The sequence below is a fragment of the Papaver somniferum genome, chromosome 7, assembly GCF_003573695.1.
Source record: "Papaver somniferum cultivar HN1 chromosome 7, ASM357369v1, whole genome shotgun sequence".
In the NCBI taxonomy this organism is placed as follows: Eukaryota; Viridiplantae; Streptophyta; class Magnoliopsida; order Ranunculales; family Papaveraceae; genus Papaver; species Papaver somniferum.
The window spans coordinates 11,206,700-11,350,878 of NC_039364.1; the positions used below are offsets into that span (position 1 = coordinate 11,206,700).

Genomic DNA, 144,179 nt, shown 5'->3' on the forward strand with positions numbered 1-144,179 from the left:
TTTGGTCACGACACCAATTTGGCTACAAACTCCAAATCATTTGGCCATGCCAACGTAGCAACATGCTACACGTTTTCCACGAAAACACTCGAGACATCAAAACATGTCACAAACTAGGGGATGCTTATTAGGGTATTGGTCTGGAGGTTTACAGCGTGCAGTGTACACTACGCCCGTTGCATGAAAGTGTCATAAGAGTGAGGCGGTTAGTAAATACATGAAGTAATGGTGAAACGTTTCCTTCATTATGGAAACATCAATTCCAGGCATTACCCGCTACCGTTTTCTTCTATTTACTCAACCGTTTCCACTTCTTACGAGACCAGGGTAAGTTTCGTTGCGACCTGTATATATAGGTCTCACCTATTTCCACCAAAGAAAAAGTTTTGGTCTGGAGAACACAACACTCAGAAATTACTTGTTAGCTTTCCCGTCTGTTAGCTTTTCACTTTCTGACACAAGTCGTCAAACAACTACTCTTCCAGAATCAATTATTCTGGTCTCAACACTCTCTTCGCTTCCCTCCCTAAGACCAACCGTCTCTTTCACTTTATGACCGAAGCAAGTCTGGAACGGCCATTTCTTGGTTTAGGACGGATTTGTACAGATTGATCTCTCGAATCAAAGTACTCCCTTGCAGTACATTGTTTAAGGTTTAGACTCGTTTCTCACCCAACACACCCGAAATTACCAAAATCAGCAGAAACTGTTTTCACCCTCAAACATCTTGTCCAGCACTTTGTCGCTCATATCATCTAATTGTGAGATGATTGCAGCATTGAGGCCTCTCATATCATCTGGCTCGGTAGCTCGATGCAAGAGATTATTGTGGACAAATTTGATGAGACAAGTTGATGCAGATGAGCCAGTTATAGCATATCTGGAGGCTAAAAACCCGATTATCGTAATTTAGCTCAAGACAGGTCTAAATTGATTGCAAACGGACCGATGATCAGGACGTGATCCTATGCATCACGGTCTTTGAATTTTAGCCAAATTCCATCATTTAGGGCCTCAAAAGGCCGTTTTGACGTCTTAAGAAAGTTTTTATTTTCCTAATAAACCCTTTGCGGAACAAGGGTAAATTGGAATGGTGTGGAAGCTAAATTAGATGCATCATGCTCCACGAGCATGCTTGCAATGGAAAATTCACGTGCATTTGCCTAGTTTTAAGGCCCGGTAAGTAGCATCATCATGGCGCATTGGGGAAGTTATGGCCTGCGCGTCCAGGCGCCCTAGGCGTAATTTTCCGGTCCGTCACACACTATCTGTTGGTTTATATGGAAGGCTAGATGTGATTTCGTCTTCAACAAGATCAAACCTTCGGCTAGCATCAGCAAACAAGATTACTCAACATATATGCTCTTTCAACAGGGTCATGCATAATCCAACTCACATTCTAAATGACATCAAGAAAGATGATCAGCTGAGGATAGATAGAAGAATTTATGATCATAGACAGAAATTTGAAACATATGCGGGAGCAAGGAATGTCAAAGACACAATCACTAAAGCCAGGAGAAACAGAAGAGGAGTTGTACTAGCCATTTATTGGGCCAAAGCAAAGATTTAACTTGGATTTTCAGGCAGCAGACAACATAACTCTGGCAGCTATTCAGGATATATACCAAATTGAAGTACAACAAAGATTCAACCTAACTCAGTATCAAATGGGAGATGGAAATTTTGAAGAAGTTAATTTTGTTCTGGGAAAGCTGACCATGATTGATAGGCGGCTCAATGTCATGGCAGTTAAACTTCGTACCTTGGCTTTTAATTCTAGCGTTCTTGAAAACTTTAATTGGAAAGGACAAAATGTTATGTATCTATTTAATCAGATTCAGTCAATTGTACTCCATCCTGGCTTGCTAGAAATCTGTACAACGATTATGCCACGGTCGGATGAATTTGATGAACCTTCGAGTACTATTGTAACTGTCGATTAACTACTCTTTTCAAGAGCTAGTTGTCCTCGTTTTTCTATTAAAACAATAAAAAAAAAACTAATACTCCCTCCGTACCTATTATATAGGCGGAATTTTCATTTGTTCTTGTACTAATATATAGGCGGAGTCCAAATTTCAAAACGATTTTTTACTTCTACTATGCCTATTTATTTGCTTGAGAATCGTCACAATTAAGTATATGTCTCTAACATTGGGAATATAATTAAGGGTAAAATAGAAAAAAACATAGAAATTTATAAAATCAAAAAAGTTTCTTAATCTAAGAGATTTTGACTATTCCGCCTATATATGTGGTACATATGTGGTACGGAAGGAGTAACAAACAAGTAGTCATCGTGTAAGCTTCAAAACAGAAGAAAAAAAAAGTAGTTATTAGGTGTTTTGATTTTCTAATTGCCCGTTATTTTACTGCTAGCAGAATATTTTTATTTTGTTTTCAAATTTCAAACAGTGAAGCAGCATTCATTGGTTCGTTTGCATGTTTTAAGCCCATTGCCCTATGTATATTTGACTTGTAAAAAAGCCGAACTAGATCAAATGTTGGACCATCTTTTATTTAAGAAAGTTATAAATATTGTCCATGGTTTTCATTGATGGTTTTCTCTTTTGTCTAATTTTCTTTTCCGGTTGATCATTATAGATTTCGAATTAAGATTTTAAGATACAAGACGTAATGATTTGTCACTCTACTATAAAAATATTTATATACTCGGCATCGGGTAAAAAATAAATAATCATCCACAAAACAAATCAAATAAATGCGAGTCTGCCGGACAGTGGCGGAGCCAGAAAGATTAGGCTGGGGGACAACTCTATACAGGGTGAAAAATGATACCATTGCACTGACGCATATTTGTCTGTCTTGATGTAGAATCAGACAAATTAAGCATTGTACTGCTACTTACTCAAATACAATACAGAGATTTTGCTGTTATAATACATCTGCAATGTATTTCTAATACTGGTGACCAGCCATAAACAATAGTGCAGTTCAGAAAAGTCACAGTGACAGACTTTTAACTAAAAAGTGCATAATCTGTTGATGCATATTCCAGTTCTCTAAAAAATCTATGCATAATCTGTCAATGCACAATGACAGACTTTTAGCTGCTTTCAATTAATTATCACCTGATATGCATTTAGTATGTCTGGTAACAAACCATAAACAATACTGCAATGTAAAACAAAAGTAAATCTAGCAAAGTTCAAAAGAATCATAAGATGAATCAAGTTCCGAATACAGTAGATGATGAATAAGTATAGGGCTGCACAACGGGTAGGGTGGGTAGGATATGGCCTATATCCGCCACCCTACCCGTTTACCGGCGGTTAAGAAAATCTTTACCCGCCACCCTACCCGCCAAATAATGGATAGGGTAGGATACGGTTAAAAAACTGGCGGGTAGGGTAGGGTTGGCGGGTAGGAGTAGGGTATGTGCACTTCTAGGTAGGGTGGGTAGGATATGGTCTATACCCGCCACCCTACCCGTTTACTGGCGGTTAAAAAAATCTTTACCCGTCACCCTACCCGCCAAATAGTGGATAGGATAGGATACGGTTAAAAAATTAGCGGGTAGGGTAGGGTTGGCGGGTATGGGTAGGGTATGTGCACCCCTAAATAAGTACACCAAATGAATTCCCATATTATTATTTTATGAAGCATGAATTCCCAGATTGTGAAGGTATAGAGAATTTCTTTGAATTTGTTGTCTAAGAGTTGGGTTTCAATTTGGAGTCTCTACTTGAGAAAAGAAATGACCTGTAGCTATACTAACAAATTTACCATAAATTCTTGATGAACAACGAAAAAAATCGAGAGAAAAAAACCACCCACAGTTCTTCTCAAAAACATCGGGCCCTCTGCTGTTTTCTATGGGGCCCACAATCGAAAACTGAGGCCAGCGGTTTTTACCTGGTTCACAAACTCGGTCTGTCTAGAAGGACTGCAAATTTACAGAGCCCGAAGCCTAGAAATAATTCAACTGAAAGTGGGCAGTAGCAATTTTAATATCAAAATCTAAGAAAAGCAAAAGCTCTCAATCAAAATAAACAAATAAAAATCCTCCCAAAGAATCAAATAAGAACCCAAACACTAGAATCACGTTTATGCTAATGGGGTCACGAAACAAAAAATCAAAACAAAAAAATCAAAAACGTGAAGCAGGAGCGAGTGATTTGAATACTCGTACATGTCGCCCTAAATAAAGAACTAATTTCGGGAAAGTGAGAATCTTGCTGATCTACGAGGACAGAGCCCAGTGGAGGCCATTTGCATATGTTATCATTTATGTTTTGAAACGGGTTTATTGTGAGATAACGGTGGCTGGTGGAGGTCATTACTCCTATGACTAATCATGGAGCCTCCTCTATTACGAGATATAATGGTCACGAGAAAGGGTATGACTTGAGTTTGAAACTGATGTCTGATACAACAACCGATAACAAAATGCTTTCATAGCTCAGTTGGTTAGAGCACCCGTTTAGTAAGCGGGAGGTCTTGAGTTCAACTCTCAATGAAAGCATCATTTTGTTATAATTTTTTTTCTTTTTTGTTTTCTTTCTCGTATACTTGATTTCCACCATTTCTAATTCTATTGTTAAAAATCTTTCAATTGTTTATTGTATTTCTCTATACACAATTTCGTTGAAAATAACCCCATTCCTACTTCTTTGGTGTTTTCTGGCTTTGTTTTTCTCTCACAAAATTGAAAACATTGTAATACCTCATAACTTAAATTGAAAGCAGTATGGAAAGGATAATTCCTTAAACTGTTTAGCATATTTAGTATAAAACTGCCATGTGTCAATAAATTTTCTAACTAATTAGCCTTCTGATTTTTATAAGGGAATTTTAACAAAATGCTACACTTTGGTTTTCCGGTTTAATAAAGTGTCACTGTTTTTCTCAAAATTTATAAAATGCCACTGCCGTTATAACTTCTGTCAAGGCCCACATTATTGGTCATTTATGGCTGATCTGGTCAAATTTTTGCGTTGGAATTACTTAACTGTCCTCATAATCTCCTCCAATGGTTTATCTTCTATCTTCTCCTCCAACTGAATTTCTTCACTCTGTGTCACTAGTATTGGTGTTCACTGAATTAAAGCGTCATTAGTCCATGGATCGAGTAGCTGCCAGGGTCTATCAAGAGCTTTTATAGCTCGACTTCCAGGATGAAATGAGTTCGAAATGGTGAGCAGTTGATGGAGTTTGAAGACCAATTGAACCAGTGAAGATAATGGTGTTGTTGGTTGATAATTGGGACTAGATTTGGAGATTTATGATTGTTGAATAGTTTTTAAACTATGGGTTTGTTGTGAATTGAATTTGCAGGTGTTTCGGTGAGTTTAGAAGCTATAGAAGTTCAATGTTACAGCAAGATGAGAATGGCACATTAGGTGTTCGATAAAAGGCCTAAATGGCTTTTTCTTCACCTCTTCAAGCTCAGTTTCTATCAGTTGAGCTTGTGTACAACGGATGTTGCTGAAAGTTGTTTGTGGAGGTATTTTCCATGAGTTGTTTGTGGAGGTCTGAATTGGGTTAAGTATGGGACTGATTTTGGTTGAATTTTGAGCTAGAATTCAGCCCACAAAAGTGCAATATGATGCTAAGCTAGTTGGCATGGTGTTGGTGGATTGTTTTACAGGGTTATGAACTGAATTTGTATAGATGTTTTAATGTCTTGAAATGGTGATGTTCTGTGTCATTGATATGATGTTAATGGAGGAGATTAGGATAGGGATTGAGCTGGAGTCGATGATGGCAGATCTGGTGGAGTTTGAAGACGTAAACCATTTGAATGAAAGAAGGTTTATGCTGCTGGAATGATGGTTCATTGTGGTTGTTTTTGAGAAGATTGAGATGGGATTAAGGGTTAACAGTAACACAGTACTTGGATGTGAATTTGTTGGCGATTTGGGTAATGTTCTGGTCCAAAAATTCAGCTAGAAATGTGTCCGGAAAACTGGTGGGCAGGCTATAGCGTATAATGCTGCTATATCTATGCTCTTGTTTGGAGGGACTAGGGATCGGTTTGGAAGGTAATGTAAAGGGGGAACACAGGATGTGTATCGCTGGTATCTTTTATGTGGGTACGAATGTTTGGGGAACGCAGGCAATGTAGAGTTGTTGTTGCAGTAGTGAGCAAAGATGACGAATCAGTGCAGAAACAAGGAACGATACGAATGTGTATGGTTTTGTATGAACAATTGAGAATTGTCAAGGTTTACGTGGGTTAGTTGAGCTTTAGTCAACATGGTTAGAGAAATCAGTAGAGTCTATGAAAGATTCAATTGAATGGGTTTGGTGAGTTGGTGACAGATTTGAGGGTGTATATGTCTTTTACTAAGCTGGATAACTGCCACCCATGCACTAACTGATGGCAACAGTTTTTTTGGATGGAAAGGGTCAAATGTGTGGCATTAAATAAATTCTGGAAAAAAACGGTGGCATTTTCTGAAACATGAAATTGAAAATGTGGCACTTTATTAAAATCCTCTTTTTATAACATGGGTATTTAAAGGAACATGGATGGTTCGTTTCCTTTTATTTTTCTAAAATATTTAATGCTAATGAAAGAATAACGGAGGAAGAAAACCTCGATTCCATGAAGTTAGAACATAGAACATGAGAAGAAGATCAAACAACTCAAATTATTTTATTACTATTTTGAATCTAAACCTAATATTATTATTTTTTGGATCTTTGCGTCTTTTTCTACATCTCTTGATATTATCTGCAAAATTCAGCTCCTCCATGGTTATCAAAGATTCACATACCAGAATTTCAATTGCAGCACCGACAAGAAAGATACAGATTCAAAAATTCAATTAGTTTTCTTCATTCCTCCTCTTCAATTTCATTCCTCGTCTCCCAAATTAAGAAACGATCATATAAGAAAAAAAAAAGTAAACCCTAGACCTGTGTATTTCTTCAATGGTGGAATTGAAGAGAAAAATTATATATCAACTCGTCATCACCTACTACCGTGTTCTTCTTCCTATAGAATTTGGATGTGGTTTCCCTTTGATCATCTTGCATTTTCTTCTTCTTATCTTCTTCATAAAACTTAATGCCAAATGTAAACTCATTAAACTGATCAGTGGCGGATCTACAGCCAGACTTGGGCTTAGTCCACTCCAATGCAAACCCAGCTGAAATTGATATCAAGCCACCCCTATCATGCATAAACCTTTTCCAAGCCACCCCTAGTTCCAATTCCTAGTTCCGCCCCTAAAACTGATGATATAAACTAAAGATCAGTTGGAGAAACTATTTCCATATGTTCGGTTCTTTGAAAAAAGGAATTTATCCATAAATCAAAGTCTACAAATATTCAATTTGATGGAGATAAATAGTAACTTAACATTACTCTTTCTAGTGGTAAAGAAAATAATCATGTACAATAACAATACCAAGGAAGTGATGATTTGCAGAAAAATAATAATTATTCTTTTCTGATATGCGTTGGTGGGAGGCTGCCCACGATGGAATCAAAATCTTACTGGTTTACTTTCTTCAACTTTTTAGTCTGTCAACTAGGGTCTTAATTTTTGTTGAATTTCTAAGATAACCTTTCTTAAAAAATTAACTAATTAAAATCAGTTAATTAAAATCGCCAAATGGATGTTTTCTATTGGTCCCCCATAGCCCCATCCAAAATCGCCCACATCAAAAAATTTCACGTTTTCTAGGGCCCTACTAGTATTTCTTTTTAATATAAAATGTTTTGTAGGATAAAGATGAAAACTAAAATATAATATTTAGGTGAGATAAAATAGGATGAAATGAGATAAAATAGGATAAAATGGGATAAAATAAGATTAAAAAGTAGTAAAGTATTCACGGATTGTACTAGGCGATAATCCAAGAATCGCGGCGTCAATGAAAAAGTCGCTGGTGTTTTTGGCATGGTCACGCGTTGGCTCTTCCAACGCTCACGTTTGTGGCACCAATGACTGCTCTTCCATCCGACGCGTGCCCGTTCATCCAATTCGATGTTCAAATTAACAAATTTGTTGGTTTGAATATCTATTTTCCATGATTGTTTATTTCATAATGGGAATAAAATAAACAAACTTGGAATTTGTTCGTTCGAAGGAACTGCCCTAACGTTGCTTCAAAGATAATTTGGAACCCAAACTAAAAAGATTATTCGGAATGATGCTCCACGTCCAACGAAGAGAGACAGCACGAGCTGGAGTATACGGTTCGGTTTTAGATGCCACGTGTATAATGTCAAACAAAAAAATCGAGACCTTAAAATATTGGGGGTCGACAACTATAGATGCTTCCGCCGCATGCCCTTCGTTCCCTCCGGCCGTGCCGCTAAACATGTTAATCCCCATTTTAAATTGCTATCGAAAGTCTTCCACTACTCTCTATTTGTGGATCTTTTATCGCTTATCTCTCGATTCCTTAACCTTTTTGGTTGAGATCTCTAAATGTCTTTCCCCTTTGGTATTACACTAGTGTATATACTGTTTTGTAGTTTATCCAAATGAGAGGGGGAGTTCAGTGCGGTTTCTCCTCCCCTTTACCCTACAAAACAAAATGCAAAATACTCTTCTAGTTTGTTACTTTCTTGTAACAACTAGAAGCAGTCTTGGGATTTACATTATTGAACAGGTTCATTACAAGATGATTTTGGTAGACGCATTTGCTCAAGTTAACAAACTTTGAGTTAAGAAACTTGAAATGCACCATCAAGGAGAACAAAACTTTGAGTTAAGAAACTTGAAATGGTTCTTAACAAGGGGACGCGGCAGAGACAATTAAAGCAGTCACCCATAAAAGTTTTAACCAAAATCGAGATGATCAGTTCTTTATCCTTGTATACACATGCTAAGTTTTGACTTGTTAAAACTCAGAGCTAGATTTTGAGCTGTCTGGTTGCTGAGTTTCTTGGGAAAATTGGGCCTATAAGGACAGAGTTATTGAACACATTACCATTAAAAAACCTTGTTACAGAAAGTGAGAGAATCGATGACATATTCAAATAGCTGGTTTTGTAGTTTTGTACTGGAATTCACACTTTCATATTCATCCACTTACATTATCTTATCAGGATTTGTCAAGTGATAATGTTTTAAAAGGGGTTATTAATTATGAGGTCACGGTGGCCGGTGGGCAGCCATATTTACTCCTGTAACGATCATGAGAATAGTTTACGTCCACCATGGAGCACTAGCAGAGACCTACTGCTTCTTGTCATTCACAATCTATATAAAGGCACGTTTCCTGTAGTAGCATAAAATCGCACACTACATTCAAGGATGAAACAACTAAACTAAATCAAAGTGAAGATGCATGAACAAACATGAACACAAAGATATACGTGATTCGGTATGATTACCTACGTCCACGGGATGAAAAAAATGATTAATATAACTTCAAGTTTGGTTACAAGTGATGATCTCTCACAATAATGACTTCTTTTCTATCTAAGTGTGAACTTTCTCTCACTTACCACCTCCTCATTTTTCTCTTCAAGCCATTATATTTATAGGCTAAGACTGGGATACAACGAAGTTACAATGTAAGTCATGGTGTATCTATCTTGTTGTTCCTCCTCGAGCCTACCTTGATGCTCCTCCGACTTGTTGGTGGTTCGATGTGGTTCAGGTTCCTGATGGCGTTATACCCGAGGCCGATCCCTTGATGTTATTTGGTCTGATGTCGCCCTCTCCTTTCTCGTCCATTTGTTTTGACTCGCTTCCTTTGCTTGACCGAGTACCTTCTGATCTTTTGTCAGTCTTGTCAGATGATTGGAGACTTGTCACATCCGACAGCTAGGTGGTTGTCATACTCGGCCCACGTGATTTCTCTATCTTCGTGCATGCTCGAGTTATTCGGTGCTTCTTTTCCTTTGTTTCCTGGTGCAACTTAGCTTAGGATCTTGCCACCTAGCCCTGTGGATTATTTACACCTACATTTATGCCCCTTCTTTCACTCGTGTGCTTGACACGAGGGGAAGAAAATCGTTTGACTTCCCACGTCCCTAGTCATGCCGTGAATCCCGCCATGCAGTTCCCAACTAAACTTCCTTTATGACCTGTAACTGCTGTTGTTGGTCAATATGTTATTAGTATAAATTCTTTGGCTTCGACCCTCAACCATCATTTGCACTTTCCTGAAAAATCCAAGACTTCTCTCTCTGTGCGTCTCTACTTCTTCCTTGCTGCCATTAATTTCGGCGACCCTTCTCCATTTTCGCTTTCTCATTTGGTTCTCGAATTGACAGTGACTGCTGTGGTTGGTACATTTTCTTCATCTCCCTTCTCCATGTTCGATATTCGGTTTTGAGCTCTCCTTCCTTCTCTGCAATGGCAACTTCTTCTCCATCCATGACTGAAAAGGGGTGCGTGAGTGATACTTTTTCCGATAGTGATGTCGTTTACCTTGATTCTTTGTTTTTGCTCGATAGTCCTTCCCACCATGATTATCGTGCTACGAAATCCTGATGTTGGGGAATCCTGATGTTTGGTCGCTCTTCTTGGTTTTATTTGGCTTTCTTTTCTGATACAAGTCTGGCGGTGTGTGTCTCTGTCGTGGGTCCTTTGGTTGGCCAGGTTGGCTGATGCATTAGATGTACTTTTCCGTGGGATGTATGGATTTACATTGTGGATGAAGGAACTGAGCAGAAGAATACAAACTGCGTCTGCAGTATGCATACTTGCCCCTAGTATTATGCGATGTTTCGAAGCAACTCTTGGTTCAAAGATTGTTGATTTTTGTCGCCGTGCTGTGGTATTTCTTGTAGCTCCGCTAACGAAGGATCTTATTGGCTGGTCTCTGCTAACAATTGTGGATCACTATATTTGCCCCGAGGTATCCGTCTGCCTTGGTAATCATCGAAGCTTCTTTCAAGATGACCTTCTAGTCTTTGTGTGAACCACTCCCGAACTAATTAGCCTCAAGAAAATCTGGTCTTGCATTCTTTCTGTTTGAAGTTGTTGCGATCATGCCTTCGTGGTCAATGTTAGAAGTTCGTCTGGTTCAGTTGTCGCCAGTTCTTGACCAATCATCGTTTTTGAAGCTCTTTATAGGAACGAGGCTACCTGATATTCATGAGGGGAAGTGGTACTTGCTATACCTCAAGCACCTTTTATGATTCGCATTCAAAAACTTTGATATTAGATTAAGCATCACAGCGAATCAAGCGACAAAGACATAACAGATTGTCCACAGATCAGGACACGAGCGGAATACTATTCATGTTCAATGTTTCAGCATGCTTTCATAGAGTTAAATCAAGATGTGTACTGGTTGATAAAGTTCAAAATGAAAGAGCAATACAAAGTTGTAGGGTTTGCACCTTACTATCCTATTTTCAAGGGTTTTCCGTCTTAAATACCTTGCACCAGGTTCGTGATAAGCCCCGAGAAGCCCGCATTTAATCTTTATGACGAAAGAGAGGGTATTCTATATGTAGCATTTCAACATCCAAACATGTTATTATGCGATTGTAAGGATGTGAACAATCGTTTTGGTTCCTGCAATACAGTTCACTAAGCATGCTCATGAGATATTATGTATCCACAGTAGGAAGACATGCAGGGCTAATTCAAGCTATCAATGTGGCATGTCAAATTGTCGGGTGTCTATCTACTGTGGTCACTACGGTTATGTGAATGAATCAACAAGTGAAATACATAATAGGACTTCTCGTGGTAGATGGTACTTATCTTTCTTGCTAATCGGCTGACAGTCTTAGCATCCCCGGTTTGCTCCAAACGATGAGGGTGTTCTCGTGCCCCTCCAAAGCATTTTTCTTGCGTCAGTATTGTAATTGTATGATTGTTGTTGAAGGGACTGCGCAAAGGAATACAATCCGCCCTGCCCTAGTACGCGTACTTTCCCCTATTCGTTTGTGTAGTCCCGAGGCGACAATCGTGACCCTGCCTTAGCTCATACTGTTGACGATGAGGTTTCCTATGCTGATGATTTGGTAGGTCCTCCGTCACCATTGTGTTTCCCCTGTTACTGATATACATCGCGTTCCCCTGTGGGTTCCCAAATGAATCCTCCAAGTGCCACTTGCCCTTGACTAGTTAAGTCCATTACAAAATGTGCAACACCCCTGCAGCTTTCATGAGTGTTCGTAGTTTAGCGTACATGTTTTCCTGTAATACTAAGCATGTCAAAGTAGGCATTAGTTAATATTCCATATCTGTCGAACACACTCAACAAGGAGGGTCATCGTGCCCTATGCCATCTCCCGATTGAGGTATCTCATCATTTGTGCTTTGACCCAATGGAAGTGTATCAGGTCTTTCCTAGGTTCTATAGCCCGAATATCCTAGGTGCCATCAAACGACTATCTCGGATCAAGTGAGTTACCAAGTACTCATGCCTTGATGATCGATCACACTTGCGATGAGAGCAATGTTGTATGCTCGACTATCAAGTAGTCATGCCTTGATAATCGGTTGCTGATTTCCAACCACCAAAACCCTTAGGCTACCTCGGCACTTGCACCCTGCCACCGCCCCGAGTATCGAATAGCCAGTCGACTGTAAGTCACCTTGGAACTTGCACACTGCCACAGCACCGAGTACGAATGACCATTCGAGTGTAAGTCACCTCGGCACTTCAACACTGGTGTTTCCCCGAATACGAATGACCATTCGAGTGTAAGTCACCTCGGCACTGCCACACTGGCGTCGCCCCGAGTACGAATGACCATTACGATTAGCTCCTGACTCGTTCAGGACTCTTAGATCACCTTGGATCATTCCGTTTGATGACCAGAGTACGAATGATCCGTGTGTTACAATATGCTAACAACCCAAGGCGTCCCCCACGTTATTTAGTCATCATAATCTCGTGTATTGGTAACCTCGACTCGATAGTTTTGGTCGGGACCAAAACTTTTGGACCATCACGGGCTGTTCCATTTGATGACCTGAGTATGAATAATCTGTCGCTGCATTTGTCACATCATCTTCTTATCATTGTACGTTTGATCCAATACATATTGCGTTCTTCATATATTAAGTTTTGGTATCACTTGGCTGCCATAATTTACAAGTTCTTTTCCGGATGTTAGAGTTACCGTTTATCTCGTAACTCACTGCAGACTTGTGACTTTACAAGTTGGCACAAATTTACTGTCAACCTCTGAACTCTGACCCGTAGTTATTTCTCTTCAAAGAATGTGTTCTTTCCGATGTTTGTCCTGGTTTCTTCCATTTCAGGTTTCACCCCCGGCTATACGCTTCGACAAGGTGAGATAGCGTCTCACTGGTAATCAGGATTGGTGTCTTCGAAATATTTCGATAAGCAGTCAGTTGTGTTATTTCCCGAAGTTGCAGTCGGCCACTGCAGCGAGGTAATCGATTCCGTACTGATGATGCTCGAGATGATTTACTATCTACTGATCAGGGTATTCCCAAGTTGTTTCATGTTGGCCCAGAATGACTTTCTCCCGATTTTTTGAAACGGGAAGGAAGTAGTCGTGAGTTGGTTCTCTGGAGACGCATTTGCTCCTTGTTCGTTCAGCGTCACACACTAGAGGACTGTCTCAGTCACACGTTGCTCCAAGTATCGCCGAATCTCCCACGCCATCATGTCACCGTCGTGTCTCGCCCGATTAACCTCAAAGGTCCCACAAGACTGTTTGTATTATCGTGTCCAGTTGTGTCTTACGCCATCCTGGAAATCTAAAGTATACGGAAACACTAGCAAATGAGATAGAAGATTATATATGCACTATCAATCAAATATTGTGGCATGTTACACTAGGTAAAGAAAGTTTCTAAGATAAAAAATGCTTAGCCTTTTATTCTTGCTATAAGAAAACCGATCACGACATTCGGAAATAGAATTCTCAATTTCTGAAGCTCTTTGCTGGACTCGTCATGTGGTTTCAATCGGCGCCTTCTCAAGAGTTTTTGCAGAAGTTACTCAAACTATCAGCAATTAAAGATCTAGAGATAAGAGGGAGAGGATTCTCCCCTTTCTTAGGTGTCGCTCGTAAGTTGATGAGTCTTGCAAGATGGAATCGACAATGTGATCAGTCCGAGTTGGACGCTATCCCGATGATCATTCGCAACGAAGAAGTGTTCACTGCTAGGACACGAGATGTATTAGATATTCCCCGACACGAGTAGGCACAACAGCTTTGTGTATTTCTTTGTCCCGATATGACTGATTGTTGTTTATAGTCCGACTGGCATATCGTAATGAACTTCGCAGACTTAAGAAAACTGGATCATTCTGTCGTGCCTTCATTGTGAAGATTCTTTAAGCAATCAGGGTCTTCATGTTTGGACTTTCGATCTTTTGAGTTTCTTGCAGAATTCTTGAGTTCATTTTAATGAATTCCTATGGCCCGATGACATTCCTTAGAGTATTCCATGTAAGTAATTAGCAAAGGGAGTCAATAGATAAGAGAAGTAAAGTGTTATATCCAATTTGTTGTTTCGAGACAAGCTTATCTGGGAAATCCTTGACTTGTCATATCTAGAGCTATCCTGAATTTTAATTCTGCATCGCGGCAAGCTTCTGTGTGTTGGGATGCAGCAGTTAGGAAAAGTGCTCTCAGTTGTCGCTCGAAGAGGATGATTACTCAATACAGGCTGGTCACAGACGTTTCTGGTTCGAGATACTAGAGTCCGAGTGGATTGTATGTTCCCCGACTGAACTGGCGTGAGTGGGTGCATCTTGAGATGCCTAGAGATACTGGAGGCCTCGGTTAATTACTATTGTCACAAACGATCTTATTGACCATCATCGTGTTGATTGGTGCTGCACAGTCTGATTCGTATGAGCTATGTAGAACGCATCTTGACCAAAACTTTCCCTAAAATTTCAACAGTAGACACTGTACGTTAAGAATGATAACCATTAATATTAGGGAAACAAAAATGAGATTCTTGAATTCATAGCGGATAAACACGGATCGATATTCACGGTCTATTTCCAAACTTTATAGTGAGACTGAGACATCATCCTCGTCCTATGCCAACACATGTCCTATAGTTCTCATTTAGTGTCATTTTGTTTTTGCTAGGCATTAAATCAAGCTTGAAAACTCAAAGCTGCGGGAAGTACAAGAAATTCATGTCTTACACACTAAACAACAAAAATTCATTTTTTCAAATCTCAGATAAGTGCAGAAGTTTGTCATGTTTCCTATCGTTGGTCTGGTCTCGTTCGACTAAGCTGAATGTTATTTCTACCGAGGTGTGAGATAAATGTCTTATTCAAGGTAACGACTATCAAAGATCAGAGTCGGGAGTGTAAGAATCCTCCCCTTTTTATGAGTTGCTCACAGTCTGTCTGGCATAATGATTTGGGATGAAGTGAACTGGATCATTTTGTTGTGCATCCATCGTACATATTCTTTAAGCGATCAGTCTTCTTGTTTGGCTTTTAGAACTTCTTGTTGTCCCGAGACGAGCTATCTGGAGCCGAGGCCGTAATTTAGAGCAGTGATCGAGGGTTTGATCCAAGGTGGTCAGATATGAGTAGAGTATGTGAGTCCGAGTTGATCGTGTGGGAAGTTCCCCTCCATATATTGGGTGGTGACCAGAGACGGATTCTCACATTAATAACAAGTTATCATTCTTGGGTTGTCACTTCCCGAGATGATATTTTTCGAGTTAAATTTTCCTTTGTGTTAAAGTTATTACATCACCATGTATTTCTTTCATGACCCAAGATATTAGTGACCATTTATGGTATACGAACATCATTATCGTCGGAACTTTGTTTTTCACAAAATCAAGTGATTTTTCTGTTATCTTTGGAGATATTTGTATGTATATCCATAGCGATTGGTGATAAACTCCAATTCACTATCTCATTATCGCAGTGGAACTCTGTTCAGTAACCACATTGATCATTATTATGGTCCCAAATAATGGGTCTTATTTTTCTGATCATCACGACAGTCGAATGAGCTTTACTCCTTATCATAACGTGATTGCGTAGTCCTTTATGATCTCTAACGAGTGGTTTCCTCTTCGTACGTCATGGTTGAAGGTGTACTGATTATAAACGTTGGCTTTGATGGCACGAAATGACATACTCCGAGGTTGGGCTGATCCAAGATGGTTGATCACAAGAGATCGTCAATAACAGCATTCCTCTGAGATTGTTTCGCCGAAGGTTCAATAGATTCCATCCCCATCATCACTTTTCTATAACAACAAGCTATTTTAAGTGAGCATCCACGAAAGAACTTAGCCCAGATTGCACATTCGACATCCCAATAATAATAGTACCACTAACGACATCGCCCGCTTTCCCGAAACCCTGGCCAAAGACTTGGTACTTATGGTTTTAAAATAACATGATCTACTTTAACAATTGCATGCGAAATCATATTTGGGTTATTCACTAGGATTTGAATGTTATAAAAAAATAAATATGAATGTTACAAGCGATATATTGAGTGGACTAAGTGCTAGAGAAAGGTGGAACTTAGCTTTTATTTCCGATGGTTGATGTCATGGCCTGCGCTTTGGTAAGCGACACCCCTTGACACAGGACGTCAGCTTCTATCCTTACTCCTACTTCAGAGATACATTTGATGTCTCCGTGAAACGTTCTTATGTTAGAATTCTATACCCTATGTTACGTGGCTGTCCCATTTCGTCGCATGATTCGAGCAGGTTCTCCCAGTACAGCATCAAAGTTGAGCTGTCACGTCGGTTGTGTTGGACAAAATTATCACATCCGAGATGGTGATTCAAGGAGATCCGATGTAGGAAGGATATGTCAGTCGGAGTTGATCGTTTATTCAGTTCTTCTCCTGGCGATGGGTAGTGACCGGAAGTTGGTGAGACAAGAGATAAAGATTGCATGGAGGTGGCCAGAGGTGATTCTACTCCGAGTTAGTCCGATGTAGTCTGAGGTTACTGGAAACAATCCCCATCCGAGGTGATCTTACACGATGCTGCGAGGCCGATACTTCACGAATTCAGTGGGTAAGGTCTGGTGGATTGGTCATAGAGGATCATTTCATCACCCCTTAAAAATCTACCCATCCTTTGGAGTATACGTCATTGCCCGCAGCTCGTGTGTGTGCTGCCAATATTATTCTCTTCTCAATTGATACTCGGGATTAAATTTATGCACCTGCGACTTTTAATTCAGATAAGTGACAGTTGTAAATATTAAATGACCCCAATAAATTCATTGAAGAATTAAGCCTGGTGACAATTTAAATGGTAAATGGTTAAGGTGACAATTAAAGCAATCGGTTGATGTGCCATTAAGAAGTCCAATGCAATTTCAGGTTCGATGGAGTGGTAATGAGATTACTCAATTGAAAGGATGGAATTCATAGCGAATAAACATGGATCGACAACGGTATTTCACGATGACTAGATAATAAGCCAAGGTAGTAAAACTAATTCATATTTGCATGTCAAACGTCTCGGATTTACGTTCTTAAATATTGAAACCAAACTATTCATGCTTTCTTAGGTGGGTTGCATTTGACTAAGCCGATCTCTCTTTCCCCAGACTTATATGAAGAAGATTTTAAATAAAAATCATCAAACTAACTAGCATAACGAGGATTGAGGAGTTAAAAATGTTTCCCTGTTATAAATGAATGTCCCGATGAAAGTGTGTTATTCTGGAACGAACCGACTCGATTCTCCTGAACTAAGTTCCCGAAGCGAGCCAATTGCAATCTTCCCGAGTTAATCAGCCTGAGTCGATTTGAAGTGACTTCCTTGTCCGATATGATTCATCTCTCTCGATGTAAAATGACCTGACCCGAGCTAGGCGTTGCAGATGAAAAGGGAATGACCGATATGGGTATCTCCGATCTGTTACTTGGGTATCTACCTGATTTGACCTGGCGCGAGGTGATGTTGCTCTGAGTAAGTTAAGTGATTCGTCCGATATGGAATCACACTGATCCGAATTGGTTAACTGTGTCGTTGTAATTCCCATTGACGCTACGAACAAATTTGGACGAGTTGGTTATTGATTGGAACTGCGCCGATGAACCCAGAGATGGCCAGACCCGAGATTGGTGCAATGAGTAGACATGGTAAGTTTGGTTGAGCTGTGACATTTGGTCCCGATGATGATCTACCTCGAAGCTGAGTGCTGAGACCCAACTAACTTGATGTTGAATTCAAAGGTTTTCAGTCACTTGAAGAACAATATTCGATAATGACCTGAATTTGACCGTTGCAAAGTTGCAAGCACACCCATGATATCTTCCACTTAAGCAACCGATCTGAAACTGATTGCAGTTCATAATCTTCAATTGCCCCGAGGTGGAAGTTAGACGAGATGACGATGATCCGAGCCAGTTAGTCAAAGCTTCGTTTAATTGTGGCAGTTTGTCCCGTGACTAGTTGATATGTCCTGATTAAATTGGTGGTGTTTTCATGAATTTCATCATCAGCTACCGATGATGCAGACAAGAGATGATTCCCATCGCGTCTAAGAAAATCAACTGTGAGGTTGTCCCTTTACTGTGACACCATTCCAATCATCACTGCAACAAAAAATCGATTGGGTGAATAGCCAAGAAGAGTAATTATATCATTCAAGATAGAAAATCCCTAGATGAAACAAATAGATAAATCCCCAAGTCAGCTGAAAACTTCGTCATTCAATTTTTTCTAAATAGCTTAATTGGGTTTGTAAAACAAGATCTTTTGTTAGAGAATCTCCGATCAAAAATGAAATCGAGTTAAGATTTCGAAAAAACATTCAATTTTTCCACCAGGACAAAACCCCAATTTTCATAAGAAAGCGTTTTGGAAAATATTTTAACATAAAACTTCCAGATCTCAATGTTTAAGGACAAGATAGAAGAGAAGATCAGGAAGAAGATTGGTCCTCTTTAGATTTGTTATTCGCTAAGCTTCAAAGTTGTCGAAGTTTTCTTCATGCTCGTATCTGGTTTTGCACACAGAACCTCCAACAGTTTCTCTCCTCAGTTTTGTCGCCTGTTTGTTGAAGATAACTCTCTCTGGATGAAGTCCCATATTTACCCTTTACACTTCAGTCTCCGCAGCTGATAGATCAGTACTCACTTCACTGGAACTACTTCAAAACCAAAAGCTGTAAAAGAAATCCATCTACTATCCGTTCCCTATTCTCCGGTCTAACTCCTCAGTTTGGAGTTGATATGTCGAAACGGGTTTTGTGAAGTCTAAAATATTCAAGATATCGACACGGAACTTCAAGTGACTACAACCAAACATAAAAGATGTTACTTGGGAGTTCTTAGAAGTTCACTAACTGCTCGAATCTGAAGGTGAAAACAAGTAAAGAAGACGAAAACCAACACTTAAAACATCATAACTTTACTCGCTACTTCACGCAGCCAAGCGATTTGTTGACAGAGTTTCGCGGCGGCTACTACCAAACGTCGATGGCCTTATTTGGGAGCTCTTGGAAATATTCATGTTAACTTGACTAACCAGACACAACCGGACTGAGAATCTTTCTTTCTATCGAAACCTGATAAATGAAAACCTAACTTTCCTAACTAAAAGCGGAAAACAAACAATAATGGAAAGAGTCACACCAATAGAGTTTATCTCTTAGCATCGACCAACACTCAAGGTGTTCTTAGGAGTTTTAGATTATCTCATTTGGTGGACGAAATCAAGGTATCCGAAGATGTTAGACGTTCCCCTTAGTCGGCGCCAGAATGTAGTACCATAAAATCGCACACTACATCCAAGGGTGAAACTACTAAACTAAACCAAAGTGAAGATGCATGAACAAACATGAACACAAAGATATACGTGGTTCGGTATGATTACCTACGTCCACGGGGTGAAAAGAATGATTAATATTACTTCAAGTTTGGTTACAAGTGATGATCACTCACAATAATGACTTCTTTTCTATCTAAGTGTGAACTTTCTCTCACTTACCACCTCCTCATTTTTCTCTTCAAGCCCTTATATTTATAGGCTAAGACTGGGATACAACGAAGTTACAATGTAAGTCATGGTGTATCTATCTTTTTGTTCCTCCTCGGGCCTACCTTGATGCTCCTCCGACTTGTTGGTGGTTTGATGTGGTTCAAGTTCCTGATGGCGTTATACTCGAGGCCGATCCCTTGATGTTATTTGGTCCGATGTCGCCCTCTCCTTTCTCGTCCCTTTGTTTTGACTCGCTTCCTTTGCTTGACCGAGTACCTTCTGATCTTCTGTCAGTCTTGTCAGATAATTGGAGACTTGTCACATCCGACAGCTAGGTGGTTGTCACACTCGGCCCACGTGATTTCTCTTTCTTCGTGCATGCTCGAGTTATTCGGTGCTTCTTTTCCTTTGTTTTCTGGTGCAACTTAGCTTAGGATCTTGCCACCTAGCCCTGTGGATTATTTACACCTACATCTCCGGAAAAAAAATAAAAAATCTACTTCAGGTTATCCGTAGCTGGATGTAGAACCCATGGTTTTTCTAGTAAACACGAGATTCATGATTCAAACAGCTGATATGGCTACTTACCATTGTATTGTATTCAGCGCTTCAGCTAACGCCATTGTGACTTCTTTTGTCAAAAACCTTATGCATTTTTTATTTGTTTGTTGACAAATTGGTTAAGATATCATAAGATTTTCTTTATCCTTGATAATTTTTCTATTGATATATTAATCAATATTGTGACCAGAAAGACAGAAACTTGAGTCAGTTAGTATGGATTGATATACAAAGTGATGTACGTAGTTGTTGATTGACCAGAGCAAACAAGTCTTGTGTAAAATAATCACGCAAGCCAGCAAGGGCCATGTAAAAGCAGTCATGGTCATGGGATGGGTATATTGATTTCTCATTTGCTCACCTTACTTGACTAGTCGCACAATATTTTCCCTTTTGTTTAGTAGTTATCCTCCGTATCAGAAAAGGCATAATTCCATGGTTTCGTTTCCAGGTTTTGTGCTCATAAGTTGCCCAACAGTTCCAAGTTGACTTCTGCAAAAAGACATGCCAAGAAATCAAATCTTGGACCACCATTTGATTACGGACTATGATGTCAAAATAGCTTTTGGTATGATTAAGTTTCAGCCCCATTGCTATTGGAGCTTAGTGCCCGTAGCATCTTACCAACACAGCTGCACTAATAGCACTTTCGAACAGTAAAAATCGTCACATATTAATATTTAGGGTTATAACCTGTACATTAGAACTTGCTCAGATTTTGATACCTCCCGAAAGAAAAATTAACTAGAGGCCAGGTGTCTGAGTAAAAAGATGGAATTGGGAGGAGATAAGAATGACCAACTTGGAAAGAGATTGGTGGACATGTATGCAATGTCTGGTCACTGGTGATCGTGATAAATGATCTTGGTATTAAAATATGTACTCAGTCAGGTCAGGAGGAGAAGAAGACATGAACTTCCCCTGTTTTCATTAAATTATTCAACAAAACACACTGTTTTTGAAAGTAAGAATCTTGATTACATACATACCCAAAAGCCTGGCTTTTGTATTAGTTCTTTACTGATATGATATGATATGAATTACTACTTTCTATGTTTCCAACCGTCTAATTGCCCACTTTACAGTTTACACCAATCATAACCACCACTTTTTTTTCGTCGTAGACATCTTATCTTTATCAAAGACAAGAGCATTCCGAGTCACGTGTTTTTTTCTAATTCCTGACTCACCCGATACATTTAACTCGAGCTAAATCCAAGTGGATTAAGGTGAATCAGATTTAGTTGGTGTGAGATTAAGGTGAATCAGATTTAACAAACAAGCGGTCAGTCTTTATCTTTTCAGCTGAATTTCCTATTTCACCGCAAGCATAGCAATCCAATTATATCAAAAATCGCCGATGTATTGTCTTTTAACAGCATCCCAACTTCCAAATCTTTCTCCCCCCATATTCACTCCGATTTTTAACCACGTAAATCAAAATAGCTCCACTTGATTGGGTGTTTTCAGATAAACAATCAACCAATCCAAGTTGACTTCTTGACTTTGGAAATCATTCTCAACTTGTATTTCTAGTTGTTTCATAGATATTTCTTTAGAGAAACTTGCTTTGAAACTCGAAAAATTATACTATAAAATATTGGTTCAGGCCTAATCAGAAACTGTTGTTAAATACTCAAGCATTAGCTTCTCCTTCTCTTCACAAAAAAGTTTGAAAGATCCATGGCCATGAATACTGTTTTGTGGCTTATTGGATTGTTTTTGATCAGTCATGGAGTTGAAGCTTCTCATCTCTATTACAGAAACCTTCAATCTCTTCAATCTACCAATATCCCAGCTCATCAGCCTTACAGAACTGGTTACCATTTCCAACCTTCCAAGAATTGGATGAATGGTATGTATTTATCTTTTCTCTGTTTTGCTCTGTTTTTATGTGGCTCTAATGGTTCCCCTTGTTGTTTTGGTTGTTTCCATGTTCTAACTATGGAATGGACAAATTGATTTTGCTGAATCTACAGATCCTAATGGTTAGTAATCTGTTACAGTCTGTTCTGAGTTCGTTCTTGAATCAGATTCATTGTCTGTTATGAATAACTTGATTGATTAGATGGTCTCTTCGGCTTATATGTTGATTGCAGGACCTATGGTTTACAAGGGAATTTACCATCTAATGTATCAATGGAACCCTCTTGGTGTTGTCTGGGGTAACATAGTGTGGGCACATGCCACATCCACCGATCTCGTTAACTGGATTCACCATAAACACGCCATTGTCACATCCGAACCATTTGATATCAAAGGTGTCTGGTCAGGTTCAACAACATTTGTGAACGGAAAGCCGATTATCCAATACACGGGTATTATCGAGTCGAATCAATGGAATTACCAAGTTCAGAACATGGCAGTGCCGAAGAATTTATCCGATCCTTACCTGGTTGAATGGGATAAACCAGCTAAATGGAATCCTATAATGAAACCCACTGATGGTGTCAATGCTAGTGCTTTCAGGGATCCAACTACTGCCTGGAAAGGTCCTGACGGAAGGTGGAGAACGGTAATCGGAAGCAAAATTGACAGAAAAGGAATGGCGATTATGTATAGAAGCAAAGATTTCATTCATTGGATTAAGGCAAGAAAACCTCTTCATTCTGCAAGGAACACAGGAATGTGGGAGTGCCCGGATTTCTTTCCAGTCCCTCTTAAAGGAATGAATGGTGTCGATACTTCGGCTATGGGTCCTCTTGTTAAACATGTTATGAAGGTGAGTTTGGATGATACCAGGCACGAGTATTATACAGTTGGAACATACGATCATGTGAAGGATAGGTACATTCCTGATCAAGGATCGATTGAGAGTGATACAGGTCTGAGATACGATTACGGGAAGTTTTACGCTTCAAAAACATTCTTTGACCATGAGAAGAACAGGAGAGTGTTGTGGGGTTGGATCAATGAATCAAGTACTGTAGAAGAAGACACTAAGAAGGGCTGGTCTGGATTGCAGGTAACGAAAACCTTTAATCTTTAATCTATTTTACTTCTTAATCGATTGAGCTTAAGAAGCAAATGCACGGTACTCAACATATTCTGACAAATGAGCTATGTTAAGTAATGTGGTTTCTTTTCGCAGGCCGTTCCACGAACTCTTTGGCTCGATCACAGCGGTAACCAATTGAAGCAATGGCCTGTAAGAGAGATCAACTCTCTTCGTACTAAACGAGTTAAGTTACCAAGTCAAGTTCTTAAAAGAGGATCAGCAATCAAAATTTCTGGTATCACAGCTTCACAGGTAATGTCCTATTCTCTGACTCTGCAAATTACCCCTTCAAGGACGGTGGGTCTACCCAATCTAGACCTGCTTAATGAATACTATCATTCTTATCTGTAAGAAATCAAACCCATGTTTCTTATCCTGTTTGGTTGCACTTCACAGGCAGATGTTGATGTCCACTTTGAGCTACCAAAGTTGGCAGATGCAGAAATCATGGACCCAAGTTGGGTTAACCCACAACTCCTATGTAGTGCTAAGCCAGCATCAGCTAAAGGGAAGTTAGGTCCATTTGGTTTACTAGTTTTGGCATCTAAGAAATTTGAAGAACAGACAGCTATCTTCTTCAGAGTATATAACAACCACGGCAAGTATGCTGTGGTCATGTGTAGTGATCAGAGCAGGTCAGTTTTGTTCATTTCGGTGTGCATTCCTCATTAGCTTCATAAGCATTCTCCATAGTGTCAACATCTAACCTAAAATTTGGTATGCACAAACATCAACAGGTCTTCTCTGGAGGAAAGTAATGACAAGACCACTTACGGGGCTTTTGTTAATGTTGATCCTTATCATGATAAGCTATCTCTAAGGAGCTTGGTATGTCATAACTTTCTTAACCCTTGGGATCTTGTGATAAGCATATTCTTGTTTGCACAAAAGTATTGATGAATTTGGGCTTGGTGTTTGCAGATTGATCACTCAATAGTGGAAAGCTTTGGAGTTGGAGGAAAGGCTTGTATTACTGCCAGAGTTTACCCCAAATTGGCTGTTGGTCGTGGAGCTCAGCTATATGTATTCAACAATGGAACTCAAAATGTGAAGATATCAAGTTTGAAAGCATGGAGCATGAAGAAAGCTCATATCAAATACTGAAGAAATATTGGAGATTCTTGAACAGCTAACAGGTTAAACCAATTTTATGGATTTATTCTATGATTGAACAAGATAAATTATCAGTGTTATTGCATTTACTTTATATATTTGAGGATATATTGAATAAACCAGACAGCATTTTTAAGTATCATATTCTTCTTATCAGTTACAGTTCCCATGGGTTACCAAAATCTAGCAGCATTGCTACAGAATCCATAAAAAAAGTTGACTGTAAAAAATTGGATTCCATAAAGATTGATTCAAAAATATGATAAAATTGCAAGTAAAACCAGCAAAGGCAAGTTTGAAACCCTGTGAAATTGAGACAGAAATATATCACACACGTGAACACTTGTGCACGGTAACTGGTAAATGGGGGGATAAACCCTGCAAACTAACAAAAGAAAGGCAGTAACAAAAGAGGGCAGAAACTGGTAAATAGGGATAAACCCTGCAAACTAACAAAAGAGGCACCCTGAAACCGGACGACTAACTTATAAGGCAGCAAAAACTATATGTTGTGCCATTTTAAGAGTAGTAAAAAGAATGCTGTTCAAGATAAAACCTTATATGTGGACATTCATTTCTTCTTGATCTTGCCTTCATCTTCATCTTCGTCCTCTTCATCATCCTCCTCGTCCTCTTCATCATCCTCTTCGTCCTCTTCATCATCTTCATCTTCCACAGCCTCTCCAGTAAACCATGACACAGCATGAGGAATGATTTTGTCTCGAATAGTTGTCCTGTCCAATGGCAGCACATAATTCATGTAAATTCAATATTACAACAAAAAGAAACCTGATTCACTAACTTAAACTGTCAAACACAAACAGCAGGATAAGATAAACTGTCAAACATATAACCAAGCAAGAAAGGTCGACAATCTTACCCAACGTCATAGTCTTGTTCCATTTGAGTTTGAAGATCTTCAGCCTGCCAAAATCATAGCAAAGCAAGAATTTAGAGCACACAAAACCAACTAGAGTTCATACCTAGCAAAACCCGAAAAAAGAGATGAGCTTACAGTTTCATCATCGATATCCTCATCATCCTCAGGGACTTGTGGTGGATTGAAGAAGTTGAAAAAGCTTTCGCATTTTTCAGTTTTAGTTATGGGTTTGGTATTCTTGGATCCCTTTCTTGGCACCTTCTTCAGGACCTTTTGTGTCAAGTTTTTCCCAGGTAGCCATTCAATCTCAGTGCTGCAAAGTCCCAAACCAGATTTAGATTCCAGCAAAAAACAAGGAAATCTAACACCTAGTAATCTTAACCAAGGTAATAGCTACTCACCCTACTGCCTTATCCAGAATAGGTTCATCCTCGTCCACCATGTCATATATTTTTGTTAGGACAGTATTCTTGAAATACGGGTTAGGATCGAAGAAGAACTCAAGCTTGAAACCCTTAAGACCTTCAACCCTGCACCACTTGATATCTTTGAGATACTTGAGGGCGCCTTCATCGCGCTCTTGAATCTGAACTCCAGAAATGGTGACGAATGTTAAGTATAAAATCAGAGTAGGTGATTAGGCAAAAGTGGAATATGCGAAATTAGGTGACTGGAAGTACTAAATGCCAATACCTCCTCAACTAGTACTTCATTGGTCTTCATTGCAGTCAGCCAAAAGTTAGGCACTCCTTTCTCTGCAGAGCAGACAGTAAGATTTAGTTTCAAACTACACTAAAACTAATAAAGGCGAAGAGATGATTCATATTTACTTCATACCTTCTGTTGCTTTATCGTCTTTTTTGTCTACTGTGGTGGTATTGTCCTTTTTGTCTACTGCAGCTTCAACTGAAACTCCTTCTACTTCAACCACACCGTTGACAATATCATACCTCTGTCAAGTGGGACAAGAAAGTTAAAAACAGAAGAATAATATATACTCTAACGAGTTATAATCAGCACTCTAAATTCCAAACAAGCAAAACTGATTCTCAGAATAGTTTGTAGTCTACATTGCGATGTCTCTTTTTTCTTTTCTTTCGAAAAAAAATCAAATATAATCACTGCAGTAATTCTACCCTACTACAGCTGTTAATCTGGACAACAAGTACCTCGTCAACATATTAACTGATAAAACTATTACCTCATTGCCACTCAACATTACCAAGAAAATTACAGGCTTATGGGTGATGGACAATTGTCTATATGAGTTAGGGGTCTGGGGCATCCCAAGGTGCGAAGTCTACCTAAGCAGTAACAGACACCTAGACCCATATCTTCGAAATTTTTGCCTATGGTGCAGTGTTCAGACAATCACAAACTCTAAAGGAAACCAACAAGGGAGACACAAATGTACACATGAATTCAAACTTGCCAAATAAAAGAATGCAGAAAATACCTTGGCGTAAAGTGGTTCATAAAGCTTCTGGTATTTAGCTTCAAGTGCAGCCCTCTCCTCAAAAAACTTTGCTTCAAGCTCATCATGTTGGCCCTGCAAAGTATGCACCAATGCTTTTACTTCTCCTTATACTCAACTACAAACTTAACCCGTCCACTTCAAGCTTATCATCGAAATTGAAAGCAAGCATTTTATGAAAAATAGACAGAAAAAGGAATCCATATAGACAGTAATTTTTACTTTAAAATTTTGCTGGAAAAGGGAGGCGTTTGTCAAATATGGGAAAACCTAATGATAACCAAATTGATAGATGTTTCGATACAGCTATTTTCCCGATGTTGCAGACATGGAAAAGATCACCTTATTCTAACTTTACCCGTTTCATTACAAGAAATGGGATTCCTACACAAGCGCACTTCCAATTTGGTCTCTGCATAGCAGAACTTACCCAACTTAACTCCAATCACACCAGGTAATTCGCCAAACGCAGTTAAGACCCCTAATGCACTAATTGGTGCCAACATGCATGGTATTCCATAAACAATAATTCCAAAAAGGTAGAGAAATAACAAGATTTCCACCCAATTGATCAATCTAACACTGTGACAAAGGAAAAGGAACAGACATGGAACACTAATTGATTAACCACCTATGTTCTAATTAGGGTTTCACAGCATTACAGCAAACAAATCATTCAAACCGAAACAACATGCAATCAAACAAAATCCCATTAATCAAATTACACATTAAACCAAAAACAAAAATCAAACTAAACCCCATTAATCAAATTACACACTAAACCCAAATTAAAAATCAAAAACAAACCTGAATCTGTTGCAGAACTTCAACACGTTTCCTAACATTAGTCGAAAGGGTTTCAAGAAATTCAGGTTGCCCTCCTCCTAATTGCAATGACATTAGCTTATCCTGCAACAAAAACAAAACCCCAAACAAAATCATCAAAACCCTTTACTCAAAATCATAACTGAAAAACCCCCAGAAACTCAAATTTACAAAACAAGTACTACCTTAAGAGCACCAACAAGATCTGCTCTCTCTTCACTCAAAGCTTCATCAGTAAAACAAAACAAAATCAGGGTTTCAATTCAAATACTAAAAACAGACTCAAACAATCAAATTAAAAGCAAAGGGGTTTTTGAGATTATGATTACCAGTAGTAACACCAGGAAGAGCAGATTCAACATCAGACATGTCAACCTTCTTACTATCGCTCATACTTAAACCCTAGAATTATCTCTTCAAAATACCTTAAGAAACCCTCTATTTTGTGTAAGAATTTGAGATGGTCTCGGTCGGGAGAGAAAGAGTAAGACCCTTTTTTTCTTATATATAAAAAAAGGCTTGAAATTTCTGGAAAGATTTTTCACAACTCATCAAAAGAAAAGTGACCAAATATAAACACAGAGTATCTCTCTTGCTCTCTTTGTCCTGTTGCTTTCTGTCTAACGTTGGATTTGTCACAATCACCTTGATTGTTTTGTGGAACTATGGAATGTGGGCCCTTCTATTATTCTTTCCATCTTAGCCGTTTAATATTTCACTAGGTTCTTTCCTCTGACAGCACCTAATTAAACCCTCGGAGTCGGGCCTGGGACATGTTAAGATCATCGGCCTCCCCATCCATACCCGACCAGCACAATGTTTTCCTTTTTAAATTTTTTTTTTTTGTTATTGGATAACGATTATTACATGAAATTAATTGGAAGACTAACAAGCTAAGATCCAACGACATACTACTACATTAATTGAACAGGTTTCCATGCTAGCCTACCAGCGAGCCTCGTGTGTAACCTAGCCAAAGGAGCTGAAACGGATGGGGGTCTGAAATTGTGTCACAAGGGGGCTAACTAACTCTACCTTTCATGTTAATTTCTGCAATATTATTACGTAATTAACTAATTGTAAGCCTACCAAGCTAAGCTCCAAGAAGCGTACTATTACATAAGTTGAACGGGTTGTCGTGCTAGCCTACAAGCGAGTCTCATGAGGAACAAAGCCGATGGAGCCATAGCGGACAGTGTGGCTAATGTGTCGCAACTTTACCGTCCATGTCAAACTCTGTAACATTGCACCATCTGGTACTCGAACCTGGGACCTTCTGAAACGCATAAAAACAGCTGAGATACAAGCTGGGTTTTTTTTTCTTTTGTTGAATTTAATGATTTAATGTGTTTGTTTTTTGAGTCAATTGTAACTCAACAGATTCAACATATACGAGTTGGTGGCTTTGTCACGTTAGTCGGAAGCATTTTTATTCTTGAATCAAACAGGCCCGATTCAAAGATTAGGTTTGAGTCAGAAGTCGAGGCAGATCTTACACAAAATCGAAAACAAATGGTCTTACGAAATTGGATGTGAATCTGAGATGGTTGCTGGATAGTAAGAATTATAAAATTATTTAAAAGCATACAACTGAGAACCTCCTGTATTTTTCCGCTTTTGTGAAACTCATTTGAGATAGCCTTAAGCCAAGAATGTAAATAACATTATTTGGTAGATCTTATGGGTTTAATCCAACACATAAAAAGTTGTCATGGCACTGTAACTTTATCATAATTTTTTATTGTACGTTTTCCTTTTTTTGGTACATCTGGTAATATTTTTTTTTTTTCTCATTAAAGTTTGAAATGGCCTATTCCATTTTATGTTTAATAATAATTTCCTTATTTACATATAAAAAAGGGAGTGTAGAACGCAAAGTGCTAATAGACAGCTCTCTAGTATAATTAGCCTTACGTTTGGAAAGCTGGCTCCAATTAGTGTTCCACTGTCTAGAATTGTACTGCAAGAGGTAGTTGTTTTCTCCAACTTCTAAATGAGATGGGAATTATGATGTCGAGATGAATGTTGGATCAGCAGTAAAACTGGTCTAGCTGTCTGGATTTGCTCGTAGGAGCCGAACGCAACTGTGATGAATTAAAAAAATATTTATAAGGAAAAAAAAAAGCTATTTCCATAATCGTGACTTTTCAGATTTTAAAATCGGACAAGCAGGCCGTTCACCGGCGGGCCCAAAGGAAAGGTGGCAAATCATCGGTTGGCCTAGCTCACAACCATCTCACGTCCGTTGGTAAGAACTTTAACCTTTTGCTTGCCCCTCCTAAGCTTCCCACTAGCTCTCATGACTGATAATGATAATGATATCTGTACAACTTTGTGCATAGTTAAAGAAAGTGAGGGTCCTTGTGTTTTATCTTCTTCATCTTTGCAGAGTACCGTGACAAAGACTCATCTGCACGAGAAACAACAGATAGGAGTCCAACAGTCTTAACGCAAGACAGTCGCATCAGTCCTGCACTCCTATCTAGGTTCTATAGCCTACTGTTTATTTTGTACGAGGAACCAAACCCAGTCCACAAACTGGCCTTTCATGCACGTGAAATATGATAGATAGAGGAGAGAATAGCAGTTCCATTTACTTTGCCTTAAAAACCAAATTTGTACATCAATTCATTGCCTGGTTGTTCAAGTCCGGGGCCTTGGTCCTTGGGACAGACAAGGTATAGCCCGACCTTAAGATACAGTGGCATTTTTGTACCAACAAAATCTTTATGTTCTCTAGGACAAAGAATTGAATACCTAATTAGCAAAGAAATTCCTAGTATCAGTGCTATTACTAGAGTAGACAATCTGATCTTTCAGATATGTATTAGAACTTAATAAACCAAGTTTCTTGCATTTGGAATTTAGATAAAGTAGGAAAAGTCGCCTTTCCAGCTTGAGTTTGCTTTGACAGGCCAAAAGCAAAAAGAAATGAGACCCAAACTTTGTCCCTATGGTGGGTTACTTTTGTCTGGTGATGAGTAGATGCCATGAGAGTTTGGCAGAACTTGTTGAACATCACATTTACTAATCAAAAACATAGTACAAGTATGTCGATACGCAATAAAGAACCTTTTGAAGTGCAACAGTTCCATATAGTTTGATGCAGAAAAAGATAAAAAGGCGTGCATAAAAAAAAGTGTGCATTCCTATCAGTATCACAGTTCAGTCAGATGTTTACTGGAGATGAATTACGGTTGGCTTCAATGCGTCCACTACTGCAGAACCATATTTCTTCAGCAAAAAAAAAAAATTGTAATGTTTTCCATGATCGATTAAATTTTACTCCCTGCAAAACACCACATCAAAAGTTTAACAAACCCCGTATCAAGAGAATAGGATTCCAATCAGCTTGAGTCTTTGAGGTACATTACATCAGTTGTACACCTGCCTACATATCAAACACAAGAGTATATCTCCTTGATACCCCCTTCAAGCCGTATGTGGGTAACAAACATAAGCTTGATAGTTAAAGATCTGAAAGATAACTACTACATCACTCTTACACCTGCATACATATATAACAAACTCAGACCATATCTCCTTGCAGAAACATTATCGCTTTCAAGACTCAAATGGTTCCATCAGGAAAAAAGCTCTTCTTTTATTTCACTATTAACAGTATCTCTAAACAGAATGTGAGCGTTTAAACACTCCTAAATCCATATACTAAATTAACAAGTAATGTACCCTTCTGGGAATAGTGGGTCCCACACGAAAACCATGAACTTTACCAAAAACATATGATTCCGGAAATTCGTGGTTTTCATGTAGGACCCACCATTCCCAAAAAGATTCATTACTTCTTATTGTACTGCATACAGTTTTATGGGTGTTCGAACACATCTGTTTAGAACGACTGACTTTTATATCTATGAATCTCATTACAGTTTAGTCTTACTAGACTACTTTCAGTCACTACAATGCTAACTGTGCTTAACTAAATTACTGTTATGCTTGCAAACAGGAATTTCAAATAAGAATACTAATTGCAGTCTGAATATACAGCTGAGTCCAATAGCATGTTGACATTGTTTTCATATGGGATCCACCATTTTGCAAAAGAATCCTGTTAAAAGAATTTAAAGTTTAAATTGATGTACTACTAGTTGGACAATAAACTTGGACCACGAGTACTTGCTTCGACAGTAGACCATCGCACACATTTGGCATTACTCTATGTAGCCAAGGTAATACCTCGGAAATTTAGATACTGAATTATGAGGAACGGGGTAACTACTTACGGTCTAAATCTTTAAATCCAACAATTTAAACCCTAACATCACAAAATATTTACATTTTCGGGAAATTTAAACTCTAAAATCCCGAAATATGTACCTTTTGAAAAATAGTGGTTCCCACACAAAAATAATTATAACCATTGAATGCCACTGAGTGCATTTACTAGACTACTATGCATGAATTTACCTTTTTTAAAAAAAAACTACTGTGTATGAAAAAGTTCAGCAACTCTCAGTCAACAATTACTAATCAAAAGCATAGTACAAGCATGTCGATGCCCAAAAAAGAAAGTTTGAATTGCAATAGTTTCATATATAGTTTGATGCAGAAAAGATAAAAAGGTTCGCATCAAAATGTATGCACAAAAAAGAAGAAACGAAAACCATATATTTGAGAGGCGACTGAGAAGAAAGAAAAACAACCAACGAAAAAAAAGAAGAGAAAACCATGAATTCGAACTAAGATTTATAGGGAATAAGAGTGCAAGATAGAAAAGAGAGCGAGAAGAGAGTGAGAGGAGAAGAATGAGTGGTGCCTTTCTCTCTCTGCTTTAGTGTAGATAATGTTATTTTTAGATTTGGACGGTAAAGATTCGTTTTAGGATGATCGTACGGATTGCTAAATTAAGTAACGGTGTAAATTCGTATTAGGATGCTAATATGGATTCAGAAGCTTGTGTGTTTCTCTTTACGATAATACAAACTCGTGTATTCGAAAGTTGATAATAATATCGAATACACGAGTTTGTATTAGCACAAACAGAAACACACAAGCTTCTCAATCCGTACGAACATCCTAAAACGAATCTACACCGTTCCATAATTCAACAATCCGTATGAGCATCCTAAAACGAATCTGTACCGTCCAAATCTAACAATAACCATATCTACACTAAAGCAAAGAGAGAAAGGCACCACTCATTCTCCTCTCACTCTCTTCTCGCTCTTTTTTTCTATTTTACACCTTTCTCCCCTGTAGATCTTCGTTTGAATTCATGATTTTCTCTTCTTTTTTTTCGTCGGCTGATTTTCTTTCTTCTCAGTCGTCTCTCAAATATAGGGTTTTTTTTTCTTCTTCCTCTTCAATCAATTAAAGTTGGGATTTAAGAAGAACAAGCAGAAGAGTATCCCTAAACAGATGGTGCGCGTTCAAACACTCCTAAAACCATATCCTAAAATAACAAGTAATGTACCCTTCTGGGAATAGTGGGTCCCACAAGAAAGCCATGAGATCTACCAAAAACTTTTGATTGTAATAAATGATTTCGAGAGTCCGTGGCTTTCGTGTAGAACCCACCATTCCCAAAAGGGTTCATTACTTTTTATTTTACTGCATACAGTTTTGTTGGTGTTCAAATACAAGGTCTGTTTAGAACGACCGACTTTTATATCTACAAATCTCATCAGGGGATTTTAATAAAGTGCCACACTTCCAATATGCAGTTTTTGAAAATGCCACCGTTTTTTTCAGAGTTTATTAAATGCCATACTCTTGACTTTTTTCATCCCGTTTTTTTGAGATAACGGTTAACGGCTGTTAGTCTCTGTTAGTGCATACGTGGCATTAAATAACCCGTACAAAATTACATAGAAGCCCCTGAATCAGTTAACAGGGATTGAGTTAATCAGTTAATTGGGATTGAGTTAACCGGCTATAGAGTAGTGAGTTAACTCGCGACTCGGTGTACGTGAGAACCAACCACTTGGTACCCTTCTCTGCATCACTAGCCACTGCATCATTGCTTCAAGCTCACTCCATAGCAGCACCTCAGTTTCAGCTGCATCACTACTACAAGCCTACAAACAGCTCACTAGACTCTGTCTTCAATCCACCACCAGTCACTCTTCACCAGCATCACTTCAATTCCATCTGACCAGCTGCAACAAACCCCAATTCCAACAGCAGCAACCTGTAGTTTATTCTGCTCTTGCATTAGCTTTCTTTGCATCAACAACCAACATCAGCTGCCACCTCCTGCAATCTTTAACTCAAGGAGCAACAACATTTCACCAGCTTTCTTCCCTTGCTTCGCCAGTAGTCGCCAAACCCTTCAGCTTACAGCTCACAACATCAGAATGGCAGAAGCAGCAGCAACATTGTCTCCCAAATGCAGTATCAACTTGTACCACCTGCACTATTTCAGTCTCAAGCCTTCCATTAACTGCCATCATCTGCAACATGCTCTTCTTGAATTCCAGATTCATCTCCTCAGCAACACAAACAAAACCCCAGTCCGAGACAAACCCATTTGAATAGCAGACAACACAAGCCAAGACCAACACTCCATTGCAGTACTGTTGCATCCATCTACCAACATCACCACACAAACTCAGCTCGAAACCATTCACCAGTTCATACCAACAGCATCAGTTCACCCAGCCAACAATTCATAATCCCATTAGCTCATCCAAATTCCTATAATTCCTAACACATGCATCTAACGGTTCCTGCTGCTCAATAAGACAACCACCCTTCACCAGCACATACTCCATCCCTCTTCCATGTATAGCAAAATCTTCATCTGAGTTCATCATTCTCTCTTGTTTCGGTTCAATCCCAAGCCAAAACCCATTATTTCTCATCCTCCATCCATCCAATTTTCACTCAGTTCGAACCCTTGAGCTTCACATAACCTAATTCTGCCAATTCATCAACAGCAGACTCATCTTCTCCATATTCTCATCAAATTCAGATGCCAACTCAAGCTTTGCCGTGTTCTCACACATGATATGTTGCTGCCAACATAACCCATCTCTCCAATTCCTTGTAAACTTGGAATCTCAGTTCCATTTCTTCAACAGCAGAATCAGATTCAATTATCTTTTTGAACTCAAAACCGTGTTTTAATCCAAGCCCCATGTCTAACATGTTGTGTTGTTCTCAAACTCAATCCTGTAACAACCCCATCTGCCTCCTTCATCGATCTATAACAGCAGCAAAGAGACATGCGTAAGAGGAGAAAGAATTGGGAAAGAAATGGATCCCTTCTTCTCGACCCCTAATTCAACCCAGAAAAACGAAATTAGGGTTTGCAATCATATCATATCTGCTGCTTGTCCTTCCCCTTCTTGTTCTGAATCTCGATCTTTACTAAAACCCTTTACTCAGACACTAAACCTAAGCAAAATCCCGCTGAAAACTGACTCAAACCCTAGAAGAAAAATGAAACGATACAAACTGTTTTCAATCCCACGAAGGATAAAGTAGTCATTTAGCCTGTGCTACGTGTAATAATCTCGTGCACGACATCTTGAGCCGTCCATATAAGACACGTGTAAGTAATCTTGACAAAGTCAAAAAATTTTGACCAATCATGTGGGTCCAAGGCGTTAGTGCTAACGGTTGTGGCATTAAATAAACTCTGAAAAAAACGGTGGCAGTTTCTTGAATCGGGATTTGCAAGTGTGGCAGTTTGTTAAAATTCCCATCTCATTATAGTGTAGTTCTTATATTGAGTCATTACAATGCCAACTGTGCTCACCAAATCGCTGTTATGCTTGCAAACAAGAACACTAATGGCAGTCAGCTGAGTCCAATACATGGCAGCATGTTATTGTTTGACATTGTTTTCACATCAGATCCACCATTTTTCATGAATCTTCTTATAAAATTTTGAAGTCTAAATTGATGTAGCTGGATAAACTTGGACCGCGAGTAGTCGCTTCGACGATAAACCATCACACACGTTTCCTCCTCGGAAGTTTAGAGACTGAACTACGAGGAACGAGGCAACTACTTGCAGCCCAAATCTTTAAATCCAACAATTTCAACCCTAAAATAACGGGAGATTCGAACTCTAAAATCCAATATCTACCTTTTGGAAAACAATGGGTCCCATACAAAAACAATTATAACCAAACATTGAATGCCACTGAATTAGAGTTCTGTGCATGAAAAAGTTCAGCAACCCCCGACAACAAATTACTTGGGCAATAATCATGATCAACTAGGTGGTAGGAAGATCGAAAAAGATAAAAGAGAAACAAATCTGACGAGTGGGCTCACGAGAACAAACATCCGCCATAACCTAAACCATTTTAATTTTTGTAAGGAATGTGAGTAGAAATAGGTTTTCATAAACTTATTTGCACTCATTTCTCTTCTAAAAGAGAAACTTTCTTCTTTTCTTGAGCTCAGCTTTAGAGCTTCTACTCTCTTTTTATAGAATTTCACGTATCCTAACAGAACACAAAGCCGGTGAACTAACCTGTGGATGTAGGTCAGATCCTCAATGTCATCATCTCTCATCTCATAATGCTCTTATGTATCTATCATCTTGATCTCTGATTTAGGACCATTAGATAAAGTTTGAGTCGGTACCAGATTCTTTTTGTAATTACAATTCGAGAACAAATTTCGCAAAATTCCTAAACTGAGTTTGAATCAGACTTTGGTTTTAGAAAATCAAGGCTTTAGAAACCCAAAAAATTTCTCCGAACTTTTCTCTTACTAGCATAGTTTCCGATATAATGTTTTAGAACTTCATCAAGGGTAACACTCTACACCAGCAACAGAAAGAAGGAAAGAAATCCTTTTAAACCTAAATCCTCTCTATATAGAAATAAGTACAAACTAGTCACAAAAATATCCTTAATCCACATGCTAAGTTTCAAATATAAGGATATTATTATAACTAAATTATACTTCTATTTTTCAAAAAATTAATTTAGGCCAGAAAGAACTCCATTCCTCTAACTCTCTTTGTGAGCTTCAACTGTTGACGGAAGTCCAAGAATTATTATATGAAAATTATGCAAATAAAAGACTAAATTTATGAACATAAGATAAGCCTAAGATACACAGAACTACGTAAAAAATGCTATTACTCTATCTTCATTTTATACATCAATTTTCCGTTGCACTGGCCACTTCTCCGTTGCACTGGCCAAATAGCATGAAAACAATCATAATAGTACAAATCCAAGAACTAGTAGTACTAGTTAATATACACAAGGTGATAGAAAATAACTCACATGATGACTCGCTATTTTTATGCCTGTTTCTAACAGAACACTAACATTTTGTCATATGGAGAATGATTGATAAATGTTTTACCTATTTGAAAACTATCCACATAGCAACAACATTTTAATCTTAATCTTAACTAGCAAGTTTAGACTATGTAGATACCGCATCAAATGATAACTAAAATTAAGTACTTTAAAATATATTACGGGATAAACCAAAAGTCTACTCTTCAATAGTAGAGAGATTGATAGTGATGGTGCTAATGTGATTAACCAAGAAAAAAATCACTTCTACCTAAAAAAGGTTAAATCAGCAAACAATGGCATCTATATATAACAAATAAAACAAAGAGAAGCATCAAATTACCTGAACTAAGATGATTGACTTCATTTTCTACAGCAGACGACCCCATTGTCATGTGTTTCTTTACGCTTCACCTCTAACTGGGATAGTACGGACATCCCTTGCAAATACCAACATGTGCAGGTTCCTTGGTTACGGCATTACCTAATCAAGAGGGAAGTAATGCTGTCTGAAGCACCTTCTAAATAACATATGCATATAGATAAATGTGATGACTTTCAAACCATGCAGTCCCAACAGATAAGTGTGAAATCACCATTTCTAAAGCCTAACTGATTTGCAGCATCTAGACCATGACCATGTAATTCATGACTATACCTTAAGCGACGTTCATAATAGCTGCTGCTCCATAGACAAGAAAATTGATTAAACCCCAACATGACCGACACCTGAAATTACATTGCTCAAGTTTGATTTTGAATCAAATAATCGGTTTGCCAGAGAATCAAACTTTTCTGGTTTTAGAATTTCAAAATTATATTTTGAATTTTCTTCATTGGCATAATTACCAATACAATATTTTAAAACTTCATTAAAGGGAGATAGCACGTTACTAGCAAAGAGAAAGGAAAAAAATCCTTTCTGGCCTAAATCCTTCTTTAAAAGAAAATAAAAATACAAACCAGTTACAAAAATACCCCTAGTTTAAAAAATCGCATATCCACTCAGTTTTTAATCTAAGGTTATTATCATAACAAAATCGTACTCTTTTTTTTTTCGTTAGAAGGGATTTAGACCGGAAAGAACTCTATTCCTCTCACTCTCTTTACTTTCTCGGATAGAGCTTCAACCTTGCTAATGGAAGTCTAAAAGTTACTGTAAAAAAATTATGCAAATAAAAGACTTGACTGATGAACATAGGCCTAACCGTCCTGATCCACGTTTTTAATATAATGTCACAGCATAACTGCAAAGAATAGAAAATCGATTAAACCAAACACAATCTACACCTCAACTTCACAATAGGAGTGGATGCAATACCAAGAACCCAAGACATGGGATCTTCACATAACTAAACAAATTTAATATCACACATTTTATTTCCCTAAAGTCTAAAATAAACTTCCTGAATATAATCAGATACCCAGACTCCACTGACTCATGGTTCAGTAAAGATACAGTTCATTTCAGCATTTTCTATTAGTTTGTTCTTCTATTGTACACACTCAACTATCTCCTTACGGGTTCAAAACTTCCAATGCATCACTCGAAAACAATCAGCGGGGTCAAGGAAATCTCAGATGCCAACCAAAACACAAAAATGAACCTAAATTAAAACACACAATCAGCAGGGTGAAGCCACACATATGAGGAAGTATTCTGACCTCGAGTGGTTTTGTTAATCTTTTCATGATGACATTTCCCAAGTGTGACTTCCCCATTCCTTATTAGTTATTTCCTTCTGTACTGTCCAATTAAGAGAACTGTTACATCTATACAATGATGTTATTCTGTTTACAACTAATTGAGTAAGATACTGGTGTTTCCTCTTTATTCATGAGAGGATTGAGTAGTTTACACTTCTAAAATGTAACGCGTGCTCTGAAACGTCTACTATTGAGTAGTTTACAATGCTAGGCCTTTCATATTGCCTCTTTCTCATGATGACGAAAACATATATAACCATATTGTCATTTGCTATAAACGCACTGCGCAGGACATCATAGAAGAGGAAACTGGCAATAGTGTACATGTGTGCAACAAACTGTCAGATCTCCTAATTTATATGTGTAAGTCATTCGATTCATATTGTTGTTCCCGGAAGCGACAAATTAAAGAAGTATCAAGGCAGAGTGTGCAGCAAGGTGAAGAAGCATTACCTTTCTGCTGTTTCCTTGCAATGATCAAACCCCAATGATTCAATTGTCTAATTGGACATCTCTGATCATCCATTGAAAACCTTCCAACAAATAAAACAAACAAAAAATGTAAATTAAACATCAATTTCAGCAAACGAAATCCAAATTGTTATTTTCTCTTCGTTGAATCAAAAACCAAAATTCCTAGAATTAACAAAAATATAAATGCATAAAAATAAAAGAATCAATATCCAAAATACACTGAACAGTTGTTATTTAAGATACAAAATAATAGACATAAATTGAAAAATCAGCAGGGTTAAGGAAACACCCAAAGTAAAACAACACAGACATGCAAAATACAAAACTAAGAAGAAATTTAGTTACCTGCAGCAGATCTTTCCAGTCTAAATTGTTCCAATTTACACTAGCTAAACCAGTTGGTGAAAATACTACTCATGTAATATGCTGATACCATAATCTTCAGACACACAGACCACGTTTTTATGAAATTGATAAATCAGATCATTGACGTGGGTTTGTATTTCTGAAGATTAGGACTTAAGCTAGTGTACTGTTTGTACTGATTTCCAATCCCAACTCAGTCTTTGCAAAATGAGGTGAATCTCTGCCATGGTTGTTTTCAACTAGTAAGGTTACCTGTTTAGCTACAAAATCTACCTACTTGGTTTTTTTGATGGAATTCCAGAAGGAGATCAAAAGTGAATTTGCTAGAAAGAAGGATATGGATGGGATTACGAAAATTGGTTGTTTTTTTTCTTCTATCTTTCTCAGATTTCATCTGAAAATGAATTTATATATTTATAGTCTAGGGTTTGGCGATTTAGGTTTTCTTGGGTTGAGTACACAATGTTGTGTGGGCGTGAGCTACGTATAAACATTCCTCAAATAAGGCCCATATCAAACTCTGTATCTCTAACGAGAGTTTTGGGCCCATTGGGCGGCTGACCGCTCCGACTCCCGCTCCGAATCTTTAGGAAAATGAGTCGAAATCATACTCTACCATTTATTGCATTATTAAGTAGAAAAAACTCCAACTTGTTTATCACATTTTAGTGTCCGAGGGGGGATTACCCAATAGCTTGTTCGATCTCCAGTAGAATTATTTTATACCTAGTTGGTGTGCACATACTAAAGATGATCCAAAAGTTGCATATGCTACGCACAGAAAGTGTTGGAAGAAGAAAAAACTGAAAACTATGCCTTAGGCGACGTCGATAATCTGATGTGACAGCATAGCTGCTTCTCCAAACATAGAAAATCGAGTAAACCTAATATGATCTACACCTGAACTTTATATTGTTCAGTAGGAGAAGATGTAATACCAAACATGACTAGACAAAATTTAGAATCCGAAAGTCAGACATAGTATTTCTCTTAAGCATTTCCAAAACCGGTTGAGACAATAAACTGGCTTTACAACATCTTACTGAATGCCACTTGCAACATCAACTGAAATGAACTTCCTGATAGGCACCCCACATTGTTGGATCGAATCAAAATGATCCAATTTCCCACACGAAAACGATCTTAATCCAATTTCTCCAACAACAAATTACTTGGTGAACACCATGATCATGGCATTACACGGCATCCCTACACTAGAAACTGTGCTCTCCGAATCACTGCTATGCTTGCAAACAAAAACACTATTTGCAGCCCAACTTTACAGCTGAGTCCTCCAATGCTAAAAACTATTTGCATCTTGATTTCATTTACCATTAGATAAAGTTTGGGTCAATTACCAGATTTTCTTTATAGTTACAAATCGAGAAAAAATTCTGCAAAACTCTTAAATGAAGATGACAAATAATTAGAAATCTCAAGAATGCTTTTGAATCGGATTTTGGTCTGACAAAATCAAACTTTTAAGGTTATAGATACCCAATTTTTTCCTAATGGAAGATAACACTCTACCCCGCAACAAAAAGAAAGAAAGAAAATCCTTTAGAACCTAAATCCTTTCTTTGTAGAGAAACAAATACAAGCAAGTTACCAAAATACCCTTGCTTAAAAAGTTAAATCGCATATCCACATGCTAAATTTTTAATCTAAGGATATTATCATAATTAAATTATATCTATTGTTTCTCAAAACGAATTTAGGCCAGAAAGAACTCTATTCTCTCTTTGTTTTCTCGGATAGAGCTCCAACCTTGTTAATGGAAGTCCAAGAATTAATGTAAGAGAATTATGCATATAAAAGGCTTAAATTACAAACATAGGCCTAATGTTCTCACAAATTAAAAGTTATCAGCGGAAACAAAGAGAAACATGGGATTACCTGAACTAAGATGACTGACGTACCATTGCTAGTGAAGATTTTAAGTCCATTCATTGCTACGGCAAGCGACCCCATTATCATGGGTTTCTTTGTGCTTTAACCTAACACAGATTGAACCTCTAACTGGAAAAGTACGGCCATCACATGCAAATACCAGCATGCACAGGTTGCTTGGTTTCCAGCCAGCACTGTTCACAGCTCTGGAAAGCTCAGGTGACATTCCTAGCAGCCAACCTGTGCCTCGTGCCATATATAACCTGCAACAAATGTTTACCTGTTAAACCCAAAGGTACAAAAACCCTCCTGCCTAGAAAAGTTCATAAAAAGCACTGTAGAGGCGAGAAACCCAAAATCCAGAAATGAAACCTCCCTGAAACTCGGCAAAAGGCATTACCTAATCAAGAGAAAAGCAGTGCTCCAGAAACACCTTCAAATAAAAAATATGCATATAGACAGATAAATATGCGCAGCTTTTTAAGCCGCTCCCAAGTTCGAAATGAATGAGATCCCCTCTTCTAAAACCTATCTGATATGTTCAGAATTGGAGGTTTCAACATCTGTAGCATCTAGACCATGTAATTGATTAATTTTTTTTGGATAATTTACATATGTATACTGCTTTCCAGTACAGCTACACCAAGTTGGTGCGCACATACTAGAGATGATCCAAGAGTTGTCGTTGAATAGTTATCACTAGATACAGGCACATGCTACACACAAAATTGTGAAAAGTAGACAAATCTGATGAAACTATGCCTTCGGCGACGTCGATAATTTAATGTGATAGCGTACCTGCTTCTCCAAAAAATGAAAATCGATTAAAGCCAACATGATCTACCCCTGAACTAATCATTAATCAGTAGGAACAGACGTAATTCTAAGAAACCAAGACATGAGATTTTCACATAACTAAAGAAAAAAAGCGAACATAGTAGCTCTCTTATGCATTCGCACAAACAGTTGAGAAGTTCACAAGTGAACTTAGAACATCTGTTTTATGCAAACTCCAGCAATTCCCCAAGCCATGCAGTCCCCAAGTCTGAAATGCGTGAATCACCCTTCTAAAATGTTAATATTGATGAATCATGATCATCACCGCTGAAAAAGGCAATTGAAACAATCATCAAAATGAAAGAGATATCTCTATCTCTATCATAAAATGAAACAGTAATCACCATGAATCAACAACTAGAAAGGCCAGAAGAAAACCAAAACACCCAGAACATTGTTCATTTTCTACCTCAGATGAAATATTATACTAGTACATTTTTTTGGAAATTTTACACATGTAGATTGCTTTTTAGCACAACTATGCCAAGCTGGTGAGAAAATACTATAGATGATCCAGAAGTTATCTTTGAATCTGTATCTAGATACAAACACATGCTACACACAGGAAGTGTGAAAAGTAGACAAACTGATCAAACTATGTCTCAGACGACGTTCATAATCTAATGCGACAGCATAGCTCATTCCCTAAAAATAGATAATTGATCAAACTCAAAAAATTATGCACCTGATCTTCACTTTATTCAGTAGAAACACATGTACCAAGTAACCAAGACATGAAATCTTTACATAACTACACAATTAAAAATGATACGATGTACTTCTCTAAGGCATTTCCACAATAAACAGAATTTACAACATCATTTGAAATGAACTTCCTGATAAGCAGGCCCACATTGTTAGATTGAATCATAGTGTTCCAACCTCCGATAACAATTTACTTGGTGAATGATAACGACCAACGAGGTGGTAGAAAGACTGAAAAAGACCCCAATAAACATCTGCCCTAACCTAATCACGTTCCTTTTATAAGGGAATTGAATAGATTCTACTCACTTCCCTTATAAAAGGGAAAGTGATTTAGGTTAGGCTGGATCTTTATTCTTCTCTTGAGCTCACTCAACTAGCCAGTTAAGATTACGTACAAACAACTTGAAATTTAAAATGAATACTAAAAACTGAATTTAGCACATCATCTAAAAACAACCTGAATATAATCATCTACACAGACTCCATGACTCGTGGGTCAGTAAATATATGATTTAAGCATTTTCTTTTTAGTTTTTTCTTCTATTGCACATTCAGCTATCACCGTAGGGGTTCAAAACTTCCAATCCAAAAACAAAAACTAAAAATTTGTTTGACATAATCAACAGGGTTAAGGAGATCCAAATCACACACAACAAAACTAAATCAACAAAATACAAAACCAAATAGAAAATCGGTTACCTGAGCTACTGTTCAATTTGATTGTTAGATCAAATCAAAGTGTTCTCAAATCCCCCATGTCGAGTAAATCTAAAATTGAGATTGCAGAGGTCAGTTAGTGCAGCTGATACCATAATCGTCGGATACAAAGACCATCTTATACCAACGCGAGTCTCCGCTGCTATTTTCATCTAACAGGTATTGAAAGATTGAAACTTGAAAGGGGTGAAGGTTATATAATATCGTTAACAACATACTAAATCAGCAGACATAAATTTTGGAAAATGCGAAGATGTAAGGAGTGAAAGATATAATCCATGAGATACTAGTTCTAATATTCTGAACTTTAAGTCAGAAAACAAAGCAAGAAATTGCGACCTCTGATTTCAACAATACGGGTCAATCTCACTACCTGTCAAGGCCTTCATCTACGACTGGTTTGATCCGGATTGTATCGGTACTTGAGCTTTCTCTTGCTGCTAGCGATGCTGAAATAGCACGGTTCCTTGCTGTAACCTCTAACTTTATCCTTAAACTCAAGAAACTCTTATAAACTCGTTATCTCCATCACGTGGCTTGTAAGCTAATTGGTGCATCTTGGTGAGCTTTGCAAACGTAAATGGACCTCTATGGCTGGTCCGATATAATTACTTCCGAGATAGCTGCTTGATGGTTGGTCCTTAGCTGACTATGAGTCCTGAGTGTATCGAGATGAATGACCCCAACCAAGTATGCTAATCTGGAACGAGCTGACTTTATCCTTTCTCAACTATCCCGAGTGAGTGTCTGAGCTGACTAGTTACGAGCAACTGATCTGAGGTAGGTGCTGAGAGCCAGTGAAATTGGCGACTCCGAGTTGACCTTACATGAAGGAGTTGATCCGGAATTGCTCGTCTGAGCTCGTGCTGGTTGCTTCTGATAGGGTATCTGTCCCGAGCTGATTTGGTATGAGATGCTTTTTACCCGAGTGAGTTAACTGATTCGTTCCAAGATGGTTTCACCTGAAGCTGAGGTGACAGCAACTCAAATTGCATTTCCGAACTGACTTCTCCGAGATGGTTTGACCCAAGTGGCTGAATGTATCTCGAGCTAGCAGGTTAATTCGAGAGAAGTGGATGGTTAGACATGAGCTGATTAACTGACCCGAGGTAACCAGACCCGGGTTGATTTAACTGATCCGAAATGCTTGTCAGGTCTTCGGAGATAACCACTTCAAGAGTAGAGTTCGTTGCTGCTATGCATTGGAGAGTTGCGAGCGAGCCTGAATGATATCACACTTCCACCGAAGTAGCTGAATTCATGCTGATAATAATCTGTAGTTGCGAGTTTCTCCACGTATCGCTGCTTCCTCTAATCACGATGATGTGAATTGGCAACTGACTGCAATCGATCATCATGATATGACTTTGAAGCTATGTGGCAAGACTCTGCTGCACGAGGCCAAAAAGATTTCTCTTTACATCATCCACAGCATGTGCTAGAATAAGAAATCACTCAATCATCACTACAACATATCGATCGGGTTTATTATCAGGAAATATTTAAGCCAATATCATATGAAACATGAAAAGTTTTGATGACAGATCTTTGCATTTGAGCAACTTCAAGTAAACCACAAGTTTTCTAACAATACTGTAACAATCCTTGTTTCTAGCGCCAAACCGTAATAACAAGTTTCTTGCTACTACAATTTGGCGCTAGAAAAAGGGATCATTACAAAACTGAGGAAAAACTTAGGTTCAACAAAATTTAGTTCACACAAACTTAGGTTCAACAAAATTTAGTTAATTATGCTTTTGAAGTTGTTCATAAAGTTTCATTCTCCATGATAGATCAACAAGTTAGAGATACAAATATGAGTTGTTTCATCCAAAAACAACCAAGCTTCGGGCAACAAACAACATCTATAACCAGAGATCAGGCAAAGAAAGACGTGAAGTTGCTGCTACAAATTACAGAAAGCAGATTTGAAGAAAACTTCAGAAGAAGAAGAAACGGAAAAATCTTCACCAAAGAACAAATCCAAATAGGATAAAAAATTAAAAATCAAAATCTACCCAAGAACAAACTTCGCAAAAAATGATGCGAATGATTAGATATATCAAGCCTGTGTTGAAACCAACTACTGGTTTAAGTGGTTTGGGAGAAAATCAAACTTCTGAAGACCAACATTATTTCAAAGAAATTTGTTTTAATTAGCATAGTTCCGGTTACAGTGAGTTGAAGCTCTACCAACAGAGGGGAAAAGAACCCCCATTTAACCTAAATCACTAAGTCACTTTCCCGAGTACAGATCAGTTACATCAATCCTCTTAGCTTAATAGCTACCGCCATCCACACATGCATAACTAATTTACCCCAACTTTTTCTTTCAAAACTTAATAAATTTATCATCTTTCTATGCCTAATTATATTCTTATTAGCACAATCATAATTAATTTTACTAGTGATAATCTCCACTTCCAAATAGTGGAATTGTATTTTCTGCCAAATATATTAAATAGTTTTGAGTCCTGCTGTCACGCGCTCAGCCGCGTGACAGCTATTATGAACCCGCACCAATGAGCTGTCTATTATAGTTATATCCATTTATGAAGGTTCATAATAGCTGCCACACAGCTGTCTATTATAGTTATATCCATTTATGAAGGTTCATAATAGCTGCCACACAGCTGTGCGCGTGACAGCAGGACTCGTAGCTTTTAGTATCATTGCCTTTGCTATTAATGGTATGGTAACAAACTACGAGAAACTGATCCAAATAGCCAGGAGGACATCTTAATCTTTAACAAAATTCAAAACGAACATCATACCTCTCTTGAGCATTTCCACAAACAGTTGAGAAGTTCAGAAATGGGATAGCCAATAAACTGAATTTAGAACATAACCAAAGTAGCAGACTCCACACACTGACAGTTGAACAAAAGTATGATTTAACTTCTAGGCAATTTCTAATTAGTTTCCTTTTCTTCTATTGTGCACAGCAAATTTGTAAATATATTAGCATCTGTAATGTCCCAAACCAAGATTATCTTTTCTCGCTATGGGTTCGAAATGCATCACAAAATACAGATCAAGTAAAAAGCTACCTGCATCACAAATATTGGACTACAGATGTATGAGAAAATTCAGCAACTCTCCTACAACAGTATTACTTGGGAAATAATCTTGACAACTAGGTGGTAGGAAAATTGAGAAAAATAAATAAAAGAGATACAAAATCTGAAGAGTAAGCTCAAGAGAATAAAAATCTGCCCTAACCTAAATCTCTTTCCTTTTTATAAGGAATGTGAGTAAAAAGGTTTTTGTAAACCTAGATGTACTCATTTCCCTTATAAAAGGAATAGTGATTTAGGTTCGGGCAGAATTTCGTTCCTTTCTTGAGTACACACTAACCAGTGGATGATCTCACCTTCAGAGCTTCTACTCCCTTTTTGATAGAATTTCATTATCTTAAAAGAACACAAAGCCAATGAATACACTAACCAGTGGTTGTAGGCCTCAGTATGTTGTAAATCCTGGTGTCAGTTTCCTTATCTCATCTAATAATTCTCTTATATGTTTATCATCTTGTTATCTAGCTAGGACCGTTAGATTTGGGATAACTACCAGATTTTTTTACAGTTACATTTCGTGAATTTTTTTTTGAAAAATTCCTAAATGAAGATGACCAAAAAATTACAAATCTCAAGTTTGACATTGAATCAGATTTGGGTCTGAGAACATCAAACATTCAAGGTTTTACTTTTTAGAAACCCAAATTTTTTCTCGGAACTTCCTCTATTAGCATAGTTTCCAATACATTTTAGAACTTCATTAAAGGAATTTAACACTCTACCCACAACAAAAAGAAAGGAAAAAAATCCTGTCTAACCTAAATCCTTTCATTATAGAGAAATGAAATTAGGCCAGAAAGAACTCTATTCCTGTAACTCTCTATGTTTTCTCGGATAGAGTTTCAACCTTGTTAATGAAAGTATTGTAAGAGAATTATGCAAATAAGAAGCTTAACTTGTGAACAAAGGCCTAAGATAGGCAGAACTACGTAAAAAATTGCTATTACTCTGTCTTCATTTTAAACATCACTTTTCCATTACATTGCCGAAATTACTATAGGTTTTACGATCAATAAAAGCATGAAAACGATCACAATAGTACAAATCCAAGCACTAGAAGTACCATCAGGTGATAGAAAATAACTCACATATCGACTCACTATTTTTATGCCCATTTCTATCATATGGAGAATAATTGACAAAAAGTATTACCTATTTGAAATCAATAGTGTCAATATACTACAAACCTGGGCCTTCTTTGCAAGGGTTCTAGTAATTGAGCTAAGCATACAACAGAAGAGAGTGATGAACTGAAGATCATTTTATATGTTTAATCACATCATTCTTAGATTGCATGCTTAATAGTACTTAATTCGGTATTTGTTTCTGTAATGGTTGCATGTCTTTGCTAATAGGGTATCAAGCAATGAGAAACTGGTCCAAATAGCTAGTTACGAGTATGTTTACGCCATCAAATTTAAAAATGAATGCGAAATTAAGTATTTCACAAGTAAAAGAGGATAAACCAAGAGTCTACTTTTAAAAGAAAAGGTAGAGACTAGTGATGATGGTTCTAATGCAGTTAAAGAAGAAAAACATAATTTCTCATAAAAAAATTGCTAAATCAGAGAGAAGATCACCTGAACTAAGATGATTGATGTATCATCTCTCGATACTGAAGATTTTAAGTCCATCCATTCCTACGGCAGACGACCCCATTATAATGGGTTTCTTTGTGCTTCAAGCTAACACAGATTGAACCTCTAACTGGAAAAGTACGGCCATCACTTACAAATAATACCAGCATGTGCAGGTTCCACGGTTTCCAGCCAGCACAGTTCACAGCTCTGGAAGGCCCAGGTAACATTCCTAGCAGCCAACCTGTGCCTCGTGCCATATATAACCTGCAGCAAATGTTTACCTGTTAAACCCAAAGATACATAAACCATTCTGCCTTCCTGAAACCCAAAATCCAGAAATGAAACCTCCCTGATACTCGGCAAGAGATGTTACCTAATCAAGAGAAAAGCAGTGTTTAGAAACACCTTCCAAATAACATATGCATATAGACAGATTAATGTGTTCCTTTTTAAGCCGTCCCCAAGTCCGAAATGAATGAACTCGCCACTTCTAAAACCCATCTGATTTGTTCACGACTTGATGTTTCAACATCTGCAGTGTGATTGATGATTCATTATTATCATCGCTGAAAATTGAAACAATCATCAAAATGAAAGAAATATTTTCTATCATATAAAGAAACAGTAATACCATGAATCAACAACCAAATTATCCAGGATATTGTTCATTATCCATCTCAGGTCAAATATGGCAATACATTTTCTGGATAATTTACATATGTATATTGTTTTCTAGTACAACTACGCCAAGTTGGTGCAGAGTATTAGAGATGATCCGAGAGTTGTTTCTGAATAGTTATAACCAGATATAGGCACATGCTACACACAAAATTGTGAAAAGTAGAAATACCTGAACTACTCATTAACCAGTAGGAACAGACGTAATACCAAGAAACCAAGACATGAGATTTTCACATAATTAAAGAAAAAAAGCGAACATAGTAGCTCTCTTATGCATTTGCAGAAACAGTTGAGAAGTTCAAAAGTGGATAGACCAGTAAGCTGAACTTAGAACATCTGTCTTACACAAACTCCAGCGACTCATGGTTCAGTAAAGGTATGATTTAAGCTTTTTTTATTTAGTTTTTTCTTCTACTGTGCACATTCGACTATCTCCTTACGGGCCAAAACTCCTAATGCATTACTTTGCTCAAAAAAAAATTGGTTTGAAACAACCAGCAGGGTTAAAGAAATCCGAACCAGGGACACAAAAATGAACCTAAACTAAAACAAACAGATAGTTCGTTCCCTGTAGCATTTTTCAGTCCAAAGTGTTCCATTTACCAACTCATCATTGTAAAATTTCCGATATTTTCTTTTATTAGAATAATTTCCAACACAATGTTGAAGAACTTCATTAAGGGGAACACCCTGCCACCAAAGAAGGAAAAGAGTCCTTTATAACATAAATCATTTTTTACTACTGAAAATAAGTACAAACTAATTACATAAATACCCTTAGCTTACAAAATTTGCAGCACGTGCTAAATTTTAAAACCAAGGATATTAATGTAACTAAAATGATACCCATATTTTTCTTAAAATGAAGACCAAAAAGAACTCTATTCCTCTCATGATAGAGCTTCAGCCTTGTTAATGGAAGCCCAAGAATTACTGTAGAAAATTATGCAAAATAAAGACTAACTCATGGACATAGGCCTAAGATATGCAGAACTTGGTAAAAGATTGCTACTACTCTCTTTGTCCCATTTTTTCTTAAAATGAATTTAAACAAAAAATCAAGTAGTTAATATTGACCTTTCAATCCATTTGCAGCATCCAGACCATGTTAATATTGATGAATCATTATCATCACCACTGAAAAAGGCAATTGAAACAGTCATCAAAATGAAAGAGGCATTTTCTATCATAAAAACAGTAATCAATCAACGACTAGAAAGGCAACAGAAAAACCAAAACACCCAGAATATTGTTCATTTTCAACCTCATATGAAACATTATACTAATAAAAAAATTTAGAAATTTTACACATGTAGATTCCTTTCTAGTACAACTATGCCACTTTGGTGAGCACTGAGCAATACTAGAGATGATCCAAAAGTTATCTTTGAATCTATATAACTAGATACAAGCACTTGCTACACATAGAAAGTGCGAAAAGTAGAGAAACCGATTAAACTATGTTTTGGACGATGTTCTTAATCTAATGTGACAGCGTGGCTGCTTCTCTAGAAATAGATAATTGATTAAACCCAGAATGATATACACCTGAACTTCACATTATTCAGTAGAAACAGATGTACCCAGTGACCAAGACACCTGAACTCAAATATTGTATAATATCTCTTAAGCATTTCCACAAACAGTTGAGAAGTTCACGAATTAGATAGACCAATAAACTGGATTTACAACATCTCTTAAAATGAACTTCCTGATAAGCAGGCCCACATTGTTAGATCGAAACAAAGTGTTCCAACGTCACACACGGAAACGACTTCAAACAACCATTGCATGCCACTTATTGGACTATAGACATAAAAAAAATTTTAGTAACTCTCCGGTAACAAATTACTTGATGAATGATCGCGATCAGCAAGGTGGTAGAAAGACTGAAAAAGACCCCACATGGATCAAACTCTATAAAGACAAATAGATTCTGATGAGTAAACTCAAGAGAATAAAGATTCCCCCTAACTTAGTCTCTTTCCTTTTATAAGGGAAGTGAATAGATTCTACTCACTTCCCTTATAAAAGGAAAAGTGATTAGGTTAGGCTGGATCTTTAGTCTTCTCTTGAGCTCACTCTACTAGCTAGTTAAGAGTAGGAACCTACTCTCTTTGACATTTAAAATGAATACTAAAATCAAGTAGTTAATATATATTACGGGATAAATTAAAAGTTTACTCGTCAAAAGCGTAATGATGGTACTAATGCGACTATTAAAAAAAACAGACAATTTCTCATTAAATAAATGGTTAAATCAGCAAAACAATGTTATTTACATATTATCAACTGAAATGAACAGAAACATCAAATTACCTGAAGTGAGATGATTGACGTTTAATTGTAAGTTCGTCCATTGTTACGCCAGACGACCCAACTTTCATGGGTTTCTTTGGGCTTCATGTTAAACCCAGAGATACATAAACCCTTCTGCCTATTAAGTTCATAAAAAGAACTCAGAGCTAGAAAAGAACGTAGAGGTGATAAATCCAGAAATCAAACCTCTCTGAAACTCGGCAAGAGGCATTACCTAATCAAGAGGGAGGCAGCATTTTCAGAACACCTTCAAAAATGAGTGAAATCGCCCCTTCTAAAACCTATCTGACTTGTTCACAACTTGATCTATCTAGACCATGTAATTGATGAACCATTGTTATCAGCCCTGAAAAAGGTGAGTGGCAGAAAAAACCATCATTATCCACCTCAGGTAAAATATTGTAATACATTTTTTCGGATATTTTGATGAGCACATACTAGAGATGATCCAAAAGTTGTCTTTGAATCTATATAACTAGTTACATGCACATGCAACGCAGTGTGAAAAGTAGGCAAAACTGATTAAACTAAGGATTAGGCGAAATTGATAATTTATTATGACAGATAGCATCTTCTAGAAAAAAAAAGAAAATGAATTACACCCAAAATGATCTACACCTTTACTTCACATTATTCAATAATAGGGAGAGATGTACCAAGTAACCAAAACATGAGTTCTTTACATAAACTACACAAATTTTAAAATTGAACATTGTATTTCTATTGAGCATTTCCACAAACAGTTGATATGTTCACAAATTAGATAGACCAATAAACTGAATTTGGCACAACACCTAAAATGAACTTCTGAATATCATCAGATTCGGAGACTCCATTCTCATGGTTCCCTAAATGTATGATTTAAGCATTTTCTTTTTAGTTTCTTGTTCTAATGCACATTCAACTATCCACTAATGGGTTCAAAACTTCCAATTAAAAAAAAAATTGGTTTTGACACAATCAGTAGGGTTAAGGAAATCAAAACCACACACAAAAATGCTTAAATCATTATCTTGGGTCTGTGTATCTGAAGATTTAGTTACCTGAGCTACTGTTCCATTTGATTTTTAGATCAAATCAACGTCAAACGTGGGTCTGTGTATCTGAAGATTATAAGTGACCTTATCTTGGTCATCTATAATAAGAATCTCTGCTGCTATTTCATCTAGTGGGTATTGAAAGATTGAATCTTGAAGGATAAAGGTGAGAACTTTGGCTACAATTTCTTCTTGATTTTGATAGAGATGGAGATCTGAAATGCTATGTGCTAGAAAAGCAATGACCAAGGAATTGGGTTTGAGGAAATGAATTTTTGTATTTTATAGTCTAGGGTTTGAGCGATGTTTGGGCTTTCTTTTTTGGGCTGAGTCCCAATGCTGTTTGTGCGAGTGTTACATGTAATGGATGGGTGAGCATTTTGCCATATTTATCCGGGACCAACCGTATTTTTGCGAATAGATGCCCGAACAGTTCGCTGATGGATTGGATACGAATGAGATTTTTGAAATCTAATGGATTACGGATTGGGTCCGGGTGTAACTTTGAGAATCCGTTGGACATCCATATCCGTTAGACTGGTGACATTTATATAATTTTTAGAAAATATATAGATAGCTTAGGAATTCTTAAGTTGTTTGCTTGGAGTGTCGTTCATGACACTTTTATATTTATCTACACATATAGAATGTGGAGGTTCTATAAGAAGTCATCTATGTTGGTTTTATTATTCATTATAAATTTCAACTAAAACAAACTCATTGGATTATCCGTACCCAATCCTTTCATTTGTGCATCCATTTGATGCAAATCCTTTGGATGTTGGATTGGATGCGGATGCCAAATTCAAAATCCATAGCGAATTGGGGAGGATGAGTTAAAAACTGGTTCATACCGGCCCATGCTTACCCCTAATCGTTAGCAAATTAGGGGCATTATTACTTGTAATAACTAGTAAACAGTTCAAGTAATTTATTACTTGTAGTAAACAGATCAAGTAAAATATCCATGAGCAGGCAAACACGAAAATATCTAATAATCTGTGTTTTGGCGCGATTCAACCTATAAGATTTGAATCCAATGGTTGATTCAGTTAACGTATCATCAGGGTTTGATAGCTCAAACTATCTATGATAGAAAATGGCAATGTAATCTTTTCGTCAATCCCGTGATTTAACACTTGGGTTTTAGTTATGATATGAACACCAAAAATTACTTGTCAACAGTTCGGCCATTGAGTTTAGACTAAAGAAACTAAAGGAGTTCAATGATGAAGAAAAATTGCATTCTGTGCAAAATTTTGAGGGATTGAATGTCATTAACCATGCTTTAACTCGAGACCTCCGTCATCATGTAACCACGTGTAAAACATCAAAGAAATCTTGGGATATTCTTAATGTCGTATTTGAGTGGAATACCTCTGAAAAGGAAGATAGGATTCAAACCATATCTTTTAAATGCAAAAAACCTTCTTATGGATGAAGAAGATACCTTTGATGAGTTTGACCTAAAACTTTCTGAAATAGTGAATACCTCTTATGCATTATGAAAAAATTATTTCAGATAAGAATATTGTGTGTAAAACTCTAAGGTATTTACCATCAAGATACGAATCTAAGAAGCATGTCATCACGCAAGCAAATGATCTTTCCACACTATTTAGAAGCGCTCTAGTTGGTAAATTAAAGATATTTAATCTCGAATACCAATCCAATAATGAAAAGGGCGTTAACCCTAAAGCTGTAACTAAGACTAGTTCTTCGGCAGAAAAATCTTGCGATAACAAAACTAAGGATTGTTGTATTGATACGACTGCACGACAATTAAGAAAGATATTAAGACAAAAGAAAAGATGCATCTTCTCTTTCTATGAAATCACAGAAATGTGTAGAGAATAGAGATCAAATGATTGTGATAACCCTAATTTTTCTAAGGATCAAGAGAACAAAGCTTTCTATGGAATTGTTGAATGCACGCCTGATAAGGATTCTGAAGTAACCTAAAGCCAAAGGCACTTGAATATGATATAATTCCTAAAGAGAATGAAAATTTAAAAAAGGAACTTGAATATGAACAAAGATATAAAATTTATGAGCACAAGTCATTATCTTGAATGCGTTCAAGACCATAAAAAGCAAATCGAAGAAGGTCAATGATCGAGAAGTGAAACTGCATACCTAGCTAGAAAACCTAAAGAACATTAAGGTATGTAAGACTACCGAATATGAAATAGATCTTAAAGTTCAAATTAAGAATTTTAAGGTTGATTTAGATAATTCTCTCGAAAAGTTAAAACATTGGAAAAGCGTACTTGAAAAAGATCGATAGTAGCACAAACCAATTGGACTCAATGTTGAAGGCAACTAGAGTTGCTCCCGTGAAACTCAATTCTAAATGGGTTCCAATGTCTTCTCTAAAGACAACCAAGGAAGTATCAAAAGTTAGGCACAATGATAGCACTCGAATGATAAGTCTCAATAATCTTGACATTCAGAATATTGCGCTAAATGTACTTGATCAAATTGATGTATCTCCGTGGTGCCGTCGGTATATGAGATAAACTTTTGATTTTTATTAACAATAAGTTTATGTCTCATATTGATTACCTTTTTATGATTTAATGATGTTTGATTTAGCGGGTTTCGTATCTAACCTATTGGGTTTCTTAATCAAATAATCATAAAAGGATGATGGCAATTAATTCCATATGTGAGTCACGATTATACTATTATCGATTTATGTTTCAGAATTATGTATATAGTATACATATGAGTTTTCGGTTTTGGATTATTATCATTGGCATGTAATAGTTAAAATCGGTTCAACCTTTCTTTGGTAAAGGTTGTTTTATTTCTTATTCTTTTGTCTTGCAGGGGAATATAACAGCTAATAGGGAGAGACTTCTTATTTGAACTGGTGTTTAATGATATATCTTTGCGGGGAGAGCAGTTGTGGAAATCGAGGGAAGAATTATAATAGACACAAATTTATGTCTTTGTTAACCCCGAAAATATATATTGTTAGTGCTTAATTTTATATTAAATTCGGTAGTTTGTTTTGTTTTGTAAGTATACATAAATAAAATGGTCTATGGCGAAGAAAATGACTAAAACGGGACTTATGCGCAAAGAATATAAGGTTTTGGATTGAATGGTCCTAATGGTTATGGCAAGTCGATTCATCCACTATCAAATCAAAAGAAGAAATGAAATTTTGGTGATTACAGTAGAAACTCCATTAATTAATACTTGATTATTTAATAAACTCTCTTAAAAAATATTTTTATCCGGTCCGGAGTCCGGGACAATGTGCCAAATTAATAATTTGCTAAAATATATTTTTGATTATTTATGTAAACCCCGTATAAAATATAAATTAATAATCCATTATATATATATATATATAAATAATATATATTCAATTCACTAATGTTTTATGAAGATTTCTTCCAGAACAATAAATCAGTTTTCTTATGTTTTTTTTAAATCAATATCACACTGAACTAATTTTTATGATCATCGTAAGAATTTCTAGTGTTGTTTTTCATTGCCCAGTGAGAAATTATATAGGACGTTAAAATTTCAAAAAAATACCAATTGGTCCTACAAATAATATATTAAAGAGAGTCTAGTCCAATTGACCTAGTCAATTGCCTGTTTGGTCCTATTTGGTAATATAAATTATAGTTTGGTCATCAAAATTATAGTTTGGTCCTAGGATGATGTCATGGATGATGTAAATGTCATCTTGTAGTGGCAGAAATACCCTTTTGGATAAGGACCATGTATATAGTCAAAAAGTAAGAGAGAAGAAATCATTTTCAGATTTACTTTCTCTCTCCTATATTTTCAGATCTAGAATTTCTCTCTCTTTTTTTCTTTTTTTATATTTCTTCCTGCTAGTGATGAAGAAGATGAAGATGATGATGAACGATTCTCTATTCTCTCTATTTTTTTCTCTGCTAGTGATGAATATGAAGAAGATGATGATGATCACGAATACGATGAAGGTTTTGCGTTTTTTTCTTTTTCTTTTTGCTGTTTTGCTCTGTTTTGATGATGAAGACGGTGAGGTTGAAGATTCTGCTGCTATTTATGAAGGTGATGAACCTTTATCATCTTCACTTGCTTGGGTAAGTTTTGGATCTATAAAAGAAGATGAATATGACGGATTTCATTTCTGGAATGAACTCTGGTTTATGATGAAGATTTTGATGTTTTTTCGTCTGTTGTTGCTGCTGATGATGGAGAGGATGAAGATGAGTTGCTGCTGCTGATGAAGAAGATGAAGATAACGGAGTTCATTTTCAGGAATGAACTCTGGTTTGTGATGCTGCTACTGTTGAAGTTCATCTTCGTCGCTGCTGCTGCTGCTGCTGAAGATGTAAACTAGTTTTTTCTTGATTTTAATTTGCTGTTGCATCCGTTTTGATAAAGACGACGATGAAACCGATCTGTTTGATAAATAAACAACACGAGTTGATGAAGAAGACAATGAAATAAATCTGTTTGATAAAGAAACAACACGAGTTGATGAAGACGACGATGATGAAAACGAGTTTTTTTCTTGATTTTAATCTGCTGCTGCATCTGTTTGATAAAGACGACGATGAAAACGAGTTTTTTTTCTTGATTTTCTTGCTTCTAGTGTTGTTGAAGATGGTGGAGACGATGAAGATGATGAAGACGACGAAGATTTGTGATGAAGATGTTGTTGGTGAAGATGAACTCGTGCTTTGTTGTTGAAGACGACGAAGATGATGATGCTGCAATTCATTCCATAAACGAACTCTGTTTTTTTAGGTTTTTATATGGAGTTCATTTCTAGGAATGAACTCTGTCTTTTTAGGTTTTTATATGGAGTTCATTTCTAGGAATGAACTCTATTTTTTTAGGTTTTTATATCGAGTTCATTTCTGGAATGAACTCTGTTTTTTTTAGGTTTTTATATGGAGTTCATTTCTGGAATGAACTCTGTTTTTTTAGGTTTTTATATGGAGTTCATTTCTGGAATGAACTCTGTTTTTTTTAGGTTTTTGTATGGAGTTTATTTCTGGAATGAACTCTGTTTTTTTAGGTGATTTCTGAAAAAATAAGTAGAAATTAACAGGAGTTCATTTTGAAGAATGAACTGGTACAAAAAGAAAAAATTAACACGGAAAGGTATTTTTGTCCATTTAAATATTTTTAAATAATTATGGACCAAACAGTAAAAACGTTTGACCAAAGGACTAAACAAACATGAGCCCACCTAAAAAAAGACCAAACTATATTTTTCCCTTAAAATTTCGGAAGAAGCTACCCACCCTAGCTAATGCGTTCTTCCTCAAATCTATTCATTAGTGAAGGATGCATTGTTATCATCCATGCACCCTAAACTGACGGTAGCACGGAAAGATTCTGCCGTTCTCTCGATTAACAACTGTACATTATATAAAAAGTGTTCGCATGGACAATCCCGTTCCAGTAAAGCCTGGGAATAGTATGCGACTCCTCGATCATCGCAATAGTCATGGAAGTCGAGCCAACCACGGCGTCAATCTATGTATCGCTATTTATCTTCACATAGCATGGCATTACAACAATATCAAACTACAGGTCTGATCAAGGAATTTTCAAAGATACGCACGACCTATCTCCATGGCCGCTTAAACACCAAAGCTAAGATTCACGGTAGCATTTTTATTAACCCATCCACTATTAAAATGTAAAATGTATGTTCTAATTCGTTGTTCATACTATGGACTCTGCGCACACCGGACAAGAGGATAAATTAACTAATTTTATAATTTAATCCTTATTAAACTTCGTACCAAAATGTATATGCCTACAGGAGTTAAATGAATTCATTCTTATACTCGATGTCTAAAGAAGTTAAAGGAATCTATCTTAAGCTAGGACTTGGTGAGATGAAACCTATCCAGATGACACTTCAGTTAGCTGATAGGTCCGTTAAAATTCCTCGTGGTGTGATCAAGGATGTTTTTATAGAGGTCGACAAGTTTATATATCCTGTGGATTTTGTTATCCTAGATACCCAACCTGTCCCTGAACCATAGAACAAAATACCAGTGATTTTAGGCCGCCCGTTTTTAGCTATATCCAATGCGATCATCAACTGTCGGAATAATATTATGAATTTGTCTTTTGGTAATATGACTATTGAGCTGAACATTTTTAATATTAGTAAGCTACCCTCTAAACTAGATGACTCGAACATAGAAGAGGTGAACATGATAGGAACATTAGTCGAGGAGTCATTACCAAACAATTTTTTAGAAGATCCATTAGAGAAATGCCTAGCTCACTTTGGATTGATTTTGATGATGATAATGTGATTAATGAGGTGAATGCTTTGTTATACTCAACCCCTTTGTTAGACACTAGTAATGGATGAAAACCTAAGTTCGAACCACTACCAGTTTCTAAGCCTACCCTAGTTCCTTCTTTAGAAGAGCCTCCTAAGTTGGACCTTAAACCATTACCAGATACCCTAAAGTATGTGTTTTTAGGCCCATCTGAAACTCTACTTGTGATTATAGCATCCGACTTGGATAGTGATCAGGAAAGTAGGCTAGTAACCGTCCTTCAAAACAACAAGGAAGCTTTAGGGTGGACCATAGCAGACATTAAGGGTATAAGTCCTACTGATTGTATGCATCATCTCTATTTAGAGAGTGACACCAAACCTTCTAGGGAGATGCAACGTCGACTGAACCCTAATATGAAAGAAGCAGTTCAAACCGAGGTTCTTAAGCTGTTAGATGCAGGCATTATATACCCCATTTTAGACAGTAAGTGGGTCACACCCGTTCAGGTTGTTCCAAAGAAATCCGGTATCACTGTAGTCCAGAATGAGAATAATGAGTTAATCCCAATCCGGGTGACCACGGGTTGGCGTGTCTGTAATGACTATAGAAAATTGAACAAGGTCACTAGGAAGGACCACTTTCCCCTTCCCTTCATCGACCAAATGCTAGAGAGATTAGCTGGACGTAGCCATTATTGCTTTTTAGATGGATACTTCGATTATAATTAGGTTGTTATTGCCACAGAAGACAAAGAGAAAACCACTTTTACATGTCCCTTTGGTACCTTTGCGTATAGACGCATGCCTTTCGGGCTATGTAACGCCCCTGCGACCTTTCAGCGTTGTATGTTGAGCATATTTTCTGACATGGTAGAATGGTTCTTAGAGGTCTTTATGGATGATTTTTCAGTATTTGGTTCGTCTTTCGATGAGGGCTTGCATCATTTGTCATTAGTTTTAACTAGGTGTAAGGAAAAGAATTTAGTGCTTAATTGGGAAAAATGTCACTTCATGGTTCGTTCTCTAGGGCATATCGTATCTTCGAAGGGTATAGAGGTAGATAGAGCCAAATTTAACCTTATTAAAACTTTACAGGTCCCAAAAATCGTAAGAGATATTAGGTCATTCTTAGGGCATGCAGGTTTTTATCATCGATTCATTAAGGATTTTAGCTTGATTTCTAGACCTCTTTGCAATTTGCTTGCAAAAGATGTTAAGTTTGTCTTTGATGATGCTTGTTTAGAGGCTTTTGAGAAGATTAAGAATTTACTCACTACCGCCCCCATAGTCCAGGCACCCAACTGGAACCTACCCTTTGAGATCATGTGTGATGCTTCAGATTATGCTATTGGTGTTGTGCTAGGTCAGCGAGAAAACAAATTACTTATGTGATTTACTATGCTAGCAAAACTCTGAATGATGCCCAGTTGAACTATACCACTACCGAGAAGGAACTATTAGACATTGTGTTTGCCTTAGACAAGTTTAGGCCCTATCTCTTAGGTTCTAAGATCGTAATATATACTGATCATGCTGCTTTAAAATATCTTTTGTCTAAAAAGGATACGAAACCTAGATTGATTAGGTGGATCCTTTTGTTGCAAGAGTTTTCTCCAGGCATTAGAGACAAAAAGGGTGCCGAAAATGTAGTAGCAGACCACTTGTCTAGGATAGTTGTTGATTCCACTGATGATTTCCTTCCTATAAGGGATAGATTTCCTGATGAACAACTGTTCTTTGTTACCCAATTACCTTGGTATGCAAATATAGTGAACTATCTTGTTACTGGTCGAATGCCCCAACATTGGGGCAAACAAGATCGTTCTAGGATTTTAGCCGAGGTGAAGCACTTCTTTTGGGATGATCCTTATTTGTTTAAGTATTGTCCAGACCAGATTATTAGGAGATGTATACCTGGGAGTGACCAGTCCAGTATTATTTCCTTTTGTCATGATCATGCTTGTGGGGGGTCACTCTAATGCTAAGAACACTGCTGCTAAAATATTGCAGTGTGGATTCCATAGGCCTTCGTTGTTTAAAGACTCCCATAGTCACTGTGTTACTTGTGAGCATTGCCAGAAATTAGGAACCATTTCCCGTAGGAACATGATGCCCTTGAACCCTATTTTAGTTGTTGAGGTCTTTGATGTGTGGGGTATTGACTTTATGGGTGCGTTTCCTAATTCTTTTGGTAACCTTTACATCCTTGTCGCTGTAGACTATGTATCTAAGTGGATTGAGGCGGTTGCGTGTAAAACCAATGACCATATGGTTGTGATTGAGTTCTTGAAAGATAATATACTTACATGTTTTGGTACACCGCGTGCTATAATTAGTGATGGAGGGTCGCACTTTTGTAATGGACCTTTTAGGATTTTGATGAAGAAATATGGTATTACGCATAAGGTAGCTACCCCGTATCATCCACAGACTAGTGGTCAAGTAGAGGTTTCCAATAGGGAGATAAAGTGTATATTAGAGAAAACAGTTAATCCTAATCGGAAAGACTGGTCTTCTAGGCTTACTGATGCCTTATGGGCTTACCGTACTGCGTTTAAGACCCCCATTGGAATTTCACCTTATCGACTTGTGTATGGCAAGGCATGTCACTTTCCTGTTGAGTTAGAACATAGAGCATATTGGGTTGTTAAGCAACTAAATTTTTCACTAGACAAGGCAGGAGCCCATAGAAAACTCCAGCTTAATGAGTTGGAAGAGATTCGTAGATATGCATACGGTAGTGCTAAGGAGTATAAGAACAAAATGAAACTTGTGCATGATAAGAATATTTTAAGAAATTCATTTTCTCCAGGTCAAAAAGTTCTTCTGTATGATACCCGCTTGCATCTTTTCTCTGGGAAGTTACGTTCTCGGTGGACGGGTCCTTTTATTGTTCGCACTGTCTTTCCTCATGGAGCTGTTGAGATCGAGACACCGGATGGTAGTAGTTCTTAGAAGGTTAACGGTCAGATATTGAAACCCTTTTTAGAGTCCTTTCCTACAGGTGATGTTGAGGAGGTCCCTCTGGAGGACCCTGTTTACCCTTGATTGACTATCGAGGCGATTGTATGTCGTATATTAGTTTTTGATTTCTCTCTTCACCCAGGTACTATCTTTCCGACTTCTCTCTTTACTGATTCCTCATGTTACTTTACTTTTTGGTATTGATCTTTCATTAGAAGCATTGAGGACAATGTTAGATTTAAGTTTGGGGGTGGGGAAGAAACTTCTTGTTAGCTTTTAGTTGCAATAAATAAACTCCAGAGCCTAGAAATTTATGCTTATTAAGGTTGGCACTAGCCAATCTAAGTGGATGGGAACACCTTGGTTGTAGGAGTTGAGGCACCAATCTGATTAGATGGAAACATCTAAAGAGTTTATTCATAAAAGCACAGAGCTCAGGTGTTAGAATAAAAAAAACATGGTAGTTTCGCCATATCTCGTTGAATCCTAATCCCTTATGTTTTTATTTCTTAAGTGATTTGGTGGGGCACACGATTCAAGTTGTTACCATTGCTAGGTGAAATAGGGTGATTTAAGTACAAAAAAAAAAAAAAAGTTGAGACCAGACCATCAGACCAACAGGAATAAATTCAATAAAGTCGACCACTGGTGCCCTTGTATATGCCAGTTGTGTTGATATTAGTTAGACCGGTATCTTTGTCCATTAGGATAGGTTCATCTTGGCAGAGGCCTTCAGACAGATATGAGAAACACCGTTCACTTTAAACCACCTATTTTTCTCTTTATCCATCTTCTTAATATTTCCATGTGATTGGTTGACTTCGGTTATCATGTCTAGAAACTATCTGAGTAGAGCTCTGTCACTTATATATGAATTTTAGTATGATGAGTGCAAACTCGTGTACAACAATTGGAATTTCGCATCAGGGTACTTCCTCCTGTAGTCAATGAGAGTATGCCAACCAAGGTGATTCTTTAGTGCCTTCCAAGGTTCTGCGTAGATAGCTAGGGTCTGGAGTAAAGGTTTTGTGGGTACACCTCTGGTAAACCCTCCCGAGACTATATCTCGGTCACTAGGGCCACCTAGTGAGTTAGGCTTTTATTTTTATTAGTTTTGCTCGAGGACTAGCAAATAATATGTTTGGGAGTATTTGATAGACACATTTTTGTGTCTAATTTGTCCTCAATGTTTCGTATTGTTAGTACTCATTTTCGTACTTATTATGGTGTTTTGTGTGTTTGTAGGTATTTTTTGGAAATAAATATTGTTGAAAAGTTCGGCTCGAAAAATCACTCGGAGCACCTCCGGAGGACATTTTCTATACGGACCCCCACTTTTTCTAAGGGGCACCCACGGCTATATGTAGCCTAATTTTTTCCACGACACCCGTCTTCATCCTTTGAATTCTGAAAAAGGCGGGAAAACATGGTTCTCGCCTGAAGAATTTTCGTTCGAAATTAGAAGGCATTGTATAGAAACTCAATGGCTCAGATTGATGGGAGGGACTCTATTAAGGTTAACAGGCAGGATATGGTTGATTTCGTCAGTTGAAATTGACAAGATAACTCGCAAGAAGAAGACAGAGCAACACGTATACCATAAGAGATATTCACGTGATTACAACAAGTTTTACGTGTGCTGCTCCTGTTTGGATATCACTTGGTCTCTGAAGAAGCGTGGAGAAGTCAAATAAGGAAATTTCAGAGGCAACACACGTGTAGGAGAAGGATTTTTGGAAAGAAAATATTCTGAGAATATTACCCTTTACTGCCGAATAAAGAGAGATTACTGTGAGTTATTATGGGAATTTTCTTCGCATGTTGAGTATAAATATGATCCTGGGGTAGCAGAGAAGAGTTACAGAGAGTTTGAGAGGGTTTTGGAGAAGACAGAGGCGATAATCAGAACCACCAGAAATATTTTTCTGCTGCTCATCTGAAGAACACGAAGAACAAACCATCCAAGACAGTCGTTTTTCAACAGTGGAAACGACACACATGCGTGGGTTGTAGAGCTACAGAATCAGCGACAATACTGTTCTATCGTTCTTTTCAGTTTGTAACAAATAAAACTGTTACAAACTCGGTTTTATCATTGTTTCTCCCATTTCATCTTTATAAACACCCTTTGAGCAATAAAAATGAATTTTGAGCGTGTTTCCATGATGATGAGCTAATTCTCGCGCAACCAAGGCAATGGATGAAGCTATCTATGCATGAATGATTGGTAACAATTTTATTTTCTCTAATTTACAATTTATAATTTATTCAATCACCTTTTTTACGGAGTTCTAAATGTTCACATAATTTTCTTAATTACTTGTGATTCAATTTGATAGATTATATTTTGTTTAATCGATTGATAGTCTATTCTTAGAGAATATAATTAATATTTGGGAATATGTTTGATTATGTGTGAATTAAGAAATAAAGGACTTAAATGATATTTAGAGTTTTGAAACATATTTGGTATCGTTCATTCATGTGTAATAGTGGAATCTAGTGTCTTGGTTACTTTTAATATCTTGAATTAATTTTGCAATAAGTTTTATAAGTCTAAAATCTTTTGCTTTCACAAGTCTCAACGAACTTATTACTACAACTCAATTGAAAATCACATCAGTCTGCTTAGAAAATAAGGAATCAATCTCCACCTTTAGATGGTATTATCTTGATACACAAAAATGAAATATACCTATATTTAGATATGGGTAAACCGTATCTAAATGTGTATAACAAGTTGGCTCAATAACAATTAATCGGAGTTAGCCATATAAACACTTTTTGTTTAACCATATTCATCTAACACTTCTAGATCAAATATGATAATCAATCAATCATGATAGATAATCAAATGAATCTAAACGTATTCTAAGAGAGTTGTTCAAATGTTCACTATCTCATAGAAACATCCATGAACAATTTGAAGCAATTTCATTTTGGTTTGTAATCGTAAAAAGTACTTATACAAGAACCAATTCATGAACATAATGCCACGGTTTGCAAACAAAGTTCACATAAATTAATTCATTAACGTTACAAGGACTTTAGCCTAGTCTTTCCGTTCGCAAACCTATTCCGAACTACATTTCCAGACCTATCACAAGCAAACATGTTTGCAAACTCAGTTCATGAACAAGAGTTCCGGACCTGAACTGGTACTTCACAGTGTTGTATCCAGACATTGTTAGTAGTTCTAAAACTCTCATTCAATCATTGAAACATCCCTGAAGACAACAATGGTAATCTTACACATACCACTAGCTTCAAGTACTTTACAAATGATCAATTGATCAATACGAAACTTTCCCAAGTTAACATCAAATAATTATCTCGTACAAATCATGTAAGATAAATGTAAATGACTTCATATTTAGTTTCCAAAAAATAAGTTATTACAAGTAATAAACTTGTCAAGTAGATGATGAAGTTAAGCTAAAGCAACAAAGCTTCCAACTCGTATTTCGAGAAATATATAAACGAGATAAACTTGGTTGGATATTTCAAATGTGTATAACACAAAGTCTATATAGCTATAAGACTTAATCTCATTAAAAGATAAAATATAATATACTTCTGAGTGATAGATAAGTTTTTGTCTCCACATACCTTTTATCGACGAAATTCCCCAAGCTCTTCAGTAGATCTTCTTATTCAATTGATGAACGTCGTGAAGTCTAAAGCTAAACTACACATTTCCATCCTAATCCATGACATAGCTATAAGTGGACCAGAAATCAAGCATATTGTTTTGATCAACTAAACTTGACAAACAAGATTGAGATAGCAACGCTTGCGAGTTCGACCAAGCAGTGCTCTAACAGGATCATAAATCAATTACATCAATCACATCAATATAATATCTCTCACTACGAGGATTCATCCGTGGATGTAGGCAAAAGTTGTCGAACCACGTTAAATTCATGTCTCTCTTACTAACGCTTGTTTTGTGTAAAACCCTAGTCTTCATCATCGTCTCCAAATCGATTGTGTTCTGTGCCTGAAAATATTTATAAGCACAAACACTAATTTTATTAGGATTGTTCTTTGGGTGTGATGTAAGATTTCCTTGAGTTACAAGCCGAGTCTGCAATTACTTCATAATGGAACCATGCATTATGATCCCACCAATAATAATGATGAGTAGATAAGGTGCGGATACTCTGTTGCACCCTCATCAGTGTGATTTGTAAATGGGTTTAATATAAATGATGATCGATATAATAATCAAACCATTATAATATAAATGAATATTAATTTACATCGATATAATAATCAAACCAGATTAAGCTATGATTTATTAGAATCAAAACGAACCAAAAGTCGGCAGGGTATTTTTGTCGACCTTGCCGACTAAAATATAGTCGGCAGAGTATAAGGTTGATTACCATGCCGACTTTTCATCTCTGAAATTAGCAGTTACAGGGTCGGCAAGATATCCATCTGTATACCTTGTCGACTATATTTTAGTCGGCAGGTTATGAAATTAATACCTTGCCGACTAATCATGCATTTGTAACACCTTCTCTGTATGTCAAAAATCCTATAGTCGGAAGGCTATTTTTTTATCGACCTTTCCGGCCATAAGTTGTCGGCATGTTCTTCATCCGCAGACCTTTCCGGCCAGATATAGTCGGCATGTTCTTCATCCGTAGACCTTGCCGACTTTTCATATTTTCAGAACTGAAAATGTTAATTCCTTCTATAATTTTTAGTATAAAATCGCCCAGCAGCTTTACAATCCCATATTTATAAGTGTTTGGGTAGTACGATTTCATTTCCGTTACAAGTAGAATTCTTAAAAAAAAAAAATCTCCAAAATCTACTCACATCCATGAGTTCAATCTAAAATAAAACCTAATTTCCAAATTTTAATCAACTAATTAACTAATTAAATTAATTATCCTAATCACATTTATTAGTGTTAATTAATCAAGGATAGATTAGCCATTTTGTAAATATGTGGATAAGGGGCTTTGTGTTTTACTTCAAAATGACCTTATTTTGTCTCATTTGGTATACCCCAATTAACTTGGGTATATCCCAATCAAGCTGGGCTTTAAAAGCTTAGATATATCAGTTCACTAGAATCATTTGAAAGCTAAAATATGTTATCATGACTTATGCTCAGGTCAGGTACTAGTACTTCTTTCCCCCAAAAAAAAGAAAAAGAAGATAAGGAGATATATATTTTTCCTTCCCTATATTTCGTGCCAGAGGAGGTGTTATGTGTAAGTAACCTATCGAAATTTTTGACCGCTAATCCTTCAAGTTGTTCAAATTTAAAGGTTTTCGGTTGCCCGACTTATTTTCACCACAGAGAAAATAAGCAAAGTATTAGAGCTAAAAAAGCATATTCCCCAGGTTATCCAGAAGGTGTGAAGAGGTATCTTTTATGCTTTATGGTGAGAAATTTATGCTTGATTCAAAGAAATTCACAAGTTGGGATTCTCAACTTGAAATAAAGAGTAGTAGTGGTGTTGATGATTATTCGATGCAGGTGGAGCAAAAAAATCCTTATTCGTACATTACACAAGAAATAAAAGTTTACACTGAACAAGTATAAGATAAAGATGAGCTTCCCATTGAGGAACCTACTCGACAATAGTTTGATATTATTATGTCCCTGGATTCTCAACGTGAGAGGCGTAAAATTAGTGCACCTATTCAATATGATCATGAGGATATTGTTTCTCATACATTATCCATTTTTAGGATCGTTTTACATTTGAACAGGCTATGAGTAATAACTTTGCTGTCGAGTGGAAAACAACTATACATATATGAGGATATGTAGTTTGCTCGTAAGGATCACATTTTCGAATTAACTAAGTTGCTCAAGGGTAGAATGACAATAGGGTGAAAATGGGTCAATACAGTAAACGACAAATTCCAAACTGAGTGTATCGTTATTAGTATACGATGTAACTCAAAGGTTAATGACTAAAGGATATGCACAATGACAAGACGTGGATTATAATGAAATTTTCTTTCCGGTTGTTACACGCATTTATCCGTATCCTTTTAGCATTTGTGGGGCAGTTTGGCTTAGAGCTCGAATAACTAGATGCCAAGGGCTTCCTTCTTGGATGGAGATCCGGATGAGGTTACTTATACTTCACAACCATTGGTTATGAATTGTCGACTGCAAATGTCATTGTATGGATTGAAACAATCGTCAAAACAATGGTATCTGAAGTTTACATTGTATGTGCTATCGGCTAGGCTTTGTCGTTTAGAGATGTATTTTGGGTAAATTTATTAAATATCCTTGGTTTTAACACCCAATAAATATACCCTTATACAACAATAAATATACCCCTATCATTTAAAAACCTTATCCATATAAAAACAAATTACCTTAATACCCTCACTTATATAATATTTTCTTTTATTTCAAAATACAATTTTTTCCTATCAACTTCAACGCCACCATTCCACCACCACCATTCCACCACCAACAACACCGCCACCACCACTTACTAACCACCGCCACCACTCCACCACCGCCGCCATCGCCACCACCGCCGCCGCCACTTCGCCGCCGCCACCACCACCGCCAAATTTTGGTATCAACAACTAAAGTTGATCCAAAATTAAAATTTCAAAAATAACTTTACTATTACATATTCAAGTTTTTGTGTATCAACAAAGGAAGTTGATCCCGATGATTGGAGTCAACAACCAAGTTGATCTCAAAATATGGTGTCAACAACCAAAGTTGATCAATTTCCTTTGTTGACAAAATAAGTGAAAAAATACTCCAACTTTTTGGGGTCAACAATGGAAGTTGATCCCTGTGAATGGGGTCAACAACCAAAGTTGATCCCAAAATCTGGTGTCAACAACCAAAGTTGATCAATTTCCTTTGTTGACACAATAAGTGAAAAAATACTCCAACTTTTTGAGTTCAACAATGGAAGTTGATCCTTGTGAATGGGGTCAACAACCAAAGTTGATCCCAAAATCTGGTGTCAACAACCAAAGTTGATCAATTTCCTTTGTTGACAAACTCCAACTTTTTGGGGTCAACAATGGAAGTTGATCTCTGTGAATGGGTCAACAACCAAAGTTGATCCCAAAATCCGGTGTCAGCAATAAAAGTTGATCAATTTCCTTTGTTGACACAATAAGTGAAAAAATACTCCAACTTTTTTGGGTCAACAATGGAAGTTGATCCCACTGAATGGGGTCAACAACTAAAGTTGATCCAAAACAATCATGTCAACAACCAAAGTTGATCACATAATTGATGTACTAAGATTAGTGAACCCAGCGTAAATCGAACATGCATTTTCTGACTGGAGTCAGTAGTGATACCATTACACCACATGTTCAATGTGTAGAGAAATAAAAGGAAAGCACAAAACATGATCATTATAATTTTATTTGTCTAACAAACAACAATCTCTCTTCTTTCCTACCATCTCAATTGGTAGGGTTTATCAGTAATAATACGTTAATATTAATAATACTAAGCTCCTCCTTCTGCCTTCCTTCCTCAAATGTCTCCTCATAAATACAGGTCCACTAGATAATCTATTTATTCCCTCCCAAATCAGTTTATTCATTCAATTATATACATTAGTAAAGTGTTCATTATTACTATACATATATCAAATACTGCTCAAAGGTATGGAAGAGTCGTGATTACTTACCTGGTACATTTGTCTAAACAGATTAGCAGTCGCTTCATTCAACAATAGGATATTATGATTTGGCATCTTCCAACTGTTTTTTCATCCTAGAAACTTCCAATCCCTAACCAGTAGCCTCATTTAGACATCAAGGAACCTGCGCCAAACAAATGACACCGTAATTAGGTTTTCAATAAAACAATAATTAGACCAATCTACAACACCTAAAGACAAAAAATCTCAATATAAAAACACTCACTTGGAACAAGAAGTATATACACATACAGATCCCCACTAACTTTTCTCACCTTGGTTATGTGCATCCATAAATTAAAAATAAGAACCTAACTAAGCTAAGTGACATAAGACCGACATATACGAGTAATACGTTGGTGGAAGAAATACATACATAAAACTAAAAAAATGACTTTAGTACTGTGTAGGTCATCAATCTAAAAACTTAAGAAGTTATCAATTAGATTTCACTATCAACTGTTCAACACCATAACTGCGATAATGAGAAATGAATCTTAGTGGATTTAGAGAAAACTAGCACTAACTGTACCAAAGTACACGTGCACAAAATGAAAAAAATGGAAACATTAAATTTGACGTTCACGCCACCAACCATACAAAACTAGACTGTTGTCTTACTAGATTAGTTAAATCTTAACCAAATTATGCACCCATGTATCAATTTATGCCAGTAACTCAACATTCTTTGTTAGTATCAATTATAACTACTGTTGTTCACAAACACGAGGACACGACAAATGAAGTTACCTGTTATGAGTTGGGTTTAATAACATTCACCTCCACCAGAAAATGTACTGCCGTGCAACAAGTATCCACCACGACAAAAACAAGAACAACATTCACCAACAGTATTTCTGCAACATCCACCACCAGTGCTACAACAACACATTCCACCACCATTACTACCACAGTATCAAGATTACAAATTAAATATCAACAGTCTCTACAAATATCATTAGATTAAAATATAAATCTAAATCTAAATGCATACCTGATATGAATAATATTGGTACATCTTCACTATTTTTTTTCTCCTCCTCCAACACCACCAACACCATCAACTAATAAAATAAAAATTTGATATCTTCCTCAACCACCACCGCTGCCACCACTTCCATCATCATCTACTAAATGAAGAAAGAGTTAACATCCTCCGCCACCACCAACGTTGTTGCACCAACACCACCATCCACTACCATTCAACGACCTTTAATCATAAAGTTTTTAAAAACCTAAAATTAGGTTTCAGTAATTTCGATGAACTGAAACTTCAACTTACATTGAATAACAACAATTCTTCTCTTCAATTGATGATATTCAATATTATTCAATCAATTCATAAAAAAATCATCAAAATTATTCAATCTTTAACCTTGAAAGATGGAGAACGATTAATAAGAAGTTAAAATAGGTTGAATCGAACACAAATATAAAGATAAAACTATGAAATCGAAAACCATAAATCAAATTTATCGATCTATGAATCTGGAAAATCAATCTTTAACATAAATAACAGGTCGAAATCAGTTGAAATCGAACACAAACATATTAATAGATCTGTTGCTAATAACGGAGGATGTGGTGGTGGTGGCGATATCTGGTGGTAGTAGTGATGAGGTGCTGGTTGAAAGAGAAGGAGAGAAAGAAGAAGAAATATTTTTTTTTCAGGAAGTGGTTCGATCTAAACGAAGATTAGAATAGGAAGGGTAAAAATGGAAAGAAGAAAAACGTTAGTGGACCCTGATCGGGCTTATAGATAGAAAAAGGTATATTTATTGTAGGATAAGGGTATATATGAAGCCCATCAAAACAAGGGACATTTATATAATTACCACTTTTCCATTTATGTACCTTCAACCAACATCTCTTTCCTATATATATCTTATTGACATGTTTATAAATAATTTTTGGGGATCAAGGTGTCATGCTTCAGCGATAACAAATTACTAGAAAATGCATCATATTAATGCACTTGCAGTTCTCCTACAATGCTCAACTCGCGGAATGCACCATGATGATGCATTTTAGCTTTTGGAAAACATCCCACTTGCGTGATGCACAAGAAGGACGCAATTTCAGTTCTTGAAAAATATGCCTGAATATGCAGCACAACACAAGCTTAAGATGAAACTTCATCTCATTCGATGAGGCATGCTTGAGCATGCTTTATGCAGAAAGTACAAGTGTCACGCCCTTATTGTGTACTTTTTAAATAAAAGGGGTAGATTTTTATTTGAAAAAAAAATGAAACAAGAAACGGAGACGCTTAAGCGTACAAAAGGGAAGCAAAAGCAAGCCGAGAAAGTCAAGTTCTGAAACTTTGTAATTCTGGTCTAGCCGACTAACTTACCCAAAAAAAAAAATCTTGCTGACCAACTACGGTGTCTGCATATGTGATGGACGTATTTTTGCATTTTAATTTAGTTAGATTTTTATATTTCGTGTTAGAATACGGCCGTCCAACTCAAAACCAATTGGCAATGAGTGGAGAAGCCCTAAAAACCCTAAGGGATTATAAATCGCAGGATCTTGGATTGCCCAGACAATGTGAGACTAATAATCTCAACATTTCGCTTGTACTGTTTTTTTTTTAATTATCATTTTTTTTAATTCATTATCAAAAATATATATATATATATATTTTAATTCACTTTGGCTCTGAAATGGCTCATGGCAGTTTAATTTTGTTTGCACCGTTTTGCGTCTGTGCACTGACCCGGTTCAAGAGCTACATCACCGGGAAGTGGAGCAGCGCCCAAGCACGTGGCATTTGGTGGTTTGGACTTCTACAGGCAACTAGAGTTCGAAGGCGTGTGCCTAGCAGCCACGTCTTAGTTGGCTACTGATGGACTTTTGTCTCCCAGTTTGTTAGAGGCTGCTGTAATCCCTCTGCAGCCACGTTCCTGCATGCGGAAGAATAGATTTTGGTGCTAATTATGAAGGTTAAATGTAATTGATTTTCTTTTGCTCGAATAAGGAAAGAAGTGATAAATATTCCTTTTTTGCTTGATTAGAGGTACATTTTTGGGGGTATATGCATAAACGAGTATAGAAGTGGGGAGTACAAGAGGAGGCGGGTGAGCCGAGAGCCTTATTTCATTTGGAGCTTAATGTTTTACAATTCTGTTTTCTACTGTTCTTTATTTTATCATTTTAGAAAAAAGATTGCACTGCTTATTGTGAAAACTCCAATTGTGTACAATAAGAAGAATTTTAAATCCTATTATTGTTTCTGGTGCTATGATGAGTAGCTAAATCTCTCCACATCTAAAGAAAAAGAGGAAGCTATTACATTGTGATTATGTGGTAAGTTTTCTTTGATAATTGTTTCCTTAATGGATATTGCTGAACCAGCTGCAAACAGATCAGCAGGAGAAGTTATCATGAGTGGATGGTGTTGGCTTAAGGCATTGACTAAGAGATGCCAGAAACTAATGGTTGAATTCAAAAACAAGGTAAAGCAGGTTGGAAAAGATGATCCAAGAAGGGTAATACATTCTTTCAAAGTTGGATTAGCACTTTCCCTGGTTTCTCTCCTTTACCACGATAAAACACTCTATGGTGGATTTGGTTCCTCGATTATATGGGCGGTCTTAACAGTGGTTGTTGTCTTCGAGTTTAGTGTAGGTTAGTTTCTATATAACGTGTCCTCTTTATATACAATCCCTTATCTTGCTTGTAGGTTGGTATTTACACACGCGACTGGGTAAGGTCATGCATACCTGATTCTCATACTCAGGGATTGGTTTATGACTGAATGTTTTGTAGGAGCCACATTAAGCAAAGGAATTAATAGAGTTTTAGGAACATTGGTAGCTGGTTCTTTAGGTTTGGTAGTTCATCATTTGGCAAGTCTAACTGGAGATAAAGGAGAGCCTGTACTACTTTGCTTTTCGGTTTTCCTTTCAGGTGAGTTACATTTGGCTAGCAGAAACAAATTCATTTTATTGCTAATAATTTACATATATTAAGTTTTTTTTTTTTTTTGCTTTTTGCAGCGTCAGCGGCGACATTTACAAGATTTTTTCCTGGTGTAAAAGCAAGATATGACTACGGGATGGTGATATTTACACTGACATTTAGTTTAGTAGCAGTATCAGCTTATAAGACAGATGAGATCCCAGAGGTTGCTGGTGAAAGGCTAATAACTATTCTAATTGGCTGTGTTACATGTGCTGTTATATCTATATTTCTGTTTCCTGTATGGGCTGGTAAAGATCTACATAAACTGATGTTTCTAAACATAGAACATCTTGCGGTGTTCTTAGACGGTAAGTGATTCAGTTTCCAATAAACATCTGAAAAAGAAACTATTTATTCGTTAACCTTACTTGGAAAATTAAGTTGTACGTAATAAGAAGATGATAATAATCAGTTAATCACAAACTGAAGTTGAAAACTAATGCATGTCTTACAGGATTTGGGGGAGAGTATTTTGGAGTAGAGGATAACAAAGAGAATGAAGATGCAATCACTGATAAGAAGTCATTTCTCGAGGGATACAAAAAGATTCTGATCTCCAAGTCTGAGGAAGAGGCACTGGTGAGAAAACTCTTCAAATTTATGAATTAGAGATCTCAGTCTGAATAGATGTTTCACTTTCTTATTGATTGCATTTTATTTTGTAGACAAATTTTGCAAGATGGGAGCCGCCTCACGGCTCTTTCCAGTTCAATTATCCTTGGAAGCATTATCTAGAAATTGGAAAAGTAACTCGGCAATGTGCATACAGAATCGAAGAACTTCACAACTGCATCACATCAAAAATCGTAAGTGTATTTCTTATAGATTTCTTATTTGTAAACAATAGGTAACAACGAACTGGATTTATTTCTTATATTGTATGGTCGCAGAAAGCACAATCAGATTTCATAAAGATAATTCAAGATTCATGCATGGAATTGAGCAAGGAATCTGGCATCACTTTGCAGGAACTCTCGGCAGCTGTTAAACAAACGACGTACCCTAAGGCTGCTCCTACACATATCAAGAACTTGAAAAAGACCGCTGCTAACTTGAAAACAGTCCTAAAGACAGTTACATTAGAGAATGCTAACGTCTTGGAGGATATCATGCCGGGTGCCATGGTGGCTTCACTACTAGTTGATATCGTTGGATGCATAGAAGATATTGCGGAGTCTGTTATTGAGCTTGCCCACTTAGCGAAATACAAAGGTGCGGATCCAGCTAGCTAGCTGTTAGTCAGGAGAAATAATTTTGTGTTCAGATGAGAAGTTTTTTTTAACGAACTCCAGGTCAGGGCCTTTCATTAATATAAAAGACAAAGGCAAAGGAGAAAGTGACAAGGAATGGAATACCAGATCTCCTATATGAAATAAAGTATAGGAAAAAAATGTTAACGAAATCTAAAAGTAGGTAAGACATCTCCGTCACTCCTCACTGGGTGGATCGTTCCACCATTGTTTTCAAACAAGAACTTATTTTGTGAATACGCATGTTGGTTTAGAAATTTAGTAAACGCCGCTCAAGGAGTGATAATCTGTATGTTGTGTTTTAAGACTTGATAAAAGGGTAATGTTGCAGCTTCCACCAATTACTCTGACACCTCTTTTACCGTAACAATAACTTGGTAAGGCAGTCATTGGAGCATCGAAACACTTCTTGCATTTACTCGGTGACAAATCTCGACTACATTGAACTAACCCATATAACTTCTCATCAGAATATCCTCCCAATGCCATTTCTCTAATCAACTCTCAGTATCTTCTTTCGTTGAGTTCCTGGCGTTTGGTCCTAGACATTCGACCCAACTATTTTTTTTTTGATAAGAATAGAGAAATTCATTAAGGAGATAAGAATTTACAAATGTCTACAACAGGTAGGCAGAAACAAAAGCAAAAAACAGAAAATTAGGAGAATTTACAAATGCCATTTACTCGGTGACCCAACTGTTATAGCTATCTTTACATGAACTTAATTTCGTTGAGAATAATGAAACTATTACCAATCATGATGCGGTTAAACGCTTCTTTATGAACTTACAGACAATTTCTCAACCTAAAAGACTGGAACAGAAAAAAAGAATACATTAGTTAGGGTTAAAAATCAAAATTAAATTATAGTTATGTCCAATATGAGATTGGGGGGTTTTGTTTCTTACACTGGGAGAAGAGATCAACAACCCAGTGTGCATAAGAATTAAGAGTTAAGAAAGAAAATTGAAAATAATTAAGTTGGAATTAATTAAGTTTTTTTTTAAAGAGTAGTTAATATAGGATGAATATAAATATATATTTGCACATTTGGGAAGGCTAGAGGTATCACATGTAGCTAATTATTTTCTTGTAACCCATATTTTTCTTTTCTTGATTTCATTATTCATTGAACATATACCTTTGTTAGAAACAAAATTCTACATAATTACCAACCATATTTTCTTTTATGAATCATTTGATAACAAAGGAGTGGCTTATGAAACGGAAGAAACGTGTTGTTCTACTTGCATGATTTATGAGTTTTTATTGGAGTTTTAGTTATGGGATAATAAACAATAGTTAAGATAGGTTTACTTAACCATTCTCTTGGGTATCTTTATTGAAAAAGATTTTGAACTCGCACTGCGAGATCAAAAATGAACTCGCAGCTTTAGGATCGTCAGATTGTCCAGATACGACATCATCTAACTGCCCATATAATCACAATTATCTAACAAATTTTCTAACTAATCCTTCGTATTTTACTGAACCCTGATAAAATTAGAGACCAAACGATTCTTAATAAGATTGCGTTAGGTTTATCTTTTTCGGGGACGAAACATAAGCCAAAAGAAGATAAAATTAAAATGGGATTTTTTTTTTAAGGGGGTTTGCTAAGACCATTCTAATCATGATTCAAATCATCAAACTAACATTATATGTTCAATCATAACTTAACTATCACTATTTCGTCAAACCAACACCATTTGATCAATCAGCTAACACTGCTGTTAAATCTATTTGATCATCATCAAACTAAATATAATAGTTTACCTTGATTATTTTAACATCTTTTCTGAGTACATTCATATTAATTCTCTTTCAGTTTAATGATAGAAAAGGGTATCATGGTGAAGATCTTAGGTCAGCAATTAATTGAAGAAGCAGTACAAGGACCATCAAAGAAAATGGCACCAAAAGATTAGATAGCTGTTTAAAATGATAAATCAAATGTATTACCTTGGACAAAATAAGGCCATTGAGATGCTGTTGATATACCACCTTTATTGAAGAATTGCTTGGTGATTATGGTCAAATTCAAGAAGGGAATAATGACAATGCATGGTGATTACAACTGTGCTGGACATTTTACTGCAATTACAAGCGTACTTCTAAGATCAATAGCCATGGAGGTCCAATCATTGAGGCAAAGAAGACGTATGATATTAAGTATGAAATTGTTGGAATACTGTGAAGCTTTTAGAAAAAATCGGTTAATTGGATAACTGTGGTTAAAGTCCATAGTTAGCCGATGTCATATCACTGTAATCTAACAGCCCTAAAGCCGCGAATTCATTTTTGATCTGGCGCTGCGAGATCAAAAGATTTTCCATTTTTATCCCTTTATTGATTTCAACATCTATTTTGAATTGTATGAAATTATTATGAAATGTATATTTTATATGAGTTGAATCTATGTGATGTGCATGGCGTTAAAATCTCACTATGTGCTCTTTTTTTTTTTTTTTTTCTTTTAATTATTGGTTATGATTTTGTGGAAATGTCCACGAGAACTGCGTGTATGTCGAATAATTGTGTGTAATGGTTTTTCTTGTATTTGTAAGAAATATTTGATGTTTGTCATGTTTTGCTAGTATCATGATTTAAACATGAATCGATATGTTTGTTTTGATGGCGGGGCACGAACCGAGGATACTCGTGCAACTTGTCGGAATGACCCCTATAAGCGGATTGGCGGGGCACGAACCGAGGATACTCGTGCAACTTGTCGGAATGACCTCGATAAGCGGATTGGCAGGGCACGAACTGAGGAAACTCGTGCATAAAGAAATATTAGTACTGTGAATTTATTGATAAACTGATGTTGTTGTTATTGTCATTTCATTTGCTGAGTTTGTGTTCACATGAATGTTCGTTCATTTTGTTGTGATTGTTTTCTATATCTTTTAGAGGATGGGAAGGTATGCCTATTGAGCCGTCAACTCACCTCAATTGACAATTTTTTTGCAGATTTCATGGAAGTTGGAAATGGAAACTAAAAAAATTAGTTATCTTGTTGATCGTGTTATTTTTGTTATTTAATGTGTAATTTGATGTTAACATTTTGTTGAGAATAATGTAATTTTTTTTTAATTAAAAAAAATTCATGTATGAAAACAATCTCTTATGCTTAGTGAAATCATTATAGAGAAATAAAACTTTAAGTCTCGTTCCGACCCGTAACGTTTCGAGTTCGGATCTCCATATGAGTTTGACCTAGGTCCGGAAACTCGGGGTGTTACAAGTTGGCTAAGGGTTGTGTCAAATTAATTTCTAATGACCTTTTTGTCTTTTAGTAACATGCCTCAAATAAAATCCCAATGCCTCAAAACTAGGAATACAAAATAAGTATGATCTTCTTGGAAAAAATCATGCGAGCCGTCAAATTATACCATTTCTATTAGAGCATCTCCAATGCAGGGGGTAAAGGTCTTAAATCGCATGGCACATAAGATTTAAGACTTTTTCTACCAAATTTTCATCTTCAATACAAGGGTAAAGGTCATAAATAAAATGACATGGCCAAAAGAGGGTAACCGAGAAAGTTTATATTAGAGTATCTCCAATGCAAGGGGTAAAGGTCTTAAAATTGAATGACACCTAGGATTTCAGACTTTTTGCACAAAGTTTCCATCTCCAACACAAGGGTCAAGGTCATAGAGATAGATGACATGGCTAAGTGGAGGTAATGGAGAAAGTCTAGATAACACTTTCTCTATGACCTTGGGTCTTAAAGCCACATCATCATTTTGTCTCTAAATTCAAATAAATTTTGTTAGATAATACCTTGGGGGTTGGAGATCACTTAAGGTAAAAAGTTTTACATTTTTTTCTTTTGCCATTTAATAATGACCCACACATAATAATGTGTTAGAGATGACCTGGACCCTTTATATTGGAAATGCTCTTACAGAAAGTCTAGATTAGACCTTCTTCACGATCTTGGGCCCACATCACCTTTTTGTCTCTTAATTTAAACAAGAAGTGTAAGATAAGATTTTGGACATTGGAGATGAACTTTAACTAAAAAGTTTTGTCTTTATCATATTTTCTCATTTGATAATGACCTCTTGCATTGGAGATGCTCATTGATACAGGACCAATTCCAATAGACTTACTGAACGTTCACTTTGGCGTAGCGTACATCCAGCAGGAATTGAACCTATGAATTTGCCAATTATGAGTTGGGCGCTTTAACCATTCAGCCATGGATGCTTAAAGACTGCTTGTTTTTTCTTGGAAAAAGGACATGCGAAGACTACTACACATTTCAAATCAAATTAATGCCTTATAAGTGATGTAAATTAATACAATGTGAAGTAAAGAAAATAATACAAAATGATACACAAACGGAACAATTATTACAATTTAAATTACGGCAAATAAATTCAAACATATCACAGAAATATTATCTCCGGAGTCAAAACTTTGTGGCCTATTAGTTGATAAAAGCACAATGTTTTCTGATCTCGCCTGCATTACCAGTCAGAACTTCAATAGTATTAATTTTCTCCATAGACACCGCAAAGTCCTTGAAGAAAGTTGGTCCATTGTTTCTTGCTTGACTCCTAACGTAAGCTTTCGTCTCAGGGTCGTTAAGAAGAGCTGCATCAGATGTAAGTAATCCTCTTCTCTTAGCAACAAGCTTATAGTAACTTGAGTCGAATGTTTTGAAACTTCCTGGATCCATCTCGGCTGTAGTCACGAAATCGTTTGGCTTACATTTGCTCTTTAACCGTGGTACGTACTCGCTGTCCAATGTTGGGTCAGTATCACCTTTGCCAGTGAAGTTGTACAACCTTTGTGAAAATCCGGCGCAATTGGCAATACCAATTGTATGTCCACCTGTTCATAAATGACGTGTAAAAAGTAGTAATTAGTTTTCGAACCTCAAACTTGATGGTGATGAATACGGGTTTTAGAGTTACCCACCAACTGATTAATTTTTATGTGTAATATACCTGATAAGACTGCGAGATCTTTTGCATTCAACCCCTTCGATGAAAATGATGCCTTCAGTTGAGTGACGTTGAAGAATGGTGGTGGTAGATGGATAAAAGCATCTCCGATAGTCGATACTCGCCCATCTCTTCGTCCAGTGGGCACATTCCACCATGGTCCTTTAATCTGTATAGGCAAGTTCAAATAAAAACTATTTAGACTATATATATGGATCAACTTATCCTTTTTTGTTAATCAATTCGTTGATTAGTACTTACCATAGCTACTGAATCCCTTGCAGACAATGCTAGAATGTCTGCACATGAAACAACTCCCGGGCACACTTTTTCAATTGCAGCCTTTGGAGCATCGATAATATTGAATCCTCTTAGGGATAAATTAGGAATTGCGGCTTTCTCAGTTTGATTTGTGCTTGTCGAGTTAAGAAGAACCGAACCATCACAACCCTGTATATATAGACGCATATCATAACTAACTCAGTGTTCATATTATCGAAAGTAGCTACAAATAAATTATGGCGCTAAAATTTTAAAGCATACCCTGACAAAACAATCATGGAAATGCATTCTCAACAACGCAGAAGGGAAAGTAGGATTAAAGGAAACATATGAAGCGACTGTTTTGTGAATAATAGACTCTTCCTTGGGGCATGACTTTGCATAGAAACCCAATTTCAGACCTTGCCCATTAGCTGCGTCTACGACAAGAAAAACAAGAACCAAAACTGACCAGTGGCGGAACTGGAAATATAACCTAGGGGTGGCTTTGGGCTTTTAGGGGTGGCTTAAGCCTAGTACGTGGGCTTAATTTTAGCAGCCCAACTAAAATAGGTAGTGGAAAACAAGGCTTTTTGGGCTCTCAAGGGTGACTTAAGCCAGCCCTTGTCTGGCTGTAATTCCGCCCCTGAAATTGACAGATACTTTAGAGTACTAGCGATGACTGTTTGATGCTCAAGGAGTTAACTAGAAAACTCCTAGTAGCTAGAGCAATGCAATGAATTGAAATGATAGTAGTGGTAGTGATGAAGTTGATAACAGACAGGATTTGAGTTTAGGTAGGTTTCTCAACGTGAGAAAACCAAAGATAAAACTTTGTTTATATATGATTGTTTACAAGACTTGTCGTAAAATAAAAACAATTTTCCTTAGCTTGGCATACAATACATAACAAAAATAGATAAAGCTATAAACAGAAAACGTAGAGCAACAGGAAACCAAAACTAGATTTCCTATTCTCTAACACCCTCCCTCGATCTAAGCGGGTGGTCAGAAACCATAAGTTTAGAGCGTAGAGAAGAGAATCGATCTCTCGAAAGACGTTTAGTAAAGACATCAGTAAACTGATCCTTAGAGAAAACAAAACGAACATGTAACTGACCACGTTGAACTCTTTCTCGAACAAAATGATAGTCGATTTCAATATGTTTATTATGACCATGGAAAATTGGATTCATAGTAAGATAAGTAGCACCAAGATTATCACACCATAAGACAGGAGGAGTGCAAACCGGAACTTGAAGTTCTTTGAGGAGAGACTCAATCCACATGAGTTCAGCAGTAGCAATGGCAAGTCCCCAGTATTCAGCTTCCGTAGTCGACTTAGAAACAGTTTTATGCTTTCTAGCACTGCATGAAATGATATTCGATTCCAAGTAAACACAATAACCACTAGTGGAACGTCTATCAGTTGGATCACCAGCCCAGTCAACATCGGTATAGGCTTGAAAACTCAGTTGCAAACTAGAAGAAGGCTTGAGAGTAATACCATAAGAGGAAGTACCTTGTAAGTAACGCAAGATTCTCTTTACAAGAAGAAGATGCTTGTCAGTAGGATGTTTCATAAATTGACAAATTTTATTGACTGAGAAAGCAAGTTCAGGCCGTGTGACCAATAAGTACTGGCTACCACCAACAAGACTTCGATATTCAGTAGGATTTTTCAAAGGAACCCCACCTTGTGGATTTAGCTCAGTAGAAGTAGTAAAAGGAGTACTCATAGGCTTCGCTCCTTGCATATTAGCACGCTCCAATAAACCCTCTATATAACGACGCTGAGAAAGAAACAAACCATCATTTGTTTTCGTAACTTCAACACCAAGAAAAAGAGACAACTCTCCAAGATCATTTAGTGCAAACTCCTTGTGTAGAGTGTCAACGAGATGTTGAAAATAAGAAGAAGAGGAGCCTGTTAAGATAATGTCGTAAACATATACAAGGAGATAAGTAACATCAGTAGTTGAACGACGAATAAACAAGGAAGAATCTGCTCGGGAAAAAATAAAACCAAGTTGGTGTAGAAATAAACGAAGACGAGTGTACCACACCCTTGGTGCATGTTTCAAGCCATATAAAGACTTATGCAGTCGACAAACGTGGTCCGGATAACTTGGATCAATATAGCCACGAGGTTGCTTCATATAAACCTCTTCCGTAAGGAAACCATTGAGAAAAGCATTTTGAATGTCAAGCTGTCGAATAGGCTAAGAACAACACGATTTGTACAAGGCTTTATAACTGGACTGAAAGTTTCTCCATAGTCCTTTCCTTCACGTTGATGAAATCCTTGAGCTACTAGACGAGATTTACGCCGTTCAATAGTTCCATCAGCTAGGCGTTTGACACGAAACACCCATTTACACCCCACCACATTCATATCCGGGGTACGTTTAACATAAGACCAAGTGTCATTTTGAACAAGAGCATTATATTGGTCATCCATAGACTTATGCCATTTAGGATCTTCCTTTGCCTGCGAATAACAAGTTGGCTCAAAGAAAGCATCAGTAATTGTAGCATACTTCGAGGCTAAAAGAGCTTTCGGTTTGAAGATACAGTCCTTTCCCCTTGTAACCATAGAATGAGTATTCCTAGTTGGTGATCGGGAAGCTGGGATAGAATTTTTAGGTGAAGCAGTATCAGCAACAGATAATATACTATCAGGTGACGTAGTACTGGCAGGAACCTGTTGTTCTTGTTCTAAAACGACAGTACTTGGCTGGGCAGTAACAGCAGCTGACTATATAGCTTCAGAAGGAGCATTAACAAGCGAGAGGTTGAAAAGACCGTTGGACTTCCATATTAACATCAGTAGGTGGGTCAGTAGCTGACGGTGAAGAGGTACGAAAAAAACTTGGAGCACCAGATTAAAAAGACCGTTGGGCTTCCCTATTAACATCAGTAGGTTGATGAGCAGGTGAGTCAGCAGCTGACGATGAAGACTGTTGACAATCCAATATTGGAGACACATCCGACTCATGTACATGTGCAGTTCGAAACTCTGGCAGGTCAGCAGCTGCTGTGTGTTTATTAGATTCCTGCACCTGAATATTAACAGAACGCTGCAGTTGGGTGAACAATTCTGGTAGACGACCAGTAGGAGGAACCTGCAAAGCATTAGTAGAACTGTAAACAGTAAAAGTTGGAGCAGAAGTATTGGCAGGAGGGACTGAATGAGCATCGGAGACTGGAGGGGAGGATATGGCCGGAAAGAAAGGGAAAGAAGTAATTACCTGTGAAGGATCCGAGGAGGATAGTAGTACTGAGTAGGTGGAATCTGCAAAAGGGAAAAATGACTCATCGAAAATAACATGACGCGACCAATAAACTCGACCAGAAGAAATATGCAAACACTTGTAACCTTTACGAGTTGCACATATCCAAGAAACACACAAGGAGATGATCGCGGTTCGAGTTTATTAGATCGATAATCTCTAGGATGAGGAAGACATAAGCAACCAAAGTAGAGAGAGGAAATCTGGACTTTATTAAAGAGCAATTCATATGGAGTTTTAACACCTGTAGGAACTGAGGGAACACGGTTCATAAGAAAGGTGGCAGTGGAAAAAGCATCGTACCAAAAAGAAGGCGGAACAAATGCCATAGATAAGAGAGTTAAGCCAGTTTCAACTATATGACGATGTCGTCTTTCTGCAAGACCATTTTGAGCAGATGTATGAGGACAAGTGAAACGATGCTGAGTACCATTTTGCTGCAGAATTTTGTTGAGTTTCTTATATTCAATACCATTATGAGTTTGGAAAATTTTTATTTTTCGACCAAAGAGAGTTTGCACTTGACGATAAAAGACATCAAAGATACCAATAAAGTCAGATTTCGTGTACATAGGATAAATCCAAGTGAAACGACTGAAAGCATCAACAAAAATAACATAATATCTAAAACCTTCATTAGATAAATGTGGAGCAGGACCCCAAACATCTGAAACAATAAGATCCAAAGGATTTTCATAAACCGTAGTGCTAGATAAAAAACTAAGTTTATGACTTTTATTAGCTAAACAAGACTGACACATAGAGAATTTGAAAGCAGAAACATGTAAACTGTGCTTAGAAACAATGGCTTTGACAGTTTTGAGCATTGGATGCCCTAAACGTGAGTGCCAAGTCTGTAAAGAAGTACGTTCACCAATAAGAGCAGAAACAGGTGAAACCGGAAGAAGAGTGTAAAGACCCTCCTTATTAAGCGTTCCTCAAAGTACTACCTCCCCAGTTTGGCGATCCTTCACAAGGCAAAAAGACTCATAGAATTCAAAGAAGACATTATTGTAAAGACAGAACTTAGAGACAGATAACAGATTTTTGGAGAGACGCGGAATATGAAGGACATTAGAAAGAAGAAACTTACGAGTGGGAGTTGCAAGAATACCATCACCAGTATTTGATCGGCAAGGAGGAACCTCCAGCAATCCGAATATGATCAGGTCCATGATACTCGTAATGAGTATGTAAGTTGTTGAGATCATTGGTCATATGATTCGTTGCACCACTATCAGGAAGTCAATCATAGGCGTAAACAGGTTGATGAGAAGCAGCATATGCAGCGGGAGCATTGGAAGAGGGACGTATGCCCCTATTGGCAGTATTCTTGGGCGGTGGTATTTTGTCACGAGGAGGATAAGTCACTGTATCCAGTCTTTTTCGACAATCTCGAGCATTGCGAAAAGGTTTAATGCATATCTGACAGATAATAGATGGTTTTCCCTCTCTTGTAAGAGGAGCATCCGCAGGAGTGTTCACAGTGGCAACATTAGCAAGTGGTTGAGATAGAGAAACCTGATTTTGCGCAGCGACACGGAGATCATAAGATAGCAAAATAGACTCAAATTCATCAGTTGTAATAATACCCATCGTGGTGATTAAAGAACTAACAATTGATTCATAATATGAATCCACACCCTTAATAACATAATGCCGAAATTCTTTATCTGAAACGTCAACACCACTAGCGGAAAGAGAGTCAATGATATTTTTAACCGATTGTATGTAATCAGACATGGTTGAGTTTCCTTTCTTGATGGATGAAAGAGACTCCTTGAGATGAATAAGATGTGCATTGGTTTTGGATGCAAATAGAGCATCAAGCTTGGTCCATATAGCAAAAGAAGTATCGTATGTCTTAACCTTAGCTAGGATTGGAGTAGTGAGAGAAGACATAATCTAGCCAATAAGAAGTTTGTCTGTGCGTCTCCAGGACAAGAACTGTGGGTTAGGGAGATCATTGACAAGAGCTGGTGGACTCGCAAGAGAACCATCAACATATTTCTCTAAATCATAACCTTGTAGGTAAGGCGTGAATTGAGCTTTCCATAGCAAATAGTTGTGACCCGTTAGTTTCTCTGAAATAGCACCATGAAGACGTTCATAGGGTACATGATCTAAGGGTAAAGAAGTGGCAGAAAAACAAGACGTTGAGGAAGTTGTAGAGGAAATAGATGTGGTTGAAAAAGAAAGGGGATGAAGATTGAGAATCTGCAGTAGCCATGAATATTGAGAGGCTGTAAGAAAAGAAAACAGTCTGTAGGGAAGAAAAAAAACCCTAAAACAGGTCGTAGTTTGGATCGACCAGCTGTCTGATGCCAAGACAGGATTTGAGTTTAGGTAGGTTTCTCGTCGTGAGAAAACCAAAAATAAAGCTTTGTTTATATATGATTGTTTACAAGACTTTTCGTACAATAAAAACAATTTGCCTTAACTTGGCATACAATACATAATAAAAATAGCTAAAGCTATAAACAGAAAACGTATAGCAACAGGAAACCAAAACTAGAATTCCTATACTCTAACAATAACTATTCTTCATGTATTTATAGTACTACCATGTGATTTGGGACCTTAGTAAACTCTTTGAATGTGTCTTCAAGGAAGTGTTGTCATGAAGTTGATTGAGTATGGTTAATAACTTCTTAGTTAATTTAATGATAGTTGTTTAATTATTGTTGGGTGCAATAATCAAAAACAAGGAAAAATCAAATAAGCAAAATTTATTGATACTTAGTTCCTTTATAATGGAAGCGATCGATTTGATGAAACAGACGAGCTCCCCATATCTCCGCAACAGCAACAAGTCAAAACTTTGGAAAAACAGAGTGAGTCACGTGTTCAACACCTTTCCCTTAAGACATTAGCGCCCGGCTACTCTCAAGAGTGATGATATAGCCCTCACAGGACGGATATCTCCAGGATAAAACACCCTACTACACCTACTACTAGCATATGTAGTAGATGCTCAACTTGAGCTTGGCAACTCCGAAAAAACCATAAAGAAAAAATATCGAACACTTGAGAAAACAATATAAAATGTTTTTTCCCTTAGGGGTCCCTCTAAATATAGAGCAACTCCTTTCCCATAGATTTTACAAAAGTAGTGAATTTGTTTATATAATTGACAAATACAACTTAAGAAGAAAAACTCCCCGATGTGGGACTAAAAGGTTTATATTGTTTCTTAAAACTACTAAAACTTGGAAACTCCACAATGTGGGACTAATAAGTTTCATTCACAAAAGAAAACAATAAATTATAATTTTTATTAAAACTTTAAAAAAAATATTTTTTATTAATCGTTTTCCAACAATCCCCCACATGAATGAAAACTCAATAAAACATGAAAACAGAGATAGATCTTGGTAAATTAACATCCCAATCTCACGATCCAAACAGACTGATCGTGCAAGTGTTGAAATCATACTAGTCATTTCTACGTCCTCTCCCTCACACAAAAGTGTGTTGACCCCAGGGTCATACTATGGATTGCACAAATCATAATAGTATTGAGAGATTTCATCTTTAGTTCTCACATGGTGAGACAATAGGTATCTTTCACCAAAGCGAAAAAGCATGAACTAGTGAACCCTTAGTGACCTTTAGGTCCTAAGTTCCAGTAATACCAAAACCATCAAAACGAAAATCACATAAAAAGCGCAGGAAATACCATTTTAGGCAGAGGTGTCCATGAGGTCTTGAACCTTTGCTTAGTGAGATATTACCGAAATTACTTGCTAGTGACAGTGAACTATGTCTTGAATTGCTAGCATTTGATGTAATTCGCGATAAAAATCACGGGTGATATCTTCAAGGTTGCTGCCAAGCTCGTGTCGTTTTGTCCAATTTGGCCCTGGACATATCCTGTTTCCCAGAATGGTCTAGAGAATCAAAGATCATATTCTCATAGGAAGCGGCCCACTTCCTCATCCAGATAGGTGAGTTTCCATAAAAAGTGTTACTGCTACACCTCACTTCAATCTTAAATTGAAACTATAGAACTGATTAAGACTTCTTAAAAGTCATCCTTCACATCTAGTCACACTATCACGTCTATATCATAAGGAAGCGACAAAGAATAAAATTCTCTGATAGTGTTTACCTTTACCCACCACAAGTTAGTTGTCTCATTCGAAACCTTGATCTTGGCATCTCCAGTCATCAAGGTTGAGTATCCTTCATGGAAAGTTTAATTCATGAGCTTAAGCCCATTCCCCCTCGATGCATTTCTAACTATCTCTTGGGATAAACCTTTCGTCAAAGGTTGCGCGATATTCTCCTTGGACTTTATCCAATCAATGGAAATAACGCCGATTGAGATTAGTTATTTTCAGCTTTAGCTATTATAGCTTGGCTAACACAATGTATAGATATAGCTGACACAGGCCTATGCCAGAGAGGAATGTCTTCTAAAACACATCTTAGGCACTCGGCCCCCTCTCGTGCTTTATCTAACTCAATACTCTAAGATTCGATAATGAATTGAGCTATATATGTTTGCTTGTAAATATTCCAAAAACAAACCCTCATGCTAGAGTGAAACATATCCACTCGTAGACTTAGACTCCTCTGGGTCAACTATCTAGTTTACATCACAAAGTCCCTCAAGGACAGGAAGATACCTTTCATAAATCAAATAAAAGGTAATAGAGTATTTTAGGTACCATAATACTCTACTCAGTGCATCTGAATGCTATTTCTCTGGACTACAATTATATCTACTTAACTTACTCACAATATAGGCAATGTCTGGACTCTTACAGCTCATTAAATTCATCAGACATACTATAAATCTTGAGTATTCAAGTTAAGATACTCCATTACCTTTTTTTTCTTGAGTCTACAAGAATAATCGTACGGAGTACAAGCAGTCTTAAAATCACACTGATTGTATCTCTTAAGTACAAATTCAACATAATGAGAATGACTAAAATTACATATGTTAGATTATTTTTTAATCCTCATCCCTAAGATTACATCAACAGGGCCCAAGTATTTTAAGTCAACGTTCTCATTCATCGCATGTTTTTAGTGGAATTAATCACATCTATGTTTGTATCAAGTATAAGCATATCATCAACATGCAAGCATAAAATCGCACATGCATCCTTAACAAGTTACTTGTAAATATACTTGTCAGATTCATTAACTTAAATCCACTACACATTATCACATGATCAAATTTTCCATGTCACTGTTTACGTGCTTATTTTATAAACCATACAAAATTTTTTTCAACTTACAAATTTTGTCATCATAACCTTTCTCTACAAAGTCCTTAGGTTGGTGTATGTAAATTTCTCTATCTAATTCACGATTTTAGAAAAGCTGTCTTAACATCCATCTGATATATCTCTAATATGTTTATGACAGCAATAACAATTAGCATCTCAACAGAAGTAAATCTCGTCACATGTGAATAAGAATCAAGGAAATATACATCTTCTTTTAGTTTATAGCCTTTAGCTACCAACTTAGCCTAATATTTTTCCAAAGTTCCATATACCTAATGTTTCCTCTTAAAGACTCATTTACATCTCATGGTCTTACTCTCTGGAGGTAAACTAGAAACCTTCCAAGTCAGGTTCCGACTGACTGAATCCATTTCACTAAATGAAGCTTCTTACCAGAATGGGGTTTCATTAGATATCAAGGCTTCTTTACAAGTCTAGGGCTTACACTAAGCTAGGGATGTTATGAAGTCGGCTTCATAAGAAGTCTCAAGTCTAATTGTTTTACTTCTCTTAGGCTCAACCTTAACTTCATCTTCCTTTAAGAATTAAGATAAGTTCTGACTATTTGAAAATAAATCTAGGGGATCAACAACACATCTCTAATGAGGTACAGGTTTAAGAATAAACATGTTCAAAGAACTCAGCATCCCTAGATTATGTAATAGTATCACAACAAAGTCAGAAAAATCACACCAAAGTATGAAAAATCAGAACACACAACCCAAAATCTATATGTAGAAGTATACTCAGCATATCTTATATGAAGACAAAATCAACATTTTTGGTTTCTATCTAGTTCTTTTAGGAAGAGGAATGACAATCTTAGTCAAACACACCCACACTTTGAAACATTCATAAGAAGGTCATCTACCTTTCCATAAATCATATGGAGTTTCATCTTATCCTTAAGGGTACCATATTCAGAATATACTAGTTAAGAGGACTGCCTCCCCCCACAAGGCCGCAGGTAATCCTGAACTAATCAACATGGCAATTATCATCTTCTTAAGGATATAATTGTTATGTTCAAGGCTTCTAATTGGTTTTGAACTTCAAGTTTATACATCTTAAGGCTTCTAAGGCATCACCCTTATCCCTAAGAAGATATACAAGATAGTACCTCGTACAATCATCCACCATCTTTTACCATAGTGGTTTTGGGTTGAACTCATGTCAACTAGGCCTAACTGAAATAATTATAAGGGCTTAGAATTAGTCTGAAAATTTGTGCTATAAGATTTTATAGCATATTCATTTCACTTTTGTGTTCAAGATCCAAACTAAATTTGGGTACGTAGCCTATGCTAGGCAGTTTATGCATTGACTTATAATTTTACGGTTCCAAGTCTACCATGAAAAACATTCAAATACACACAAAAGAAAGCACAAGAATCAATTATGTTCACTTCATCATATTTTCCTTTAAATTTTTATAGACACTAAGTCCTATAACTGTTGCCTAAAAATCAATTCCCTTAGTTATAACAAGTTTTCCACATTTAGTTAAGATCTTCAATCTTTTACCATCTTCAAGAGAACAAGATACAAGATTCTTTCATATGCTCGGAACATGAAAACTCCATTCAGTGTGAGAATATTACAGATATGAGCTTATGCTCGACCTTTCCCTTTTATGCAACCTCTGTCGCAGATGAGTTACTCATATAGAGTTTCTCGACATCCCTTATCCTCTGATAAGAGGTGAACAGGTCTCTGTTTCAACAAACATACTTAGTGGCTCCAGAGTCCACCCACTAGTCTCTCACATTGGTTATGAAAATAACTTCCGAAATCATGTCAATGAACTCGTTCTAATTTGTTTCAACTAAATTAGCATTAACTTTTTACTTATTAAGGTTTTATGTTGTCTACACTTTACTGCCGTATGGCCAGGAATTTTACAAACATAACAATCACCCTTAATTAAAGTAATGCCGGATTCAGTTTTACGAAACATACCTTTCTTATGAAGACTACGCTTAGAGTTGTGTTTGATGTTCTCGCCTTTGTCAGCTTTGGAAGACTTTTGTTCATCCACATGCGTCTGGTAGCCATGTTCCTTTTCAATTTCATGTCACAAACTTCGTTTATACTTTGACCACGGACACGGTAATTTCCCAATCACCTAATACACCACATCTCACAAACCTTAGTTCAGATAAAATATGAGTTTTGAAGATAATATCTAGATTTATAAACTTCGTTTGAACCACCATATCAAAAAACTCATGGTTACCCCATAAAAACTACTTTAGTTAACAACAAAATTCTGCCCGTCAGAATTTTTCAGGAACGTTTCTCTGTTTTGTAAAATATCAAAAAAATACTTTTAAAACTCCAAAATTCTGAAATTTTACGTGGGTAACTATCAGGATGTCTACTACGTTGTGTCAAAAGGGTTCATTGAAATTCCTTGTAGGTTAAGAGATAAACTCGAAACTCTACAGTTGACCGAAAATTCGTTTTTGTTTTTCACTCCACAATTAACATCCATAATTCACAAACCAACCAACCATTTTCGATTATTACAAATTATAATGTCTTAAGATTGTTGGGTGCAATAATCAAAAACAAGGAAAAATCAAATAAGCAAAAGTTATTGATACTTAGCTCCTTTATAATGGAAGTGATTGATTTGATGAAACGGACGAGCTCCCCATATCTCCACAAAAGCAACAAGGAAAAACTTTGGAAAAACAGAGTGAGTCACGTGTTCAAAACGTTGCCCTTAAGACATTAGCGCCCGGCTACACTCAAGAGTGATGCTATAACCCTCAGAGGACGGATATCTCCAGGATAAAACACTCTACTACACCTACTACTAGCATATGTAGTAGATGCTCAATTTGAGCTTGGCAACTCCGAAAAAACTATAAAGGAAAAATATCGAACACTTGAGAAAACAAGATAAAGGGGTCCCTCTAAATATAGAGCAACTCATTTCCCATAGATTTTACAAAAGTAGTGAATTTGTTTATATAATTGACAAATACAACTTAAAAAGAAAAACTCCTCGATGTGGGACTAAAAGGTTTATATTGTTTCTTAAAACTACTAAAACTTGGAAACTCCACAATGTGGGACTAATAAATTTCATTCACAAAAGAAAACAATAAATTATAATTTTTATTAAAATTTTAAAAAATTATTTTTTATTAATCGTTTTCCAATTATCAGGGTAGGTAATGGATAATATTCTATAGGAGAAATACTCACCAGACTACAAACATGATTTGACTTTAAACCTATATTGAGGGTATTGACATGCAATAGAGGAATTACTGTCTCTTGAAATATCAGAACAGTGAACCATGTTTCATTATTGTCGATTCACATGTAAGAGGCGTCTAAACATATAGATCAACCGTCATTAGCTTGCACTACCAGCAAGCAACATATGAACTGTCATCAAAAAATGTTTTAATACTGCTACCGTCTCAAAAAAATGTAATTTAATTACCAGACCAGGGGCAGGACCATGATGTATTGGCAAGTGAAGTAGCTTGCTAATCGGCACTAGAGCCATGCAAACTTTTAGAACCCCTACATTTTGTTATTTCAATCAGTTTACCCCTATATTACAATTAGATATCTTTTTTTGCTTCTCCCACTTTCTTTTAATCCTGGCTTCGCCATTGTGCCAGACTACTAGTGCAACAAAGTTATCTTAAAAACTTAAATGATCCAACAAGGTTCAAATGGATTAAGCTAGCTAAAGTGTGCTTCGTGCTTGCAATTACCTAATAAAGAGAATGTAAGACGAGCATCCAACTCCATCTAATTATAGCGTGGTAGGTAAGGTAATAGTCAACCAGACATTCTAGGCTCTAGGTAATAGGTTGAAGTTGATCGAATCAAAACTGGTAATGTCCATATAATTTAGCACAAAAACTTGTTGGAACATGGGGGAGGTGCTTAGTGCTCTGACTATGCAAACTAATGATCAAATAATTGATCTGGTAAGTATAGTTGCAATACGATAAATGAATAAGATTAGTTAACTAGCCACTAGCTAGGGCAGTTCTATATGAATCTAGTCATTGTACTTTCTAACCAATAATTGGTTTGTATGTTAGTGTTAATTTGAATTTACGAATTAAATGAATTTAATCTCAAATTTTGTGTTCGAAAATGTTGTGGTAGGTAAGGTAATTTCATACCGAAGGAGTAGTATGAACAATTAGTTAATTAATGCTCGTGCTAACCACGATCAAAGACATGCTAATCTGTTTGAAAATGAAGTAAGGTAAAGTAGTGACCATTAAATCAAAACAAATACGAAAAGCATAACTTTTCAACAAAATTATAATCGTCACCTTAGCTACAAATAACTGGGGAAAAACAACTTTCTAGTCCTATAGAATCTGAACAAGTTTAGGATCTTCAAATTTCTTATGGATATGGTACTTGACTAGGGCAGTAGTGTTGGCGTCATGGAGTCCAGTGTTTTGGTCCAAAATTCATAGCTTTGATATCCTCCATGGATATTCTGCCCAGACTAATATTAATTTAGGTAGTGCAAAGTTACCCATTTGTCCCTCATCTTTATAGTCCCGTAAGAAATCAATGGATACCTGGTTTCTCTTCTTCCTCCGATCTTCAATTTTTTCCATTTTCGCCGTTAGAAACTCTTCCTACGATCTTCAATTGGTTCCATTTTTTCTGTTAGAAACAATTGTAGCAGCTAGAAGATGATATTTGGGTGAAATACTTCCACACTCAATGTGGAGATTTTAGAGTTTATTTATACTGAAAGATACTGCAATGCAGTTACATTGTTGTTACAGACTCTATCAAAGACTTTAACAAACTCAAGACTCTGATTTAACTTAGCGTAAACCTAGCCTTAGAATTCTTCCTTGTTACTCGGTCTTCTGACTCTGTGATAGTGCTTATCTTTTTATTGTTAACAAGATACAGCTGACTCAGTTTACTTAATAACACCCTCCCTCAAGTTGAACTGGAGTTTACGGATGTTCAACTTGTCACGTAGAAGTTGATAGCTAGAGGAAGGAAGGCCTTTAGTAAATAAGTCCGCTATTTGATCCCTGGAACTAATGAAGTGCACCTGTAGTTGTTTAGCTGCTACTCTTTCACGTACAAAGTGATAGTCGATCTCTATGTGCTTTGTCCTGGCGTGGAAGATTGGGTTTGCTGTCAGATATGTTGCTCCCAGATTGTCACACCATAAGGAAGGTACAAGTGTATGAATTCCTAATTCCTGTAACAGAGACTGAATCCAGATAACCTCTGAAGTTGCAATAGCAATGCCACGATACTCTGATTATGTGCTTGACTTTGAAACAGTCTTCTGTTTCCTGGCACTCCAAGAAATAAGATTACCCCCAAAATAGATACAGTAGCCACTAGTTGATCTCCGATCATCTAAACTCCTGCCCAATCTGCATCCGAATAGGCATTGAGAGAATAGTTCAAGACTGGTGTGAAGAACAAGCCGTAGTCGATTGTCTGCTTCAAATAATGCAAGATACGTTTAACTAGTTCCCAGTACTCCAAATATGGCTCATGCATAAATTGACAGGCCTTGTTAACAGCCACTGCTATGTCAGGCCGTGTGATGTGCAAATATTGCAAATCCCCCACAACACTTCTGTAAAGAGTGGGATCAGCAAACAACTCATCACCTTGTCTACGAACTTGGAGATTAGCATCCAGTGGAGTGCAAACCGGCTTAACTCCATCTAGTTTAGTGCGATGTAGTAAATCTGAGATGTATTTCCTTTGGGAGAGCACTAGGTTGTTACCTTGATGTAAAACTTCAACACCCAGGAAATAAGAAAGAGGTCCCATGTCTTTAACAGTAAAGGCACTGCCTAAATCAGTCACCAGTTGATCTATCAACTTAGATGCAGAGCCTGTCACAATGATATCATCTACATAAATCAACACATATGTAGTTGAGCCACCAGAAATTCTGATGAAAAGAGACGAGTCTGCCACTGACGCCTTGAACCCTAACTGAAGTAGATGACTGCTGAGACGAGAAAACCATGCACGTGGTGCCTGTTTGAGGCCATACAAGGATTTATGTAGCTTGCAGACGTGATTAGGGAAGTTTGGATCGACATAATCAGCAGGATGCTTCATGCATACTTCCTCCTCCAAGACACCATGTAAAAAGGCGTTCTCAACATCTAGTTGACGCAACTGCCAGCCATTCATCACTGCAAGTGATAAAACTAGTATGATAGTGCATGGTTTGATTAATGGTGAGAATGTTTCACCATAATCAACTCCCTCTTGCTGTGTAAATCCTTTAGCAACCAGGCGTGCTTTATGGCGCTGTATAGTACCATCTGGGTTTCTCTTAATCCGATAAACCCACTTAGACCCCACTACATTCATGCCAGACTCATACTTTACAAGTGAGTAAGTGCCATTACGTATCAGTGCATTTATCTGATTGTCCATTGCGTCTCTCCATTCAGGTATTTTGCAAGCTTTAGAGTAGCACGTTGGCTCCATAAAATCCTCATCATGCAAAGGATACTTAGTTGCAGCAAGACACAATTTATGAATAGGTTTGGTAATACCTTCTTTAGATCGTGTTACCATCATGTGACCTTGTTGCACGTGTTGTGGTGCAGGTTGAATCTCAGATTCAGCATGAGCAGTAGACAAGGAATTAATCGCTGACTCTGCTGATGCAGCTGGAGAAAACTGTGGAGAATCTGGAGCATATGCTGGAGACTGCGGTTGCAGCAAAGCTGGTGACAGCGGCTGCTGGAGCTGTAGCTGTACAGGAGATGATGGACTGAAAACAGATGAGCCAAGGATATCTGTGCTTGATGCAGTAATTGGTTGACAAACTTCAATAGCTTGCTACTGTTGAGGAGAGAATGGGAATGTTGTTTCTTCAAATCTCACATGGCGTGAAATATACTGCCTATTGGTTGGCATATGGAGGCAAATATAGCCTTTATGTGCTGCACTGTACCCTAAAAATACACATGGAAGTGACCTGGGTTCTAATTTGTGTGCATTGTATGGACGCAGGCAGGGATAAGCTAAGCAACCAAACACTCTTAAAAAAACATAATCTGGTTTCTTACTGTACAACAACTCAAGAGGTGTTTTCGGATCTGTTTTAGATTTAGGTACTCTATTGATAAGATAACAAGCAGTTGTGAAGGCTTCTGACCAAAATTCTTTTGGCAAGTGAGCATGAAATAGAAGTGCTAGACCACTTTCTGTTACATGCCTTATACGACGCTCTGCAATACCATTCTGAGCTGAGGTATGAGGGAAGGAAAATCTATGTTGGATGCCTGAACTGTTTATATAGGAGGTAATTCTTTTGTACTCTAGAGCATTGTCAGATTGGAAAACCTGGATTTTGTGACCAGTTAAATTTTCTACTTGTTTGTGAAACTGAACAAAAAGATTGTAAGCATCAGATCGATGAACCATTAGAAAAACCCAGGTGTAATGAGAGAAAACATCCATTAACAACATGTAATAACGAAAACCATTTCTTGAAATTTGTGGAGAAACCCAAATATCAGAAACAATCAAACTTAAAGGTTTATCAAAGGTAGTAGAACTGAGAGAAAATGGAAGTTTCCTACTGTTTCTAACATCACAAGAGTGACAAAAATCAAACTTCTTATGCAAAACAGGAAGGGAGAAATTTCTAATTATTTTTGAAACTGTTCCAAGCATTGGGTGACCCAGGCGCTGGTGCCAAACAGGTAGGCTGGCTGAGAGAAAAGACTGTGGCGTTTTGGATGGATTAATGTCACCTATGCCATCGAAAATATACAACCCATTCTCATTCCTCCCCTTTAGCAGCATTGCTCCTGTGCATTTGTCCTTCACAAGAAAAAAGTTTGTGTGAAACTCAAAAAACACATTGTTGTCTTTACAGAACTGAGAGACAGATAGAAGATTTGTTTTAATCTTTGGCACATGATAAATATGATTTAATATAAAACAACGTGATTTATGAGTGAATGTTGCGTTACCAATATGCGCAATCTCCAGACCATTACCATTACCTACACGAACTTGATCCGTGCCTTCATACTCATGCGGAATACATATGTTGTTCACATCAGGAGTTAAATGATGGGTTGCACCAGTATCAGTTACCCATTGTCCATTAGCTTGACCACCTGGTAAGGAAATATAAGCTTCGGGCGCTTTGGCATGTTGGTGAGTATCTTTGTCATAGCGAAACCAGCATCGATCTGCAGTATGGTTACGCTTTTTGCAAATCTGGCAATATACTGGACCATTACCAGTATTTCTTGGAGGCTGTTGAGAGCGACGATTGTTATTGTTTGGCGGATTTGGTCCTCTTGGTGGATTTGGAACCCCTCTTGGTGCAAGTCTGCCTGAAGACGACGAGGAAGAACTGACAAAGTTGGCAACTGGTTCTTGCATCTGAGACATCTGATGTTCTAGCCTCATCTCAATTGTCAGAAGATGAGTGACAAAGGTTGATATGTCCATTGTTTCAGCAGTACTCAATGTTGTAACAATTGGGTCATAGGTATGATTTAATCCATTGCAAATGGATTGCTTTTTCTCATGAGCTGGTACGGTGTATCCTGTGGCTGCAAGCTGATCAAATAAACGCTTAGCATCATTTAAATACACCTTTAAAGTCTTATTACCTTTGTGCAGATTATGGAGCTGTCTCTTTAAATTCATCTGGTGAGAAAATGTTTTCGGAGAAAACTCAGACTCCAAGGTATCCCATATCTCTTGTGCAGTATCAAGTTCTGCAACTACACTGAGAACTTCAGGAGTCAAGGTAGAATTCAGCCAACCAACGATCAAAGAGTCTTGGTGCTCATATGTTGTAAACGCAGGATTAACATCCTCACTTGCTGGTAGATTTCTTGGTGGTTTTGGTTTTGATCCATCGATAAAACCTGTTGGGTCATAGCCTTTCAGTATAGGCTTGAACTGAGCCTTCCACAATACATGATTAGTGCCAGTATGTTTTAAGGTAACAAGGTGATGGATTTGAACCTGGCGTAGAGTAGTTGTAACCTCTGCCATTGTTTGGATTTTTTTGTATAGATTTTTGGATAGCTGCGGAAGCCGGAATCTGGATCGAGAGCCTGATACCAAGCTAGAAGATGATATTTGGGTGAAATACTTCCACACTCAATGTGGAGATTTTAGAGTTTATTTATACTGAAAGATACTGCAATGCAGTTACATTGTTGTTACAGACTCTATCAAAGACTTTAACAAACTCAAGACTCTGATTTAACTTAGCGTAAACCTAGTCTTAGAATTCTTCCTTGTTACTCGATCGTCTGACTCTGTGATAGTGCTTATCTTATTATTGTTAACAAGATACAGCTGACTCAGTTTACTTACTAACAGTATCAAACAATTCGTCCGTATTGGAAGTTTCTCAAATTCAATTAATTATTATAGGGGTTTTAGCTGTTGATTACGGGGGTTTTGCTTTTCCGTTTAAATTCTTTGTAGGAATGATGATTTTAAGCATCAGTGAAGGTTTAAGATTAATTGGGTTTTAATTTGATTTCATGGATTTTAGGGGAAGATCTTCATACAAGAAACGACGGTGAAGGAATTGAATTGCTTCCATGAACTTGTGGTAGTGTTTGAGATGCAAAGAGGTTATATGTTCTGTTGGTGATTCATTGTTGCTGCCATGAAGAAGCTATATTGGTATCCAATCAGGGTTTCAATTAGGATTAAACTGAAGACCCATTGCATAATCAACATCGTATCCTATCAGGGTTAGTTATATTGGTTGATGTTGTTTAGGAAATGTGGATGGATGGAGTAAGTGGAAGAGTAGTTACCTGTATTGATTGGGACCGAAGATATAAGATTTTTAGAATGTGGTTCATATGGAAGAATGAAGGTTAATTATCATGTGGATTGCAATCGCAAATTGTCGTCAGTTTTCATTTTGAGTTCCTTCTCAAAAAGCCCAGAACTTCAAAAGAATAAAGAAAGATTTAAGGGAGGCCGTAAGAATGATATTTTTTTTGTGGCAATTTGTACGTAATTAATGATTTGGTTCAATCAAAATCCAATAATTAAGCAGTACGTCTATTAATCAATTTGTATGTAATCAATGATTTATGATTCTTGTCTTACATAGTGTATCTTCTAGCGGAGGATCGTTTTAGGCTTTTGGCTGAATGCACCCGAGTGCATAACGTATATTTTGACGGGAATATGTTTTGGCTTGGTTGTATCTGGGTACATCATGTATTTTCTTTTGGTTCTTATATATATGTGAAATAAAGTTTGTCCAGGTGCACCTGGGTGCATAATGCACATTCTTACAAGAAATAAATTTTGGCGAGGTTACATCTGGGTGCATAATACATATTTTTATATGAAATAAATTTAGGCTAAGTTGCATCTGGGTGCATAATACATATTTTTATAGAAAATAAATTCTGGCATCATGTATCCTCGGCCTGGTTTAAAATATTTTTTTTTTCTTCTGAATTTCATATCAACAATGGATCTTGTTTGATAGAGAATTTCGAGCCTTTTCCAAAAATATAAAAGTATAGAGAGAAATTAAATAGGAGAGAGAAAAGAATACGGTAAGGAATAAAGGTTGAATTAAAGGGTATAAACGAATAAATTTTCCCATGTCTTTTTCATCGAGACCCTTTGCTTGTCCATTATTCCCGCACTTTATGAGTTTGTGGTCGTATAACCCATTTTCCAGTCATGGACTGTTAAGTTGTTATTCAGTTTGATAACTTTATCATGGTTGTTGTCCACTGTTGTATAGTTGAGAATTTTCTCTTATCTACAACATATCTATACTTTCACTTTGTGAATTCAGGCATTTACGCCGATCAATTTACTCCTACGTCACAATTAATTACACTCCGTCCCTTATTGTTTCTTTTTTTCTCCGTAGTCGAATTAAATATTACTGTCTTTTCTTGTGAGGTCGGTAATGACTATGCATGTATAACATCATTATGAAAAAAAGAAACGAATGATACACGAGGAGTTGATGACAAATTGGTCTGTGTGATTACATGAGCCACGAGATTTCATGATATTCATGACTGCAGACTGCTTGGCCACCCGAAAGTTGTTGATTTCCAAATGAAATAGGCTCAAGTCTGAATTTTGATACACAAAAGTATTTGTTGATTGATTTTTTACTTTCAAAACCGTGTCATATATAAATTGGTACTTCAGAACTTCAATTAAGTTGATTTAGTATGGCAATGACATGTAATAGGTTTCTGATTAAATGCATATAAAGAGTGGTTAACATTGACAAACTGTAAAAGAGACCAAGAAGCATAGTAAAACAGAGTTCAGATACAAAATCCAATCCACTTACATGTGGATCAGTCTGTCATACACTTACAAAGAGGGCATGATATATCCATACGCATCCCTGTTATCAGTCTTTCCCCTTGTCGTTGTACATCAAGCAACCTATATATGAAGCTCAATGTCCAATTGTACAGCGAGGTTTCCAGCCATACAATGACGCGCCTACCTTAGAAACCTTGACATGGATCCATGTTTCACCTTCTTTAACCTCTTTGGTTATCCTCTTTCGCTATCGTTCATACTTGCTACACTTACCACACAAGATTCCTGCAATTACTTTTTACAAATATGTATTCTTAAAATTTATTTGGCATTTAGTATTGAATTGAGATTGACCTAGGTTGAACACATGTTAGTTGTCTACAACAATATTATGCTTATCAATTTACTCCAACATTATTTTTATTTTTTTTATTTGTAAATAAAATTTTTATATTAATAAAATAATAAATACAAATTACAAACCTCAATTATGCTACTCAAGTGAGAGCCTGCACACTCAAAAATACAAATTGCAAACTCTAAATAGAATTGAGATCCCCATTCTAATGAAATTAGACCACCCTTGAGCCAACAAACAGACCCCTAAAAGGAAATCCCTCATCCCACAAGGGGTAGAAGCTCAAGAAATCCCCCGTCCCACAAAAAAAAATCCCTCATCAATTTACTCCAACATCACACGTAATCAATTACCATTCTTCCTTAAATTCTATCTCCTTTTTGTTCCTTTATTTCTTTCATGGCTCATCACTAACTAGACGATTTTTGTTAGTTATCTAGTCAAGTTCGAAAAATAAATTCATTTACTCATCACTAGCGAGAGTATATACTTTATATGTCATAGCAATGGGCAGAAATTGAATGATCTAAAACGAGCTAGTGATGAATTTATATTGTAACTACATGCTAGGTGTAGTTCATTATTGATGACCATTTACCAACCAAATACGGTTACGAGAGGACCATCGCCAATTGGCATGGAAATGCTTCTTGGGAAACAATAGATAAGATTCTCTTGTGTCTCAAAAATATTCTCTAGAGTCCTAGTGCGAAAAACTAACACAAAAGATATAAGTGGAAATCACAGGAGTATCGCGCCCGTTAGATGGCCGCTGACCCAAAAAAACAGCCACGGAATCTTTGGTTTACCGGTAGCTACAGTTTTCATGATTGCAAACGTTTTCTTAGTCCAAATGGCTGTGACGAAACAAATGCTTTCGGAACAGAAATATCAGTTCCAAATTTGACACATTAGCATTTTCAAAGGAGAAATAGACATATCTTACAGGAGGAGATCAACAGATTCATACATACAGTAGATATTTCCAAAGAAATAGGATTTATCAAAATTTCCGCCGTTTGTGCAAGATGTTTTTTGCTGAGAAAAACAGTAAAAATGAACTGAGATTCCACACCAAAATCCCGACCCAATAGTCCAAGATTTTGAAGCTCTTTCTCAAGAGAACAAAAAATCGTAGGACATTAAAAGTCAGGATGACACAAAAATTCAAATAAGTAAGATACATTTTCAACTGCTTTTCTAATTTAATTCTGCAAAAGTGCTAAAATGTGATAATAATATTTTTACGGAAACCGAAAGAGTATTAAACTTAAAGTTTTTCTCCGGAATCCCGCAAATGAGGGGTATAAAAACATCTGACTTTCTTTATTGACTTTCTGATTATTCAAAATTTTACCTAGTCCACGTTGGATAAAATTTTGCAAAATCATTTTTTAAGCTGGTTCTATCTTGCAATAACAATGGAGTGGATTTTTTTTTGAATTGGAAGAGAGAATTTCATTAAATTAAGGGAAAAGAAATTACAAAAATCTACCAAAGGTAGACAGAACAGAAGAACAGTAGAATTGATCTACTCAGGCGACAATGCACACTCCACTCATGGTTGGTTCCCCATGGATCTTTTGGCATTAATACAACTTATGCAAGGTCAGTGACGGAGCCATGACATATCGATTTTGGGGTCAAAAGAAAAAAATTCTGAGAGCAGCAAATTTTTTTTTTTTAGCCATGCAAGTATTTTACCTTTAGATGCAAGTGACGGTGGAATTTTATTAGCTCTACTAAATGCATTGGAAGCCCCATCTCATCAGTCATCACCGTTTATGCACAAAACACAAATTGGAGCAAGGATTATATACGAATATTGCTGTAGGTAGGAAAAGGTGAAAATGATGACGACAAATATATACCGCATCAACCTTCTAACAATATGTGTTTTATGTTCCATAATGTCTTAGTTCTAGGAAAACAAATATATACCAACAAGAATACAAACACAACCCAAAACCAATCAGTTATAACTAATCAAATAGTAGAAGTAATATGATAGCTCGCACAATAGAAGGCTTCCAGTTTTTGCGATCTAGTAGAAAATTGAATGAACCTATAGTGACCGCCAAGACATGAATCAAACAGTCGAAATGTAACCCATATTCAAATCCTGAACCCTTTCCAAAAATATGTTTTATATTGTAGATTTATGTCAACGGAAAAATGAGCTAATAGGTTCTCTGTACATAAATTATATATGACAATTTGTAACTACATGACTTGGGAAAGAAGATCAAAAGTTGTTCACAAATTCAAAACAGCTGGACGATATGCTAACCAAAACTATGTAAAGAAAAGAATATAAACATTCAAAAAAAAAAAAAAAAAATGAATTCTTTGTCATCATTTTTCTTAGTCCTTTATATCTATTATTACTTATTTTTGTATCCCAAAAAAGTCTTTCTAATGTGGCAGTGGCAACGGGTAAATGCCAATGTTAACAATAAATAAACCAGCAAATAAACTCTGCCTTTCTTTACCTTGGCCGAAAAGATTGTATTAATCCCCTTTGTGTTCAAATGATCATCAACAATTTCATACAAATGTACGACACCAACATGTTTCTTGCTTTCTTTAGTTTTGGAGAGTTTTTTTTTTTTGCTTAAATTGTTAGGAATAATAAAGATAAAAGAACACCCCACATAGAGTACGTGCATTATAGAAATGAAGAGCCTCGACATAACATGGATAAGACTAAATAAGTGTTGGTGGATATACGTAATGCATTCATAAAGTAAACACATGGCCGATGAGGTGGGTGAGTTCTAAACTTCTAATGCTCTTGTTCTGGCCTCATGTAGTGCCACACGGTCCACACCTTTGAATCAGCTACAGAAAATGGACGATGGTTTGCTTTGACCCCATTAGCCATACAATTTCAGATTTATCCATCATTTTTGCCCCCACAAGACACATTATTTACATAAAACTCAAGCCTAATCTAACAGAAATCCGAAAACAAGTGGGGTCAATATGGACCCCACTTGTCCCTTACTGCCTCCCTCCCTGAGCATGGTTTTTTTTCTTTTTAGTCCAACCATTTATGCTTATCAACTTAAACCAACATCACTATTAATTTCATAGCATCCTTTTTGTTTGGATTTTCCCGAATGACTGTCATTTTAAGACAGTGTTTGTTCTTCTAAGGTCGACCGGTAATGAGTATTTTATACATTATTAATGGAAAAAAGCGAATGATATACCAGCAAAAATACATGACCAATTAATTGATCGGGTATATATATATATGCTGGACACAAATTTAGGGACGCAGGGAATACAGGCGGTTAACATTTAAATTAGACTAAATGAAATCATGTTCAGAATGTTTTTTTTCTTTTTTTTTCTACACGAAAGTCGGATCCAGGCCCCTTTCCGAATCCAACCAGCTGGACTGGTCCCATTGTCAGACCCAATATCGCTAAACCCACTATACAACTAATGTATTACCAATCTTTACGGCGTTGGGCAGGGGTGTGCATCGAACGGACGGATGCGGATTAGGGGTCATCAGCGTCCAAACCATCAAAGTTGCGGATTTGGAAAATCCAACCGTGTTCGGCTCAATCATCCGCGGATTTGACATTCGAGAATCAACGGATGATATGGTCCGGATGCGGATTAATCGCGAATTTACAATCAACGGATGATCGTAAATCGATCTTCTCCAATCTTTTGATTATGATTACTTCTTTTCGCCAGTCAACTTGTGGTGTTGAATTGAGTCCCTACTGCCAAAGATGCTGACAACAATACAACATATTTTCATTTCTTTACTAATCGTATAAGATCTAGAAATAACATTACATCCCTTAGAGATTCTCATGGCATTTGGTATCACACTAGGGATCAGCTGGCTTCTCTTCTTTTAACCCATTTCTTATCCATTGCCACTACTACTTCTCCTTCAATATAAGATTCTTCATTTTCTTTCATTACACCAGTTATCACTCAGGAAGAGAATAAACGTCTGACTATGACACCTTCGATAGAGGAGATTCATTCCACTCTAAAAGTTTAGCTAGCTGAAATTCGCCGGGACCAGATGATTACCCTGCAGGATTCTATCAAAAACAATGGCAGACAGTAGACCCTGATATCACTAACATGGTGGTAGAATTTTTTCATTTAAATCTAAGTCTGCCTCTTTCATTTCTATAAAAGACTTTTTTTCTAATAGACTTCAAGGTTGGGTCTCTAAAACTCTCAATCAGGATGCAACAACTACAATGGTAAAATCTGTCCTGAACTCGATTCCATCTCATTACATGGGCAATTTTAAACTCCCTAAAAACACTCTAAAAGAATTAGATACAGTTCAAAGAAAATTTTGGTGGGGGCACAGTAAAAGCAGGGGTTTAAATATGGTGTCTTGGGATTCACTATGTATCTCGAAAGAAGAAGGAGGACTAGCTTTCAGACAGCTAGAACAATACAATAATGCTTTAATAACCAAACTTGCTTGGAGATTATGTACTGAGATTGACAAGCCATGACTTCAGAGTGTAAAGGATAAATACTCTCCTCATTGTCACTTCTTACACTTACAGGAAAAGCACCAAAATTCTTCATGGATCTGGAAGGGTTTAGAACAAGGTTTAGAAATAGTTAGAAAGTATCACAAATGGGATGTGAGATGTGGCACAAATTTTTTAGTTTGGTATGATAAATGGGTTAGGGGCTTAGATTCACCACCCTATTCAAGAGATTCTTTTCATGAACCCATAAAAATAGTGTATGTCTCTGATCTTATGCTAAATCATCCTAGAAGATGAAATGAAACATTAGTTAAGGCTGTCTTTCTTTCTCATGTAGCATATTTAATTCTTCGTATGTATCTAGTCCAATTTGGTGAAGATAAGTTAATTTGGGAACGAAGAAAAACAGGTGAATTTTCGGTTAAAATCAGCCTATAAAGTTTTGACTTCTGTTACCCAAAATAATAACCTACAGAGTCATCACATTCATAGATGGGTTTGGAAAAATCTCTGGGAATCAAAGGCACCACATAAAGTTAAGCTCTTCATTTAGAAGTGTCTTAAAAATGTATTTCCTACAAGGAAAAAGTTGAGACAATATAAATAAATATTGAGTTTAATTATCCATTTTGTCCTTCCATGGAGGAATCCTTACAACATCTTCCTATTGAATATGATTAAGCCATATCAGTTTGGTTAGCAATGAATATCAATGTGTCAAGCATTCAACATCAGTATTTGGACGTGGTAAACTAGATATCTAGTTGGTTTGAACACAACCAACATTGTGACTCATAAGAAAGAGCTCATTGGATTCTAACCCTTATGTGCACAACCCGGCAAATTTGGAAAAACAGATGTCTCAAAGTTTTTCAAAATAGAACTAACAATAAACATCATACAGTTAACAACATTCATATGATTTCACATTGTTCTTCATCTGTTTATGCTCAGCCCAACAACTATCAGGTTTTTAAAGAAGATGTTTGGTTTCCACCAAAGCCTAATCATCTGAAAATGAACATTGATGCATCTTTTGATCCTAATACATGAAAATTTGGCATTGTTCTAATCATTAGAGATTCTGCAGGCACAGGCTGGGACATCAGGAGCAGGCACTTCCATGGAGAAATAGATCCAGAGCAAATAGAATGTTTGACCATGAAAGAGGGTATTATGTGGGCCAAAGAGAAACAGCTGGAAAATATCAATCTTTCAATCTGATTGTCTAAATGTAGTTAACTCTCTCCAAAATGCCAAACCTTTGTTCACTGGATGAATCTAGGACTCGTACAGGAAATAAGGCATTTAACTAATACTATGGAGTTTTTTGACGTAAGATATGTTAAGAGAACGGCGAATAATGCTACACATGTTGTAATTAATGATGTTAGAACTGATACGTCCTCTTTTGATTTTTGGTGTAATTAACATCCCTTTAAAATATGATAACCTGCTAAGGGATGAAAGGACTATAAGTCAGAAGTTCTGTAAAGTTAATCTATGAATGAAAATCTTTCTTTGTATCAAAAAAAATTAAAGAGTCCCTACTGCGAATGTTTAAGTTCATTAATGGGTGTTAATATTATATCTTCCAGAACCTCATGCATCCTCTTGTCTACTACATTAGGCCTAGTTCATTATTCAGAATTGACTCAAATTTCTCTTCTCTAGGCACTACTTCCCTGTCTTCATTTTGCATAAACAAAGCATGATGAATCACATGGGAGAGTATGACCATGTCATCATCATCATGAGCTATTTAAGCTTACTAGCTCTTGATGACTACTACAAGACCTTGAATATACCCTTGAACCACTCCCTTAGAAGATCATGGTTCATTATAAATAGTGCTAACTAGTATGCAGGGTAAGTAAGAACCCCTCTCATAGTGTCATTGTTGTAGTGTGCATTTTTGTCATTTGCTTCGGTACTGCTAGGACTATCTATATCTTAATGGCAGTGTTTGCAATCATATGATGCGGGTGAATCCGTGGATTTCAAAGTCCAATCATAACCAAACCGCTAAAAATATGGATTTCAGAATTCAACTCATGTCCAGCCCATTGATCTTGCGAATTGGGTATCATCCACAATTTTGCGGACGGATACAGGTGAAATCCGCGGTTCCGGACTTTTTGCTCACCCCTAGCGTGGGGATTGAATCCCTGACTTCCTCCTTATTGTAGTTGATGGGATACCACTGAGCTATGCTCTTGGACCCATGTTGAGAATGGTTTAAGATTTAAGATCGAGTAGGAATTTAAATTTTGACCTGAAAGAGTATGGATATGCATGGGCTTATGGATGGGTATATGATATATCTACTCAGTCTTAAAAATTAAAATGGGTACGAATTGCCAGTCAGACGGGTACGAGATTTGCTAGGGGTAGGTCCAATGCATAAATCCAATAACAGGGATTGGAACCGCCGTCAGAAATTATGCCAAGAAAAGGTAGAACTTGATTTTTTTTTAAATTCTTTTGAATTAAATTATGTTTTATTTTATATTTTGAAATGAATTAAAAGGCAGTTTAGTTATTTACTACCACTAGAACACCCTTTACCCCTCAACACTAGATGGCCATGGGCCATGGCCTAATCAAAAGCACTTCCTAAAAAATCATTCCAAAAAGTGCTAATCCCATAAACGAAAAATCATTCCAAAAAGTTCTAAGCCCATAAAAGATAACTTTGAGTTGGACTTGGAACCAGAATGGAATTTGGTTTCGGTTCTAAATGGTATGTTTTTTACATTATTGGACTGAATTTTGCAACTATACCACCAATTGAAATCCCAAATGAAATTTCTCATAGCCATGATTTGACGAAGAAAAAAAAAATCTTGCAAAATGGGTGTTGTTGCATCTCCATTTTCATCATCAATACTCCTCACAAACTCAATTTCAAGACAAAACTCTAAAGTTACAGCAAAAAAATGTTCAACTGCAACAATTCAATTATCTGCCTTATCCACATTCACTTGTATTCATTCATTGACACCCACATTTCCTCAAGTCAAGAGATCTCCTCTTTCATCTAATTTCTCTCCCAAAGCTTCTTCTGGTAAGTATTAATTGCTCATTTCACATTTCCTTCTGGGGTCTAGGGTCTGAATTTTAATTTTCTTACCGTAGTTGGAAGTGTTGAAGAATACACAGTTGAGCCTACTACTGATGTGAAATTTCAGACATCATTAACTCTTCCTGGATGCTCCAATTCACTGTCTTTGCTTGGTTCAGGTTAGTTAATTATCTTTTTTCCATGCTCATTGTTTTGTTATGTACTCGAATTCGTGATACCATGACTGAAAACAAAACACCAATGCAGGCTATAGGGAGAAGAAAATCGCAATAATTGGAGTCAAAGTATATGCTGCGGGTTTCTATATGAATGAATCTATTGTAGAAACATTGAATGCTTGGAAAGGACGACCAGCTGCTGATATTCAACGCGATTCGTCTTTGTATGATTCGATTTTTCAAGGTATGAAGGATGTTATTAAGTTTGATTTTGTAGAAAATATATATATGAATTAATCTTCTGCAGATAGTGCTAATTGATGTGTCGTTCGTTATATTTTAAAAGCTCCCCTGGAGAAATCACTGCAGATAGTTCTTGTGCGAGATATCGATGGTAAGACGTTCTGGGATGCCTTGGATGAAGCCATATCTCCTAGAATTGAAGTACCCAAGCCTGCTGATGAATCTGCACTATCTACGTTCCGTAGCACCTTTGAGGGGCGTCCTCTCAAGAAAGGCACTCTCATATTCTTAACCTGGTTAGATCCAACAAAGATGATTGTAAGTTAATCACAAATGTGCACGCCGAATCCAGTTTATTCCCATCTTTATGTGGATTTTATCCTTTTAACATTTGAGCTTGCTGGCATTTATTAATTAATGGTTTATGGTGGGTGTTTCCAGGTTTCCATTTCCTCTGATGGTCCGCCATCAGCTGTGGATGCTACGATCGATTCGACCAACGTAACTTCAGCCCTTTTTGATGTATTTTTTGGGAATTCCCAAGTTTCGCCGACCCTTAAAACATCAGTTTCCAATGGGTTGGCTATGCTTCTAAAGTAAAATTCTTTGCAACTGCATGTAATTGATGCAGTCCCTCTCATTTTTATGTGGATTTTTGCTTATCAGTTTCACCAATTCGATTAATTACAATTACTACTATTGCCTAGTGGAAATCAAGATATTTGTTCAAGCTAGTTTGATAGTATCTGCTTAAGCAGAACCTCACGCGACCTTAGCAGGTCTCAGGGAAGGCTAGCTCTGATTCAAGGCACATTAAAGGATCATTCAAGGCACATTAAAGGCTCTGATTTAAGGCATCATTCAAAACTAAAGTATAATTCTTAGACTTCAATCACACACTGATAAGTAGTATAGATCAACTGAAACAGTTCTAAAACATTCCGCTAATGAAAAAAAAGGCACATGGTAAATATTTCTCAAGTTCAAAAATGTAAAATTTTAAACGTACGTACTGATTATGTCGATCCTTGCTGTGTGCATCATGTTGTTGTTCTCATACGTACTGGATCTCTGTTGACATAAGCTTCTACATTCCATTTGTTGCGTGCAATGTTCTGGATCCTGAAGGTAACTTTACATTCTTCACACGATGAGTCAAATAAAACTAATTTACTATAGCTTCCATTTGATTCCCCAGTTACGAATAAAACTTGCCCATTCTTAAATTTCCATAGTAATTGGGGATTTTAGATTCAACGCTTGGCAGCCAGAGTGGGGGCGAGGCGGTGAACAATTTAGTCCAGGATTCTTGCACATTGTAATTGTTCATCACCCATACTTCAATATTACAGCGAACATATGGTTGTAGTACTATGCAAAGGCACCCTCCTAAAACACCCAATGTGTGAGTATATAACAAATGGTACTTATTAAAAAATCTGTCGACTTGAGCTACTTCTTTGAAGTTCTCGCCATGGATATCTAAAGATATAATACATGTTTCCGTGGATCCAAGTCGTCTTGCTAACCAGTGAAAAGCTCCATGAACAAATACTACTTCAGGGTTATCGAACTTGCATAGAATTTCGTAAGGATGTCTAGTCAAATCAGCCTATTATCTAACCAGTGAAAAGCTCCATGTTTCTGTCAAATCATCCTATTATCTATCTACTTCAGATTCTATTTCTGCTTCTTTCCCTCATAAGCATGTCTGGTCTAAGGCTTGGCCTCACAAGGTTAGTTTTTCCTTTGGGAATGCGTGTTGGATAGACTTCCAACCTTAGATAATCTACAAAAAAGAGGTTCTGTTCTTGTTACTCCTAGTGGGAACCCTCGTATTAATGTTTGTTGTTTGTGCAAACAAGGTGCCGAGTCTAATGCTCACTTATTTTTAACTTGCTCTTTCACAATTCAAATCTGGAGATATTTCTGCCTCGAGTCTGGTAGATCTGTCGATCTAACCGGCACCACCTTGGACATTACTAAGAATTGGTCAACAACTTGTTTATCTCTTCGTGGTAAGGAGGTGTGGAGTCGCTTATATGCTTCTATCTTTTGGGTCACTTGGCTGGAACGTAACAACCGTAATTTCAACTCTAAGGAAAGAAAGGTCGAGGACATCATTAATGACATTAAGTTAAAAGTCTTTCAATGGGCAAGTTATACCACTTGTATGTCAGGTATTTCAACTACTGACGTAATTGTAAATTGGAGGGAGTTGTTCTTTAGACCTCCCTGATCCTTGTTTTTCTTTTTTTTTTTTTGGGTTTGTCCTTCCTGCTAGTCTTCTAGCTTTGTATCCTTGTTTTTTTGTTTGGTGGTTAGCTGCTGTTTTTGGCTGCTAATCTTCTCAACATATCTTTTTTTTATCGAGCAAAAAAAAAAAGAATTTCATAAGGAAATATATTGGGTAAGGTTTTCCATAAATTCGATTCTGATGTATAAACCTGAACTTCACAACCATGACAAATATTATTACTACCAGAACAGATAGCTACTACAATCGTGTGACCATTGGTATCGCTGTTATAACCAACCCCATATGCAACACTGGATATGTACACGTAACTTCCATATATAACTAGTGGATTTAATATGTCTTTCGACTTTTTTGTACGTGTATTCCAAAGCCAAAGACTTTCCGTCTGATAATCTTCATAGTTTTTCTTTGAAAACCAACCATTGCAAGAAACTTTGAACAATATCAAACCATCACCAGAACCGACAATCTCAATATTTAGTCGATTTGTTTCTTTGAATGGAGAAATCAACTTCACACACTCATGGTGGCTATTTTCAAATACTGATGATGACTTTGTTATGCTATGTTTAAGACGACTTTCCATAAAATAATGGGGATCGAATGAGTTGTACCAGTGTTTGCAAACGCACCTCAATCTACATATTGATTTTGGAGGGAACGTCGATAGTATGCGGAAAACGATATCACCTGCGAGGTTCTGCATGAGCAAATTGTGATGCACAATATTGGAGAATATATTATACTGCTTTACCTATTTTTATTAAGGAGAATATCTCCTATCATAATTATTGTAACGAGGAAATTATCTCCGCCATAACTTTTGTATTCCCAAAAGAGATACAATTGTTTTATATAATAAGAATCCTGGTGAATAGAAATCACTAAGGAAGTTATCATCAAATTCAAGATGGTATCAGCCCCCTTCGATCCTATTTTCTCTAAACCATTAAAAATCAATGGCGAGGGAACAACTGAAGCTCACAGACATTGCTGAGGCATATAGTTCTATGCATCTACAACAACCCGATGATGCTTTCTACATGGATACCGGTGCTACGTCGCACCTCACTGCTGATCCAGGTAATCTACACAACGTTTTCAATTCTAGCAATGTACGATCTATCTTAGTTGGCAATGGCAATAGTATTCCAGTTACTGCTAGTGGTACCAAGTTCATAACCCTTCCCTCTCGTACTCTTCAACTCAAAAATACCCGTGTTGTTTCCGATATTATCAAAAACTTAGTTTCCGTTCGTAAGTTCACCACTGATAATCGTGTGTCTGTTGAGTTTGATCCTTCTGGTTTTTCTGTGAAAGATCTAAGTTCGAGGAAAATTATCCTTCGATGTAATAGTTCCGGGGAGCTCTACCCGATCACCAACTTTGTCGTGCCACCACAAATATCATCCCAGTCTTCCCTCATTTCTCTTGCTGTCTTTTCGCCAGATATTTGGCATAGCCGCCTTGGTCATCCCGGCAAGGCTGTTTTAGATGTTCTTCGTACAAATAATTCTATTCATTGTAATAAGAATCAACATTCTAAACTTTGTCATTCATGTCAAGTTAGTAAACATGTTATACCATTTTATGAATCAAATTCCATTACTTTTGCACCATTTGATATCATTCACAGTGATTTATGGACCTCTCCTTTACACATAGAGACCGGTTTCCGTTATTATCTTATATTACTGGATGATTTTTCCAACTATCTTTGGGTTTATCCACTAAAGTTTAAATCCCAAGTTTATGAAAAGTTCTTGGAATTTCGTTCATTTGTTCAAACTCAATTTGAACGTCAAATTAAATGTTTTCACTACGACATGGGCCGCGAATTTGACAATTCTTCCTTCCATACTTTTGCTCGTAACAATGGTCTTATTTTTCGTTTCTCTTGCCCCCAAACTTCCTCCCAAAATGGCAAGGCTGAACGCATGATTCGCCGTGTCAACGACATCACTCGCACTCTTATGTCTCACGCTTCCGTTCCCCCTAAATATTGGGTTTATTCTCTTCATATGGATGTCTATCTCCATAATATTCTACCCACCAAAGTCCTTCATAATCAATCACCTGTGTCTATTCTTTATCAACGCCAACCAACGTATGAGTATCTTCGTACACTCGGTTGCCTTTGCTATCCAAATCTCTCCTCCACAACTCCCCACAAACTCGCCCCTCGTTCCACTAGGTGTATCTTTCTTGGTTTTCCTCCTAACCACCGTGGATACCGCTGCTTAGATCTCACCACACACAAAATAATCTTGTCCCGTCATGTGACATTTGACGAGAGTGTTTTCCCATTTTCTACCCCTCCTCAAAACAACCCCCCTGATGACGACGATGTGTCTCCTTTTTTTTTAACTCCTCCCACAATAATCACCTCTCTTACCCATCCTCTAGTACTGCTCCTACTGTACACCAATCATCTCCTATTCAGCCTACTCCACCTGACATCTACATCCCACCTCATCGTCGCAACACATTATCTACTCCTCCCATCCAAACGTCTTTCTTCCCTCCTGCCACTTCCGTCCCCACTAAGTCAGCAGGCCCCATCACCATTTCTTCTTTTCCCATTGCGTCAGATCCCACTCCAACCATTTCTGCACCATCCAATCATTGCGTAGAGCCTACTGACGTTAACCCCTCATCCCCACCAACCACTTCTTCCCCTACAACAACCACTGTCCCTACACCTTCTTGCATACCTCCAATCACTACTGTTCCTCCAGCTCCTTCTCGCCCAACCACTCGCGCCTCCCGTGGCATCTTCCGCCCTGTCCATCGCCTTAATCTTCATGTCCAAACCCTTCGTCATATCTCTCCTCTCCCTCGTTCTCACTTGTATGCTCTTAGAGACATAAACTGGAATGCTTCCATGAAAGATAAGTTCAATGCTATGTTGAAAACTAATACTTGGGAACTGGTACCACGACCACGTGACGCTCATGTTATTCGTTCCATGTGGCTCTTTCGTCACAAATATCATGCTGATGGCTCCTTGCAGTGATACAAGGCTCGTCTAGTTGCTAATGGTAAATCTCAGCAGGTTGGGGTTGACTGTTTTGAAACGTTTAGTCCGGTTGTCAAACCAGCTACTATTCTTATCGTTCTTACTATTGCTACTTCGCGTTCTTGGTCCATACATCACCTAGATGTCAAGAATGCGTTTCTTCATGGTGACTTGACCGAGACAGTATATATGCATCAGCCTCCGGGGTTTGGTGATCATGATCACCCTGATTACGTATGTCGACTACGTAGGTCTCTCTATGGTCTTAAGCAGGCTCCACGGGGGTGGTTTCAGAGGTTTTCCAAGTTTATCACTAATCGTGGTTTTCGTGCTAGTGTGTGTGATCCCTCCCTATTCGTTTATCAATCAGGTTCCGAGACGGCATACCTATTATTATATGTTGATGATATTATTTTAACTGCCTCTACTGATGCTCTCCTATGCCGCTTCATTGATTTGATGAAAAGGGAATTTGCTATGTCTGACCTTGGCCCGTTACATCATTTTTCGGGTATTACTGTTACTCGTTCATCCTCAGGGCTATTTTTGTCTCAGTCGTTATATGCTCAGGACATCATTGCACGTGCGTCCATGAAAAAATGCAATCCAGTGGCTACTCCGGTCGACACCAATGCCAAGCTCAGTGCTACCTCTGGCCCTGCTCTCACGGACACCACTTTGTATAGAAGCCTAGCCGGTGCTTTGCAGTACCTCACTTTCACACGGACAGATATATCTTATGCAGTCCAGCAGGTATGTTTATTCATGCATGATCCTCGAGAGCCTCACATGCAGGCCCTTAAGAGGATTATTCGCTATCTTCAGGGCACAATTGATCACGGATTATTTCTCTCGGTCCCCGCTATCTCTGGCTTAACAGCATACTCTGATGCTGATTGGGATGGTTGTCCTGATTCACGTCGTTCGACTTCTGGCTTTTGTGTATTTCTTGGAGACAACCTCATCTCCTGGTCATCAAAACGTCAAGCAACAATTTCTCGATCCAGTGCTGAAGCAGAATATCGGGGGGTAGCAAACGTTGTTGCTGAAACAACATGGATTTGCAACCTTCTTCTAGAGTTCCATCTACCTTTACGACGTGCTACTATCGTGTATTGTGATAATGTAAGTGCGATATATATGTCTGGAGATCCTGTTCAACATAAGCTCACTAAACATGTGGGGATTGACATACACTTTTTTCGTGAACGCGTTCGTATTGGTGATATTCATGTCTTGCACGTCCCGTCTGAAAACCAGTATGCTGACATCTTCACCAAGGGCCTTCAACGACAGCTATTTGTTCGTTTTCGTTCTAGTCTTAGCGTTTGCTCCTCTCCCGCTCAGACTAAGGGGTGTATTAGAGAATATATTATACTGCTTTAGTTATTTTTATTAAGGAGAATATCTCCTGTCATAATTATTGTAATGAGGAGATTATCTCCGCCATAACTTTTGTATTCCCAAAAGGGATACTATTGTTTTATATAATAAGAATCCTGGTGAATAGAAATCATTAAGGAAGTTATCATCAAATCCAAGATGCAATACGCAGAGAAACGGATGGGTTCAGGGTTTTATATCTAGTATGGTTAAACAGGACGTGAATAATGAATATATATATTCTGCAAATAACCGAGGAAAACAGTGGGTTTCCTGTTTTTGCCTGTTTCCATATTGAGATGGCTTCCAGTTGTGTTAGAAAAGAGTTTCCTAATCGTAGGAAACTGATACTTGGTGGCCAAGTTTATGAGTATCCTAATCATATGAGTATCCTATGCTGGAAATTAAACCAAGATATGTTGATTTGGTTTGTGGATCAACTAGTATAGTTGAAGCAGTGTGAATGGATCAACAATGATAGTTGACGCAGTATGAAGAAGAGTTGGTATCATTTCACATTTCCTTTAGGGGTTTAGGGTCTGACTTCTGATTTTCTTACTGTAGTTGGAAGTGTAGAAGAATACAGCGTTGAGCCTACTACTGATGTGAAGTTTCAGAAATCATTAACTCTTCCCGGATGCTCTAATTCACTGTCATTGCTTGGTTCAGGTTAGTTAGTTCTCATTTTTTTTGCTCATTGTGTTGTTATCTACTCGAATGCGTGATGGAAGGACTCAAAATGCTAATGCAGGCTATAGGGAGAAGAAAATCGCGATAATTGGGGTCAAAGTATATGCTGCGGGTTTCTATGCGAATGAATCTATTACAGAAACATTGAATGCTTGGAAAGGACGATCGGCTAGTGATATTCAAGGAGATTCGTCTTTGTATGACTCGATTTTTCAAGGTATAAAGGATGTTATTAAGTCTGATTTTGAAGAAAATATATGAATCTTCTGCAGATAGTGCTATTTGATGTGTCGTTCGTTATATTTTAATAGCTTCGCTGGAGAAATCACTGCAGATAGTTCTAGTGCGAGATGTCGATGGTAAGACATTCTGGGATGCCTTAGATGAAGCCATCTCACCCAGAATTAAAGTACCCAAGCCTGTTGATGAATCTGCACTATCTACATTCCGTAGCACCTTTGAGGGGCGTCCTCTCAAGAAAGGCACTCTCATATTCTTAACTTGGTTAGATCCATCAAAGATGATTGTAAGTGAATCACAAATCTGCTCCCAGAATACAGTTTATTCCCATATTTGTGTACATTTTATCTCAACATTTGAGCTTCTTGCAGGCATTTAGGAACTGATTGTGGTGTGGGTGTTTCCAGGTTTCCATATCATCTGATGGTCTGCCATCAGCTGTGGATGCTACAATCGATTCGACAAATGTAACTTCAGCCCTTTTTGATGTATTTTTTTGGGAATTCCCCAGTTTCGCCGACCCTTAAAACATCAGTTTCCAATGGGTTGCACATTGTAATTCTCCATCACCCATACTTCAATATTACAGCAAGCATATGGCTGTAGTACTATGCAAATGCACCCTCCTAAAACACCCAATGTGTGAGTATATAACAAATGGTACTTATTAAAAAATCTGTCGACTTCTGCTACTTCTTTGAAGTTCTCTCCATGGATATCTAAAGAAACAATACAGATCTCCGAGGATCCATGTCGTCTAGCTAACCAGTGAAAAGCTCCATGAACAAATACTACTTTAGGCTTTTCAAACTTGGCTAAAATTTCATAAGGAAATATGTTGGGTAAGGTTTTCCATGAATTCGATCCTGATGTATAAACCTGAATTTCGCTACCATGACAAACATTATTACTACCAGAACAGATAGCTACTACGATTGTGTGATCTTTGGTATCCATATCATAACCAACCCCATATGTAACACTGGATATGTAGACGTAACTTCCTTTATGGTTTCTTCCTATATATAACTTGTGGTGGATTTAATATTTCTTTCAACTTATTTCTACGTGGATTCGAAAGCCAAAGACTTTCCGTCTGATAATCTTCATAGTTTTTCTTTGAAAACCAGCCATTGCAAGAAACTTTCAACAACATCAAACCATCACCAGAACCAACAATCTCAATATTTAGTCGATTTGTATCTTTGAATGGAGAAATCAACTTAACATACTCATGGCGGCTATTTGGAAATTCTGATGATGACTTTGTGATACTGTGTTTAAGACGATTTTCCATAAAATAATGGGGATCGAATGAGTTGTACCAGTGTTTGCAAACGCACCTCGATCTACATCTTTCTTTTGGAGGTAACGTAGACAGTATGTAGAATGTTGGAGAAAATGAGTTTTAATGTTTTGATTTTATGGTCTTGGTGGGAATGGAACTTAGGACCTTTGGGTCTCTAAGAGCTCTTACCCATTTTCTATGAGTGAATGAAATAGGTCTTTTAGTCCCATATTGGACATAACTAAAAAGGAGTTCCACTATATAGTTATTCCTTTATGGATAGTTAGTGAAACAATGTGGGTGGAACTAGTAGGGCGAAATATTTTTGTTTCCACTAAGGGTTTGGGCTTAGGGCTTGAGATGGTGTTTGCGTCATGGACTTTGGTCAACCAAGACTTTCCTTTTTGGAAAAATTTCTTTTGATTTATTTCCTAATCATTTTGAAAATCCAAACAAATTTTGTCTTAAATATGGGGGGCGTGTGACCCAGATGAATTTATTCTCTTACCAAAAACATTTTTCTTAACGGATTTATTTGCATGGATGTCGACATTTTCTTACTGTTTATTGAATGTTGATGACAGAATTATGTCGACATCATGGCAGCATTATTTCACATGCAGTATTGATTGACACATTAATGTGCATTGATTTCACCCTTTCTGTTTGCCTATAAAAAGAATTCGAAACTTTATCTTCATAACCTTTCACTATAAAGTCCTCAGGTTGGTCTATGTAAATTTCTTTATCTAATTCACGATTTTAGAAAAGTTGTCTTAACATCCATCTGATGTATCTCCAAGTTGTTTATGACAGCAATATCAATTAGCATCTCAACAGAAGTAATTCTCGTCACAAGTGAATAAGAATCAAGGAAATCTACACCTTCTTTTAGTTTATAGCCTTTAGCTACCAACTTAGACTAATATTTTTCCAAAGTTCCATCTATATAACGTTTCATCTTAAAGATTCATTTACATCCCATGGTCTTACTCCCTGGAGGTAAAATAGCAAGCTCCCGAGTCTGGTTACGACAGACTGAGTCCATTTCACTAAATGAAACTTCTCACCAGAATGGGGTTTCAGTAGATGTCAAGGCTTATTTACAGGTCTGGAGCTCAGACTAAGCTAGGCATGTTATGAATTCGACTTCATAAGAAGTCTCAAGTCTAATTATTTTACTTCTCCTATGCTCAACCTCAATTTCATCTTCCTTTAAGATAAGTTCTGACTAGTTGAAAATAAATCTAGGGGATCAATAACACATCTCTAATGAGGTACAGATTTAAGAATAAACATGTTCAAAGAACTCAACATCCCTAGATTCCGTAATAATATTCACATCAAAGTCAGAAAAATCACACCAAAGTCTGAAAAATCAGAACACACAACCAAAAATCTATACGTAGAAGTATACTCAGCATACCATATATGAAGACACAATCAACATTTTTGGTTTCCATATAGTTCTTTTAGAAAGAGGAATGACAATCTTAGTCAAACACCCCCACACATTGACGCATTCATAAGAAGGTCATCTACCGTTCCATAAATCATATGGAGTTTCATCTGATCCTTAAAAGGGTACTATATTCAGGATATACTAGCTAAGAGGACTGCCTTCCCCCACAAGGCCGCAGGTAATCCTAAACTAATCAACATGGAAATTATCATATCCTTAAGGATACAGTTGTTATGTTCAAGGCTTTTAATTGGTTTCCAACTTCAAGTTTATACATCTTAAGGCTTCTAAGGCATCATCCTTATCCCTAAGCAAGTATACAAGATAGTACCTCGTACAATCATCTATGGAAGTTATAAACCATATTTTACCATAGTAGTTTTGGGTTGAACTCATGTCAACTAGGCCTAACTGAATTAATTCTAAAGGCTTGGAATTACTCTGAACATTTGTGCTAAAAGGTTTTATAGCATATTTGATTCTTCACAGATTTCACTTTTATGTTCAAAATACAAACTAAATTTGAGTACGCAGCCTATGCTAGCCAGTTAAGCATTGACTTATAAGTTTACGGTTCCAAGTCTACCACGTAAAACAATCAATCACATAAAGAAAGCACAAGAATCAACTATGTTCACATCATCAGTTTTTCCGTTAAGCTTATATACAACCAAAGTCTTATAACTCTTGCTTAAAAAATCACTCCCTAGTTACGACAATTTTTCTAGATTCAATTAAGATCTTAAATCTTTTTCCATCTACAACAGAACAAGATACAAGATTCTTGCATATGCTCGGAACATGAAAAACTTCATTCAATGTGAGAATATTACAGATGTGAGCTTCTGCTCGACCTTTTCCTTTTATGCAACCTCTATTGCAGATGAGTTACTCAACCTCGACATCCCATATCCTCTGATAGGAGGTGAACATGTCTCTGTTTCAACAAACATTCTTGGTGGCTCCAGAGTCCACCTACTTGTCTCTCACATTGGTTATTAAAATAACTTCCGACATCATGCCACTGAACTCACTCTAGTTTGTTTCAACTAAATTAGCATTAACTTTCTACTTATTAAGGTTTTTATGATGTCTATAATTTACTGCCGTGTGGTCAGGAATTTTACAAACATAACAATCACCCTTAATTAAAGTAATGTCGGATTCAGTTTTACGAAACATACCTTTCTTATGAAGACCACGCTTAGAGTTTTATTTGATGTCCTTTCCTTTGTCATCTTTGGAAGATTTGTGTTCATCCACATTCGCCTGGTAGCCATGCCCCCTTTCAATTTCATGTCACAATCTTCGTTTATACTCTGACTAGGCCAATCACCTAATACACCACATCTAACAAACCTTAGTTCCGAATCCGAAAATAAAATATGAGTTTTGAAGATAACATCTAGACCTACAAACTTCGTTTGAATCACTATTTCAAAAAACTCATGGTTACCCCATAAAAACTACTTTAGTTAACAACAAATTTCTGCTCGTCAGAATTTTTCAGAATCTTTTCTCTGTTTTGTAAAATACCAAAAAAAAAATACTTTTACAACCCCAATAATTCTGAAATTTTATGCGGGTAACTATTAAGATGTATACTACATTAGGTCAAAAGGGTTCATCGAAATTCCTTCTAGGTTAAGAGATAAATTCGAAACTCTACAGCTGACCAAAAATTCGTTTTTTGTTTTTCACTTCACAATTAACATCCATGATAATTACAAATTCTAATGTCTTAATATTGTTGGGTGAAATAATCAAAAATAAGTAAAAAAATCAAATAATCAAAAGTTATTGATACTTAGCTCCTTTATAATGGAAGTGATCGATTTGATGAAACAGACAAGCTCCCCAGATCTTCGCAACAACAACAAAAAAAAAACTTTGGAAAAACAGAGTGAGTCACGTGTTCAACACGTTGTCCTTAAGACATTAGCGCCCAGCTACACTCGAAAGTGATGCTATAGCCCTCACAGGACGGATATCTTCAGGATAAAACACCCTATTACACCAACTTGAGCTTCGCAAATTCGAAAAAAACGTTAAGGAAAATCGCGAACGCTTAAGAAAACGCTATAAAATATTTTCTCTTGGGGTCCCTCTAAAATATAGAGCAACCCTTTCCCATTGATTTTGCAAAAGTAGTGAATTTCTTTATATAATGAAATAATACAACTTAAAAAGTAAAACTCTCGATGTGGGACTAAAAAGCTTATATTGTCTCTCAAAACAACTAAAAAGTGGAAACTTCAAGGTGTGGGACTAATAAGTTTTTCATTCACAAAAGAGAACAATAAATTATAATTTTTATTAAAATTTTAAAAATCATATTTTATTAATCGTTTTCCAACATAGCCTCACTGATCTCCTTGCTAGATCCGTCCCTGCTTGTTTTGAATGCTAATGTTTTTCTGAATGTGTTGGTTTAGGAGTTGCTAGTGATCATCTTTATATAGCTGCAAATAAAGGGGATGGTTAATTCATTGAATTAGTAATCAGCTGCTGTGGATTGACCAATGCGGCGGTCCGTTATGAATTTGTCAACTTTCGATTACGAAAGAAGTCGTGGGTGACGCATTAGTACATGAGTTGAAATCTTCAAATAGTTTATCCATTTTTATGTGATTCTTTAAATTATAAGATGTTTGGAAGCATGCATAAGCACATTGATTTGAACTACTCAGCTTAAATATGAGAGTCAGTCCCTAATCAACAGATGGCCCCTACATTTCCCTTGCGGAAACCCTTCTAATGAAGCCTCAAGCCTTGAATACATATATAGGGTGTGACCGCCAGTGAGTCAGTGACTGATGGTCGGAGTCTAAGAATTCAAATTCAAGCCTTGGGATTGCCGTCACATCTCCGAGCCTGCAGTATAAATCACAACTTGTTAAAATTATTCTTAAGTTAAGCCCTTCTAGCTAGAATCCTGATTCCTGGCGGAAGAACCTCTTTTTGTAGAAATATTGTTGGAAAAAGTCTCGAGCCTCTAAAAATATAAAATAGTGGTTTGCTTGGGTTATCCCGCCCCGCTGTATATAAAAAGCTGCAGCAAATATTCATTCAAATCTTTATTAAATTCCTAGTATACGCCTGGAATTACAAGCAATTATAATGCAATTGTTGAAAAAGTCAGGGGCCGGAAGGTAAATGTGGCACAGTTTATTTCCAAGGCTGAATTGGGGGCCCTCGAAAAATAATTAGGGATCCCTAGTTACAGGACAAAAAAGATCATGAAATAGTAATTGGGAGTTATCCCTTATCCCCAACTTTTTTGAATGACTAAACTACCCCAAATCATTAGTGGTAAATAAGTTAATTAATTGTTAATCAGTTTAATTAGATTAAAATCAGATTTAAGGATAAAATTTTGATAAAAGAAAAATTGTGTTTTTGTGTTGTGGAGAGGAAGAAGTTGAGTTTTTGGGGGATTCCAGTAGAGGAATCATGTTGCTCAAAATGAAGGAAGCAATCCTCAAAATGAAGAACCCGAAGCTCAAAACAATCAGGTAAATTTCCTATACTCTTCAAATTGTATGAATGATGCCCCAAGTGGTCGATTCATGTACACTATGCAACTACTCAGAGTAGGGTCGTTAAGTCGAGAGGGTAATAAACGAACGACTCTAGGGAGTCGTCAATTACTTGACACAACCTTTAACGACTCAAATCTGCAACTTTTGCAGGTTATGAAAAATCGTCAACCAAGTATGATATAATTGACGACTCCAGCTAGTTAGGTCATATAGAGTCGTTAACTTAATATGTTTAGAACCCAACGACTTTAAATTTTTTTACTCTCTGAAGATGTTACTCTTAGAGTCGTTAATTAGGCATTCCTATATACTGACGACCCTAGCGAGCCATTTCATAGATCAAGGGTCGGCAAGCAAAATTTATAAAACCAAACGACCCTTCAACATCGTTAACGACTTCACATGACGACCCTTCAACATAGTTAACGACTACAACCATTTGACATGACGACCCTTCCTATTTTTTGAACATGGAACAAATTTTTATCATATAGAGTCGTTAGTGATTTAGAAATCCCTAGACGACACTATTCTAGGGCAGAAAACCAGGTTTAGGGTCGATATCTACTACACCCTAATGGTTAACGATTTTTTTATCAATTCAACATGCATATCAAAAATCGTTAAGCAATAAAAAACCGTGGTTAACGACTCTGGAACTGTAATGAAAACCTAATTTTTTTTAGTTCACTTATGACGATGAATCGGTGAGAATTTTTTTTCTCAGAAGTCGTTAATGGAATGGGAAACGGTGGGAAAAAGGGAGCGGAGGAGAAGAAGAATGGGAGGAGAAGAAGTTTTGGAAGCCCCACATATCTTTTGGTGTGGGTATATAATATGTCCTGGCCCCCAATTAGTTTGCATGGCACCAATTCAACCTTGTTTATTTCGATGTCTTACTTCTGCCATCCAACCCTTAATTAATTAATTATTTATTTATTTTTCGACTACATGGTTCATGAAATGCGAGTTTATGCACATGGCTAGTTTCGTTTCAAACTCAGGTCATTGATATCATGAATTGACTTTACTAGCACTATATAACAGAATCATCTGCTTGTTTGTCTGTGGATTGGAATCACATTTCGTACCTCGGAATGTGAATACTAATCCCAAAACGTGGAGTTAGTTTGGTTGTGTAATGCAATAAGATGTCACTCTGCAGGTGGTGTGTGTGGAAAAGTTCTTCCAGTCCCAGAGAAACATAGAATGTTTCCTAAATGTCAGACGGATGTGTTTACGGGCAAACCAAAATTCAGAAAATGCTGTATTTTCCATTAAACTACGTACTAATTTTATGTTATAGTTTTGAATTGTTCCTTTGTTAGCTTGAACAAGTTAAGTTTTATAGAATGAGTCCTGCATGGAGAAGGAAATACGTAGTTACAAGCCAATTTTTTGTTGGTATATATTGGAGTAAAGACTCACTCGACAAATGAGAGTAGTGGTCTCTTCTGTTCATTAAATAATTAAAGAGCAATAGAGTAAGATTTCCATCTATACAATTGTGCAAAAAAAGAAAATAATTTTAAATTTACAAATCTTTTAGGAAAAGTCGAGCAGTTCTCACTGCAACAATATCAACAAATCTCCAATAACCAAACCACCATTTGTCTTTTTTCAAAAGCAAACCGAAGAACAAACCCCGAAATCCAATTATAAACCCAAAGAAATAATACAGTAAAAGTAGCACTTTTCTGTTGAATCGTCTTTTTCCTCCGGATCAACTTCACTTGGAGAATTAGCATCCCTTTTCTGATCACCCTCGCAAGTGTTCTCTGTGAGGTCCCCGCATAAGAAAGTATGTTGACATAAGCTGAACCATTTCCGCTCAATGTATCAAAATGAGGCCCTCTTGAATCCTGCCGCTCAAGTTATTATAAAGTAAGTTCAAATACTCAAGAGAATCCATTAATGCTAAGGATTCTTGAAACTCAAACCCAAAGACTCTACACCATGCATGCTTCCTTTTCAGCAGACCTATTTATTCTGGAATGTTTATCTCCAAGACGTTAAATGATAGGTCTATTCCCGAATTATAGGTATACAGTTTCTCAAATTCATTTTGATCCCTTTCATCACAATCTGCAAATGCAGTTCTACATGATTTAAACAATCATCACCAAGCAAGGATGCACCATTAGGTCTGCTTGTTAGCATCTTTAAGTTTGCTGTTTCTGTAGGAATTAAACCGGTGAGATTGTTTCGCCATAAATCTAATACTTGGAGATGATGCAAATGGATGATCTCTTTGGGAGTCACTGCAGATAGTTCTAGTGCTGGATGTAGATGGTAAGACATTGTGTCAAAGGACAATAGTCCCACATCGTTATAATCCGCTTAATTAACTTAAAATATAATATAGAAGGACCGCTCCACTTATTGCCAATTGATTTTGAGTTGGATACCCGCAGACTTTAACACATTGCCATCTCTCCTAGAATTAAAGGACACAATCCTGCTGATGAATCTGCATTATCTACTTTCCGTAGCACCTGAGGGACGTCTTCTCAAGAAAGGCACTTTCATATTCTTAACTTGGTTAGATCCAACAAAGATGATTGTAAGTTGAATCACAAATGTTCACATAGAATCCAGTTCATTCCCATCCATGTGTGGATTTTATCTTGACTTTTTGAGCTCACCAGGAAACTTTGTCGTAGAAAGGCGATCGAGAAGAACTCATCAATTCTACTCTTTTCTTGTAGTTTCCAACCTTGCGTTGAACGATCACTAAAATAAATAAAAAGAAGAAAAAAAGAAAGAAAAAGAAACTATAAACAACAGATGAACCGCACGGGTCAACATCGGTAAGGCAGACGTCTACAAAGAAGCAAAAAAACAAAAAAACTGCGTTAAGTTTCTCTTCACTCTTTAGGTTAACCCATCTGTGCTCACGAATTCGGTGAAATGGCTTCCGCTAAAGAAGGTACACCTCCACCCAAAGATCTACTTTCTGGAATCAGGATATCGCTGGAAAGGATGCTGGTAACATAAACGAATACAGAAGTGGGATTGTAAGAGTTTCCAACAAAAAACTAGATGCCAACGGGAATCCAGTTATCATCATTGGAAATACTGCTGAGGAGACCTACTACACAAAACTACTAAAACAGAAATTAATAGTATGAGATCATACTGCAATGAGGATTTTAATAGACAATATATTTTCGGAATATTTAGTTACCTTTCTGTTATTTAGTTACCTTTCTGTTCTGGGAGAATATTGGATTTGCATTGACTTCTCCCAGATTTCCTGTAATATACAAAACTCTACTTATATGAGTTTATGGAATAAGAAACGACAGGATTGATTACCAAAACTCTGACATGGTATCACGAGCTCAGACTCGATCCATCATCTTCTTCCCCTAAATCAACAAAAATCATCCATGGTAAGCGATAAAAAATCCTTACATCCGGCTTTCGCCGTTTCTAACATCAAAGTTTTGATCCATATTAATCTAGATATCAAACAGGACGAATATTCTTCATGGGTTTTCCTGTTTCAACTTCATCTTCAAGCACACAGCCTACTTTTTCTTATTGATGATTCCACTCCACCACCAGACCTTGACGCTGCCACCATACTACAACTTGATGCCCTCTGTCGTCAATGGATGTTCTCCACCATGGCCAAAGATTTGATGCTTACCGTTCTCAAAACTGGAAAAACTGCTAAAGAGTTATGGAATCATCTTAAACGCCTCTTCCAAGACAACAAAGGAAGCCGGGCCGCCAATCTCGAAAGTAAGTTCGTAAATCTAAAGTTTGTTGATTGTAACAATGTTGATGATTATTGTGATAAACTACATGCACTTTCAAATCGGTTAAGTGACCTCGATTTTCCAATGGATGAAAAACGATTGGTTATTCAACTTGTTAATGGACTTCCGGAGGAATACAACACTGTTGCCTCCTTCATTCAACAATCGATGCCCTCTTTTGACACTGCTCGATCTCAACTACGTACTGAGGAGATCCGACGTGAAAATCTATCCAGTTCCGGCTCCCACACTGCCCTTGCAGCCGCCAACAGCCGCCGTCCTCCGCCTCCTGCATCTGTTTCTTCACGATCGTCAGCTCCTGAACATCACAGAATTTCGCTGGGTCCTGAACACAACAGAATTTCGCTGGGCCGGGAAGAGCCTCTCCTTCCAACTCCATCAGGCCCACGAAATCACTACCCAACAACTACTGCTCGGGCTTCTCACTGGCAAGCGCCTCTCCTGTCAACTCCCCCAAGCCCATATCCTACCACTACAGGATACCACTCAACAGATCCGTACTGGGCTTCTCCACACTACTTCACTGGACGTGGCCGGGGACGACATTTCCGTGGGCGTGGGCGTGGACGTGGTCGAAGCACTTTCCCAGGCCGTTCACCACAAGCGTACCTCACTCCCACCACGGAATACCTTCACCCATCGGACATTGCCGAAGTATACAGCTCCATGAGCATTCGAACACCTGATGATGACTTTTATATGGACACTGGCACAACCTCACACATCACCTCGGATCCAGGTACCCTTCATAATGTTTTTTATTCGAGCAACGTACGGTCTGTCTTGGTGGGAAATGGAAATAGCATTCCGGTAACTGCTAGTGGCTCTAGGTTCATAAATCTCCCATCTCACACTCTTCACCTCAAAAATACTCTTGTCGTTCCTTCCATCATCAAAAACTTAATCTCTGTTCGTAAATTTACCACTGATAATCATGTGTCTGTTGAGTTTGATCCTTATGGTTTTTCTGTGAAGGACTTGAGCTCGAGGAAGACTATTCTACGATGTGATAGTTCCGGGGAGCTCTATCCCATCACTACATCTGCCGTGCCATCCTCCTTCCCATCACCACCTCACCAATTTTCTCTTGCCGTCTGTTCACCTGACGTTTGGCACAGACGTCTTGGCCACCCTGGAAAGGTTGTCTTAGATGTTTTACGTACAAAGTCTTTTATTAAATGTAATAAGGATCATTCCCCCAATCTTTGTCATTCTTGTCAAATTAGCAAACATGTTCGTCTTCCCTTTTATGACTCTCATTCTACCAGTGTTGCTCCTTTTGATATAATTCATAGTGATTTGTGGACATCTCCGTTGAATATAGATACGGGGTTTCGTTATTATCTTCTCCTATTGGATGATTTCACTAATTATTTATGGGTTTTTCCACTAAAATTAAAATCCCAAGTCTTCACCAAATTTTTGGAGTTTCAATCCTTTGTTCAAAAACAATTTGAACGCCGGATTAAATCTTTCCAATGTGACATGGGTCGCGAATTTGACAATTCCTCTTTTCATAATTTTGCTAGTCAACACGGTTTAGTATTTCGCTTCTCTTGTCCTCATACATCTTCTCAAAATGGTAGGGCCGAACGTATGATTCGCCGAATTAATGATATCACCCGTACCCTCATGTCCCATGCCTCCATTCCTCCCAAGTATTGGGTCTATTCTCTTCTTATGTCCGTATACCTCCACAATATCATCCCCACTAAAACTCTCCATTTCAAATCACCGATGTCCATCTTGTATAGACGCCAACCCACATATGATCATCTTCGTATTTTTGGTTGTCTTTGCTACCCTAATCTTTCTTCCACAACACCACACAAACTTGCCCCGCGCTCTACTAGGTGTGTCTTTCTTGGCTTCCCACCTAATCATCGTGGTTATCGTTGTCTTGACATTTCCACAAACAAATTCATCATTTCAAGACATGTCACGTTTGATGAAAACGTCTTCCCATTTTCAACCCCATCTCTTTCCGGTCATTCCCCTTCGCAAGACTCACCAATCCATCCTTCCTACTCATTCCTAGACTACTCTCCCTATCCATTTTCTATTACCCCATCCTCTCCTGTTGCGTCCTCATCTTCTGGCTCAAGCCCATCCAACACATCTCCCACGACTTCTTCCATTCCTGCGTCCTCACCTTCTGACCCAGGCCCAACCAACCCATCTCCATACACGCCTCCTCACCGTCGGCCCAACTCATCTTCTCCTCAGCCCAACTCATCTTCTCCTTGCTCCACTACCCAGTCTATTCATACCCAACTACCATCTCTCCCTTCTACACAGCCCACCAATTCTCAGCCCACTTCACTTCACTCCCCGCTCCCGAACACCAACCCTGAACAGCAACATTATGTTGCTGCCTCCCCCACACGTTCGGCCACGCGGGCTTCCCGTGGTATATTCCGACCAATCCAAAAACTCAACCTAAATGTTCAAACTCCAACTCCCATTTCCCCTCTTCCACGTTCCTATCTATATGCCCTTAGGGATCCAAACTGGAATCCTTCCATGCATGACGAATACAATGCTTTGATGGAGACGGGTACCTGGGATCTTGTTCCTCGTCCACCTGATGCTCACATCATCCGGTCCATGCGGCTGTTCCGTCACAAATTTCATGCTGATGGTACCTTGCAACGGTACAAGGCTCGTCTCGTAGCGAATGGGAAATCCCAACAGGTGGGTGTTTGACTGTTTTGAGACGTTTAGTCCGGTTGTCAAACCGGCAACTATACGCACCGTGCTCAGTATTGCTACCTCACGATCATGGCGTATTCATCAACTAGACGTCAAAAACGCATTTCTTCATGGTGATTTGGCTGAGACTGTATATATGCATCAACCACCGGGTTTTGTTGATTCTACTCATCCCGATTACGTCTGTCGCCTCCGCAGATCCCTTTATGGTCTCAAGCAGGCTCCTCGGGCATGGTTTCAGCGATTTGAGCGGTTTATTATTGGTTGTGGTTTTCGTGGCAGTATTTGTGATCCATCCCTATTTGTTTATCACTCCGGTTCGGAAACTGCATACCTACTGCTATATGTGGATGATATAATCTTAACCGCTTCTACTGATGCTCTTCTAGGTCGTTTTATTGCCTTGATGAAACGTGAATTTGCTATGACTGATCTTGGCACGTTACATCAATTTCTGGGTATTACTGTGACTCACACGGATTCGGGTCTCTTTCTGTCACAATCTTCATATGCGCAGGATATCATCGCTCGTGCTTCGATGACAAACTGCAATCCAGTCGCTACTCCGGTAGATACTCAATCGAAGCTCGGTACTACATCAGGACCTCCACTTCAGGATCCAACTTTATACAGAAGTCTAGCCGGAGCTCTTCAATACCTGACTTTCACTCGTCCCGATATTTCATATGCCGTGCAGCAGGTTTGTCTATTCATGCATGACCCTCGGGAATCACATATGCAGGCTATGAAACGCATTCTCAGGTATCTTCAGGGTACCCTTGATCACGGACTATCACTATCGGCTTCTACTATTACTGGTTTGACTGCTTACTCTGATGCTGACTGGGCGGGTTGTCCGGATTCTCGACGATCGACCTCAGGCTATTGCATTTTTCTTGGAGACAACCTGATATCTTGGTCGTCCAAACGACAAGCTACCGTCTCTCGTTCCAGTGCAGAGGCCGAATACAGAGGGGTTGCTAATGCTGTTGCTGAAACTACTTGGTTACGCAATTTACTTCTCGAGCTTCACATCCCTCTACGACGTGCCACTATTGTCTACTGTGATAACGTTAGTGTAGTCTACATGTCAGGAGATCCTGTTCAGCACCAACGCACAAAACATGTGGAGATTGACATTCATTTTGTACGAGAGCGGGTACGTATCGGTCATATCCATGTTTTGCACATCCCCTCTGATACGCCGATATCTTCACCAAGGGTCTCCCTCGAGTATTGTTTGTTCGTTTCCGTTCTAGTCTCAACGTCTGCTCCTCCCCCGTTTCGACTAAGGGGGTGTAATAGACAATATATTGTCAGAATATTTAGTTACCTTTCTGTTATTTAGTTACCTTTCTGTTCTGGGAGAATATTGGATTTGCATTGACTTCTCCCAGATTTCCTGTAATATACAAAACTCTACTTATATGAGTTTATGGAATAAGAAACGACAGGATTGATTACCAAAACTCTGACAGATTTTCTTACTGATGTCCACGATAATGACGATTTAAATGCTGTGGAAATACTAGGTTCCATCCAAAAATCCTCATCTGGACGGAAGGAGAGCGAGAAGGAAATGCGCAACATTGATGAATTTTAATTTGATTAATATGTTCACAAGTATTTTCTATAAGCTGCAAGTTTATTTTCAGTTTCAGGATCGTCAAAACTTGGTACCCACCAGGTTTTTGCAACTAGACTACGTTCTTTCTATTTATTTATTACAGTTGTTACTAGATTTTTTCTAATCGCGTTTCTACAGACAAAATTTTCAAGGTAAGAAGTCAACGGATAAACTTAGGACCTAAACACTAAAAGATAGCCTAACAACCAACGCTCCCTATTCACTGTGGGTTGGTTCGTCAGGAAAGGCAAACTTGCGACACATACGCTGAGTAGCTCTATAAAGGAATCTCAATAAAGTCTACTGGGTTTCATAACGTGATTAATGCGATCAGTTTTCATATTCCGTAACGTGATCAATCGTCACCAATGGTTAATAGTTAATGATTTAGAAGAACAGTTAAGATTTAGGACTTTATTTGATTAATGCAGACAATTAAGATTCACCAATAAGAGTGACAGACTAAGACATAATGTGATGAGGAATCAAGGAAACGAGCACAGCTTAGTTAGCAAAATGTACTACTAGGCTTCAATCACACACTGATAAGTATCAGGACATAAACTTTAACTTCAGGCTTGATTGGTGTATTTTCTCTTGGAAGAGCATATCTTTCATTCGTATAAGAGTTAGCTTCTTTTTTACTTCCATTATATTTAAGACTGTATCCCGGTTTTTTGTGTAATTCTTATAATATGTAATTTTTTCTCCTCTTTGCAATAAATTTCCCCTTTTCTCGATTATAAAATAATAATAAAAAATATCTGCACAGTATATAGATCGACGGAAACAGGTCCGAAACATTCCGCTGTCGAGAAAAAATATAGGTAAATTTTCCTCGGTGAGCAGATCTGATTCCTCTCGATTGAGATACATTAGATTATGTTGATTACTGAACACAATTCTAGAAGAATAAAAAAAAAATCGTAAAGCAAGCATGTTTCTTTGTGCTGTTTTCCATTTCTCTTCTTTGCTAAAACCCCACTTCCTTCGTTGTAGAATATGTCTGCCATTAAAGGTTATTGCTGCCAAAGAAACATATCGCAACAATTTGATCACCTTCGACGGGATAATGCCATAGTAAAATTCAGAATATAAACAAAATCTTTATTTAAGTGACCACCAATTTTTGAGATATGATTGAGTGAAAAACGTAGAAGCACATACTAAAATTGAATATTTTAACCTATTTTGGAGAATTATTAATTTTTGATATTTTTACTTTTCAATCTGTAAAACCGGTTCCGATAGACTGCTATGTCAAGAGAGATCATAGATTTGTAATGATGATCGGGGAACGATTGATTATTGATAGATTTGTAATCTCAAAAAAATTACGTGACGTGTGAAGGTTAAACAACTTCTCTCCACCACGTCAACTGCCACATGATGACCACCTCAGAATAGCTGTTACTCAGCGGTCAAAGAGCTGTAGTATAGCATTTTCGTAAATTCAATAATTCAAAGTTTCAATCATACGTACCGATTATCTCAATCCACATGTGTGCATCATGTTCTTATTCTCGTACGTGCTAGACTTCGGTCAACATAAGCTTCGGTATTCCATTTGTCACGTGCCATATGCTGGATCTCGGTGACTTCACAATTATGATGCCACGAGCCATATAAAACTAAATAACAAATGCTTGCAATTGATTCCCCAGTTACGAATAAAACTTCACCATTCTTAAATTCCCATAGTAATTTCACACAATAAATGGGAATGGAGACTTTAGATTCGACTCCTGGGATCCAGAGCCGGGGCCAGGCAGTAAACAATTTAGACCAGGATTCTTGCACATTATAATTCTTCATCGCCCATACTTCAATAGTAGAGAGAGCATATGCTTGTAGCACTATACAAAGGCACCCTCTTAAAACACCCAATGCCTTAGTGAAAATATGATGAACTGTACTTATTCAAAAATCCATCGACTTGTGGGGTGACAGCTATTTTTTTTTTTTTTTTTGCTCGGCAAAGAAAGGAAATAAAATAAAAGAATTACAAAACCCAGTAGCCAAGATGGCTAGACAAAGTCAGACAAACATGCCGACCGAAAAAACAGAAAAAACCCAAAGCACACAGGCTCAACAGAAAACAAAGAATTAGTGAGGGGTTACAAAGAAATTTTCCCACTCAACAAGAACAAGTGAAGTGTTGACTCCTTTGAAGCAATGCAGACCCTTTACCTAGTTGAAAGTATCAATCTTGATGTCCCTAATCACCTCATTTAGTTTAAAAAAATTTCCATCAAAGACGATTGCATTTCGAGCTTTCCATAACCCCCACATTATAGAAGCTGGGAGTCTCTTCCATAATTGCCTCCCCCTTTCAGAGAAATTAATCTCTTTCCAGTCACTAATCACATCCTTAACAGTTTGATGAACGACACTAATTCTGTTAGAACAATCAAGGGACTAATTCTTTGAATTAGTGAGGGGTGACAGCTACTTCTTTGAAGTTCTCTCCATGGATATCTAAAGAAATAATGCATTTTTTCTTGGATCCAAGTTGCCTCCCTATCCAGTCAAAAGCTCCACGAAAAAATACTACTTCAGGCTTATCGTACTTACCAAAAATTTCATAAGGAAAAATGTTGGGCAAGGTTTTCCAAGAATTCGATTCTGATGTATAAACCTGAATTTTGCAACCATGACAAATATTATTACTACCAAAACAGATAGCTACCACAATCGTGTGATCATTGGTATTCGAATTATAACCAACCGCATATGTAACACTGGATATATAGACGTAACTTCCTTGATACTTTCGTCCATATATAATTTGTGGATTTAATATTTCTTTCAACTCTTCTGTACTTGGATTCCAAAGCCAGTGAGTCTCCGTCTGAAAATCTCTATAGCTTTTCTTTGAAAACCAACCATTGCAAGAAACTTTCAACAATATCAAACCATCACAAGAACCAACAATCTCAACATTCAGACGGTTTGTATCTTTGAATGGAGAAATCAACTTAACAGACTCATGCTGGTTATTTTCAAAGTTTGATGATGACTTTGTGATACTGTGTTTAGGACGACTTTCCATAAAATAATGGGGATCGAATGAGTTGTACCAGTGTTTGCAAATGCACCTGAATCTGCATGTTGATTCTGGAGGGAACGTCGATAGTATGCGGAAAACGATATCACCTGGGAGGTTCGACATGATCAAACTGTGATGCAATACGCAGTGAAACTAATGGGTTTAGGGTTTAGTATCTTGTAGCTAAATAGGACGCCAATAATAAATATACATTCTGCAAATAAAACAGTGGGTTTCCTGTTTTGGTCCTAGTTAAATTAGGAAAGAGTTTATGAGTTTCGTAATCGTAGGAGACTGATACTTGGTGGCCAAGTTTATGAATTTCCTAATCATAGGAGACTTGGAGGATGCCATAAAAGCCACACATCGAAAGCAAATGGTAAAAACTAAATAATGTTGTGTTCAAATTAGAACTTATTATAATGAATATACAAATACAAAATATTGGTATAGAAGTTTAGGTGTGACTGACGATCTGTATGTTATTAATTAAGCCTTGACAAAAGGGTACAATTCATATCGAATGTTGCAGCTTCCACCAATGACCCTGCCACCTCTTTTACCTTCACAACAATTTGGTAATTCATTCACTGCATCATCCAAACACTTCTTGCAATCACTTGACGATAAATCCCGACTACATTGAACTAAACCATACAACTTCTCATCAGAATATCCTCCCAGTGCCATTTCTCCGGTCGCAAACAGCTTCATGCTAGTACGAACTACAGCCTTCTCTGATAAACTTGTAATGAAGTCTCTTGTTTTCTTATTAAAAACACTAGGATCACTTACGTTGTTCAAGTTCCACATGTAAACTTTGTTTGTGACATCAATCTTACCAAGGAATTTCTCATCTGAGTACTTAACTGCACAATTATCATGCCATATGACTGCTCCTTTGTTGTAAGAACAACGCTTATGAATCTCACTAGTTGCTGTAGCTAAACATGTATTACAATCATGATATTCTATGTCACCTCGGCAAAGTGCGAATCCATTAACACGGTCTTCTGCTTGTCCCATAGAGCCAAGACCAAAGCCAGTAGGAGGAACAGTAACGGAGAATGAATTGAGCAAAGCTTGCAAATTTTTACCATAAGAACTGGAATAGGTTTGTTCGCCGAAACAGAAATGGTACAGTGGATCTGGACTACTTGTGTTTTGGCAAAAGACAATGTGGGCAGTGAAAGTGAAAGTGAGCAGATAATAGAGTGGGATTAACTTCATTGTGAGGAATTCAGATGATCTAGTTAAGCTGATTGTCTTTTGGAATGCTAATGTTCTTCTGAATGTATTGGTTTAAGAGTTGCTAATGATCATCTTTATATAGCTGCAAATAGAGGAAACGGTAAATGTATTGAATGAGCAATCAGCTGCTGCGTATTGACCATCGAGGTCAGTTACGAATTCGTCAAACTTGATTATTCAAGAAGTCGTCGTTGGTGACGCATTAGTACGTATATTGAAAACTTAAATTATTAGATTTTTATGGAAGCATAAATAAGCACATTGATTTGAACTACTAAGCTTAAATTTGAGACTCAGTCCCTAATCAACTGAGCTATGCCCATTCGGTTAAACACATATTCTACTTAATGAATGACCCCTGCATTTTTCTTGTGGAAGCCTTGAATATAGGGTGTGAATGCCAGTGACCGACGGTTACTCTCTGAATTCAAATTCAAGCCTTGAAAATGCCGTCACGTCTCTGCGCCCGTGGTATAAGTCACGGGTTGTTAAAATTATTATTTTAGGTAAACCCTTCTAGAATCCTGGTGGAATAATATAAAGAACGTTTGAAAAGGTCTTAGAGCCTTTAAAAAATACTGGTTTGTTATGTTATCCCGCCATATATAAAAAAACGCAACAAATATTCATTGAATTCCTTGTTACAGGCAATCATACAATGTGATTTTTAATTGTTGAAACAGTCTGGGGTTAGGTAAACACCGTTTCATGACGGATTTTGCCTTTGCTCTTGCCAAAATATCAGCTCCCGTCTTGGGCATCCAGCGACAAATGAAATGCGAGTTTATGCTCAAGGCTTAATTTGTTTCATGCTCAGGTTGTTGGTATCATCTGGCAGTGACTTCACCACTATATTACTGAAGCAATTGCTTGTTCTACAGTGGATTTTGGATCACATTCCTTGCCTGGGAATGTGAATACCAATCCCATGAAACAAACATGGAGTTACTGATGGCGAAATGTTACTAAACTCTCCCTTTGCAGGTGGGGCATGTCGAGAAGTTCTCCCATAACTCGGACAGTCAAAAGATAAAACTCAGGGAAACGTAGAATGTTTCTTAAATGTCAAGTGGAGGTGTTTATGGGCAAACCAATTTTAGAAAATGTTGTATTTTCCATCATAATTTTCATATCTTAGTACTGAATTGTTCTTTTGTTAGCTAGAACAAGTTAAGTTTTATAGAATGAGTCCTACACAGAGAAGGAAATACGAAATTCAAAACCAATTATATAGAAAAACCACGCGAATACACAGGAAAAAGGCAAAAGTACATCCATTTCATTAAAATTGATGTTTTAGTTACATGATGACATATAGCAATATATTCATTTTTTGTGTGTGTGTGAAAGCTCGGTTATATGCGTTCAAGGAATCTCTATAGACATAACAAATTCCATAACAATATAGCACTTACTAGGAAAATTTTGTCTGTAGAAACGCGATTTGAACGAATTACCATATCAAGTGATTTTACTCTTTTTGCAACCTTGCTTTCAGTGCTTCCATTACTGCTGAAAAATCTTGATCACTAAGACCATGAGATTTTGCTACTTTGTACAGTTCATTAGCAGCAGCTGCAATTGGAGTAGGTTGAGATACGGATTCAGCTAGCTCTAAAGCAAGTCTCATGTCCTGAGAAGATCCAAATTCCAGTCAATTCATGAATACAAGATTCATTTAGTGCCCATATTTCTAAGCATATAAATTCTAACGAACTTGCCATCAGTAGAAACTTTTAAATGGAATATTTAGAGGTTTAGCTACATTTTCACATTCTAAAGCGGAATAAGGATAATCTGTGTGGTCAATGCATCCATCAGGTGAAATCTTGTGTAAGTGTATTTCATGCAAGGATGTTTGTCATAAAACACCAGTACAAACCTTTTGTTGATGCTTCAAAGGAAAGGCTGTTGGATAGACAGCTTTAATCATTGAAGGACCTTTCATCGAAAACATTGGTGCACTTATAGCACCTTGGGACACTACCTGCAAAACATAAAGATTGAACTTCAATCATTGAAGTTTGATGCATTGAAACAAAATATATGTTAAAATCCAAAGAGGGAAGAGTTGCTACGATTTGGTAGATACCTCAACCAGAACATTTGGATCCAGCCCTACTTTTTCACTAAGAAGCAATCCTTCGGAAAATGAAGCCATCATACTGGTGCAGGATACAGTAACAGAATCATCAGACAAAATATATTTGGTCAAGGCCAACTCTTACATGATCTCCATCTAACATGATATTTGATGTTGTTACATAGGGAATTATTTCAGTACCTTCCCATGATCATGTTAACAACAAGTTTCATAGCTGCACCATTTCCAACATCTCCAAGGTAAAACCTTGACTGATTAGAATAATCAAACAGCAGAATCAGAAGAATGTAAGTCCTGTTTAAACACAGTTGTTATCTTTATCCTTGACGCGGTAAATAATTGTATATATACCTTTCCCATAATGTCTAAAAATGGAGCTGCAGTGTCGTACAGAACTTTATCCCCTGTTTGATTACAGACAAAGCTTTAGTTTTTGTTCCTCGATAAGCATGATAAATTTGAATAAAGCAGGTTGTTGCATATGCACAACCATAAATCTTATTCGTAGAAAGTTGTAGAATATGTTCAACGTAGTGCATTGACCATAATCTTTAATCCAAAAGAAATACTAGTTACCTGCAGTTAGAAATATCAGCTGACCATCCTCAGCAGGCTTTTTCGAGCCTGAAACTGGAGCCTATTAAGAAACAAAAAATCTGAAAGAAAATCCTTTTAAACAAATTACTACCACATCGCTGAAGAGAAACACGATGAGAACATGATATGAATCTCACAACTGTAAATACTGAATGGAAAAAATAGAATTCCCACCCACCTCTAAAAATAATGCTCCAGTGGCTCTGATTTGGTCGTTAATCAGTTTAGAAGTATCACCATCAACAGTAGAAACATCGACATACCTGCAAAAGTTCCTCCTGAGTCAGACTTTTAGCAATCAAAGAAACTGAGCAGAACAGGCTTCTAGCATGTGAACATTAACAGATAGCAATGCTTATACTCCTCAAAGCACTACGCTTTCACACATTTCAGAACTTAATCAGCAAAATTGATACTTCTAACGTTTTCATGATGGGAACGGAAAGACGTACCCTTTTCCTTGGGTCATTCCATTTACAGCTCCATATTTTCCACATGCAACATCATACTGAAAAGAGTAGCTTGAGTAAGTCATTAAGTCATACATCAATTTATAAAGGGACGTAAGTCAAGTCAATTATACACACTCACCGCACTTTCAGGATCAGCAAGCATGGCAAATGTGATGTCACAAGTTGAGGCAACTTCCTCAGGGGTTGTTTGATATCTGTACATGAAAAACTTAGTTGAAGACTAAAAAATGACTGAATTCCAAAATAAATAAAATCGAACATTGATTCAGGAGCACTATATTGCAATCATAACAAATTCAATCATATTAAGTTCACAAGTAATGAATTTATCAAAAACTTACTTTGCTCCCAAATTTATAAGAGGGTCGCACTTGCTTTTCGTTCTATTCCAAACAGTTACGTCGCATCTAGATAAAAAGGATAATAAGGCGAAACATGTAATTATTGAAGCCTGACAGTAAAAATATAATCATCAAGTGTGGATACACTTGAAATATATACACAATTGTGATAGGTAAATTTTCTAGAGTGTATACCCAGCTTGTAAAAGATTTTGCGCCATTGGAGAACCCATAATTCCAAGACCCAGAAAACCGATACAGGGTAGAGATTCATCTGTCCAAACCACAAACAAGAATTATTTACCAACACTCACATTCAATTGAGCTAGGTCATAACAATTCTAAGTGGAAGCTAAAGTTATGGTCTTTGGCCAAGCTAATGTCAAGAATGCCAATGCTTGACCAAGCCAGGAATTGCTCCGCCGAAGTCAATGGTTCATGATGAAACAGAACACAACTAGTAGATACCAATATTCCTAATGTACTCAATTGTGTCACTCAAAATCAATTAGTTGAAACATTACGAATGAGTTCTCCTACTTATGATTATGAACTTGTCTCAATTACAATGACATTCTGAAAGGCTACAGTGTCCAATTTAGGTTAATCAACAACCATTCTAATTCAAACAGAACCCATAAATTAAATTCTTCAAACTCCATTGCAGTAGTAGATAAACAACATACACATTATGATATGCTACAGAATTCGGCAACAATGACAATGTAAAATTTACAAATCAAAATTAATCTAAAAATTGTAGAATTTTTACTTCACATTTTGGCAGAATACTTAATCCAATATCACAAACCATTTGTTCAAAACCAAAATCAACAACAACCCTTTATGGAATTGATAACATTAATGAAGAATAATTAAAAAAAATCTAACCTTTGGCAGCTGAATTTGAGATTTTAGAAGAGAAAGCTCTTGTAGCCACAAGTGGTTTAACAGGAAATGAAGAGAAGGGGCTTCTTTTCAAGCTGTTATGATGTTGAACAACAAAGGCTGATGATGAACAGAGTTGAATTGCTGCCATTGTTGTTGAACTGGTTCTGATGATAGGACTTGAAGATGATAACATTCTTGATATTATCATCTCACTACCTTCTTTTTTTATCCAGTGGCACAGATTTTGATGTACATGAGCTAACTGGATAACAGTTGTAACCGTGCGTTCGGATGTTGGGATAAGTACATTCTAGTTTAGGATCAAACTGGTTCCCGACTATGTTGGACCCTATTTTATCTTGTCTTAGGAGGTTATCAAATTACATAGAATTTCAATAATGAATTCAGATTTCAGATTTTTAGTGATGTGGATTTGATGATTCCCGCGAATTTGATAATATCGGGTATCATCCTTGTATTTACTATGAAAAGTTGTACAAGAATCGTACTAAATCGAAATAAATTATGAATAAAATGTCAAATTTTGATAGAGTTTTGCTAAGATGTGCATGGATATCAACTACTCAACCTTCTCATACCTTGTTTTGTGCTCTGCTCCAAAAGCTTATCATCGATTTCACTTTCTCATATCTGGTTCTGCGCTCCACCACTTTACCTGATCAACAATGCTTACAGACACAAATATGCTATACCAACTTTCTCATACCTTGTTCTGTGCTCCGCTAGCTCTTTAACCTATCAACTACCCTTACAGACTTCACATTTTCGTATCCGGTTCTGCTTGCAGACAGAAATATGGTAAAACATTGCTTCATCCCTTCGCTAATTTTAGACCGCAATTAGTGTATGCATCCTATTTGTTTTAGTGGGCACATTTCTAGTTCCACTGAGGTGGGTTACCTTTCTTTAAGATTTCAGAAAGTAAGTACAAGAAATGTAAAGAATTATCAATACCCTTTCCTCTTTCGATCCATAGAATCTTGAATAACATGTTCAAGTTATTTATGACCAATGTTTTGAATAAGAAAGGGGATCTTAATTGGGATGATTTAAGCACATAGAAACAAAATTCCCACGGCTCTATACTAATTGAATAATTAGTCGGCACTAATCGCGGTTAGAATAAATAAGAAAATGAGGTAATCCAATGACGAACACCTTTGAATTTCTATTAAAGATTCTCCTCTTCTTCAAAATTAAAATGATTCTCCTGCTGCCGACCCCAAAAATGTTGGAATAAAGCATCAAAGTTGAGAGTAAAAACAAATGAAAATGAGTTGGAACCAACCATAGTGACTAGTGATGCAGTTCTTCACTTTTGGCCAAAATAAATGAAAAAAAAAATCCTCATTTTCCTAAATTTTCAGTAAATTTTAGTGAAACTAAATGGAGTAAAAGTCAAAAAATGAATAAGAAAATTGCAAAACATGACATATGAAAAAGGAGATACTGAGAATCTTATTTGGAATTTTGGTAGTATTATTACATCTTATGGACAAATAAAGTGTACCACCATTAGTTATAATAGTGAGTTGAGTTGTACTTTTTGAGAAGTTGGGTCATTCTCCAACTTTTATTATTTCTTTTTATGTATTATAATTTGATCATTGTAATTTACCTAATTTAATAGAGTGATGTAAGCTAATTGAAGTTGATTTATCTTCTTTTTTTTTGATTAAGAGTATATAAGTGACATTTGTAATCTATTAACGTTCAATCAAATGATTAATGATTTTATTTTGTAAAATTAGTATTCGGCTAGAAAAATAGGCTGAGTAATATTTAAGTTTTTAGAAAAAGAAATTCAAACATAGTAGATGTTGATACTCATAACCCGAATTTCGTTCTAATAATTTGTTATTGTTGTTATACTATGTAACGATTCATAATAAAATAATACTATGATAAGTCTAAATCCTTTGTTTCCCTTGAAACTATATTTTGATCAAGTAATAATTGCTTGCCCTATCATATCAACTCAGCACTATTTATTTTTAAATAAAAATCAATCATATTTTATAAAATAGGTTTGCTACTTACAAGCCCGGTGACTAGAAGAAATAAAAGAGAAATCCCTCGAAAACATCTAAACCATAGACCTATTGGTGCAACTAACAAATATTTGACTAATTCTACTGTTATGAACTAATTTCACCAATACACAAAAGGGCGAGTCGGGTCATAGCTAGAGTAGAAAATTGCTTACCCTGTTAGGCTAGCTCCTAAACCTAATTATTTTTATATTCTGAACTCTAAAGTTCATTTTGACATACTTCTTGCCTACCCTAATAGTTGGATTCCTAATTCAGTCCCCAAATTATTTTGTTTTAGATTTTGAATATTATGGATCACTGGGATTTATATTATTTTTGTGGGTGTGAATAGAGGTGTAAAACGTGTCGGTCCAGCACATTCCGGCACACGGAATCGCGTGCTTCACGTGCCATATGCCGTGCTGGGCTGTGCCAACGATGTAAACGTGATGTGTCCTGCTGTGCTTTACTAGTCAAAATCTAGGCACAACACAGCCCACGGGCACAACACGTAACGTGTTGTGCCGTGGTGTGTCGTACTGACACACGTGCTATAAACAACTTGAGATCACTTAATGGTATATATTAAGACGGACATTATCACGATATCTACATAGAATTTGAAATTATTTCAGAATTTATTTCAAGTAAAATTAACAAGTTTATCCAATAAAAAGAAATATCGAACCAAATATAAAATTGGATCATATATTGTCATGTAAATTAATGTTCTAGTCAAGTATCTATAGGTAACAACATTATAACAACGATATTGAGATATATTTTCCAAATATTTAGGCATTATGTGTGTTGTTATAAAAATAAGCTAGCATAAAATGCCAAAAACTAGTTAGAATAGTGACTTTTTTGTGAAATATATACAAAATGTGATGTATGATACCTTGTTATATTATGTATTTGTGCATGTTACGACGTGCTTTCTTAACGTGTTGTGCTGGACTGGGCCACGTGTTTATCCGTGCCGCATGCTATGATGTGATGATTAGACTAATCCACCATAGCCCATGAAACTAACCTGATGTGCCGTGTTGGGCTAAATCACGTGCTGGGCTGGGCTTCGATTTTAACGTGCTGTGCTCGTGCTGGCACAGCCCAATTTACACCTCTAGGTGTGAATGTCATGGAAAAAAAAAATCTTGCAATTGAGATTCCGCTTCATGTTAGATTTTTCTTCATCATCATATATTCGGAATCAATCAGTTGATTTGAGGTAAACAACTTGCACTCTCACCATTAAAAACCACATGGGTTGATACTTGAAATTGAGTGTCTAAAACAGTACCAACTTGCATTGCCACCATTAGTATCATGGATGTGACTTTATGGTACAACAAAATTCTGTTTTCGAAAATGACTAGGAGATCATTTTCTAGCGTACGATTTTCGATCTATCTATCAGAAACTTAAAGCAAGTATGCATTTAGGCACTTGAGATAATTAAAGAAGTGGAGTTCACAATAAAGAGTTTGGCAAAATGCGAAAGTGATTGGCATGATGTCCCAACGGTATGTTGATGAGGTGTGTTTCTGTTGAGTATATAAAGATGACATGGCCACTGAGAACGTCCACAATGGTGGCACCTAGATATGCCAAATATGCTAAGCTGTATTTAGCTTTAGTTTTGGTTTTTGGGCAAAACCGACAGCAGAAAAAAAAATCAAGTATAACCAAGCATGTTTATATTAATGAATAATGATTGCTTGAATTTGGACATTGTTTTGTAAGTGCTCTTGGCAAGTGAAAGGTGATTAAAAGTTAAAACTATGGTTGATTAAAACTATATACAATCATGTGGTGATTGTGCCTCCTAAGTGTATGGGATTTATATTCGCATCTCACTTGCTAAAGATTAGGGGAACTTATAGGCGAGCATATCGTTAGGCCCAGTTTTAAACTGCAACGGGTGACAGGGCCGACCCTGAGATTTCTATGCGCCGGCACAAAGTGTCCAAATGAACGACGGCTTCTTATGTATTGTGGTAGAACAAATTATGAATTATGACTATTTGTTGATTTTATGCTATATGTTCCTAAAATTCTTATTAGGTTTAAGAAATGATGATCCCCCATCACAAGAGAAATTTTATTTATTTAAGGTTATAACAGAAAATAAAAAAATCTCAATACAATACCAAAACCCTATCATATGAGTTTTTGGCTTTGATGTCAAAGATAATACCAAATCATGATTTTATAATCCGGCTATGCTCCAAATAAAACTTATACTTAGAATCAGATTTCATGTTCCACTTTGCCGACACTTTAGGAAGGTATATGAGTGTAGTTGGCTAAAAAACTTATATATTTCTCACAAAATCCTGTTGTGATAGAAATCCTGAATTCTTTCTCTTTTCTTCACAGAAATATTCAGGCGAAACCAATTCCTTTTTCCGGCAAACTTCAGCTGCTCAGATCAGTTTTTTTGGAGTAGATTTGAGAAGTAACCTTCTTTATTTCAGTTTATAATTAGATTTTCTTAGATTAGCTAGTGTTTTTTCAGTGTTTTTTAAGCTTAGTTTTGGGTTTCATCATTTCTTGCCGGTGGCAAGTTCTCTACGTCTTCATGGTGGATGTTTATGTGCTCCCGTTGCATCTTTGCTCGACTTCAAATGGTCGTTTTATGTTGGGTTTACTAAGTTTCAGTCACATCGGTGGTGACCTCCGACGACCTGAATTTTCACTGAAATTTTCAAGATCTAAAGCAAATCACTCCAATCTTGGATCATCCCTTTCTCAAGAAGAAGAAAATCATAAAAAAAATGGTGGACTTATGATCTAAAAACCATTTCTCTCCCGATTCAACCGGATATCTATACATACATTTATCTAGTCTTTTTCCGGTGTTCTTCCTCTCCTCTTGTAACAGTTCAATGTTTAAATTTGCACCTAAATTGAACACCCACAATTTTGTAAAACAGAAATTATTCCGTTGGATTACTAATTGAGGATTATGCTCCGTAAGTTGTTCTACATATGATGCAAGCTTTATAGTTGTAGCATAACAAGACCAAAATCAAACATGCCATTCAAAGCATGTCAAAGATACTCTCTTTTAGCTAGAAAGCAATACTAATTCTCCTACAACACAATTATGCCAAATCTTTTATTTATTTTATCGAATAGAACTTACACATCCAAAGAAATGATTATGAGACCCACTTACTAGTACTCTTGTGACTTGTCTATTTTAGTTTCTTCACGGTGAAGGAGCTTTTTGTCCGTGCTTGATTGTAATTTGTAAACTAATCTTATTACAAGAAAGTAAAATAATGAAACGAAACATCCAATACATTACAATAATTATTTTATTTCATCTTTCATTTTCTTATAATTTTGGTACACAAAAGAGATACCCATTAATGGAAACAAACCTAGGATTATATAGATCTATACAAACCCTTGTCTAAACTAACTAATACAATACCAAAAACAAATCACAAAAGGCTATTTGCCGATCGACAAATATTTTCAATCCTTCTTCGACCAGCGATCCATGAACAGAGAAATTTATAGCGGCGCCCAGACTCATATTTTTAGAATCTCAACACTTTGATAAAT

General features: G+C 37.0%; 9 protein-coding genes, 1 long non-coding RNA gene and 1 other non-coding gene across 21 annotated transcripts; 5 read left to right on the plus strand and 6 right to left on the minus strand.

Moving 5' to 3' along the window:
• Positions 1 to 4,415: 4,415 nt before the first annotated feature.
• On the plus strand, positions 4,416 to 4,489 carry TRNAT-AGU. Its single transcript has one exon. It is a non-coding gene; the product is annotated as a tRNA-Thr (tRNA).
• Positions 4,490 to 21,921: 17,432 nt separating this feature from the next.
• On the plus strand, positions 21,922 to 24,640 carry LOC113295526 (beta-fructofuranosidase, insoluble isoenzyme CWINV1-like). The gene is made up of 7 exons (XM_026543855.1): positions 21,922 to 22,242; positions 22,367 to 22,375; positions 22,487 to 23,352; positions 23,479 to 23,637; positions 23,782 to 24,020; positions 24,123 to 24,213; positions 24,307 to 24,640. Exons 1-7 carry the CDS (start codon positions 22,071 to 22,073, stop codon positions 24,487 to 24,489), a joined length of 1,719 nt encoding a protein of 572 aa, XP_026399640.1. The 5' UTR covers positions 21,922 to 22,070; the 3' UTR covers positions 24,490 to 24,640.
• An 82-nt stretch (positions 24,641 to 24,722) lies between these two features.
• On the minus strand, positions 24,723 to 28,293 carry LOC113295527 (nucleosome assembly protein 1;1-like). Its single transcript, XM_026543856.1, has 10 exons — positions 28,007 to 28,293; positions 27,863 to 27,903; positions 27,660 to 27,761; positions 26,835 to 26,927; positions 26,216 to 26,330; positions 26,072 to 26,133; positions 25,780 to 25,964; positions 25,514 to 25,691; positions 25,379 to 25,422; positions 24,723 to 25,232 (listed from the first exon to the last, which is right to left on the minus strand). The coding sequence occupies exons 1-10, from the start codon at positions 28,068 to 28,070 to the stop codon at positions 25,070 to 25,072; spliced, it is 1,047 nt and encodes a 348-aa protein (XP_026399641.1). The 5' UTR covers positions 28,071 to 28,293; the 3' UTR covers positions 24,723 to 25,069.
• Positions 28,294 to 36,111: 7,818 nt separating this feature from the next.
• LOC113295528 lies at positions 36,112 to 52,541 on the minus strand. 11 transcript variants are annotated; one of them, XR_003332862.1, is made up of 15 exons: positions 52,310 to 52,541; positions 51,481 to 51,612; positions 51,267 to 51,384; positions 50,025 to 50,084; positions 48,640 to 48,798; positions 48,267 to 48,530; positions 43,983 to 45,000; positions 43,592 to 43,660; positions 41,748 to 42,451; positions 41,354 to 41,610; positions 39,071 to 39,150; positions 38,119 to 38,157; positions 37,569 to 37,639; positions 37,254 to 37,394; positions 36,112 to 36,202 (listed from the first exon to the last, which is right to left on the minus strand). It is a non-coding gene; the product is annotated as an uncharacterized LOC113295528 (long non-coding RNA). The 11 variants fall into 11 exon arrangements; XR_003332865.1 differs by lacking the exon at positions 36,112 to 36,202 and adding an exon at positions 36,534 to 36,800 and having other exon boundaries at positions 43,983 to 44,997; XR_003332864.1 differs by lacking the exon at positions 36,112 to 36,202 and adding an exon at positions 36,534 to 36,800 and having other exon boundaries at positions 48,640 to 48,832.
• Positions 52,542 to 72,543: 20,002 nt separating this feature from the next.
• On the plus strand, positions 72,544 to 74,403 carry LOC113294094 (aluminum-activated malate transporter 2-like). Its single transcript, XM_026542516.1, has 6 exons — positions 72,544 to 72,835; positions 72,977 to 73,117; positions 73,207 to 73,479; positions 73,626 to 73,750; positions 73,837 to 73,977; positions 74,062 to 74,403. The coding sequence occupies exons 1-6, from the start codon at positions 72,544 to 72,546 to the stop codon at positions 74,401 to 74,403; spliced, it is 1,314 nt and encodes a 437-aa protein (XP_026398301.1).
• A 4,459-nt stretch (positions 74,404 to 78,862) lies between these two features.
• On the minus strand, positions 78,863 to 82,625 carry LOC113292816 (peroxidase 27-like). The gene is made up of 5 exons (XM_026541661.1): positions 82,382 to 82,625; positions 79,926 to 80,110; positions 79,644 to 79,832; positions 79,386 to 79,551; positions 78,863 to 79,269 (listed from the first exon to the last, which is right to left on the minus strand). The coding sequence occupies exons 1-5, from the start codon at positions 82,422 to 82,424 to the stop codon at positions 78,863 to 78,865; spliced, it is 990 nt and encodes a 329-aa protein (XP_026397446.1). The 5' UTR covers positions 82,425 to 82,625.
• A 24,492-nt stretch (positions 82,626 to 107,117) lies between these two features.
• On the plus strand, positions 107,118 to 108,542 carry LOC113300509 (fatty-acid-binding protein 3, chloroplastic-like). The gene is made up of 5 exons (XM_026549710.1): positions 107,118 to 107,410; positions 107,482 to 107,586; positions 107,675 to 107,830; positions 107,933 to 108,147; positions 108,271 to 108,542. Exons 1-5 carry the CDS (start codon positions 107,197 to 107,199, stop codon positions 108,427 to 108,429), a joined length of 849 nt encoding a protein of 282 aa, XP_026405495.1. The 5' UTR covers positions 107,118 to 107,196; the 3' UTR covers positions 108,430 to 108,542.
• Positions 108,543 to 125,105: 16,563 nt separating this feature from the next.
• Positions 125,106 to 126,511, plus strand: LOC113294095. Its single transcript, XM_026542517.1, has 2 exons — positions 125,106 to 126,240; positions 126,477 to 126,511. Exons 1-2 carry the CDS (start codon positions 125,106 to 125,108, stop codon positions 126,509 to 126,511), a joined length of 1,170 nt encoding a protein of 389 aa, XP_026398302.1.
• A 5,760-nt stretch (positions 126,512 to 132,271) lies between these two features.
• Positions 132,272 to 133,012, minus strand: LOC113294096 (F-box protein At3g08750-like). The gene has a single exon (XM_026542518.1). It carries the CDS (start codon positions 133,010 to 133,012, stop codon positions 132,272 to 132,274), a length of 741 nt encoding a protein of 246 aa, XP_026398303.1.
• A 279-nt stretch (positions 133,013 to 133,291) lies between these two features.
• LOC113292853 (cysteine-rich repeat secretory protein 38-like) lies at positions 133,292 to 134,182 on the minus strand. Its single transcript, XM_026541687.1, has one exon. It carries the CDS (start codon positions 134,117 to 134,119, stop codon positions 133,379 to 133,381), a length of 741 nt encoding a protein of 246 aa, XP_026397472.1. The 5' UTR covers positions 134,120 to 134,182; the 3' UTR covers positions 133,292 to 133,378.
• A 1,208-nt stretch (positions 134,183 to 135,390) lies between these two features.
• On the minus strand, positions 135,391 to 139,601 carry LOC113295541 (glyoxylate/succinic semialdehyde reductase 2, chloroplastic-like). Its single transcript, XM_026543870.1, has 12 exons — positions 138,547 to 139,601; positions 137,851 to 137,929; positions 137,656 to 137,721; positions 137,433 to 137,508; positions 137,294 to 137,349; positions 137,020 to 137,104; positions 136,821 to 136,881; positions 136,596 to 136,648; positions 136,425 to 136,495; positions 136,233 to 136,305; positions 136,023 to 136,127; positions 135,391 to 135,773 (listed from the first exon to the last, which is right to left on the minus strand). Exons 1-12 carry the CDS (start codon positions 138,752 to 138,754, stop codon positions 135,612 to 135,614), a joined length of 1,095 nt encoding a protein of 364 aa, XP_026399655.1. The 5' UTR covers positions 138,755 to 139,601; the 3' UTR covers positions 135,391 to 135,611.
• Positions 139,602 to 144,179: the final 4,578 nt, after the last annotated feature.

Coding starts and splice junctions, on each gene's coding strand:
- LOC113295526 (XM_026543855.1), top strand. CDS start 22,071: ATGGCCATGAATACTGTTTTGTGGCTTATTGGATTGTTTTTGATCAGT. Junction 23,353..23,478: donor AGGGCTGGTCTGGATTGCAG/GTAACGAAAACC, acceptor TTCTTTTCGCAG/GCCGTTCCACGAACTCTTTG. Junction 24,021..24,122: donor ATGTGTAGTGATCAGAGCAG/GTCAGTTTTGTT, acceptor AAACATCAACAG/GTCTTCTCTGGAGGAAAGTA.
- LOC113295527 (XM_026543856.1), bottom strand. CDS start 28,070: ATGAGCGATAGTAAGAAGGTTGACATGTCTGATGTTGAATCTGCTCTT. Junction 26,331..26,834: donor ATGAACCACTTTACGCCAAG/GTATTTTCTGCA, acceptor CCCACTTGACAG/AGGTATGATATTGTCAACGG. Junction 25,233..25,378: donor GAACAAGACTATGACGTTGG/GTAAGATTGTCG, acceptor GCCATTGGACAG/GACAACTATTCGAGACAAAA.
- LOC113294094 (XM_026542516.1), top strand. CDS start 72,544: ATGGATATTGCTGAACCAGCTGCAAACAGATCAGCAGGAGAAGTTATC. Junction 73,480..73,625: donor TCTTGCGGTGTTCTTAGACG/GTAAGTGATTCA, acceptor CATGTCTTACAG/GATTTGGGGGAGAGTATTTT. Junction 73,978..74,061: donor ACTGCATCACATCAAAAATC/GTAAGTGTATTT, acceptor GTATGGTCGCAG/AAAGCACAATCAGATTTCAT.
- LOC113292816 (XM_026541661.1), bottom strand. CDS start 82,424: ATGCTCCTTCTGAAGCTATATAGTCAGCTGCTGTTACTGCCCA. Junction 79,552..79,643: donor CAAGGGATTCAGTAGCTATG/GTAAGTACTAAT, acceptor TTGCCTATACAG/ATTAAAGGACCATGGTGGAA. Junction 79,270..79,385: donor AGATCTCGCAGTCTTATCAG/GTATATTACACA, acceptor ATTTATGAACAG/GTGGACATACAATTGGTATT.
- LOC113300509 (XM_026549710.1), top strand. CDS start 107,197: ATGGGTGTTGTTGCATCTCCATTTTCATCATCAATACTCCTCACAAAC. Junction 107,411..107,481: donor CTCTCCCAAAGCTTCTTCTG/GTAAGTATTAAT, acceptor TTCTTACCGTAG/TTGGAAGTGTTGAAGAATAC. Junction 107,587..107,674: donor ACTGTCTTTGCTTGGTTCAG/GTTAGTTAATTA, acceptor ACACCAATGCAG/GCTATAGGGAGAAGAAAATC.
- LOC113294095 (XM_026542517.1), top strand. CDS start 125,106: ATGGTAAGCGATAAAAAATCCTTACATCCGGCTTTCGCCGTTTCTAAC. Junction 126,241..126,476: donor ACACATCACCTCGGATCCAG/GTACCCTTCATA, acceptor TTTTCTGTGAAG/GACTTGAGCTCGAGGAAGAC.
- LOC113294096 (XM_026542518.1), bottom strand. CDS start 133,012: ATGTCGAACCTCCCAGGTGATATCGTTTTCCGCATACTATCGACGTTC.
- LOC113292853 (XM_026541687.1), bottom strand. CDS start 134,119: ATGAAGTTAATCCCACTCTATTATCTGCTCACTTTCACTTTCACTGCC.
- LOC113295541 (XM_026543870.1), bottom strand. CDS start 138,754: ATGATAATATCAAGAATGTTATCATCTTCAAGTCCTATCATCAGAACC. Junction 136,128..136,232: donor ATCCAAATGTTCTGGTTGAG/GTATCTACCAAA, acceptor TATGTTTTGCAG/GTAGTGTCCCAAGGTGCTAT. Junction 135,774..136,022: donor CTTTGAAGCATCAACAAAAG/GTTTGTACTGGT, acceptor GGATCTTCTCAG/GACATGAGACTTGCTTTAGA.